This window comes from Helianthus annuus, chromosome 12 (genome assembly GCF_002127325.2).
Source record: "Helianthus annuus cultivar XRQ/B chromosome 12, HanXRQr2.0-SUNRISE, whole genome shotgun sequence".
NCBI classification, from domain to species: domain Eukaryota; kingdom Viridiplantae; phylum Streptophyta; class Magnoliopsida; order Asterales; family Asteraceae; genus Helianthus; species Helianthus annuus.
Genome location: NC_035444.2, coordinates 81,766,768 through 81,910,694, shown reverse-complemented (window position 1 = coordinate 81,910,694; position 143,927 = coordinate 81,766,768). Strand labels below are relative to the sequence as shown.

The 143,927-nt window shown below is 37.6% G+C and overlaps 10 protein-coding genes and 2 non-coding genes across 17 annotated transcripts; 8 read left to right on the top strand and 4 right to left on the bottom strand.

Annotated features, from left to right (window-relative positions):
- Positions 1 to 42,760: 42,760 nt before the first annotated feature.
- On the bottom strand, positions 42,761 to 44,304 carry LOC110895355. Of its 2 annotated transcripts, none has more exons than XM_022142663.2 (5): positions 44,040 to 44,304; positions 43,753 to 43,825; positions 43,625 to 43,676; positions 43,074 to 43,143; positions 42,761 to 42,991 (listed from the first exon to the last, which is right to left on the bottom strand). In XM_022142663.2, the coding sequence occupies exons 1-5, from the start codon at positions 44,160 to 44,162 to the stop codon at positions 42,908 to 42,910; spliced, it is 402 nt and encodes a 133-aa protein (XP_021998355.1). In that variant the 5' UTR covers positions 44,163 to 44,304; the 3' UTR covers positions 42,761 to 42,907. The 2 variants fall into 2 exon arrangements, with proteins under 2 accessions (XP_021998355.1, XP_021998354.1); XM_022142662.2 differs by having other exon boundaries at positions 42,761 to 42,994; positions 44,040 to 44,299.
- A 27,265-nt stretch (positions 44,305 to 71,569) lies between these two features.
- Positions 71,570 to 74,080, top strand: LOC110895354 (PLASMODESMATA CALLOSE-BINDING PROTEIN 3). The gene is made up of 4 exons (XM_022142661.2): positions 71,570 to 71,739; positions 72,105 to 72,347; positions 72,464 to 72,488; positions 73,541 to 74,080. Exons 1-4 carry the CDS (start codon positions 71,685 to 71,687, stop codon positions 73,914 to 73,916), a joined length of 699 nt encoding a protein of 232 aa, XP_021998353.1. The 5' UTR covers positions 71,570 to 71,684; the 3' UTR covers positions 73,917 to 74,080.
- LOC110895352 (uncharacterized hydrolase YugF) lies at positions 73,902 to 77,782 on the bottom strand. Of its 2 annotated transcripts, XM_022142656.2 has the most exons (10): positions 77,525 to 77,782; positions 76,914 to 77,008; positions 76,567 to 76,664; positions 76,163 to 76,212; positions 75,824 to 75,919; positions 75,520 to 75,600; positions 75,353 to 75,445; positions 74,686 to 74,781; positions 74,444 to 74,509; positions 73,902 to 74,350 (listed from the first exon to the last, which is right to left on the bottom strand). In XM_022142656.2, the coding sequence occupies exons 1-10, from the start codon at positions 77,681 to 77,683 to the stop codon at positions 74,171 to 74,173; spliced, it is 1,014 nt and encodes a 337-aa protein (XP_021998348.1). In that variant the 5' UTR covers positions 77,684 to 77,782; the 3' UTR covers positions 73,902 to 74,170. The 2 variants fall into 2 exon arrangements, with proteins under 2 accessions (XP_021998348.1, XP_021998352.1); XM_022142660.2 differs by lacking the exons at positions 75,353 to 75,445; positions 75,520 to 75,600.
- An 8,505-nt stretch (positions 77,783 to 86,287) lies between these two features.
- On the top strand, positions 86,288 to 90,009 carry LOC110895351 (erlin-2-B). Its single transcript, XM_022142655.1, has 9 exons — positions 86,288 to 86,581; positions 87,899 to 88,022; positions 88,118 to 88,185; positions 88,254 to 88,313; positions 88,389 to 88,547; positions 88,630 to 88,776; positions 88,890 to 89,104; positions 89,196 to 89,304; positions 89,741 to 90,009. Exons 1-9 carry the CDS (start codon positions 86,456 to 86,458, stop codon positions 89,819 to 89,821), a joined length of 1,089 nt encoding a protein of 362 aa, XP_021998347.1. The 5' UTR covers positions 86,288 to 86,455; the 3' UTR covers positions 89,822 to 90,009.
- Positions 90,010 to 91,000: 991 nt separating this feature from the next.
- Positions 91,001 to 91,072, top strand: TRNAP-AGG. Its single transcript has one exon. It is a non-coding gene; the product is annotated as a tRNA-Pro (tRNA).
- Positions 91,073 to 91,154: 82 nt separating this feature from the next.
- TRNAN-GUU lies at positions 91,155 to 91,228 on the bottom strand. The gene has a single exon. It is a non-coding gene; the product is annotated as a tRNA-Asn (tRNA).
- Positions 91,229 to 91,459: 231 nt separating this feature from the next.
- Positions 91,460 to 92,974, top strand: LOC110895350 (wall-associated receptor kinase 3). Its single transcript, XM_022142654.2, has 3 exons — positions 91,460 to 92,342; positions 92,425 to 92,481; positions 92,843 to 92,974. The coding sequence occupies exons 1-3, from the start codon at positions 91,529 to 91,531 to the stop codon at positions 92,875 to 92,877; spliced, it is 906 nt and encodes a 301-aa protein (XP_021998346.1). The 5' UTR covers positions 91,460 to 91,528; the 3' UTR covers positions 92,878 to 92,974.
- Positions 92,975 to 101,804: 8,830 nt separating this feature from the next.
- On the bottom strand, positions 101,805 to 104,537 carry LOC110893120. The gene is made up of 2 exons (XM_022140239.1): positions 102,189 to 104,537; positions 101,805 to 102,017 (listed from the first exon to the last, which is right to left on the bottom strand). Exons 1-2 carry the CDS (start codon positions 104,535 to 104,537, stop codon positions 101,805 to 101,807), a joined length of 2,562 nt encoding a protein of 853 aa, XP_021995931.1.
- A 3,755-nt stretch (positions 104,538 to 108,292) lies between these two features.
- On the top strand, positions 108,293 to 111,907 carry LOC110895349 (probable inactive purple acid phosphatase 1). Of its 4 annotated transcripts, none has more exons than XM_035981078.1 (13): positions 108,293 to 108,553; positions 108,770 to 108,907; positions 109,064 to 109,158; positions 109,248 to 109,314; positions 109,436 to 109,558; positions 109,659 to 109,751; positions 109,919 to 110,048; positions 110,151 to 110,232; positions 110,319 to 110,451; positions 110,550 to 110,755; positions 110,842 to 110,967; positions 111,074 to 111,380; positions 111,470 to 111,907. In XM_035981078.1, exons 1-13 carry the CDS (start codon positions 108,335 to 108,337, stop codon positions 111,719 to 111,721), a joined length of 1,971 nt encoding a protein of 656 aa, XP_035836971.1. In that variant the 5' UTR covers positions 108,293 to 108,334; the 3' UTR covers positions 111,722 to 111,907. The 4 variants fall into 4 exon arrangements, with proteins under 4 accessions (XP_035836971.1, XP_021998343.1, XP_021998344.1 ...); XM_022142651.2 differs by having other exon boundaries at positions 108,294 to 108,553; positions 108,770 to 108,934; XM_022142652.2 differs by having other exon boundaries at positions 108,519 to 108,656; positions 108,770 to 108,934.
- Positions 111,908 to 112,802: 895 nt separating this feature from the next.
- On the top strand, positions 112,803 to 118,709 carry LOC110895348 (probable inactive purple acid phosphatase 1). The gene is made up of 13 exons (XM_022142650.2): positions 112,803 to 113,047; positions 113,152 to 113,325; positions 114,279 to 114,370; positions 114,463 to 114,529; positions 114,623 to 114,745; positions 114,840 to 114,932; positions 115,000 to 115,129; positions 115,212 to 115,293; positions 116,352 to 116,484; positions 116,553 to 116,758; positions 117,346 to 117,471; positions 117,576 to 117,885; positions 118,196 to 118,709. Exons 1-13 carry the CDS (start codon positions 113,042 to 113,044, stop codon positions 118,499 to 118,501), a joined length of 1,848 nt encoding a protein of 615 aa, XP_021998342.1. The 5' UTR covers positions 112,803 to 113,041; the 3' UTR covers positions 118,502 to 118,709.
- Positions 118,710 to 120,628: 1,919 nt separating this feature from the next.
- Positions 120,629 to 124,089, top strand: LOC110895347 (LRR receptor-like serine/threonine-protein kinase RPK2). The gene has a single exon (XM_022142649.2). The coding sequence runs from the start codon at positions 120,809 to 120,811 to the stop codon at positions 123,980 to 123,982; it is 3,174 nt and encodes a 1,057-aa protein (XP_021998341.1). The 5' UTR covers positions 120,629 to 120,808; the 3' UTR covers positions 123,983 to 124,089.
- A 6,038-nt stretch (positions 124,090 to 130,127) lies between these two features.
- On the top strand, positions 130,128 to 132,994 carry LOC110896863 (ABC transporter G family member STR). Its single transcript, XM_022143925.2, has 4 exons — positions 130,128 to 130,490; positions 130,578 to 130,757; positions 130,862 to 131,130; positions 131,244 to 132,994. The coding sequence occupies exons 1-4, from the start codon at positions 130,128 to 130,130 to the stop codon at positions 132,856 to 132,858; spliced, it is 2,427 nt and encodes an 808-aa protein (XP_021999617.1). The 3' UTR covers positions 132,859 to 132,994.
- The last annotated feature ends 10,933 nt before the right edge of the window (positions 132,995 to 143,927 follow it).

Below are 143,927 nucleotides of genomic sequence, written 5' to 3'. Positions count from 1 at the left end.
TTTTTTGGTGCCCTCATGAATGTTTATCATCATTGATCAAAGTGTTTAAGGTCATTAGTTCACGCCCGTCCTCCCAGGTACGGTGTGAGGTTTGTTAGGCCTAATAGTGCTATCAACTAATACCCCATTGCCTCCCAGGCAACTAGCTCGGTATGTAAGTAGGGACTTTCGTGATAGAGTTGAGTTTATTAACTAACATCGAAATTAAACCAAAACATTGAAAAGTATTCCTCCCAGGAATAGTAATTTGTTTGTCCCCCTGAGACGCATGCTTGTGAAAAAAGTAGTGAACTCACATTGGTTTGCTCGGTTTGTGTTTACGTACTTCTAGCGTTAATAATATGTTAGGTCCGTCACACGTGACCTAATGTACAATATCGTGCAAGTATAGTAAGTATACGAGTAGGGTTTGCAATACCCTAAGTACCTAAACAATCAAGTGTTTAATGTGATCAATTCCACAAGTTTAACATTCAGTAACATTCAGTGTCTAGTTGGTGACTTGTTGGTGATTCAGAGATCAAGTATGTAAAACTCGGACAATTAAACATGTATTACAAGTAACTCAGATACAAATATTCACGTATATTCCATACTCAGATCAATATATTCAGAACACATAACATGGAACTATTATTCATGACACAACATACAACTCAGAGATATTGATCACATTTGGAACCATATATGAAACTCAGAACTTCCTTTTTATATATACCCGTAAAGTCGGACACATTAGGTACCAAACATTAAACATTGGAACCTTGTAAATAAAGTCGGATTATATATATATAAAGTATAAACATATATAAACTCGGAGCCGGCATGTCCTTCATAAACTCGGATTTCATTCTATACCCATAAATCCGGACATCTTTATTAACATAGCCTGGACCCCCCTTAACTCAATATAAATTCGGACCTCCATAAACTCAAGTAACTCGGACACCAAGTAATGGTAAACCCGGACTCCAAACCAGTAAACTCGAACCCATCTTTTAACACTAAGTTCGGATACATCTAATTCAGGAAGCTCAAAACTTAGGTACACGTAGAGAAACTCGGATCCATTAATATGTATCATAACCCAGACCATACCATATGAATAAACTCTGATGAACTTGGAACCTTATATGCCTACATACATAAGTTCGGAATTTTATATATCACCATCCACTTACATAAATTTGGAACACATCATGCATAATTACTAAAATCGGATCTATGATAACACGTAAACTCGGACATCCAACAAACTCGGACTCACTTATGTTCGAACATCATACAAATTTAAACATCACATAATAAGCTCGGATATATGCAAATTCAGATTCAAAGATAAATTCGGACTCCCTTCACTTAACAAATTCGGACTCTACATCCATAGGTAATCATGTAAACTTGGAATCCATACCGAACACGTATAAACTCGGACTAGGTCAAGGAAAACCCGGATAATACACAACATAAATAAATCCTGACTTCATTATTTATAAAGTCTGACTATATATAAGGACCTAATAAACTCTGATCGTTTTGCTTCCCAAAACCCTGACTTTGTGACTTCACAAAGTCGGACTAAACATAATCGCTCATGAACACAAGATAAGCAGTTTTCAATACAACAGTTACTTCTCTACGATCAAAACCCTAATCTAGCATATGAATCAAACAACAATTTAACAATTCTAGCATATGGATTGCATCCAGATAACAGATAAACCATTACGTAATCATTCACAGACCATAGCGCAAACTATCAGAACGATTAACTAAACACAGAACCATTGTTTGGAGGACTAGGGCTTGCATGAAATCAAAAGAGCAGAGATAATAGCGTACAATCATAAAGCAATTACCTTGGCTTGATTCTAGGTGGATAGAAAGATCAAGATTGATGTGTGTGAAACTTGTGTAGCCAGGGATTAGAGAAATGATTGAAGAAATGATGAACTGCCGTAACTTGGATTATGAGGAATAATTAGGGTTGCAAGATTTTTATTTTATTTTCAATATTAACACTAAACACCCCTAACTTTGTAACTTTCACACAAAACACAAAACTAATTGTAATTTACAATTAAAGCATGTAGCTCATGTAGTTGTCATGCAACACCTACGTTTCGTATATACCATTCATTATAATTATTATTCGCGTTACTCTCCAACGTTCAAGAATTATCATGTGCGTGTGTTCTGGTAATTCCCTGAATTACCAAAGTAGACTCATCTAACTAACCCTAGTTAAATGTAGTGCTATGAATGTATGTTTAAATTAACTGTGGTTCGGTTAAAGTAGTAACCTGAAGTTACGGGTTGTCACAGTACTTGCTATACTATCACAGATTCTGCGAATCCTAGAGTTGACCACGACCCGTGTTGGGTTAGCACGGCCCCATGTTGGTTTTTCTTTTGTTGTTGTCTTTTTCTATAGACAATCTTGACTGGGCATGGACCCATGCCTAGTGGGCACGGCCCCGTGCCTAAGCTTCTGTTTTTGTTATTTTGTTGTTTTGAATGTGGATGGGGGTTCGGCAGGTCGTGTCAATTCTTCTTCTTTGTATTTGTGTTGGTTTCTGCTGTTAATTTATTCTTTTTATTCATTTAAGCTCTTTTGATACTGTAAATTAAAAGTAAATAAAGAAACATGCTTTTTCCAACATTAGTACCGAAAAAGGGTCGATTTTATGCTTTGTTTGATATAATTTATATGTTGCATTTTGCGCACATCAGTAAGTTAAACAAACGGACATGAATAGAGGTTTCGTTCGTTCGTTTATGTTCGTGAACATTCGGTGATGCGTTCATTTATGTTTGCTCATTTATGATCATTTGTATGCATTCATTTAAATGTTTTTATATGCTATATTTCTATTTTATTGGTTTTAGGTTTTAAATTTTGAAACCATCGTTATACTATATACCTCCGCCAACATCTCTCATTTGACTATTTAATTTAGTTTTTGTTAAAGTAACTTCTTAATTTTTGTGTTAATTTATGTTTATAATAATTATGTCAACCATGTTCAGATAGTTATGTTAAATACTTGTTTATTTTTTTTTGTAGCAGCCTGTGTTTTACTATAACTTTTTTTTCTTTTTTGTGCTTCCTGATCATGTTATATTTTATTGGGTGGATACTATTATCAATATTTTGTGTGGTGGAGTTGGGTGTAGGTCTTTTCTCTTAAGTTTACCCCAGAGGTTCGATCTCACTCTCTCTTCACTATTATATAACCACCATACGTCCTTCATATTTTAATTTACCTCTTATGTTAAACAGTATTTGCCTAAAGTGCCCTCATGTAAGGGATATGCAATTGGATTTTAACGAATAACGTGATGGAGTTAATTTTAGGGGCTAAAAAGATTAGGAAAATGGCATTGGGGTTTGAACTGTCAAAAAATTCATTTTTGAGTTGATATGGTTAATGTAACCTAACCACATGCGTCAGAAACATAATTTACTCTTTTCAATTAAAGGGTAAAAAATCCAATTTGCCCTATTAATTTGCAAGACACGTGACCAGACTTTACATGCAAAATTATCAGTCGTTAAACAAAAAGACATAAACTATCACAACACATGAACATAAAGGATCAACTTTTTTAGTTCTTTATATTTAGGATGAAAAGTGAAATTCACAACATACCTAAAGGCCGAAAACTCTAAGTTACTAGTAAAAAAATAACTTTATTTGCATTATGATAGATCAAAATGATACTTTCTATAATAGTTGGGTTCCATTTTGAAAGCTCTTAAATGCTTAGGGTGGTTATAGTAAAATTCGCATTAGGGTAACCCCACACTTCCTATTTAAACGAACACAATACCATTTTCATTATAATCACTTAATCACCGCCGCACCCTTTTTTCTCTCATTCATCCACATCCTGGCCCTAAAGACGGCCTCTCTTTTTTCGTGTAATTGTAAGAGCTTTTATTAATTTTAGTTTTATCTAATTTGAATTGCCTCATAATCTTTCTTTACACTTTTAAAAATCATTGCTTGTTTTCAAAAGTACGAATTTGAGAATTTTGGTTAATTAATTTTATGGAGATGTATGCTTTGATTTTGTTGGTGTTGATGTAACGTATACACATAATAACTCAGATCGGTTTGAAAAACAAAGAAATTCATTACCAAATACATTTTAGAATTTTTAATTTTCTACAAGCATGTTCTAGTATAGATCTATAAACAAATGAATTTTTTGTTCCTTATTTGACATGTAGTTATGAGGATTTTTTTTGTTCCTTATTTGACATGTAGTTATGAGGATTTTCTGTTTTGTGCTTGTTTTGTTGGTTATAATGTTAGGTTTGGTGTTATTCACCTATCTCACATCACAAATGGATCTGGCTAATCATTCAGGAGCAGACTGTAGCATGTAGATTTCATGGCATTTCAAGGGCTCAATTGAGAAAGGTAAAATCCAAAGCCATTTAAACTAATAGAGAAAGTCAGAGGCGAAATTGCAAAAAAAAAAAAAGATAGTCAAACTATGTTATAAAATTAAAAATTAAAAAAATTGTTTTATAAAATCTTATTTGGAGTGAAACACAATTATAATATTAAGGTGTGATTTTGAGTCAATAACGATGATCTATATATATTACCACCTAAAGCCTTTAGACGTGTAAAATTTGTATTATATAAAAAATAGAAGATACTTCAAATTCTATTTTTGTTTTTATTTTATCGTATGTGTTTAGATTATCTAAGTGTGCTTGTCATATGTCAGGCCAGTAGCTCTCAAACAGCTCAAAGACTCCCGCTATTGTTGTTGAGTTAGGTAAACGCACACCTATTCTTGTTTCCTACTTTGATAACCTCCTATACAGGGTTGCCTACTTCATAAAAAAGTAAACCCTAGGTTTGGACACCTAAATTTTTTAGATCCTCATTTTGAAATTTCAGGTATGTATATAAATATAATAACAAATATATATATATATATATATATATATATATATATATATATAGGGGAAGGTTCAAATGAAAACCACTAGTTATTGTGAAAACTCGAAAACTAATTAAAAAAAGCCAAAAAAACATACAAAAATTTTTTTTTTAATTTTTTTTTTTGCAAACCAAATTTCGCAGCTTTTTTAATATATAAAAAAAAATTTCAAAAAAAAAAAAAATTTGTGTAGTGCACATGTGTATTATTACACATGTGCAGTACACAAATTTTTTTTTTTTTGAAAAAAAGTTTTTTTATATATAAAAACTAGCGATTTTTATAAAAAAATTGAAAAAAAAAAATTTTTTGTGTGTTTTTTAGGCTTTTTTTAGTTAGTTTTCGAGTTTTGACAATAAAAGTGGTTTTCATTTGAACCATCCCCTATATATATATATATATATATATATATATATATATATATAGGATCAAGATCATTTCAGAACCAAAAAAAATTACAGAACTTGCAGAACTTTTTACAGCCACTCATTTTAATTTGTTTAATTTTTTCTTTCTTTTAACCATAAAGGGTATAAAAGTAAATTAACACAAGTATTAAATGTGAATACAACTCGTTTAACTACTTGATATCTCATGTCTATAACACAGCTTAAGCAAACCATAAGTGAGTATGAAATTAATTGATTTTTTAGCCCAATGGTTTCTACGTTTGCATCTTTTTTTAGAACTCATGCGTTGCGACAGTACTACTAAACCAAACAAAAAATAGACATAAAAATGTTGAATTACACACACGCGTTACACGGATTATTACGCAAAACATTATTGTATAAAAGAATAACCAAGTCGAAACGATAACAAAACCCATGTAAAAAAACTATAAAAGTACAGTACCAACCCGGAAATATAAACGTAGTAATATTAATAACCATATTATATAGGTTTACTTGTATTTCTATTTGTATCTCTAGATATAATGATTATTATATTAAGATAATCATATTTTAATAATATTAATATATGAATATTCATAACAAATATTATTCACGAAAACAATATAAATAAATAAAATATAATAGGTTTTTAAAAATAAAATATATATTTAAACCTTAGCAACAACAATTAATCAAAAACAGCATAGGCATAAAAAATATCTAATTTTAACAATACTGAACTATTTATTTTATCAACATAACTATTTTTATATTTGAACAAATAATAAGAGTGTATATAATATATTTGTAGTCTTAGCTACTTAGTCGATTAATTCTTTTTAACTTTTCAAAACACATTATAAGTCCTTATTAACTTTTCAAAAAGTTAATAAGTTATAAGTTGATGAAAATAAGGAATCCCAAACACCCACATCATCGTGACCCCACACCTTCAACCACTGTTACCTCATGCTCGGCCCATGCCATGTTTCTTCACCTGCTCCCATTTCATATACAACCCACATCTTCATCTTCTTCGAAATTTCTGAGTGGTGGCTGAACAGATCTACAAGAATCGCAACCGATCGGTTGTTTGTCGTGACGCCAGCTGTAGTGTGGTGGTCAACCGCCTCTGATCGGTAGTGGTGGTGGTGGTGCCCGGCGGTGGATGCAGTGGTGATCGTTGAAGACGCCTCTGAACAAATACTTGTACACTTAGGTTTTTTTTTCTTTGTACCTGCAAGGAGGAAGGGGTCATCTGGTGGTTGATTTTTCTTGTAAATAGAAACAAGAGTAAATTTCACTTTTTGTCCTTTATGTATTATCTGAATTTTGAAGCGTACCCTTTAAAAGTTTTAATTTCAGTTTATGTCCTTAAATCACATGTTTTATATCACTTTAAGTCCTTTACACCAAATTGAGTTAAATTACTCAGTTAGGTTTATTTAATGCAAGGGTATTATATGTGATTTTATCAAAATCTTGTTATTACAGAGGAAGCTATTAACCAAAGGGAAAGAAATCAAGAAGCAAGTAAGAAGAAAATCAAGAAAGCTTCAATCTTGAATGAAAATAGGATTTCTAATTACATAAGATTTATATATAAACCAAGTATAAATGCATCATTATCAAGTATAGGGACTGCAGGAAGCCGAATGTCTTTTTCTTCTGTACCTATGAATTTGTTCTCCTCATTTTTATTGCTTCTTTCGTAACTATGTCCGGAACGTTTGCTTGATGCTTCTCTCCGATTTGAGTTCTCTTTTTCGGTTCTCTGAAATGGTTAAATGCATCATTATCAAGTATATGGACTGCAGGAAGCCGGATGTATTTTTCTTCTATACCTATGATTTTGTTCTCCTCATTTTTATTGTTTCTTTCGTAACTATGCCCGGAACGTTTGCTTGATGCTTCTCTCCGATTTGAGTTCTCTCTTTCGGTTCTCTGAAATGGTTAAATGCATCATTATCAAGTATAGGGACTGCAGTAAGTCGGACGCCTTTTTCTTCTGTACCTATGAATTTGTTCTCCTCATTTTTATTGTTTCTTTCGTAACTATGTCCGGAACGTTTGCTTGATGCTTCTCTCCGATTTGAGTTCTCTTTTTTGGTTCTCTGAAATGGTCACCAGAAAATTGTTCATATCTAAGCCACACTGAACAACAATCACCTGCTTTCATTCTGTTACCCATCTAATACACAAAAAGAAAATAGAAAGGATTTATGAGCTCTCAATGTCAATCAACTAAAATGTGCAAGTCATTTTCTAGATCATTTAACAACAGATCATAAATACTTCATGTTACTTTAGGTAGTTTTGTTCTTAAATGATCTAGAAAATGACTTGCGCATTTTATTTGATTGACATTGAGAGCTCATAAATCCTTTCTATTTTCTTTTTATGTATTAGATGGGTAACAGAATGAAAGCAGGTGATTGTTGTTCAGTGTGGCTTAGATATGAACAATCTTCTGGTGACCATTTCAGAGAACCAAAAAAGAGAACTCAAATCGGAGAGAAGCATCAAGCAAACGTTCCGGACATAGTTACGAAAGAAACAATAAAAATGAGGAGAACAAATTCATAGGTAAAGAAGAAAAAGACGTCCGGCTTACTGCAGTCCCTATACTTGATAATGATGCATTTAACCATTTCAGAGAACCGAAAAAGAGAACTCAAATCGGAGAGAAGCATCAAGCAAACGTTCGGGGCATAGTTACGAAAGAAACAATAAAAATGAGGAGAACAAATTCATAGGTACAGAAGAAAAATACGTCCGGCTTCCTGCAGTCCTATACTTGATAATGATGCATATAACCATTTCAGAGAACCGAAAAAGAGAACTCAAATCGGAGAGAAGCATCAAGCAAACGTTCTGGGCATAGTTACGAAAGAAGCAATACAAATGACGAGAACAAATTCATAGGTACAGAAGAAAAAGACATTCGGCTTCCTACAGTCCCTATACTTGATAATGATGCATTTATACTTGGTTTATATATAAATATTATGTAATTAGAAATCCTATTTTCATTCGAGATTGAAGCTTTCTTGATTTTCTTCTTACTTGCTTCTTGATTTCTTTCCCTTTGGTTAATAGCTTCCTCTGTAATAACAAGATTTTGATAAAATCACATATAATACCCTTGCATTAAATAAACCTAACTGAGTAATTTAACTCAATTTGGTGTAAAGGACTTAAAGTGATATAAAACATGTGATTTAAGGACATAAACTGAAATTAAAACTTTTAAAGGGTACGCTTCAAAATTCAGATAATACATAAAGGACAAAAAGTGAAATTTACTCTTGTTTCTATTTACAAGAAAAATCAACCACCAGATGACCCCTTCCTCCTTGCAGGTACAAAGAAAAAAAAAACCTAAGTGTACAAGTATTTGTTCAGAGGCGTCTTCAACGGTCAACACTGCATCCACCGTCGGGCACCACCACCACTACCGATCAGAGGCGGTTGACCACCAGACTACAGCCGGCGTCACGACAAACAACCGGTCGGTTGCGATTCCTGTAGATATGTTCAGCCACCACTCAGAAATTTCGAAGAAGATGAAGATGTGGGTTGTATTTGAAATGGGAGCAAGTGAAGAAACATGGCATGGGCCGACCATGAGATAACAGTGATTGAAGGTGTGGGGTCACGATGATGTGGGTGTTTGGGATTCCTTATTTTCATGAACTTATAACTTATTAACTTTTTGAAAAGTTAAAAAGGACTTATAATGTGTTTTGAAAAGTTAAAAAGAATTAATCGACTAAGTAGCTAAGACTACAAATATATTATATACACTCTTATTATTTGTTCAAATATAAAAATAGTTATGTTGATAAAATAAATAGTTCAGTATTGTTAAAATTACATATTTTTTTATGGCTATGCTGTTTTTGATTAATTGTTGTTGCTAAGGTTTAAATATATATTTTATTTTTAAAAACCTATTATATTTTATTTATTTATATTGTTTTCGTGAATAATATTTGTTATTAATATTCTTATATTAATATTATTAAAATATGATTATATAATCATTATATCTAGAGATATAAATAGAAATACAAGAAAACCTATATAATATGGTTATTAATATTACTACGTTTATATTTCCGGGTTGGTACTGTACTTTTATAGTTTTTTTACATGGGTTTTGTTATCGTTTCGACTTGGTTATTCTTTTATACAATAATGTTTTGCGTAATAATCCGTGTAACGTGTGTGTGTAATTCAAAATTTATATGTCTATTTTTTGTTTGGTTTAGTAGTACTGTCACAACGCATGAGTTCTAAAAAAAGATGCAAACGTAGAAACCATTGGGCTAAAAAATCAATTAATTTCATACTCACTTATGGTTTGCTTAAGCTGAGTTATAGACATGAGATATCAACTAGTTAAACGAGTTGTATTCACATTTAATACTGGCCTGACATATGACAAGCACACTTAGATAATCTAAACACATATGAAAAAATAAAAACAAAAATAAAATTTGAAGTATCTTCAATTTTTTATATAATACAAATTTTACACGTCTAAAGGCTTTAGGTGGTAATATATATAGATCATCGTTATTGACTCAAAATCACACCTTGATATTATAATTGTGTTTCACTCCAAATAAGATTTTATAAAACAATTTTTTTAATTTTTAATTTTATAACATAGTTTGACTATCTTTTTTTTTGCAATTTCGCCTCTGACTTTCTCCATTAGTTTAAATGGCTTTGGATTTTACCTTTCTCAATTGAGCCCTTGAAATGCCATGAACAATCTACATGCTGTAGTCTGCTCCTGAATGATTAGCCAGATCCATTTGTTCAAATATAAAAAAATAGTTATGTTGATAAAATAAATAGTTCGGTATTGTTAAAATTAGATATTTTTTATGGCTATGTTGTTTTTGATTAATTGTTGTTGCTAAGGTTTAAATATATATTTTATTTCTAAAAACCTATTATATTTTATTTATTTATATTGTTTTGGTGAATAATATTTGTTATGAATATTCTTATATTAATATTATTAAAATATGATTATCTTAATATAATAATCATTATATCTAGAGATACAAATATAAATACAAGTAAACTTATATAATATGGTTATTAATATTACTACTTCTATATTTCCGGGTTGGTACTGTACTTTCATAGTTTTTTTACATGGGTTTTGTTATCGTTTCGACTTGGTTATTCTTTTATACAATAATGCTTTGCGTAATAATCCGTGTAACGTGCGTGTGTAATTCAACGTTTTTATGTCTATTTTTTGTTTGGTTTATAGTAGTACTGTCGCAACGCATGAGTTCTAAAAAAAGATGCAAACGTAGAAACCATTGGGCTAAAAAATCAATTAATTTCATACTCACTTATGGTTTGCTTAAACTGTGTTATAGACATGAGATATCAAGTAGTTAAACGAGTTGTATTCATATTTAATACTTCTGTTATACGAGCGTCAGATACCTGTTAAACCCGGTAAGACACAATTTGCCAGCCGTACTCTGAACTTATAAAAAACCTTCCTTTTCTTAGTTACTTGTACAAACTATAAATAAATTGGTAATACTCTAAAAAATGTATATATATATATATATATATATATATATATATAGGATCAAGATCAAGGGAAAACCCTTCCGAGTTGTGAGACTTAGAGTACTCGGTTTTCTCGTGCGAGTTTTGCCCCCATTTTTTTCACAGCCCTAGATTAAAATGTTAGAAAAGACTACCGTAAAAATAATATTTCGAAGTGGTGTTTTTCGGCCCGTTACAGTAGCTGTAAAAACTAATGACATAAGCATGACATCACTTTTTACAGCATTTATAAGTGCCATAAATGAAAAAAAACTGGGTTTTTTTTTGGGAAAATTGATTTTTTTTAGAATTTTTGGTAAATATTTTTTTTTAAAAAAAAGCCTTTCGTATAAGTTTTCATTTTACGCTAACCCTATATATATATAGGGATGAGTTAAAATGAGAATCACTACGAGTTGTGAGAACCGTGAGAACTTTTTGATCCCGTGTGAGTTGGGCGAAAATTCTTTTGCACAAACGTAGATGAAAACAGTATAAACACATCTGTAAAAAAAGTAAAAAAAAATTGTCGAGTCGTTAGTTTTGACTGATGCAAGTTTTTTTACGCCTTGATAGCGGTTCTCACAACTCATGGTGGTTTTCATTTGAACCGAATCCTATATATATACGCGATGTCCTTTATCGTACAATATGTACGCGATGCTCACAGCCGTACGATCTTCCATCATTTAAACGCGGGCGAAACTAATTTATATAATTAAATTAATCAAATTAATATATATAAATCATATCGCGAAGGTTAAAATCGTCATTGTGAAATCATAATCCCTGTAAATCAGCGAAGATACTTCAAAATCATACCCTAAATTAAAATAAAAAACCTTACATTCTTCTTCCCCAACCTCCGTTCAATTCTTCCGGTGCGATTTCATCAAACGTTAATGAGGACTACTGATTTGGGAGTTGTAAAGGAGAAACGGAGCAAGACTAACAACGATTGAGCACAATCAAAGAAGATGAATCCAGGTTATTGATTATACATGCGATCTGATAATGGGGTTTGATAAGGGTTTTGTACGACACATGCGATTTTGTATGATTAGTGGTGTTTGGCAAGGGTTTTGTCTGATACATGTGATTTTATATGATTAGGGGAGTTTTGATAATGTTTTAGTGTGATACATGCGATTTGGTATGATTGGTAAGGGTTTTGTCTGATACATGCGATTTTATATGATTAGGGGAGTTTTGATAATGGTTTAGTGTGATACATGCGATTTGGTATGATTAGGGGGTTTTGAGTAGGTTACGTCTTGGTTATAATTCTTAAAATATGTGAAATAGATGTAAAAACTATGTTTGGATTATTGTAATATGTGATGTCACACCCCGTCATTCCGACAACATCCCGGTGGGCCTGGTTGGGGAGTACGTGACGATTGATATCAAATACACAAACACAGATAATGTCCGAGTGTTCAAAAATAATGTCTAAGTGTTCAAAATAATATATACAGACAGCTTGTAATAAAGATACACATGCGGATCGAAAATGTACAAAATGAAATATTCAGACTACTAGGCTTTATGCAAAGGAGTTGCAAATTCCTCTTCTAGCATTACCAGGCAACTTCCAGCCTATTTACGTATCCTTGCAACCCGTAACTTAGTCTTTTGAAAATACGTTAGTTTACAATGGTAAATACAAAAAACCGACTCATTTTAAAAACATATCAAAAATCATTTTAAGTGCACAAGGCACATCATTTTCATAAATAACTTGGGACAATTCAAAATGATATTGTATACAGTATTACATGCCTGTCAATACATATTAGGTCCGGTGCAGAAACCGAATAACATGATTAACCAAAACGCCACTTAAAACCCACAAATGGGTATCCCCAATTAATGGGTAAGAAAAACATTGTATAATAGCATTAGAATATGTCAGGTGTATGCTTACACCCCGTGCTCAGTCATGGCCATTAGTAACTTAAATGAGCCGAGGATATCCAGGACACGGTCGTGTTAACCCCCAATGTTTAAGTTATCAGACAAAACAGATTAAAATGGGTTACAACGATTTTGTAGTCACAATCCGACATATGATCCCATACCCGACCAAGCGGTAATAATTTATCATATCCCAAGCCCGTATAGTGGAAATAGGTTAAGAGTATTTACCTGGCTAAAACTCGTCTTAATATGCAAGACTTATAAATAGCACAGCCGTAATTCAATTAACTAAGGTTGATTGCAATTTAATGGAAGGCCCTAGTCTGGAATGATGGTATAAATAACCAATTAGAATGTTAACGGGTCCTATTCAAGTCATAGACTTGGACTGGTTAACTTAAATTATCGTAAACGGTACGATACGCTTGACTAAGCGATGACCGGAATAGAATGTAGTTTAAACCCAACAAGTACTAAGACTTGTATAATATGGGCAAACAATATACATTCTAGAATTTGAAATAAAAATGATAAGATTTGACCCATTTCGGTAAACTTATGTAAACTAGTTACATAAGCTCAGCCGTACGCATATAAGCGATATCGGGTAACCGGATGAGTCATAAACAAGTGCTATATGCCAAAGTACTTTAAATAAGTTGTAACATCAGTAGGTTATCAACTTATATGGCCATTAAGGTTTTGAAATCAAAATATGCACCATAAGGGCATTTTAGTCATTATGTGACGTAAATTAAGAACTTGCATAAGAATCTGAGTTAGGAACAAGTACATTCTGTTATAACACTTTAATTATGTTATAATATCAGTAGGTAATAGTTTGATATGAAAATTATGGTTTAAACCATACTATGCGCCAAAAGAGCGTTTTGGTCACATTATATAATAATTTACGAACTTTTATCAAAACTCAGGTTATTGATGCGTGGTTGAAAACCGGTGTTCGTTAATGCTTAAGTTGATGTTTTTACTTGACTTTTTATCGGGAATAGCCTACTTTTAATTAGATTTGTGTTTTACAGGTTTAATGAAGTTTAAGGAGCTTTTCGGGAGCTTTACGGATCACCAGGTCGAAAACCGAAGCACCAGAACGCGTCATGGATCAACCGGGAGAGTTAGGAGTGGAAAACGGAGGATTCACAAAGGAGAGCCCGTCGCCGACGGGGTCCAGACCGTCGGCGACGCCTTCCAGATAAACCCGTAGGCACTTTTTTCCCGTAACCAGTCATTTAGCCCGTCGGAGGCATTTGTGCTTTTGGGGACCCGTCGGCGACGGGGTCAGGCCCGTCGGCGACGGGTGATGGTTTTTCAAAACGCGAAATTTGATGATTAAAGGGTTAATCTCGAATTTTATTGGCTGGGAATCATTGAATTCGGGGGTTACACTCTATTTTGAGTTTTGAACTTGATCTTGGAGCCTAATTCATCTATCATTCACCAACCATTCCATCTATCATCATCTCTACAACCGAGAATCATCACCATCATCACAATACAACCACCAATCATCAAACCCTAGTTCATCGAATCACTCACCATTTTCCACCATCACCATCCATCACTAACCTTCACCATTCTCCATTCAAGCAAGCTTCAAGATGAATCCTTCCGCGTTCCAAACATCCGGTGATCAAGCTTCTTCAACCATGAGCGGCTAATCATCTCGGTTTCACCCCGGTGTAGGTAGTTGTTAATTCTAGGGTTTTGAATTGTTCTTGTTTTAACTTAGTGACAATTTGTATTTGATTTTTGAAACTCTTGATAATAGTGTTACATTTGTTGCGAATTCGTGAATTGTCGAGCGATGTTAAAAGTTATGACTTCACGAAACGGTGATATGTAATTGTGCATTATCATTGTTAGGATTTACTTGTGTTGATTACAAAGTGTCTTTTTGTCCGTTCTTCGGGGCGTTGATAGTTAGTAGCACCTAAGTCACGGTACACTAAATCCGTTAATCAAATGCAATTGAGTTGAAACTAGAACTTGTAGAAATCCTAGGTTAATAATTACCGAAACCGGGTGTGATTCCTTTTTATTATTATTGTTCTAATATCCAAAATTCGTGCAATCGTTAAGTAGTAGTTGTCAAGTAAGTAATTCAATTTCAGTAATCCAATTTCACATCTTTCAATTAAACAAAAACCCAAAAATATTTTAGCAAGCTTCATAATTGTGACAATTGTTTATAATTCATTCGAATCCATACACAAACCACATACTCTTCGTGGATCGACCCCTTACTACCACTAACACATTGTTAAGGGTAATTTGGGCTTATAAATATTATCTTTGACCGGAGTGCGACACTCCGATCAAATTTTGGCGCCGTTGCCGGGGAGTGCGTGCGCTTTGTGTTTGGATATTGTTTGAATTGTTGTGATTAACTGTTTAATTTGCTTAGCTATCTTTTTGTACTTGTCTTTTTCCTTGTTACGCGGGGTGTGTTACTTGTGCAGGTTACAGGTAGTGCATGCGTACATGAAATTCCGGGAGGACTTCACCTTTAGTCTACGAACCGGAGATTGAAAGACTTGCAAGAAGGAACCTAGCAAGCCGGTTAGAAGCAACTCTTGCTTCTAATCAAACCAACCAAACACCACCACTCACACCGACCATTGAAACCGATTCAATGGCAAACCACAACTCCAACCAAGACTTTAACCCCAACCAGAACCTCAACCCAAATCAATTCCAATCCCGAGGAACCTTTTATCCCGCTCAAGAACAACCGGGTGGTAACACCAACGCAAGACCACCTACTCCACCTTTCCGAAACCAAAACATCAACAACACCCAACGAACACCTCAACAACAACCCCTTCACCGACAAGCATCGTTACCTATCAACCTTGATGATCGGAATGTCAACTCCGATCGTAGAGGTAACCGTGATCGCGGCAATCCCGCGAATGAAGACCCGTTTTTCAACATCGATGATTTAAGGAATGCAATCCCCGATGACGAACCGTATAGTGTTCCCGGTTATCAATCGCCGGAACACGTAAGCATTCATACGGAAAATTCAGACGATGGGGGGTATTACGATGATCGGGCTAATGATGATGAAGATTGGGGTTATGTGAATAGGGGAAATGTCTACAATGCTAGAAGGTATGACGATGAGGAATTTGGTTACCAAAACGCCAATTATGTTGGGGAAGATGAATACGGTTACGGAGGTGGAAGAAACGATGGTTATGGGAACAACCGTCAACCACAAAACAACAACCAACGGAACCGGAATGAGGGGTTTTACAACAACAATAACAACAACAACAATGTAAACCCTAACCGGATTCCTCGTTTCGTGGGAGGTGGTAACCCAAGGGATAATCGAAGGGGGGATCAAAGAGGTGAGAGAAGGGATAATCGAAGACCGATCGATCAAGAAGTTAATGGGCCACAACGTCGTCAACAACCTCCACGGGGAGTAAATGACCGTTTCCGACCGATAGTGACCGAGAATAATTCTCCGATAGTATGCGAAAGGAGGATGTTTGATTGTAAACCGCATTACATCAACATACTTCCTCACTTCAATGGGAGATCCAATGATGAGCCGTACACACATTTAACGGAGTTCTCTTCCATTTGTGACACTATTGGGGGGGCATAATTTCGCACTAGAGGAAGTGAAGCTTCGGTTATTTCAATTTTCGTTGAAAGATAAGGCAAAACAGTGGTTCCTCACACTTCCGGCCAATAGTATTCGAACTTGGGAACAAATGCAACAAGCATTTTGGATGAATATTATTCCATGGCAAAGACCGACGATGCGAGAGATGAAATTCGGTCATTTCGTCAACTTTCAAGTGAGCCGTTACATGAAGCATTTACCCGATTCAAAGAGCTAATGAGGAGATGCCCACATCACCAAATAGAAAAATGGAAGTTGGTGAAATGCTTTGTACGGGGTTTGGATGATGCAACTTGGAATCGGCTTGAGACGACAAGCAATGGCACCCTCTTGAGCAATCATGAGGATGATGATTGGGAATTCTTGGAAAGGATGAGCAAACGATCCAAAGAAAAAGAATCGGCCGATAGAGCAAAGAGGCATCCAGTTTCCCGGTCACTTCCCGATCTTGATTCCAAGGACCGGATTTCCACCTTAGAACGGGAAATAGCTCAACTGAAAAAGAAGAAAGAGGTGAACGCGGTTCAGTTTGCGGTATGTGAAGAATGTGGGGATATTGGGCATGCGACCGAGCAATGTTCAATGGGGTCGAGTGGTTACACCGAAGAAGTCAATCAAGTGTATGGAGATAGAAAACAATATGACATGAACTCCAACACTTACCATCCGGGTTTGAGAAATCACCCCAACTTTCGGTATGGCAATGCTTCAAATCAAATGAACCCGAATTTCCAATCGGGTAATCAAGGAGGAAGTGGGTCATCATACCAAAACCGCCAAGGTGGTAACCAAGGAGGCTACCAACGGAATTACAACCAAGGGTACCAAGGTGGGTACCAAAAGAATTACAACAACCAAGGCGGTAACGGAAGTGGGTCAAACAACCAAATCGGTGGTGATGATTTGAGTGCCAAGATGGATGCTTTGCTCAACATGCAAAAGGAGACTCACAGTGATGTCAAAGAAATAAAGAAGGCAAATGAGATCCGAGACAAAGCACACGAGGCATTGGCGAAACAAGTGGGTCAACTAGCGGAAGAAGTGGCCCAAATAAAGGGAGGCATGGGGAAGCTTCCAAGTGACACCACCATAAACCCTAAGCATCAAGGGTCAAGCTCGAGGAACACACGTGAGGTACCAATTAATAAAGTTACTTTACGTAGTGGTCGAGTTGTTGATAATGGTGTCAAAACACCACCACCCCAATTTGTTGAAGGGGTGGTGGAGGATGCTAGTGATGAGGAGCTTGAGGATGGCCAAACGGGTCAAAATAAAAATGATTTGAAAAAGAATAATGTTACTCCCGTTGTGGCCATTCCCGTCCCCAAGGCTAAGGAAAAGGGTGTGGAGGTTAATACCGCCCCTTATCCCGAAGCATTGAAGGGACCGATGAAAAAAGTTGTAAACAAAAGAGGTCCACAACAAGAAGAGTTGTTGGAAATTTTCAAACAAGTAAAAATCAATTTACCTCTTTTGGATGCAATCAAACAAGTACCGTCGTATGCTAAGTACTTGAAAGATTTGTGTACCCCAAAACGCACTCACAAATTTCCAAAAAAATTAGATTTAACCGAAAACGTGAGTTCGATTCTTTCGGGTGCACTTCCACCTAAGCTCCAAGATCCGGGTGCGCCTATCATTTCAATTCAAGTAGGCGATTTTAAAATCAACCGGGCACTTCTAGATCTTGGTGCTAGTGTAAGCATTTTACCGGGTAGTTTGTATGACCAATACGAGTTTGGTCCACTTCAATCGTCAAACACCACCGTGGTGTTAGCCGATTTGACACCTAAACTACCCCGTGGAATTGTTTCGGATGTGATAGTGAAAATCGAGGATTTTTACTATCCGGTGGACTTTCTTGTACTTGATTATGTGGCCAAGGACCCAACCAAACAACCTACGGTGATTTTGGGTCGACCGTTCTTAGCAACTGCAAATGCTCAAATTGATTGCAGAACGGGAATGGTTGACATGACGTTTGGAAACCGGAGGTTGAGGTTGCATGTTTTTTCCGGACTTATGAGCCCTCCAGTTGATGATGAATGCTTTATGGCAGACATTGTTGACACGTGTATACCTCTTTGCGACACAGTTGTTTATGGGGAAAACACAATGGAGGATTGTTATATGTTTGACAGGTCACAGGTGGAGGTGGAGCAAAGCATAGACGAGGAAGTGAGGAGTTTAGAGGTGCTTGCGGTTAGAGAAGGAAAACCAACATGGACGCACCAAGTCGAGAGCTTACAGGAGAGCATTGATACTAAATTGAAGCCGTCTTTAGTGGAGCCTCCAGAAGTGGAGTTGAAAGCATTGCCAAAGCATCTCAAGTATGCTTATGTTGGAGAGAGCAATACTCTCCCGGTTATCATCGCATCAAATTTAACCGGAGAGCAAGAGAAAAAGTTGATGGAAGTATTGGTCACTAATCGGGCGGCGATTGGATGGACCATTGCGGATTTGAAGGGTATTAGTCCCTCGGTGGTGATGCACAAAATCATCACGGAAGAGAATGTGACTCCCGTTCGTGATGCACAAAGGCGGTTAAATCCGAACATGCGGGAGGTCGTGAAGAAAGAGGTGTTGAAGTGGCTTGATGCGAGTATCATTTACCCGATCTCGGATAGCCAGTGGGTGAGCCCAACACAGACGGTTCCCAAGAAAGCCGGCATACAAGTCGTCAAAAATGACGCGGGTGAAGAGGTAGCCACCCGGCCGGTAACCGGGTGGCGAATTTGTATTGATTATAGGAAGTTGAATACCGCAACTTCCAAAGATCATTTTCCTTTACCTTTTATTGATCAAATAGTTGAGAAATTATCGGGGCAAAAATTTTATTGCTTCCTAGATGCTTATTCCGGTTATAACCAAATTGCCATCCATCCGGAAGATCAATCAAAGACTACATTTACATGTCCTTACGGTACCTTCGCATTTAGGCGGGTGCCGTTTGGATTATGTAATGCTCCCGCCACCTTCCAAAGGTGCATGATGAGTATTTTCTCCGATATGGTGGGAAAGTCTTTGGAAATCTTCATGGATGATTTCTCAATTTTTGGATCATCGTTTGAGACTTGCTTGGACCAACTAGATAAAGTATTAAAAAGATGTGTTGAAACTAGTTTGGTCCTAAGTTGGGAAAAGAGCCATTTTATGGTTCAAGAGGGAATTGTGTTGGGCACGTGGTTTCAAGTCGTGGGATAGAGGTTGATCGTGCTAAGGTACAAGTCATATCTACTTTACCTTATCCCACGACTGTTAAAGGTGTTAGGTCATTTTTAGGTCATGCGGGGTTTTATCGGCGGTTTATTAAGGGTTTTAGTGATATAACGAAGCCTTTATGTAATTTGTTGTTAAAAGACCAACCGTTTGATTTTAATGAAAATTGCCAAAATGCTTTTAACAATTTAAAAGAGAAGTTAGTGGAGGCCCCAATCTTGCAATCGCCAAATTGGTCTTTACCTTTTGAGATTATGTGCGATGCAAGTGATTATGCGGTGGGGGCCGTGTTGGGACAACGGCTTGACAAGAAACCCGTTGCCATATATTACGCAAGTAAGACTCTTTCGGATGCACAATTGAACTACACAACCACCGAAAAAGAGCTACTTGCGGTGGTATATGCATTGGATAAATTTCGGTCTTATATATGGGGTAGTAAAGTGATTATTTACTCTGATCACACTGCAGTTAGGTACCTCATGGAGAAGAAAGATGCGAAGCCGAGATTGATCCGATGGGTGTTGTTGCTCCAAGAGTTTGATTTGGAGATACGGGACAAGAAGGGTATTGAGAATGTGGTAGCGGACCACTTGTCCCGGTTGATGGTAGAAGATGATCCGAGAGCCTTTGAGATCAATGAGTCTTTCCCAGATGAGCATATAATGAAATTAGATAAATTGCCATGGTATGCTAACATTGTCAATTATCTTGTTACAGGTGACATGCCGGCACATTGGGATAGACGGAAAAGGCAACACTTCATGTCCCAAATCAAGTACTATCGGTTGGAAGAACCGCATTTGTGGAAGGAGTGTGCGGATCAAGTTATAAGGAGATGCATTGATGATGAAGAGATTCCGAGCGTGTTGCAACATCTACACTCGTTTGCATGTGGTGGTCACTTTAGTGGTCACAAAACGGGTCATAAAGTGTTGAATAGTGGCCTTTATTGGCCTACTATTTTCAAAGATGCAAACGAGTTTGCCAGAAATTGCATAGAGTGTCAAAAGTTAGGGGGTATCTCAAAAAGGGATGAGATGCCCATGCAACCAATCCTTGTAGTCGATGTTTTCGATGTATGGGGTATTGATTTCATGGGCCCATTCCCCAATTCCTATGGCAATTTGTATATCTTGGTGGTCGTTGACTATGTGTCAAAATGGGTCGAAGCAATAGCCACCAAGACAAACGACCATTCCGTAGTATGCAACTTCGTCCAAACCAATATTTTCTCAAGGTTTGGGATTCCTCGTGTCATCATAAGTGACGGAGGATCTCATTTTAAAAATTTTCGGTTTGGCAAACTTTTAAAACGGTTTGGTGTTGACCATAGGATTGCTACCCCCTATCACCCGCAAACAAGCGGGCAAGTTGAGGTGTCAAATAGGCAAATCAAACAGATTTTGCAAAAGACCGTGCGGGCGGACCATAAGGATTGGTCAATTAAATTGAACGATGCTTTATGGGCCTACCGAACGGCACATAAGACACCCATAGGCACTACACCTTACCGGTTAGTCTACGGTAAAAATTGCCATCTACCGGTTGAACTTATGCACAAATCGTTATGGGCTATTAAAGAGGTTAATGTGCAATATGATGATGCAGGTAAGGAACGGAAGCTCAAGTTGTGTGAATTGGAGGAGCTAAGGGAGACGGCATATGAATACGCATCTCAATACAAAGACGGAATGAAGAGAGCGCATGATGCCAAGTTGAGGAAGAAAGAATTTGAAGTAGGTCAAAAGGTGTGGCTCTACAATTCAAAGCTCAAATTCTTTCCCGGAAAGCTCCGAAGCAAATGGATGGGACCCTATGTTGTCACCCGGGTCGGACAATTGGGTGATGTTACTATCGAGGACCCGAAGGACGGGGTACGGCAAACGGTAAATGGTCATAGGCTAAAACCGTTTCTCGAGGGTATTGAGAAAGTGGATGAAAACAAGGAATCGGTAAGCTTCGTGGTAAGTTTCCCGGTTTACGAGGTCGAATGAAAAGGACCGGTAACACTTAGTGTAAAGTTATGTATATTTGTTTAATTGTTTGGGTGTTTCGAGGATTATCGTTTCAGTTCCTACTAATCTTTCTTGATTGTGTGAAGTCTAGACACTACGAACGGGTCATGAAGATACAAGGTATGTTTTTAGACTTGTTTATGTGTATTGAGGACAATACACGAATTTTTGGGGGGTGGTAGGGCCATTAACGATTTCCGTTTTGAAAAATTTTAACTTATAAAAATTCACAAAAACATTTTTAATAATTTTTAGGATTTTTTAGTGTACATAGTCTCTTTATTAAAATCTCATAATTTTCCTTATATTTTTCAAAATAATAATAATAATAATAATAATAATAATAATAATAATTTTTTTTTTTGGCCAACCCGTCGGCGACGGGGTGATGACCGTCGGCGACGGGGTCTGTAATAGCCCGTCGGCTGATATTTCCCCGTAACCAGACAGTTAAGCCGTCGCACCCATCACCATTTCCCTTGCCCGTCGGCGACGGGTTGCCAAAAACGGTCCGACGCAGGTTATGCTTGCTCGTTAAAGTTCACTTAATAACCTTTATTTCACCCAAATAGCCACCGACAAACATCTTATGAACCACCAATTCGGTCCCCAACTTCCCACAAATTAACCAACACCCACAAATTCTCTACTCTCTCTCTCCTACTTCCATACTCTCTTCATCTTCTTCATTCTCTCCCTAAGAACCCTAAATCCTTCAAAGCCTCATAACTTCATCAAATCTCCACCAATCCAACTGATTTTTGAGTCCATCTTGGGTAACTTTTCAAGAGGAACAAAACCCCCAACACGGTTTTCATCAATTCTTGTGATTTCGCGAGATTTCTGGGCGTCTTGCTTAGGGTTCTTGAAAGGGTGTTCATCAAGTTGCTTATTTGCCATCTTTTCTTAGTTCTTCTTGTTTAACAACAACAAAGGTATGGATTCTTCTTAAATTCTTAAATTTATGCTTGATTATCATATATTAGTGTTTTTCTTCCGAAATTTTAAACTTTTTGGTTTAAGAGTAGGTTGTTTAGACAATGTGTGTTGTGCTAGCATGATTTTGAGTAAGATTAGTTGTTTTGAATGGAATTTGAGTATGTCATAACCATAGTGAAGTGATTACACTGTTATGAACATGATTGAACATGAAGATGATGTTAACTTTTGTTGAAATTATAAGAGATTGTAAGATTAACAAGAGATTAATAAGTTTATGATAAAGTGAGCGACTTTGGAAGTTTAAAGAGGCAATTTTGCATTCAATTGTTAATTAAAATGTTAACATCACATCTCATGTTCAAAGTTTGGGAGTTAATGAAGGTTGAATTTATATTGATGTTTGCTTGTTTGTGATTGTAGTTATGGCGGGAAGCAAGAGACAAAAGACTACAGGCCAAGCTTCATCATCCGTGGTTGGGTCTTCTTCCGGTTTAATACCAAAGAAGTGGGAGCAATTAAGCTCCGTGGAGGAGAATGATCCGAGGTTGTACAGGCAAGATTGGGAGTGGGTGAAGTTCAGGGATAGCCAAAGTGCTAGAATTTGGGATGACGAGAAGAACAAACCGTTGTCCCATTATCAAGACAGGAAGTTAGAGGCTAAGTTGTGGAAGTGGAAGATGGTGAACGGTGTGAATACCTTAGTGCCAACAAGGGTAATATGTGAAAGGGTGGTGAACGTGGAAGAATTTCGTAACATCGGGATTGTGCAAATGTTTGAGCGTTTAGGATGGGAAAGCGTTCTTGATTGGTGTGAAGATAATACTTCCAGGATTTACTTGTCGGAAGTATGTGAATGGTTGTCTACCTTGAAGCTTTTGAACAAGAATGAATCTCCTTCTCAGTGGAAGTTGGTGGGGAAGACTACTCGAGGGAACATGACGATGTCTTTCGAGACCATGAATCGTATTGCTCGTTTCGACTCTTTGGGAGTACAAGCTTATGATTACCCATCCATCGAGCAGTTTTTGGATAATCATTTGAACAACAACGATTTCGAGCAACTGTTAGATATTATCTTACCGACCCACCAAGGAGGAGAAATGAAACGAAAGCAAATGTCGCTTGAAGGAAAGATTCTTCAAGGGATCTCGGTTGAGAACATATTGGCAAGGTATGGTGACCGTGGAGGAGTGAGAGTGAGTGACTGTAGGGTGGTGCACGCCTTACTGTATGGGACCCCAACACTGTCGTGGAGACATATAGTGATGATGAACACATGGGCTACCAGGGAGTCGTCCCAGAGGCGTTTTATTCCGTATGCACGCCTCATTAGCGCCATGATTGTGCAACAAAATTGTTTACCCCTGGAATCACTATGGGTTTCTAAGCCGGTGGAGGAGTTTAATTTGGGGTACATGCGGAAGAATTAGAAGATAGAAGTCAAGTTCTCGGGAAATAAGTACGTTGTGACCGATGATTTGGGGAACAAGTATGAGATCCGTACTTCTGGGGCACCACCAGTGCAGGAAGAAGATGAGGAAATGGGGGAAGAAGAGGAGGAAGTTGAATCCTCCGGTGCACAAAGACCAAGGCAACGATATATGCGGCCACATAGGGAGATTAACGCAGAGGTGGTAGGTTTTGTGACCAGGAGACGGGTGCCCTCCTACAAAAATTTTGATCGGGGGCAGCAGGAGATATATGACAATGTCTCCGCGTGCATAGGTGAAGGACGGGAATACAGTCAAAGAAGAGAAGCTTGGGAAGGGTCGCATGGATCCGCAATGCAAGAATATTGGGCGGCTCAAGAAGCCCAACGTGAAAGAATGAACAAGTTTATGGAAGAGCAAGAACTGTTCCAAGCCATGCAAAGATCACACATGGAACAGTTGGCAAAGATGCAGGAGGATGAGGCAGCCCGAAGACGGGCATGGGAAGAAGCAGAGGCAGCGCGTCGACAACAAGAAGAAGAATTGAACCGACGCCGTTGGAGTGCCATGTACGTCTCTCAACAAATGGCGATTAATAACGCCAAAGTGTTGCATGATCAGGAGCGGCACCATAGAGACTACCAAGCCGGCCTCCCCTACGCCGAGCACTCGGGGTGGACAAATTACTCCGATCTTCCCCATCCGCAAGGCCCATCCGACCCGACTCCACATTGGCCCGAAGCGGTAGGGTCTAGCTACATTCCGATCCCGTACCAACCACCGCCTCAAGGGGAGCAAAGCCCCTTAGATAACTATAGGGAGATGTTCGAGGCCCTCACTGGTTATCCATACCAACCCAACCCGCCAATGGATCCAAACGAGCGATATCAGCGGTAGAGGTATGGTATGTTTTATGTTGTTGTTGTTGTATATTTTGTTCCGTTCTTTCTTTTCGTTTATTTTTTATTTATGTCTAGTTAAATGAACTTTGTGGGTGTGTTCCCTACATAACCCTCACGAGACCTCTCGTCCTCCCAAGCTATTGGGGGGTTTAAAAGGGCTTGTTGCATAAGCTAAATGCAACCGTGATTCCTACGAAAGTGAGTTAGGTTTATTGTTGTTGTAAAATATTTTCCACAGAAAATCAAAGTAAAATAATGCATGACTTGGTAATATGTTCATAAAAAGGGTAGAACTAAGTAACTAACAAATTTTGATGGTTGTGAGAAGCATGCTTCTACACAAGGATTAGAATTTGTAGGTATGACGGGTTCGCGGGACAACCACTTTTATGAAGAGACGAAGGATATGAGTATCAAGCAAGAAAAAAAAAGATCAGGTGCATGTGTTTCTTTTTACTTTGATTGGTAGTTTAGAATAAGTGGATTGTAATGTGTATTTTAATTTCCGGGGTGAAAAGTTGGGAAGGTAGTCGTGTCACATCCCTTGTGCATTTTTAAAACTCTAGTTCCTACACATTGAGGACAATATGTACATCAAGTGTGGGGATGGGGGAGTAGTAAAAATTGTCGATTCTGACCCGCTCAATTAAACACTACACATTGAGGACAATGTTTACCTCAAGTGTGGGGATGGGGGAAAATTTCAAAAATTTTTCAAAAATGTCTTGTTTTCAAAGCAATCTCAAAAGCACAAGTAACCAAGTCAACGAGGGATGTCACAACCCATTTGGTCTTTTGTCATGGTCAAGTTCAAATTAATAAGCATAACGGGTATTTAGCGGGTGGTTATTTGGGAATAATTCGCCTAAGGAGCTAGTAATGTATGCATATCACATATCATACCCTTATACGTGAGGTTTGAGCCACTTATATATCATAGATTCACATTTACATGTTTCTTTGTTGAGTGGACCATTAGTCGCGTATTGTAGAACTTGAAACTTTTGATACGTTTGAGACTATAGACCAAATACAAGCACGAGAATGATTAAGGCATTAGGTAAACCTTTTTCTCTTTAAACCATTTTTATATCCTTACCCGAACAAACTCCTTAGTTGCCCATTTTGAGCCTAAACCTTTCGTTTGACCACCCTATAGCCCATAAACCTTAAACCTTTTCGTTTTAAACCCGTGTGATGAAAATTCGATTATAGGAGCTTAAGTTTGTATAGTTGTTATGATTCACGAAAAAAAAAAAAGATTGAAAAAGCTTTGAGAAAAACACAAAAAGAAGTGTTAGTAGTTATTGAATAAAAGGCTTAAGTTGTTGCCTTGTAGTGATGTTTATAGTTACTTTTGTTTAGGATAGTCTTTTGTAATAAAAATCGAATTTTTCATCGCCATAGCCACTTTAAAATGTTATATTCCCTACCCTTAGCCTAGCCCCGTTACAACCCTTCAAAGACCTTTTGACTTGTGCTTAGTATTTGTGTTCGATAGTGGAGAATGATTGAGTTGCAAGCTTATGCGGGTACGTGTTCTAATCGGTTTTGAGCGATTAATTGTGAAATGCTAATACATTATACATATTAGCAAATTTTAAGCCGAGTGGAGAGCACATTGTGAGGGATATGCACGATTTATTAGTTTTACGGGCGGGTTAATCTTGGATAACCATCATTATAAGTGATTATTCACTTTACCGGTAAATATGTGGAGATGGTAAAGAGTTTGAACTTTTGCATGACAACGGACCTTAACCTTTGTCTCGGGAATGGGATTTGTATTCGTTGTTTGACTCACGTGAAAGTCAAAAGCAAATTTGCTTGAGGGCAAGCAAAAGACAAGTGTGGGGATGTGATGCGTTGTTGAAAACCGGTGTTCGTTAATGCTTAAGTTGATAAGATTTGTGTTTTGCAGGTTTAATGAAGTTTAAGGAGCTTTTCGGGAGCTTTACGGATCACCAGGTCGAAAACCGAAGCACCAGAACGCGTCATGGATCAACCGGGAGAGTTAGGAGTGGAAAACGGAGGATTCACAAAGGAGAGCCCGTCGCCGACGGGGTCCAGACCGTCGGCGACGCCTTCCAGATAAACCCGTAGGCACTTTTTTCTCGTAACCAGTCATTTAGCCCGTCGGAGGCATTTGTGCTTTTGGGGACCCGTCGGCGACGGGGTCAGGCCCGTCGGCGACGGGTGATGGTTTTTCAAAACGCGAAATTTGATGATTAAAGGGTTAATCTCGAATTTTATTGGCTGGGAATCATTGAATTCGGGGGTTACACTCTATTTTGAGTTTTGAACTTGATCTTGGAGCCTAATTCATCTATCATTCACCAACCATTCCATCTATCATCATCTCTACAACCGAGAATCATCACCATCATCACAATACAACCACCAATCATCAAACCCTAGTTCATCGAATCACTCACCATTTTCCACCATCACCATCCATCACTAACCTTCACCATTCTCCATTCAAGCAAGCTTCAAGATGAATCCTTCCGCGTTCCAAACATCCGGTGATCAAGCTTCTTCAACCATGAGCGGCTAATCATCTCGGTTTCACCCCGGTGTAGGTAGTTGTTAATTCTAGGGTTTTGAATTGTTCTTGTTTTAACTTAGTGACAATTTGTATTTGATTTTTGAAACTCTTGATAATAGTGTTACATTTGTTGCGAATTCGTGAATTGTCGAGCGATGTTAAAAGTTATGACTTCACGAAACGGTGATATGTAATTGTGCATTATCATTGTTAGGATTTACTTGTGTTGATTACAAAGTGTCTTTTTGTCCGTTCTTCGGGGCGTTGATAGTTAGTAGCACCTAAGTCACGGTACACTAAATCCGTTAATCAAATGCAATTGAATTGAAACTAGAACTTGTAGAAATCCTAGGTTAATAATTACCGAAACCGGGTGTGATTCCTTTTTATTATTATTGTTCTAATATCCAAAATTCGTGCAATCGTTAAGTAGTAGTTGTCAAGTAAGTAATTCAATTTCAGTAATCCAATTTCACATCTTTTAATTAAACAAAAACCCAAAAATATTTTAGCAAGCTTCATAATTGTGACAATTGTTTATAATTCATTCGAATCCATACACAAACCACATACTCTTCGTGGATCGACCCCTTACTACCACTAACACATTGTTAAGGGTAATTTGGGCTTATAAATATTATCTTTAACCGGAGTGCGACACTCCGATCAAATTTTGGCGCCGTTGCCGGGGAGTGCGTGCGCTTTGTGTTTGGATATTGTTTGAATTGTTGTGATTAACTGTTTAATTTGCTTAGCTTTCTTTTTGTACTTGTCTTTTTCCTTGTTACGCGGGGTGTGTTACTTATGCAGGTTACAGGTAGTGCATGCGTACACGAAATTCCGGGAGGACTTCACCTTTAGTCTACGAACCGGAGATTGAAAGACTTGCAAGAAGGAACCTAGCAAGCCGGTTAGAAGCAACTCTTGCTTCTAATCAAACCAACCAAACACCACCACTCACACCGACCATTGAAACCGATTCAATGGCAAACCACAACTCCAACCAAGACTTTAACCCCAACCAGAACCTCAACCCAAATCAATTCCAATCCTAAGGAACCTTTTATCCCGCTCAACAACAACCGGGTGGTAACACCAACGCAAGACCACCTACTCCACCTTTCCGAAACCAAAACATCAACAACACCCAACGAACACCTCAACAACAACCCCTTCACCGACAAGCATCGTTACCTTTCAAAATATGTTAATTATAGTAACATATCAGAAGGTAATTCGTTTTGAAGTTCATTATTGATTAAAACCAAGTTTTATGCAAAAAGGGCATTTTGGTCAAAGTTAGGCATAATATATGTACTTGTATAAAAACTCAGAACCTGATTATGATCAAATAGTATAACCTCAGAGGGTTATCCTACATTATAATGTGATCATAATACAACTTTAATTCAGTAGCTAACTATGATAAATCGGGTCAGAATCAAAAGTTAAAGAAGAAGTCAAACTGCTCGACTTTCGGTTGCGAACCGACCCTAAAACTGGAAATGACGGGCTGAACATGTTTATGCATGTTCTAATATTAATTACCAACTTATTTAAGTGTCAAAACATATTTTATAACATCCATTTGATTAATTTATAAAGTTTACGAAAAATGACATTTGACTTTTTAAATAATAAAACTTTGACCCGTCAATTGACCAAGTTAACGTGATTTTCAGGAGGTGCACTTTTGAGAGATTAACACCTACCTAATTACGATCACGTAGCCATGTTCGACTTCAACAATGGTTGGACCATAATGGTCTAAACCGAAAGTCAAAGCAAAAATCGATTTTGCTTGACTTTCGGCTATTAAAGCCTAAAAAACAAAAATGCACAGGAAAGGAACACTTACAAGTGATCCTTGGACGAATATAGACTGAGTTGGATGCTCCTTTCAGCTAGGAACTTCCAGAGGAGGGAGATAGAATGATAAAATGAGAAGGTGCAAGAAATGAGGTTGCATTCCACCTCTATTTATACTTGAATGTGATGTTTGAGATTGTTCCAAGTGTTAGGAGAGTGTTTATGATCAGTACACATGTCCTAAAATGTCACACCCCCAAAATACCACATGTGGAATCCCCCGCGAGACGTGTGACGTACCAGGATCTATCCACCAATCACATTGAACTCATAACATTATTTCAAATAAAACTTTCATTTATTAAAATAAATGTTACAAAACATTGTTTACATTTCAGCGGAAGCATACTACAATAATTAAGAGTTTCATAACCCAAGTGTATAAAAGCCATTAGACGTGTCTCATGATTCCATGCAGATCGACCCATGACCACTCCAGCATCCCAGACAACAAGTTCCAACGACGTATACCTATAGGCCTGCAAGCATGCAGAAAAGTGTATCAGACAACCCTGGTGAGTTCACAGTTTTGTTTACCGAGAATCGTGTTACATGTTTTACTGTCAAAAGTTTAGTTCAGTTCAAAAGCAATTCCGAAAACAATGTTGATAATAACTCGATACCGTACAAGATGGCTCCAGATTATTTGCCAGTCCCCAATGCCCCTATCAAAGCATTGGTCATGATTTAAGGTAATTAGTTCACGCCCGTCCTCCCCGGTATGGTGTGAGGGTGCCAAACCTAATAGCGCTATCAACTAATAACCCCGTTGCCTCCCCGGCAACCTTTTCGGTAGAAGATGGGACTTAAGGTGATAGGAGTGAGTGTATTATCCAACATTCCGATTTAACATTCCAGTCAAACCCATTACCCAATATTCCTCCCCGGAATATTTACCAGATGTCCCTCCCCGGGACGCATGCTTGAAAAAGAGTAGTGAACTCACCTTAGATTTGCTCGGTATGTTACGTTACATTACCCGTTCCAAGTTGGTCAACCAAACCCTACCATGGTTACCAGTATAATCAGTATCATAATCAATTAAATCAGGTATTATTCACAGATTGCATTCATCACAAAGATCAACATGTAACACATAGTCAATTCTCAAATCTCATACAAGTTCACGTCTTGCGTGCATGTCACAAAACAACAGTTAACAGGTGAGTTTGCTATTTACAAGAACCCAATCAGGTTTCTTATTCTTAGTTAATATTATTAGCATGCATCAAAAAGGATTTAGAAACACAGATATTCATTATCATATTCATCACAAGTTGTTTCACTATTCTGTCCAGTTACTCTTCACGGCGAAGCATCTTCTCGGCGAAGATCTATTCTTCGTCGAGAAAATAAGTGACGAAGAACCATTATGGCGAAGAGTCCCTCTTGGCAAAGAGTCAAACTTCGTCAAAAAATGATTGCGGTGAACCTTGATTGTTCGCCAAAGCCCAGTCGACGAAGAATCATGTCCTTCGTCGAGTTGGGTTCTTCGTCGGGGATCATTCTTCGTCGAGCATATCAACAGATAAATAAGGTTTCAGGATTTCCTTAATGCACAGAAACACCAATCATCACCAATTATTGACCCTAATCATTAATAGACTTTTAGCACTAAAATTAGCATTATAATCTACCACCCGATTCGATCCATTGGTTCATCATTTCATCAATTTCAAGCATATGCAGGAGCCTTAAACATTGAACAATTGTCATAGATAACTAAACTCATGGCAAACATTGTCATTCCAACTCCCATATGGCACAAGCAGTGGTGGTCAAAAGTTAATTCACAAATAATTACCAAACATTAGTCATACAATCGACCTTGTTCAATCAAAATTCCTAACCAAAGCCTTAGGTCATAATCAATATCTAACATCTAACAGTTTAGGTGTTACCAGAATTTTATCATGAACTCTTCCTATCATGGCATCAAATATCAATCACCAAAGATACACATTCGACCACAACAATAAAGGACTCATTTACAAAGGTGATAAGTAACCGAAAGGTTGAGTGTGCGAGAGTGCGAGGACGAACGAGGAGGATAGCTGCGAATGAGAGCTTCTGCCGTCGATCATTGAGAGGAGGGGAATAATGCTAGGGTTTGTTATTATGTTAGTATTATGTATATTATAGGAGCTACGCCTAATTTATGTGGGTATTCGCTGAGTGTGGGCCAACCCAGCCATCAGATTTCGTTTGGGTTTGGGCCATGGGGCAGTCCACAACAAGAGGAAGGTGTGCGGTTAATACGAGATGTGTGGCCCGAATGCCTTGTGCGGCCGAGTTCAGATTATGCACACATACATATACTTTACTAGTAAAACTCAGATATACTCAAACACTTTACTCATATAATTTAGTCATTCAACATATACACGTAATTACAATGCAAGGCACTCACCGAAAGAAACTAGTACAAGAATCTCAAAAGTACGAGTTGTCACATCATCCCCAACTTGAAAGAAATTTTGTCCCGAAATTTGCTAAGCAACTCACAGGAGTGAAGTGATAAATCAGGATGACTGTGGATTTTCCTCGGGTGCCACATCATCCCCAACTTGAAAGGGAATTTCGTCCCGAAATTCACTAGTTGCATCAAGGTCTGATTCAACAATTTTGAACAGTTGGGGATACTTGAGCTTCATCTGATCCTCGCGTTCCCACGTGAACTCCGGTCCACGTCTTGAGTTGCAACGAACTCTCGCAATTGGAATTCGACTATGTTAACGAACCTTGACTTCCTGGTCCATGTTTTAGATAGATTCCTCGACAACTGCAACTTGTCTATTAGAGGTATCACAAGTGTTTCATCGGACAAACATTGCCTTAGATTAGAGACATAAATGACATTGTGTACGTTACCCAATTCGTCGGGTAACTCGAGTTTTGTGGGTCACGTTACCGATTCTTTCCAGAATTTGAATGGCCCAACGGAACGTAAATTAAGCTTGCCACACTTCCCAAAGCGTACCACACCCTCCCAGGGTGAGGCTTTGAACATGAAACGATCGCCTACAGCGAACTCCCAGCGTTTCCTAAGCTTATCAGCTTTCCTAGCGGTCACGCGTTGCCGCCAAACGATTTTTGATCTAAACAATCTTCCCAAGAGTTTCGAGTACAAGTCTGGGACCTGTGATTAGGTTGTCACTCACCTTGATCCAATAAGGAGATTGGCATTATCGTCCATGCAATGCCTCAAACAGAGCTGTCTGAATACTAGAATGGTAACTGCTGCAGTAGGACTCAACCAAAGGTAAGTGTCCATCCAATTTTTACTAACGTCAATCACACACATGTTCGCAGCATGTCTTCGAGTGTCAGGATGGTTCGTTTACTCAAACCATTTGTCCTACGGTGATAAGCAATGCTCATGTCTAGACGTGAGCCAAGGGTGTTGCGTTTTGCAGGATACGAAGTCTTGTCAATTTTCCTTGATTGCAAGAAAGTATGCTGCTGATGTAGTAGATGGGTGTTTGAACTCCCTCCCGTTCCACTATTAGTACCGCACCCACCGCATTTGCGGCGGATAGGTATAATATAAGTGGTTCGTCTTTGCGTGGTGCGGTTAGGGTTGGGAGTTGTATCAAACACTCCTTCATTTCCCGAAAGGCATCTTCAGCCTCTGCGGTCCATTGGAATTGTTCTTTCTTAAGACAGTTCCGCAGGGTCTTGATGAAAGGATAAGATTTAGCTGCATGGTTGGCTAAGAATCTATTTAGTGCGGCTAGCCTGCCGGCTAGTCGTTGCATCTCTTTCATCGTTGAAGGCGATGGCATGCGGTCGATTACCTGAACTTTTTCCAGGTTTACTTTGAATCCATCTTTGGTTACGATGAATCCAAGGAATTTGCCTTCTTCCATTCTAAACGAGCATTTCCCTGGATTGAGCTTCATATTGACGCTTCGCAGAGTTTGGAATGTTCTTTCGATATCAGTGAGCATGGTATCTTCTTCCATGCTCATGACGACCAGGTCGTCCATGTAGATTTCGACACTTTTGCTGATTTGCCCGCGTAAAGTGTCGTTCATCAGTTTTTGATAGGTTGCGCCCGCGTTGCGCAACCCGAACGGCATTTTTGTATAGCAGTAATTTCCGATAGGGGTACGGAATGCCGTTTTGTCTTCGTCCTCGATTGCCATCTGTACCTGGTGGTAGCCTTTGTAACAATCGAGGAAGCACGTCCATCGAAATGGTGCGAGGTTATCGACCTTTTCGTCGATTTCCGGAAGTGCGTAACAATCCTTTGGATAGGCTTTGTTGAGGTCTTTGTAATCGACACACATGCGCTAGCCCCCGGATAGTTTTTCTACCATGACCGGATTGGACAACCAACTCTGGTACTTGACTTCCCGCAGGATGCCTGCGGAGAGCAGTTCTTCGACCTGCTCACGCATCGCCTGGTTTTTTGCGGATCCAAGGTGGCGTTGGCCTTGGATCACCGGCTTGATACCTGGTAAGGTATTCAAGAAATGTTGCGCGATGTCGCGTGGGACCCCAGTCATGTCTGCGGGTGCCCACGCAAAAATATCTTGGTTCCTGAAGAGCAGCTGCTTCAGGTGCGCTCTGGTGTTAGGGGACAAGGCGTGGCCCAACGTGACCGTTTGTTTTGGGTATTTTGCGTTGAGGACCCATTTTTCTGGTTGGTTGTTGGGGGTTGGCCTTGCTATCTTGGTCGGACGCAGTTCATCCGACGTCATAACTTCGCGGCGTGCATAGATTATCGCGACCCCTGTTTCGGTTGGGAACCGATTACAGAATGGGGTACGGACGTAATCATGTTGAAATCACCCTGAGATTCTCTCCCAAGGAGCATGTCATATTTGGAAGTATGAGGTAAAACCATGAAGTTTACCTCTTCTGTTCGTGTGTCCCTTCCGCTGGTGAGGCGCACAGGAAACGTAATTTGGCCAAGGGGAAAGACAGTTTCCCCTGCGAACCCGGCCAATGGGTAATCCACTGCTTGCAACCGATCTTTGTCTTTCTGATCGAACTGGTTGAAGCACTGCTTGTAAATGATATCAGAAGTACTGCCCGGGTCGATGAATAATCGCTCGGTGCAGTAATGAGCTAGTTGGCCGGTGATAATGACGGCGCGCCTGTCGCGCGGACCGCCTCAGACTTTTGGGAAGACGACTTACTTGTCTTTCCAGTCATTGTCCGGTCTTCTCGCCGCCTTGCGCGGTCTTCCTTTGCCTCCATTGATCATATGGGTCGAGGCCACATACATGGTCCTCTTCCCGAAGGAGGTGCCCTCGCCATGGGGGGTGATGCGTTTGGTGGCTTTGTGCCCACCGGGCAACAAGTGTTGCAGCTTCCCCTCCTTTAGGGCTCGCTCAATCTCCAGCCGGAGACTGATGCAGTTATTTGTTGTGTGGCCCGAGTCCTTGTGGTACTCACAATAGAGAGTGAGATCTTGATATTTCTTGGACTTCATTGGTTGGGCCGGTCGCAGGGTCTGCGCGTCCGTAAGGAGGACTTCGCTCGGCGACTTAGTGATCTCGGTTCAGTTGCGGTCCCGAGATTCTTTCTTTGACGCCCGGTTATTCCGTTGGGCGTTAATTGTTGCTCTTGCGTCAAACTGGTTGGTACGCGAGAAGTATGGTTTGAAATCGCTGCCGCGATTCCCTGCGTCCCGGTTGCGCTTATTGTTGCGCTTGGGCTCGTAGCGGGAGGTTTGGCCTTCCGCTTGGGGCAGTGTCTTTGTGAGGTGCGGTTTAAGGGACCGCTGAGTCTGGGCGTATGTCTTGACCGCAGTCATGACACCCTCCCATTTCTTTGGCAGGCCGTCTTTGCCGGAGATAGTCATAACCATCTGTTCATCTCTGACGGTTTTGATGAAGTGGTTACGTGCCATTTGGTCAGCCACGTCGCCTATCTCCAGGCATTCTTTATTGTATCGGACGACGAATGCTTCGAGAGATTCGCCGTCCCTTCGCCAGATATTCATGACGTCCATCGTATCACGTACGTGACGTCGCTGCTGGCTGAAATGTGCGAGGAACTTTGCATGTTGTTCCTCAAATGAGGCCAGTGATCCTACTAGCAAAGAATCGAACCAAGCCCTGGCTAGACCCGTCAGGGTCTGGGGGAAAAATGACACCAGGTGGGCTCGTCCCACCTGCCGTTGCACCCTGCGCCCATGAAAATGTTTATGTGATCGTCCGGGTCGGACGAACCGTTGTATTTCCCAATGTTGAATGGGAATTTTGTGGTGGTGACATGGGCGTGTGCGATTCTTCGGGCGAATTTAGAGTTTTCGGCTGCGACCCTTGGCCTGTAGGGTTGGTTCTCGAGGCGCTTTGCAGCGCGGAGGTATGTGTTGCGGGGGTGAGTGGGAGGAAAATAGTTGCGTCCTCCCGGTCTGCTGCTAGTGTCATGAGAATCCCCGCAATATGTATGGTCGTCCGGGTCGGTGCGGCCATACCCTTCGTGTTGGGGCAGCGGTCCCAGCCGGCTTTGGATGCCGGAACCGCGGTGGACTGTGGATTGCCGCCTGTTATCGCCTTGGGGGCCAGGCGGCTTTGTATTGGGCCTCTGGTGCGAGACCCATATGAGGAATCGTCCTCATTTATTGTGCGGACAGTCTTCACGCCTGCTTCTGGAGGCTGGACGTGAGGGTGCCCTACCGTCATATTGTAAAATACGAACCGCAGGTGTATGTGGTGCCGTGGTAGGCCCGGCTTGTATTTGCGCTTCAGCGCAAGCTCGGTTGTATGTTGCGACCAGCAGGGCTGCCTGCTGGTCATACCAGGTGTGAGGGTCCATGTCCGGAGGGATCACAGATGCGTACTGTGATAGGTCGTGTCTGAACGTTAGGGATGGACCCCTTTGCGTTGATGTGCCAATGTGGCCAGGATTTAGGTCTGGGGGAGCGGTTCCCGTATTCCCTAGGTTGGTGGGGTTTAGGTTATCCCCGGTAGTGTTATGTATGCGATCTGACATGATCTTTTGAGAGGGGGAGGGATGGTACAAAAAGGTGCTTAAGAGTAGCGGTGGGCGCCAATGATGAATCAATGGTTAACCGGGCAGGATTAACACACTGGTCTCGTCAAGAAGGGTTAATCCCTTCCTCTCGAGGATCGCTGGCTGGATCGCCTGCCGGTTGATCTCCTGCACAAGGAAACAAACCGTGACTCGTAACAAGGAGGATGGGTGGGGGGTGCTCCTTGTTACCACTCTCCGGCGTGAGAATCAGTAGTCTGCTTGGGAAGCAAAGTATGATAGTAGTAGTAGTGAGAGAGTTGTAAAGAGATACCTCAAACCTGGTTTGGGGTTGGTATTTATAGCCGAGGAGTGAAGGAGGAGGTGGATGGATAGACTGACGGCATGCTGCACCTTTGCAGGTGTGTCAGGCATGTCGGCTGTGGAGGTGACGCCACGTCAGTCTGTCGCCTACGTAGACCTGACAGGCGGCTGCCATTGGTGCTACTTGCTCTGTGGTGTCAGTCCCACTTGCTGAGTGTACAGGATGCGGTGCGGGCCGCATCGCTGTTTGCGGTAACTGTAGACGTTCCGGCTTCTCACTCTTTGATAAAGAAATACGCGAGATGCGGTGCCAAGCTGCATCGTCGTCCGTGGTGACTGTTGCTGTTATCCAGCTCCCTTGTATTGATAGAAGTGTTCACTGGATGCGGTGCTAGGCCGCATCGCTGTGAACGCTTCCGTTTTCATACACCAGATGCGGTGTCATGCCGCGTCACTATACCGTTCTCATATTCCAGGTGAGTCCTCCTCCATCATTGGGCAGATTGGATTTAACCACTGTGTCGGCGCGTTCCCGCACGGACACAGGTAGGTTGTTAGCTAGTGGGGTTTTTGATAAGGGTAATGGTCACTCGCGGTCGATGCTGACGCGAGATCTGGGACCATACCCCTTCACTAGTCAACCCGGTTGAACCGCTCGGTACAAAATGGTTCAACCGGTTGAACCGTTTTTTAGCCTAATCCGGTTTGATTTAAAAACCGATTTTTAAGACATTGAATGAACAAATACATTAGTCAATGACCTATTGTATAGAGTTAAACATTGACGGACCTATTGTTCATTAGTCAATGTGGGGTTAGCTCTTAAATTATTAAACATCAAGATCTTATATATATATATATAGGGTAAGGTTCATGCGAGAACCACCTTTATTGCGAGAACCAATGTGAACACAACCTAAAATAGCTAAAAAAAACCCTAAAAAAACCTAACCCCCACCCCTCCCCCCCCCCAAAAAAAAAAAAAAAAAAACCTAAACCCCTCCACCCCCCCCCCCCAAAACCTAAACCCCCCTCCCCCAGCTAAAATGCTAAAAACTAAACCCCCAAAAAACCTAAAAAAATTTAAATTTTTTTTTAATATTTTTTATGTTAAAATCGCTACTTTTAGTAGCCAAAATCTTTTTTTTTTTGCTACTAAAAGTAGCAATTTTTTTATAAAAAAAATTAAAAAAAAATTGTGTGTTTTTTAGCTATTTTTAGGCATTTTTGGTTGTGTTCACATTGGTTCTCGCGGTTCTCGCAATAAATGGTGGTTCCTAACGGATCTTTGTCCTATATATATATATAATTGCGCTAAAATAAGAACCACCTCCAGTTGTAAGAACCGTGAGAACTACTTGATCCGGGTGAGTTGGACCAATTTTTTTTTTCATAAACATAGATGCGTGTATTATAAACACATTTATAAAAAAATTAAAAAAAAATGTCGTGTGTGAAGTTTTGAGCACCACAAGTTTGTATTTACGGGTACCGTAAATTTTCCGGTAAGATTTACGGTACCCGTAAACACAAACTTGTGGTGCTCAAAACTACACACACGACATTTTTTTTTGAATTTCTTTTTTACAAATGTGTTTATAATACACGCATCTATGTTTATGAAAAAAAAATTGGTCCACCTCGCCCCGTACGGTGTAGTTCTCACGGTTCTTACAACTTAAGGTGGTTCTCATTTTAGCGGTCCCCTATATATATATATATATATATATATATATATATATATATATATATATATATATATATATATATATATATATATATATATATATATATATATATATATATATATATATATTCGGGCTGAGGAGAAATAAACGTGTTTTGATATTAGGGCAGAGGTTAGAAGAGGAGAACCACATCTACACCAAAAAGAGAACCCGCAGAGCTTTTTTAAGGAAATGTCTTCGAGAAAACAAACAATCTGCAAACCCAAATATCTGCGCGTAGTCTGCGCGACACTGACATAAGAGACCAGAAAGCTCTTCTCTAAAAAAAACAAATAGCCCCTTAATGTGTTATCTATCCATTAGCTAAATTTTATTCCTATATCTTTCTATACTAATAAACAAAAATCCTTTTTGGACACGTGTTATTCTCTGATAATTTCTTACTCTTATTTTTTTTATTTATCTCTTTTATTAAATAATAATAATATTAAACATCAATTTAACTAAATCTATTTATCTCTTTTGTTTACATAATCTGAAATTGATTTCTTTTTTAACTCTAAAGTTTCAATCTTTGGCAATTTAAGTCTAAAGTTTCAATCTTTGATATTTTAACCCCTTTGATTAATTTGATTTTTCACTTCTAATTCAAAAGTTTTCATCTTTTGCAATTTAACCCCTTTAATTTTTTTCACTTTCAACCCAAAGCTTTTCATCTTTCGCAATTTAATCTCAACACTTTTTTACTTTCAACTTTAGTCTTTTATATACTTTTCATGCCAAGTGAGGCTAGCTTACTTGGTAGAGGCTCTTGTCTCTTAGTGAGAGGTCTTGGGTTCAATCCCAAGCAATGGTGAGTTATTTGTAAATATAGCCATTCAAAAAAAATATACTTTTCATCTTTCATAAGTTCTCCGTTTAACGTGTCATAAATTGAAAAGTTACATAATTAATCTCCATTTATAAATATACGGAACATGATCTTAAGTTGCATATTGAGGATTATAATTGATATATGTGTATATATATATATATATATATATATATATATATATATATATATATATATATATATGTATTGCATTAGAATTCTAAAAGAAAAGATATTTGTTTATACCCTAAGTCATAATTAACGATAGTAATTACTACAAGACATCTTACATACTTATATAGCTTCTTCGTATCAGAATTCAAATATCGTTTCTGAAACAATACCAAATTTTTAAATCAAAGTTCATATCAAATATTTGTTAATTTTTATTTGATTTATAATTAGTATTAGTATGCACAATGTATTAATTAAATAGAATATAATCGATAAGTAGAGCTTAGTAAATATGAATCATATGATCACACTAAAAATATATTTTTTTTATGTATACTAATGGATAAATCCGCCTATAAGAGAACAATTAAACTAAACCGATAAATATTAATTCAAAACTTAACTATACCTCTCGGTATCATCACTCTCCAACTTTAAATCTTTATATTTTTTTAATATTTAATTAAGATTAACCCAACATATAAACAATTTATGAGATGAATATAATTTTTTTATTACTTAATATATGAAATTATATTTGTTCAACTGAATATAATTTTTTATTACCCAATCTTTGATATTTTAACCCCTTTGATTAATTTGATTTTTCACTTCTAATTCAAAAGTTTTCATCTTTTGCAATTTAACCCCTTTAATTTTTTTCATTTTCAACCCAAAGCTTTTCATCTTTCGCAATTTAATCTCAACACTTTTTTTACTTTCAACTTTAGTCTTTTATATATACTTTTCATGCCAAGTGAGGCTAGCTTACTTGGTAGAGGCTCTTGTCTCTTAGTGAGAGGTCTTGGGTTCAATCCCAAGCAAAGGTGAGTTATTTGTAAATATAGCCATTCAAAAAAAATATATTTTTCATCTTTCATAAGTTCTCCGTTTAACGTGTCATAAATTGAAAAGTTACATAATTAATCTCCATTTATAAATATACGGAATATGATCTTAAGTTGCATATTGAGGATTATAATTGATATATATATATATATATATATATATATTGCATTAGAATTCTAAAAGAAAAGATATTTGTTTATACCCTAAGTCATAATTAACGATAGTAATTACTACAAGACATCTTACATACTTATATAGCTTCTTCGTATCAGAATTCAAATATCGTTTCTGAAACAATACCAAATTTTTAAATCAAAGTTCATATCAAATATTTGTTAATTTTTATTTGATTTACAATTAGTATTAGTATGCACAATGTATTAATTAAATAGAATATAATCGATAAATAGAGCTTAGTAAATACGAATCATATGATCACAATTAAAGTATATTTTTTTATGTATACTAATGGATAAATCCGCCTATAAGAGAACAATTAAACTAAGCCGATAAATATTAATTCAAAACTTAACTATACCTCTCGGTATCATCAATCTCCAACTTTAAATCTTTATATTTTTTTAATATTTAATTAAGATTAACCCAACATATAAACAATTTATGAGATGAATATAATTTTTTATTACTTAATATATGAAATTATATTTGTTCAACTGAATATAATTTTTTATTACTTAATATATGAAATTATATTTGTTCAACCTGTATAATAAACGAGATTTTTAAAGATATGTTGTATTACCATTTAGTACATAAAATTACACTTATTCAACCCGTGTAATACACGGGGTTCTAACCTAGTATCCTAGTATAGAAATATGCCTCTTAAGATATTTCGAAATTGTTAAAAATTACAAAAATACCCTGTAACTTTATAAGTATATTAATTTTCAGAAACAAAAATAAGTTATAATTGCAAACAACTGAGGACTGTGATCATGTAGATGCGACCAGTGAAATGAAGGTGAGGGGACCTATTGTATAGAGTTAAACATTGACGGACCAGTAGTGCAACTAAGCATCATGCTTTACAGACGTGGTCCTTTATTTTTGGATATTATGAATTTTGTTCGTGATGTTTGTCAAATATCTAGTCCTTTTCGGTAACTCAAGTTAAATAATACGTTAAATCATCTATATAAAAAGAAAAACAAAATCCTCCAACGGAAAGAGATATTCTTGACTTGTTTCTCCCCACTTTCTTGGCTGTTTTTTTTTTCTTTTCTTTTCTTATGTTAATAGTTGAGGGTTATTGTCTTATTGATGCTTTGAATATGTAATATAAACCCTTCTTTGCATATGTATGCTGACCATCATGCGCGTTTTCTTAAATGAAAATGATGATTTCACATGAATTTAACATAATTTTTAACACCTATTAGTCATAAGGATCAAACGTGTTATGGTTTGATAAAAAACGAGAACCAAACCCGTTAAACTTGTGTTAAGACAAGACCATTCCCTTTTGTGTAAATGCAGATTTAGATATGCATTTGCGTCACATCATCTAGAAAATTCTTTTCTTTTTGGGGAGCAATCTAATGTACATAAACTTTTACCACTAGAAAAAAGGTTAATTATACAAGTGTTGGTTGGTTGGTTAGAGGGTTCCCATGCCAAATTTAGGTCTAAAAAACAAGTTGTGGCAAAAAAAAATGTAATTATATTGTTACATGCATGCTAATTTTTTCTTTACTTATGAACAGGGCCGGGCTAGAGGGGTGGGCGACGGCTCAGGGTCCAAATCCTTCGGGACCAGTGGCGGATCTAGGATTCTGACCAAGCGGTAACGTTTTATAAATAGGCGGTAACGAAATCGAAAAAAAGTCAAATTTTTCCAAAATTTACACTAAAAACGTCAAAAATTTTCCGATCAAGCGGTAGCGGAGGCTACCCCTTGTTCCTCTTTACATCCGCCCCTGTTCGGGACCCCTTAAATATTGTTTTTTCTTAAATAAATTTTACGCTATAATATTAAATTGCGATTATGAAAATTATGACGTAACTTTTCTGTATATTCCGAATATACTCTTAATACATGTTTTCTTTCTACGTCTTGATGTGCAAATGCGCGTGTGATGTGTTTTTTTATCTACGTTTCCACATAAGAAAGTAGACTAGCGCAAAACGCCCACAGATTTAAAACTTTTTTATATATAGTTCGTATTTTCTATTCGCTCAGGACGCACGGATTTTTTAAAATTTTCGATGTAGAGATTTATATTATTGGTTTAACCTATACTATTTTCTAATTTATGTAGCTTAGTTCCTGAAGTTTTATTCATCGCGAAACCCTCCATCTATTTTCTCTTATTCAAACACATTCACATATGCATATCATGCCTATGTGTACTGTGAGTCCATCCATTTTATTGACACAACCTTTGTACTGTGTAACAAATCGGCTAATCTCTAACCATTGTTATGCGTGAGGCGATTTCACAATGTTTAACACCACCGCACAACCATTATCAACTAACTTATCCTAACATAATGTACATGATCACAAACAGACCTCCAAAGATAAGTCAAGAAACATATCAAACTTAAAAACAGAACATGTCTATTTACATATACTATGTATGTCGCATTTCAAGATTCTTCCTTTGTAAAATAACTCGGCGGCAAGCTAAATTCTTCTACTTTATTCAGTATCCCAATCTCCTCATCATCTGCCTTCTGTATGTATGATGTGAAACGACATAAAATTAATTAATACAACATTATGTGATCAGCAAACAAAGCAAACGTTACGTACCAGCATTTCCAAGTTGTAGAAACGATCCAACATTTGAAGGACATCTGAAGCGGAGAACTGTCGATTGAAGCTGCGGTAGTAACATTAATATACAACTGAAAATTTAGAGGTGGTAAAATGTGCAAGTCGGGCAATGGGTCAAAACGGGTTCGTTGGATATGCAAAAACATATTGAATCAGGTTGACCCGAAAATTTTGGGTGCTAAGCGTGATTACAAAAAGGGCATGTTTGGGTAAGCTTTTTGAAACAGACTTATTGGCTTTTTGAAAAAGTCAGTATGGAGTGACTTATTGACTTATTGGCTTTTTCCCTCACATACACCCTCATTGTCAAACATCATTTTAGAGCTTATGACTTTTCAAAAAGCCAATAAGTCAATAAGTTGTTTCAAAAAGCTTAGCCAAACATGCCCAAAATATATATTATTACAACAAAAAGAACAATTTTTATAAATAAAGAGATTTGCCGAATTTCAACCCATTTGACCCGTTGGAAATAAAACATAACCCAAATCGACCCATTCGCAGGTAAATGGAAACAAGAAATGAACCTTCTCCGCATGTATTCTGTCAGACCATAAAGAACAAAGTGGCGGTGTATTCCTGAAGCAAAAATAAAAAAATAATAAGCTGTTATTGTTGACTTTGTTTTGGGTCAATGGAAATTGGTAGATTTTACCTCTTAATTTTACAGGGGGGTAGATTTCAAGAGCCTCTAATAACTTAAGCTCCAATTCAACCTGTGATTGCTCCTGACGTAACCAAACACCGCAAGATAAAACAAAATCTCAAATTGCTGTATTCAAGATCATACACACACAGATGTTTAAACAACGATGTATCATACAGCATAATGAACATGTACAGGGCTTGTTTCTGTTAAACATAAAATCAACGTTTTCGTGTTCATTTGATCATTCGTTAATTGAACGGTTAACGAACTTTTAGTTGAATAATTTTACATGCCTTTCGAAGAGAAGAAGCGGATGAATTTGGTGGTTTGCAGGGAGAATGAACTGAAAGACCATCTTGTTCTTCTTCTTTACCTCCGTTTTTATTATTCACTTCACCATTCATCTTCAAATTCATAAATCTGTTTTCTGCGAGTACAAGGACTAGACGGTAAAGATTTGGGTAGGTTTTTATCAGATCGATCAATCAGGGTAGCTAACTAGGGATTTGGCGTTTGATCCGGATGTGTTGGAAGTGGGTTTGTTGTTGGGCTATTGGGCTTGTAACATAAGAATAGTTTTTTTTTTTTTTTAAGTCAACAAACCCCGACCACCTAGGTATACCTAATAAAAAAAGGTTACTTACGCCTGCAATCGCAGACAACACTATCCGAAACCAGTTTCAAAGGAAACCCACTGCCCGAAGGTCTGGTAAGATCCATGACTCGCGCATGACATTTTGTCACGAACGAGACTCAAGCCAGCGATATCCTCTAAAGAAAGTCACCTGGTACCACTAGAGCGAGGCCCCTTTGGTATCATAAGAATAGTAAATGTCAAATTCAAATTATTCCATTGTTATGTACATACATTAATGTAGAGGTGGGAAAAAACCGGGTTGGGAACCGAACTCGATTTTGAACCAAACCCAACCTGATTTTAAAATATTTTAGGATTGACCCAACCCATACGGTTGAAATTTGGTTATAAGTTCTCACCATAGACTTTGGAACCGGTTTCAACTTGGCCAATCCTGGTTTCAAAATTTATCTCAACCAGTCAAACTTGATCTTTTATCGGTCAAAACCCATTTTCAACTCCCTGATTTGATAAAAAAAAAAAGAGTTAAATGCAATTTTAGTCCCTGTGGTTTGGGCCATTTTGCCAGTTTAGTCCAAATGTTTCATTTTTAACCTGTGAGTCCAAAAAGGTTTCACAGTTGCCATTTTAGTCCACTGGGTTAACTTCATCCATTTTTTCTGTTAACGAGAAGGCCAATTCGCTCATTTTATATGGCTGAATTGCCCTTTTAGTTAACAGAATTACATACAAAATGACCGAATTGGCCTTCTCGTTAACAGAAAAAATGGATGAAGTTATCCAAGTGGACTAAAATGGCAACTGTGAAACCTTTTTGGACCCACAGGTTAAAAATAAAACCTTTGGACTAAACTGGCAAAATAACCCAAACCACAGAGACTAAAATGGCATTTAACTAAAAAAAAAAAGGTTTTAATAATCGTTGGCACAACCGGACCCGGTACTCGAACCGGTTTGGGCCATAACCCGATTTATGCCCAGTGCATGCATTCATATGTGAATGGAAAAGATAATATGATTTTAACTCTTGAAGTACAATAGTATGGAAAGTAGTATTGTTAAGGAGAGACAAAGGAACATGTTATATAGGATGATAGTTTCATCCACCAAAAAACATTTGATTGATGAGACGTCCATGAAAAAGAAAGATTGCAACCACTTTCAATTGCCACCTCACTCACTATCACATTTAGACCCCACAATATCGAGCAAACAATTATAGAGATCAAAGCATTTTTATTTGGGAAAATCGCCAAAATGGTCACGTTTTGGTCAAAGTTTCCAAACTAGCCTGGTCAACCGTCTCGTGAAGACGTCTGAAATATGCTGAGACGTCTTGACGGCTGTCCAAACACAACGTGCCACGTGTCCGACAAATGAATCAGGGTTCTTGACGTCTTGGCTAAGACGTTATCGACGGCTTGAGACGTTTCATTATGGCTAGCCGTTAAGCTGCTATTTTGCATGGCTTGAGACGTTTCAAGCCGGCTTCGAGACGTTTGAACACGGCTTGAGACGTTTCATTATATAAATATATTTTCAGTTTACCAATAAATATTTGATTTTAAGACGTTTAAGACGTTTGACTGCAATTTGAGACGTTTGACTGCCATTTTCAGACGTTTGAGACGTTTCACGAGATCCTTTTCAGTTAAATATACAATTTGAGACGTTTTAACTTTTCAGTTTTTTTTTCTTTTTTAAATATTAGTTTCTAATTTTTTAAAACACTGAAAATATAAAAAAACCGGTCACATGGGGGGGATCGAACTCGGGGCGTTTCATTCAACAAACGACGTCGTGACCAGTCGGGCTAAGCCCTCATCCGTTGATATGTTAGACATATATTAAATATATAAGAACCTTAATATTAAATATTAATAAAGACGTGTCAGATCTTTAAGACGTGTCAGACGTTTGAGACGTTTGAGACGTTTAAGACGTGTCAGACGTTTGAGACGTTTCTCGATTTTCGAAGAAATTTTCAAGACGTTTGGAACCGGTTTTTAAGTCACAATTTTCCACCCTGTTATACACAATGTTTTCTTGTTCACCATATTTTCTACAACATTGGTGTTCACAGCTTCAAAAAATGGGCAGACCCCCGAATTCAACAAATGGTTCTAGGAAGTTATCTACAAGTGGTCTAAGAAGTCATCTACAACGGACACAGATCTTCTCCCTTTTAATGGGATGAGATCGGATATCCCCTTCTACGTGCTCTGCGGGGTTGATCGGGTTCAAGAACTCATCTACAACGGACACGTGAAGGGTTAAACGGGTTGTTCAGGTAATGACGATTCTACCCGTTTTGGATGGTTGATAAGACTTTGGCTAACACAATGGGCTCTCACCAGTGTGTTCGCCAGGTCTTGTAACATCACCCAGCGGGGGAACCGCTGAACCAAATTTGAACAACCCGTTACATATCACCTAGGCCAAAATAAATGTGGGTTGATGGAACTTACCATTTCACAACCCATACTATTTTTTCCTAGGTGTTTTGATGCGAATTTCCGGAATCAACTTTCGGATGGGAAACCCCATTTTAAATTTATGGAAGTTGCGGTTTAGTGTATTGTAGTTCAAATGAAGTAGCGGTTTAGTGTATTCTAGTTCAAATGAAGTAGCGGTTTAGTGTATTCTAGTTCAAAAGATTATATTTGTAGCAGTGTTATGTTATTCGGATTATGTACTTTGTATTCAATAATAATAAAGTTAAAAATTTCATTATTTTACATTTTAATTCTTGCTCAATCAGTATTATCAATGTGTTTAAAGATGTTATAAATTCAAGGCGTTTCAACCTGTTAAAAATTCAAGACATTTCAACCGGTTAAAAATTCAAGACGTTTCAACCTTTCAACAGCCATTTCACCACCTATATATACCCCTAAATCTAAACATTCACACGCCGTTGAGGACATCTTTGTTCATCTTTCTACACACAACCACACATCTTTGTTCATCTTTGTACACACAACCACACATGGCTGCTCACGGGTGGACGGAAGTTGAGGACATAGCTTTGGTGGAGTCTTGGGAGGAGGTGTATGTCAATCCTCCTCGTCGAGGGCAGGGGGGTCTATGGGTCCGGGTGCAACACTATTTTGCACAACTCCGTGGTCCGAACCACGGCCGTACCATTGATGCGTTATCTTCAAGGTTTCGGGTTATACGGTTGGAATGTAAGAAGTTCGAAAATTACTACAAGTCTGTGGAAAATTCATCCGAGGGCCTTAGCGAGGACGACATCAAGGCGGTTGCCCTTATCAACTTCCGCCACGATGAAGGACATGATTTCGAACATGTCTCGCAGTGGGAAACGATTAGGGTTTGGATTTAGATGTTTGTTTGGTTTTTTATCTTTTTTCGGAATGTAATGTTTTTTTTCTTTAAGTAATGTAATGTTTTTTTTCTTTTGTAAATATTTGTTTTTTTAAATTTAACGTTTAGTATGTATTTCCTTTTTTTAGTATAATGTTTTAAAAGTTAAACCTTAAAATAATAGCACGTCTGTATATATATAATATATGTCGAGAATATTAACGGATGAGGGCTTAGCCCGACCGGTCACCACGTCGTTTGTTGAATGAAACGTCCCGAGTTCGAACCCCCCATGTGACCGGTTTAACAGTTGTGTTTTTGTTTTAATGTCTTTGAGTTATTAATATTTAATATTAAAGTATGTATATATATATAATATATGTCGAGAATATTAACAGATGAGGGCTTAGCCCGACCGGTCACCACGTCGTTTGTTGAATTACACGTCCCGAGTTCGAATCCCCCATGTGACCGGTTTTTAGGTATTTTTTTGTTTTAATGTTTATGAGTTATTAATATTTAATATTAAAGTCTGTATATATAAAATATATGTGTAGAATATTAACGGATGAGGGCTTAGCCCGACCGGTCACCACGTCGTTTGTTGAATTACACGTCCCGAGTTCGAATCCCCTATGTGACCTGTTTTTAGGTAACTTTTTGTTTTAATGTCTTTGAGTTATTAATATTTAATATTAAAGTCTGTATATATATAATATATGTCTGGAATATTAATGGATGAGGGCTTAGCCCGACCGGTCATCACGTCTTATGTTGAATTACACGTCCCGAGTTCGAATCCCCTATGTGACCGGATTTTAGGTATTTTTTTGTTTTAATGTTTTTGAGTTATTAATATTTAATACTAAAGTCTGTAAATATATAATATATGTCTAGAATATTAACGGATGAGGGCTTAGCCCGACCGGTCACCACATCTTATGTTGAATTACACGTCCCGAGTTCGAATCCCCCATGTGACCGGTTTTTAGGTATTTTTTTGTTTTAATGTTTTTGAGTTACACTTAAGTCCCTGTGTTTGTAAAACTGACGCAAACCGTCCCTGAATTAGTTAGTTAACTCAAAGTTAAAAAAATAAATGGATGGAGTTAAGTTAGTGGACTGAAATGGTTACGGAAATGAACCTAATGGGCTGAAAACGTTATTTTTGACAAACCTCAGGGATGAAAACATGAATCTAACACTTATAAAAGAAAAGAAATATCAAACTGGAACATTTGATTCAACATGTCCTCGTCTTCTACCTCTGGTCTAATTCGAAGACCAAGACTTTTCAAGGTCGATTTGGATGGAAATGTGTACTGTCATCACGACATTCTTGCTGTTCTTCGGGTTGCTGGACTTAAAAGTCAAAGACATGGTGAAGAATTTTACGGGTGTTCTCACTGGCCTGTAAGTTGGATTTGGTTTTTTGTAGATAGTCAATTGCAATTACTTTATAGTTGTTGTGTTTTTGTAGAGAGGTGATTGCAAATTCTTCTTATGGAAACAAGATGTTGATAATATGTTCGTTGAACGTTCATACGGCACCTCAACTACAGTGACGGTTAAAGACATGAAGATAAAGAACCTAGAATTACAAAACCAGTTATTAATAGAAGAGAACAATAACTTGAAAGCAATGAGATTTGACCCAAAGATGAAGTCGAAGAAACTATATGTGCTAAGCTTTTTAATTGCAATTGCAATATTGTTGTATTTGTGGAATTAGTATGTATTGCATTGCTATCCTATTTAGTGTTTGTAATTGAATTTGCAATATTGTTGTATTTGTGGAATTTGTAGGCACTTGTTTTCAATGGATTTGCAATTAAATAAAACGATAAAACATGTTTTTAATATAACATAAAAAACGATACAAGATAAAAAAATAAAATCCTAAAACGCTAGCTAAATATAATTTTTCAAGATTTCAAACACTGAAATGTGTTCAAAATCCTCGTCATAAATTATTGTGTAGTCTAGCAGGGCTTCTTCAATCACCTCCTTTTCGGCCATGTTGTTGTTCCGATCCTTTTTTTAACGTTCTTGTACCTTCCTAAGAAACGGCTACATTTGAAGCGTAGGAAAGCACACCGAGTGTCGAGGTCATTTGGGCTACGGGTCGTTTGTTGCACGTGAATGCAGAATAAGTTCATAACTTGACCCCAGAACGCGGGTTGGGAAACTGAGTAAGTGCCTTCATCATGAGCGGCAGCGTAGGAGACGGCAATAGCAATGTCTTCTTCGTCGGTCCATGAAGAATCCATGATGTGGTTAAATGGCAAGAATGTCTATGCCATTTTATAGTGGGTTCATTGATCACTGTTAATCAAATGAATAAAATAAAGTAAAAATAAATTAAAAACAAGTATTTTATTGCATAAACTAGACAACATTTGGACGGGGTAAACACCGCCAAAAATACAGTTTTTCTGCAATGAATTGTCTGTACGACAAAAAACTTTTACAAATGTCTCCAGTTATATTTATTGGTTTATCCGTAACCAGATGCTCCATAAGCATACACAGGTAGACTGCTTCATTCCCTGCGATTCTTGTGTTAGATAACACGTAGTTGTCATTGAGTTCGGCACAGATACATTTTTCTGGTTTTCCCGTTTTTTTCCAATATTGCAGATGCACTAGTAATGCTCCTAAGTAAACTTTAACCTTCGTCAAACGGGGTAGAATAACGTTTCTGTATTTATTGCCGACACAAACATCTTCGCACGGGTAGTACACCAACTCCTGTGACGATAACTCTAGTCTAGCTAGGAGCCATTCGTTATTTTCTAACGGTAACAGAAATAAGACGTAATCCACCTCGAAGAAAGATGGAAATGGGTGTAATTTGCCATTGGCATACTTAACAACGGTTTTAGGAATAGAATCTAACAACATTTCATAAAATTGTGGTGGAAGAATTGTCCACCGCAAGTTTAACAACGGATCCCTTTGAATCTTTCTATTTCTCCAAGTCATTAGCCTTCCCACCCATCCTTCAATATGCTGTATAAGTTTTAATTTAAAATTAATTAAAAACGCGAAAAAAATTTGTAAAATTAATAAAAAAAAAATTAGGAAGAATAATTAACTGTTGAGGTTAGGTAGCCGCCACAGCGAAAACCTAATAGAGTCCCCCAAAATTTTTTGTCCAACTCTATTGATCTTGTGAAAACTGCTGAATAACAGAACGGCGCATCCCCATTTCTGTAGAATGTTTCCACGTCTTTTGACCTGTTCTCACTTTCGTCGTCTGGAATTGCCCATGTACCAGCCCTGTGGAGGTGAAAACTTTGTCTATTGTGTACAAAGTGCATTTGGTTTGAATCATTTCGTTGTGGATCTTCAGAAGAACTTTCACCCTTGTTAGTTCTCCATCTTTTGAGAATCCAAGATGATGTTTTGTTTGCTGGTTGAGAGCAGTATACATCATTTTTATTGTTTTCAGACATTTTTCGCATGCTACAGAAATATACTGAAATAGGGAAGAATTGTTATTGAGGGCTATTTATTAAAAAAATTAACAAAAATTTGATAAAAATCATTTTTACACGTCCCGAGGTATGCAAGACGTTTCAGCACTTGTTTAAGACGTTTCAGACGTTGTTTCACGGTAATTAAGACGGCTAAGGGTTTGACACGTGGCTTTTTAAGACGTTTCAGAATTTTTAAGACGTTTGACTGCAATTTGAGACGTTTGACTGCCATTTTCAGACGTTTGAGACGTTTCACGAGATCCTTAGACGTATCAGGTTTCAACACGTGTTATTTTTGAGACGTTTGAGACGTTTCACGAGGTCCTGAGACGTTTCCCGTGAACACGTCAGAGGTTTCATTTCGATAGGCCCCTTAGATGAACGACACGTGTGTCCCCGTTACCCATCGCATGACACGTGTCAGGGAACACGGTTTGACTAGGAGAGTGTGGGTTCATGTGTTCCATTTCACACGGGTAAACGGCATCGGGACCATGTTCTCTCCTTTGGGGCCATCTTGAACAAAGATCCGAAGACCGTTGAAGATCCGAAGAAAAACCCGACGAGCAAACACCCGACCCGCGTTGAAACCAGACGACATTCACGTTCCGAAGTATCACGTTTCTCGTTGACTGAAAATGGATCCAAATTACTACGGTTTCCCACGTCAAGACCACATGCAACCTCCTGAACATGACATGCAAGACGTTGGACAAAACGTTATCCCATCTGTAGCGGTGATATCTTATGTCTTTTCTTTCTTTATTCTTAGTGTTTTAGTATTTTAGTATACTTACTATTCTTTTTTTTTCTTTTTTTTTGTTACTTTACAAGGTCCAAAAGATCGAAGTTCGTCAATCATGGAATATAGTGAAGTATATAAACAAAAGAATGACGGATCCTATTCTATCAAAGATTAGGCAGACATGTTTTGGTCCTTATTTGGATATTAGGTGTGTCATGTGTGACAGTCTACTCTTACTCGGTGTTGCACAATTACAAGTGCATACACCTACACCAAGATTGGGGATTACATATCGCCTAGGCCAACAAACGCTAATGTTTAGCCCGAAACAATTTTGTCTAATAACGTGATTAAGGTTTGGGTCCACTAATTGGACCCCGATTGACCACCCTGAATCATTTAAAAACCGTCATTTCTCGGGCCGAGAACGTATTAATTTCAAACGAATTAGAGATATGTTTGAAGGTCCCATGCAATATAGCGAGGAAGATTGCGCAAGAATATGTCTACTGATGCTTTTGGGTCAAGGGTTTTTAGGGTTGCAGGATTCAAATGCAATCGATATTAAATTGTTACACCTGGTGGATAATCTGAATGAGTTTAACCAATATCCATGGGGTAATTATTTTTGGGAGAGCACGTATACGAACGTGTATGATATGCACGTTCGTCAAAAGGAAGACACGAAGGGTTTTTCGTTAGATGGATTTGTAACATTTCGTATTTTCAAACTTTCCATTTTTGGAAAGTCTGCTTGTACTTTCTACTTTTGTAAGTTGTACCTTTGTTGTACTTGATTCAAATTCCAAAATTGTACTCGAGACTTGAAATCATAATGAAATTGCATGATTTTATCCATATTTTGTGTTTGAATACTATGAATCATTGAAACTATGAAACTATGTTAAACACGTTGAAACTATGTTAAACACGTTGAAACTATGTTAAACACGTAAAAACAGAGGAATTCCATCTTAATTTCGACTCTTTAATTCATCGTTGCCAAGAGATTACCCTAAACCGTACGAAAATTGGGAATTTATACGCTAAGTCGGTAAAAATATTGAAGTTTGGGTTAAATTTGATTATTCTATTATTTTATTATTATTTTAAATGAATAAAATAACAATTTAAATTAAATAAATAAGTATTTTATGAATTTTTATTGATTTTCAAGAATTTTCGTTAACGAATCTGACTCCGTTGGTGAAAACCGGGTTAAATCAGCCTAACCTGGTTAGTTTTACTAAAGGGCAGCACTAACTGAGTTAGAAAACTCAGTTAGTGGCTAACCCAGTTAGTTAAAACTAACTATACTAAAAAAAAGGGGGATTTTGGTGTGGCCGGGACTCGAACCCGCGACCTACACCTCGTACACAAGCGGCTTAACCAGCTGGGCTGGGTCTTGGACTGGTGAAAGAACCAAGACCCAATCCGCTTTAAACACTCATTTAATGCGTTAAAATAAATTCCAAATAAAAAGGGTGTCTCACCCGGATTCGAACCCGCGACCAAGGCTTCATCAACAACAACACAAACCAACTGAACTGCCATACAACATGTGAACTAATTGAGAGTTATTTGTATTTAAGCATTAATTACGTGATTTAAATTCAAACATTAACCGCCCAGGGACTGTTCATCGTCTCCCCCGATTGTCAAACGATCGGACCGACCTTCCACGTTCATAACCGACGTCCACCTCCTATTTATACCCAACCAACACTTCTAAATCGTCCCTTCCTTTCATTTGATCAAAACGAAACAACCCAAACCGCGAACCGTAACCCGAAGTCATTTCGTTCACGTCGCCGGAAGAAGTCACGCACCACCGGCCACCGCCGTCTGCCACCACTTCGCCGCCGTGCACCGCCGATCGTCGTCCGGTACGAACCGTTTCATTTCCGTTCTTTTTCCGTAATCTTTTTCCGATTGTTGTTATTAATACTGTTATTATTATTATTATTATTATTATTATTATTATTATTATTATTATTATATTATTAAAACTAGGTTATTATATTATACTAATATATATATATAATCAGGGTTATAATATAAATGTTAATATATAATTCTGAATAATTATTTAAAAATCAGAATTTTTATAAACAGATATATTATTTTCTGATTTATTAATTAAATCAGAAATTATCTAAATTATTATTATTTTCTGATTTATTCTTTAAATCAGAAATTTATTTATAAATCAGAATTATTTATAGGAGTATTATTTAAGTTATTTAAAATCTGAATTAGAACCTATATTAAATTAAATCAGATTTATTGGTTTATTTAAATCAGAATTTTTATTTCTTATTAAAATCAGAAATTATTATTATTTCAGAATTATTCATGATTCTTATTTTTGTTTTGTTATTTATATAATCAGAATTTTTAATTAAAATATCAGAATTATTTTTCAGAATTTTATTAATTATTTCAGAATATTAGTTATTTCAGAATTTTTATTTTATATTTCAGAATTATTGTTTATATATTAAATCAGAATTTTTATTTTAATAAAAACAGAATTTATATTGCATTTACTTATAAATTCCAAAATTTATTATTTAAATTTTCAGATTTATTATCTTATTTCAATATAACTAGAATTTTATAAATAAGTTTATTATTTATAGAATTGTTAACTAATGTTAGATTATTTATTTTAAATTGTTAATCTAAAATAATTATATACCTATTTAATCTAATATTTTTGGAATTCTATTTGTGATATTTTGGTAAGATTAATAATTATTTTACCTATTTATTTGCCATATGAAAATTCCCAAATAATTAACAAACCCTTTCAAACTTAATAGGGTAATCTTCTTGTGCACGCCACTCGGGAATCTATTATTCTTATTCTATCTTATTCCAATAAACGCAACGCACTCTAAGGTGAGTATACTTGACCCATTTTCCTTTTTACACATTTTGGGTGTAGTATGCATTTCCTTATCAAAAACACAATGCTAAACAATTTTTGCACAATCTATCCATACTATTGTGAAACTACTTGATTATTGATTATCTATGTTATGCTAATGTTAACATCTATGACTATGTGTTCATTAACTTTGCAAGCCTCCCCTATCAATGGCAGCGCTGTAGGTTGTAACGCCCCTCCCGTATATACGGGTATTGTTAGGTTTAATCTATTAACTCTATTACCACCCTTTCGAGGGTTAGGCTATGTTAATTGCGTAACTATGGTTTGGATATGTGGATTTCATCGTTACGAGTATGACAGTTAATTGAATATCAGTTGTTCACATGGATTAGATTTGATAAACTATTAACTCTATTATGCTATATCAAACCTGTATACTCGCCAGCAATTATTTGTTGATTGTATTTTAAATGCATACTGCAGGTTGAGGATCCAAGAAAAACAAGAAAAGACTAGGATGGCTTAGAAACCCATCAACTATTTAAACTTCCAAATCTATGTTATGTATTTGAACTTTTCTATGTATTGTATGAAACTTATGATTATCAATGAAATAAACTTTAATTATTGTCACAATTAGTGTTATGATGTCTTTGAACAGTTTGTACGTCTCATCTCGATGTTTCCGCCATCGGTTGGGGTGTGACAGATTGGTATCAGAGCCATAACTATAGGGAATTAGGATTGCCTTGCTTTACCTAGTCTATAGTTTAAGAGCTTTTTTTTCATTTACTTGCTGTTTAAGACATTATCTCTTGCTTTCTTCTTTGCTTCTCTCTATTCCTTTGGACTTTTAATATACAAGCCTTTCCTAAGGCTAACACAATACACACATGGAAGCTTTGAAGACACTCTTATAACACAATCGAAATGATTCATCAAGATAGGGGTGATTCCCACACTTGGTGATGATTTTCACTCAGCTATACTATGATTTTTGCACGAAATCTACCCTCAAGTTAGGAGTGATATCCAAACCTTGTTGGGAGTTTTCCATTTCCTAATCTAGTGGACCCTCATCCTTGGATGAGTACTAACCACGTTAGGGTACGATGTTATCAAGTTAGAGGTGAAACTCGCATCTTGTTAACTAGTCCCATTCCTTGATTTTCGATCTCGCCAAAGTTTCGATTTACCCAATCGATTAAGGACGTGTAGTAACTGGAAGGACAAACATCGTTAGTCGCTTCTCGATGAGAGTGTTTGTCTATTAGGCCAAAACACGTTTCCTTAATTCGAAAAGGACTTCGATTCACTTTGGAATAGTCTATGTTACGTTCCGTGACATTCCATATTTATTGATGAATCTCTTTTTATGCTATCTCAATTATCATGTGATTTATATTTGATCGTCATCTTCAATTCAAATTTGGGAACACGAAGCACGTTACTATCGCAATCCAAAACAATTAATAACTACTCTCTTTCGTGAACAAACTAAATTTATATTGCTTTCATTATTCTATGTGAAACATCATTCTATGTGTAATACTATGTTAAACTATGTGAAACTATTTGGTGATTCATGTGAGAAACTATGTGCTATGTGATGCATACATGAAATCAATTTTCCTAAACAAAAACATTATGATTAAAAGTCTCATCCATTTCTTGTTTTGAATTTCTAGATGTCATCATCTCGTCGGTACTCTCACTCTCCCAGAAAATCCAAGTTCCTTTTTATCAGATGTACACTTTATTATCTTCGATCTTTTATGATGAAACTCTTCCTTGTCAATTTTGAACCATTTTTAGGATTTCACTTTTGCGCATACATCATACGATTATACATCATTAGCATGCATAATTTCACTTAATTTTAATTACACTTTCGTAACAACGAGTGAAGACATATCATCGAGATAGGAGTGATTTCCTTACCTTGACGATTAACTTCGCTTCTTTTCTCATCTTACAACGACCTCACCAACGGATTTGGGGTGATTCCCTTACCTAGGTGATCGTTACCAATACTTTCTTTAATAGATTATATTGCGTAAACACGATCATGTTTATACCTAAATCATTTATTATGTATTTCAAAATGCTTCATTTATTTAGACGTATCTCCTATTCTATAATCTATTTTCACATCGCTCGCATACACAAAAATTTTCAATGTTACCAAAAACGCGTATTCCTCGATTTCAAAAATTTCACAAAATACTACTGTCACCCTAATCAGTTTAATAAATCTATTGCCCACAAAATTTCGTATTCCACGTAATTACTAAAACACACTCATCTCGCATCACTATACTAAAGAATTCTAAATTTCCAATTGAGAATCAAACCAACTTTTCATACAGAATATTACAAATATTATCCGATCAGTTATCAAAACTCTTTTCAAGATCAACAAAAACATTTTATTAAGGACACCTTTCACGATCACCAGGTTCATATACCAAAATTCCTTTTCCTAAGGTTAAACCTTTTCACTAGAATCTATAAACTTCGAAGATAGTAATACAAAAAAAAAACTTCTTAAAACGATGCAAACTTTTTAATTCGAAGAACTTTTCAAAACCTCGCTTGATACGTTAATTAAATTCAAAACACGTGGGCAAGGAAACTTTATAAGGACGACAAATTTTCAGCTATGAAAATTTTTTTTAAAAACCATAATAGCACTTCCATTCTTTTACAAAGTATCCTTTCGCATAATCAAAAGATGTTTTCCTTTATATTCTCTTTACAATTCACAAACTAGATTCTACATTCCTGACAACTCAATCTAATTTAACTTCACGTTTTGCACAGACAACTATATATGTATATCATTTTACACGTTCTAGTCAATATCTCACGACAATCTCACGCGTGTCACTCGTTCTCTTTTTCCTTTCATATTCAAAACTTTAAACCTTTTATGCGCATAAACTCATGTATTTTAATTTTATATTATAAACAAAATCATTAATCCTTACGTCCATACTTATACATTTTATGCTTCCACTTATGTTCACACTTACGCATTTATGTTATACTCACGATTCAAAACTCATACGTTTTACGTTTATACACACACTCACAATTATACATTTACGTGATACTTAAATTCATATTCATACACCTTCGTTTTACTTACAATCATATACACATTCATACGTATGCAATTTGCGTATACGCTTATACCGCTATGTTTATACTTGTATTTATATTCAGACACATTCTCACGTCTGTTATGATCCTCGTATTTATATACTCATAACTACCACGACACGTTTCGTGTCTATACTTTGACTCATATTTACACACGTACTCCCCACAATACGTTCGTATGCTTACACTTGTACTCATATTTATACTCATAGTCGCAACAACATACTTGTACTTGTACTTATACGATCACGTTTACACTCATATATATATATATATATATATATATATACTCATACATTCCATTCGTACTTAAACATTCATGTTTTACACTTAATTTTCACATTTATAACCATACTCATGCATCTTATGTTTATACTCATATTTATACTCGTATTCACACTCGTACTTGTGTTCATACTCTCATTTATACGATTTATGTTATACTCGTACTTTTGTTGTACTCTCATTTATACGAATTTTGTCCATACTCACGTCATTCGTTTGTGCTCAAATTGTGCTCACATTTATGCTCATTTTAATACACGTTATGCTTATACTTTTGCTCACGTGCGTGTTCAAATTTAAACTTATACTATGCTCATGCTTTTTACTCAAAATTTATACATTCGCACATGTACACGGGCGAAACCCGAAGGATTCGTTTACGTTAGTCTTATACTATTTGGAACGCGAACATGCTTACATGTTACATTTTTATACGCACACAATCTTATTTTCAAAATTTATGTATACCTTGATTCATACGCAAATTAGTACAAGCTATGCGGATCATGCGACGATTGGTATAATCGCGGGTGCACACGGGATTATAGTAATAAGCGCATGAGAACCATAGAGTGTACTACTGTGTATGGTAAGACATGGAACGTAACATGACACGAATAACGAAACGGACGTAACATGGTCAAAACATGGTGGATACACCGCTGGTACATCCTATATATAAGTGTTTTCACCACGTTACTAAACTTTCGTGAAACGTGCCATGAGAAATTCAGTGTTTTGCACACCTTTTTGGACCTAATGCAAACTTTAAACAACTTACAAACGCATTATGTCCGATTATCCAAGACGAAACTCCATTCTTACTACGCAACTTTTGTATATCCAATACTTATGCCATTCTTATACTTGCATCCACTTAGAGTCAAACGTTCACTTCCATACTCCCACTATTCTCTATTATTCCATGTCTTTGATATGACTCCCATTCACAATCAAGTTTCATCTATTCCCTCTGTGGAATCCTTGGATGCCATCTTTTCAACAGTCTTCCTCTTAGATTTCGAGGACGAAATCTCCTAAAGTAGGGGAGACTGTAACATTTCGTATTTTCAAACTTTCCATTTTTGGAAAGTCTGCTTGTACTTTCTACTTTTGTAAGTTGTACCTTTGTTGTACTTGATTCAAATTCCAAAATTGTACTCGAGACTTGAAATCATAATGAAATTGCATGATTTTATCCATATTTTGTGTTTGAATACTATGAATCATTGAAACTATGAAACTATGTTAAACACGTTGAAACTATGTTAAACACGTTGAAACTATGTTAAACACGTAAAAACAGAGGAATTCCATCTTAATTTCGACTCTTTAATTCATCGTTGCCAAGAGATTACCCTAAACCGTACGAAAATTGGGAATTTATACGCTAAGTCGGTAAAAATATTGAAGTTTGGGTTAAATTTGATTATTCTATTATTTTATTATTATTTTAAATGAATAAAATAACAATTTAAATTAAATAAATAAGTATTTTATGAATTTTTATTGATTTTCAAGAATTTTCGTTAACGAATCTGACTCCGTTGGTGAAAACCGGGTTAAATCAGCCTAACCTGGTTAGTTTTACTAAAGGGCAGCACTAACTGAGTTAGAAAACTCAGTTAGTGGCTAACCCAGTTAGTTAAAACTAACTATACTAAAAAAAGGGGGATTTTGGTGTGGCCGGGACTCGAACCCGCGACCTACACCTCGTACACAAGCGGCTTAACCAGCTGGGCTGGGTCTTGGACTGGTGAAAGAACCAAGACCCAATCCGTTTTAAACACTCATTTAATGCGTTAAAATAAATTCCAAATAAAAAGGGTGTCTCACCCGGATTCGAACCCGCGACCAAGGCTTCATCAACAACAACACAAACCAACTGAACTGCCATACAACATGTGAACTAATTGAGAGTTATTTGTATTTAAGCATTAATTACGTGATTTAAATTCAAACATTAACCGCCCAGGGACTGTTCATCGTCTCCCCCGATTGTCAAACGATCGGACCGACCTTCCACGTTCATAACCGACGTCCACCTCCTATTTATACCCAACCAACACTTCTAAATCGTCCCTTCCTTTCATTTGATCAAAACGAAACAACCCAAACCGCGAACCGTAACCCGAAGTCATTTCGTTCACGTCGCCGGAAGAAGTCACGCACCACCGGCCACCGCCGTCTGCCACCACTTCGCCGCCGTGCACCGCCGATCGTCGTCCGGTACGAACCGTTTCATTTCCGTTCTTTTTCCGTAATCTTTTTCCGATTGTTGTTATTAATACTGTTATTATTATTATTATTATTATTATTATTATTATTATTATTATTATTATTATTATTATTATTATTATTATATTATTAAAACTAGGTTATTATATTATACTAATATATATATATAATCAGGGTTATAATATAAATGTTAATATATAATTCTGAATAATTATTTAAAAATCAGAATTTTTATAAACAGATATATTATTTTCTGATTTATTAATTAAATCAGAAATTATCTAAATTATTATTATTTTCTGATTTATTCTTTAAATCAGAAATTTATTTATAAATCAGAATTATTTATAGGAGTATTATTTAAGTTATTTAAAATCTGAATTAGAACCTATATTAAATTAAATCAGATTTATTGGTTTATTTAAATCAGAATTTTTATTTCTTATTAAAATCAGAAATTATTATTATTTCAGAATTATTCATGATTCTTATTTTTGTTTTGTTATTTATATAATCAGAATTTTTAATTAAAATATCAGAATTATTTTTCAGAATTTTATTAATTATTTCAGAATATTAGTTATTTCAGAATTTTTATTTTATATTTCAGAATTATTGTTTATATATTAAATCAGAATTTTTATTTTAATAAAAACAGAATTTATATTGCATTTACTTATAAATTCCAAAATTTATTATTTAAATTTTCAGATTTATTATCTTATTTCAATATAACTAGAATTTTATAAATAAGTTTATTATTTATAGAATTGTTAACTAATGTTAGATTATTTATTTTAAATTGTTAATCTAAAATAATTATATACCTATTTAATCTAATATTTTTGGAATTCTATTTGTGATATTTTGGTAAGATTAATAATTATTTTACCTATTTATTTGCCATATGAAAATTCCCAAATAATTAACAAACCCTTTCAAACTTAATAGGGTAATCTTCTTGTGCACGCCACTCGGGAATCTATTATTCTTATTCTATCTTATTCCAATAAACGCAACGCACTCTAAGGTGAGTATACTTGACCCATTTTCCTTTTTACACATTTTGGGTGTAGTATGCATTTCCTTATCAAAAACACAATGCTAAACAATTTTTGCACAATCTATCCATACTATTGTGAAACTACTTGATTATTGATTATCTATGTTATGCTAATGTTAACATCTATGACTATGTGTTCATTAACTTTGCAAGCCTCCCCTATCAATGGCAGCGCTGTAGGTTGTAACGCCCCTCCCGTATATACGGGTATTGTTAGGTTTAATCTATTAACTCTATTACCACCCTTTCGAGGGTTAGGCTATGTTAATTGCGTAACTATGGTTTGGACATGTGGATTTCATCGTTACGAGTATGACAGTTAATTGAATATCAGTTGTTCACATGGATTAGATTTGATAAACTATTAACTCTATTATGCTATATCAAACCTGTATACTCGCCAGCAATTATTTGTTGATTGTATTTTAAATGCATACTGCAGGTTGAGGATCCAAGAAAAACAAGAAAAGACTAGGATGGCTTAGAAACCCATCAACTATTTAAACTTCCAAATCTATGTTATGTATTTGAACTTTTCTATGTATTGTATGAAACTTATGATTATCAATGAAATAAACTTTAATTATTGTCACAATTAGTGTTATGATGTCTTTGAACAGTTTGTACGTCTCATCTCGATGTTTCCGCCATCGGTTGGGGTGTGACAGGATTTGTTTGGCCCTTTAAGGTACCTGACAAATCGTATATTATATTTTATATTTTAAGTGTAATGTTTGTCTTAACTTAATTTGTATACTAATAGTTGATAAATAATGCATTTACAGATGTGGATTCTAGAGGTATTTCCAGAATTTAAACAAAGGAGGGGGTATTTCAATTGTCAGACCATCCCGAGATTTTTAGGATGGAAAGAAGGACATAGGCTAATGAAGCCTAATGTTGATGGCATCTTAGCCAATGCGGTAAAGGTAAATTTTTTATAATTTAAACTAACCATATTTTCATTCCGTTAACAGTTTTAAATTATAAAAAAACAAAGTAAAAAGTTTAACAGTTACAAACGGAATTAATTTAAAAAAAATATAATTATAAAAAATTTTGAAAAACGAAAAATTATAAATTTAAAAAGTAAAAAAATAAAACTTATAAAATTTTAAAATTAAAAAAAAAACTGTTTAAATTATATATTTAAAAAGTAAAAAATTTCAACTTATAAAATAAAAACTGTTTAAATTATAAATTTAAAAAATAAAAAAACTTAATTTCCAACATTTAACAGTTTGAACCTTTGTTACTTTTTAACAATTTTTGTAAAATATTTCGTTTTCAACATGTTAGATATCTGAATATAAACCGCTAATGGCTATACTACCAACTATGTTCGAGACCGAGACAGAGTTGTATAGTTCAAGCTCGGATTATTTGGACCTTGAACGTCAAGTTTTTAATCCTGCTATGGCGACTGAATTACCCCCTCAAATTCATAATCCAATCGGCCTAACTCAAAACTACGGCCAGCCACAGAAGGACTACATTGCCAGCTTGTTCGGCGATGATGAAGTTCAGGTGCCTCTAACGCACGGATTTTCACCGGAAATACCGGTTCATACAAATGATATTCCGTTAAAGACGGCTGAGTTTCAACGTGATGCCGGTCCCGGTCAGTTTTCATCGGGATTTTATTCTGAAGAGCAGCTTGTCTCTAAATTTCAGTCAATGATGTTATCAAACAACCAGGCATTGACTGACATGATCAACTCGGAGTGGTTGCAGAAGATGTACTCAAACAACCGCGCCTTAACTGACATGTTGAAGTCGGAGTTGTTGCAAACTTTTTCGTATGGCTCCGGTATCAACTCCAAGCCACATACGAACACCGATGGACCAATCGCCAAAAGAATATGATAATGTAACCCATTTATTTATTTATTTGCTTATAAAAGTCTAAAAAATTAAATTTAGTTTTAAAATGTTTCTAACTTTTTTTAATAATTTTTAGGCGGCAGCTGATTCCTTTTTGAATTTCAATAATGAAGATAATGAAGTGTATCATGTGTCTGCAATTCCAGAAAATGTTACCGAAGAAGCCGTAAGTTTGGCAAGCATATATAATTTTTATAATCCATGTATGTTTTGTTAATTTACTTCTTAAATAATGTAATTGTAGGATGAGGATGTGGAGATGATTAAACTGAGGCGGTCCGAAAGGCTTGTGAAGCCCGCCAAGGCTACGCTTTCACCATTTGTAGTTTACAAAAATCTCAAGAGGAAGCAAAAAAATATTTCAAATAATGAAGATCAATTAATTGAAAAGATAAAAAATTGGGCACCAAGTAGCGGAGTTAGATAACTAACACTCACAGCAGACGGCTATGTTGGTCCTGATTTCTGGGGGGCCTTGCTAGGCACTGAGGGGAATGGCTGGTTAAGCGATGAGGTACACTTGTTAATACTAAATATACTATAGTTTGGTATAAACTTTCGCTAAAATTGTCCAAACTTGTGACAGCATATTTTTGGATGGATGCTACACATGTATAATTCAAGAGATCCATCCGCCCGTTGGTCCATTTTACCCCCATATTTTCAGATGCATTGTCAAACTTTGGATCAGACATTCGCATGTTACTTCAACGGGAATGTAGAGCCTTTTCCTCGGATATCTAGCGTTGACGAGGTGTATGTACCGTTATTTATACCATCAATTCACTGGTTTTTAGGAGTTTTCAACCTCGTTAACGGGACCCTCACTATTTATGACATGTAAAAATTTATTTTTAAACAGTGTTTATTTAATACTTTTAATCTCAAAAGTTATGACTTTTAATCAATGTTTTTTTTTGTAGCTTGATGGGTATGCGAGATTTGGATAAAGGAAGAACGGAAGTGGTTTGCCACATCAATTTTGTTTTTGACTATTGGCTTCGTTTGCATGGTTACTATGACAACAAACCTTTACCGTTAAAATTTCCGTTTCAAACAGTATATGAAAATGATGTGCCACAACAGTCAGGACCATTAGGGGACTGTGGGGTTTGGGTTTGTATATTTCTAGACCGGTTGATTAACCAAAAACCCCTAAATGATGGTGAAAAAACAAGCATAACGGCTACAAGGATGAGGCGCCATATGTTGATACTTTTCTACAACTCGCTTATTCCTAAAGAATTACTCAACGAGCTAGAAGAGGACGATCTCGAATTTATTCAATGATTTATATTAATTTAAATTATAAACATAAGTATTTGTATATATGTTTTAAATATTATATTTTTTATTATTTATTTTTATTTTTACTGTGAACATGTGTGTATATATATGTGTGCCCTCACTATCTCAATAATGCCACACCGAATGTCTTACTCAAACATTCCTCATTCCGTGCAACGCACCATTTGGATAAACCAAAACGATGGGTTTGAACATTGGTCGCCAAATATTCTAGAGTTTTATTATGACGGCGATAATCCAACTTGCTACTCAACCTACATGGGTAAAACACCTCTCGGAAAAGAATGGTGGGGCCGATTACTTGGATTTTGTGGAAACGGATTTATTCAGGAAACGGTACCTTCGAAATACCTATTATGTTAATGATAGTTTTATTTAACTTTTTTTTTTGTCAAACATTTACCATATTTTTCTTAGCATATCAATGCCTGGTGCAACAAGCTTATGTATCAACGGGACCTTCACAAACGGTTAAGGGCGATGTCGTCAAATGATTATCGGTGGACAGTTCTCCCGCCTACTTTCTTTAACATGATAGTAGAACAAAATAGAAAGGCCTACGGATATGGAGACGGTACAAAAGAATTTTTTCCTCCCCTTTGGGAGGTTGATACGGTACATTGTGAAATATGATTATTCGGAATGTACATTTTTTAAAAAAAAATTCCATTAAAATAATACCTTTTCCTAGACTTATTTTCGTTTTAAATTTTTGCAGATTTACATGCCCGTAGCGCACAACGAAAACCACTGGTTACTTCTAAAAATAAATATGCGTTCGCTTAAAATATATGCTTATTTTCCCGTTAACTGTAACGTAAGTAATTGCGGAGAAGGATTTTGCATACACAGAAAAATACATCAAATTCTTTTAGAATTTGAATCTCCATTTGTATGGTTTCTGGGACGTATATCATACTGGCAACAATCAAGGAAAGATAGTGTACAAGCCTTAGAGTATTGGGGGGATGTTGTGTGGCCTGACCACGAAGCTCATATTGGTCGAAACTCAGGGGTTATCATATGTATGCTATTGGAAAATCTAGTTAACAACCGTTCATTAACATGGAACGAAGTAAACATGCAGGATGCTTGTGTCAGATATAGACGCTACATGGCTGATGAACTCTACGCCGGGCGCTACACACCAAGTAATTTTTGATGGCTTGACGTACGGATTGTAAAATTTAATTCTTATATAAATTAAAAGTAGTAATCACTATTGCGGTTAAAGAATTTCTTACATGATTTTCATAAAATAAAACATAAAAAAACTAATATATTATTAAAATTCTGCTAAATTATAAGATGGAAAAATGTCATCCGTTGGACTCTGGGTTTCTGTCTCTTTCTCTTTTCCTTTTCCTTTGCCTGATGATTTTCGTGAACGAATCTGTGATTTCATTGGATCTAAACAAACGTCACGAACATGTCCGTATGTTCGGCAACGCGAACAATATACCGGAACAGGTTCTTCCCCACGAGACAAGATTCGGTTGTTTTCTTTTGGACGACCAGATTGACGTTTTGTAATATTCGGTGGTAATACACTGCCAAGGCCTTCTGGTATTACCCATTCAGACCTATGAGGCAGAGGATTAATCGATTCTTCATACGTTTTTTTGTATACTTCGTTTGAGTAACACGAGAAAGCATAATGATACAGTCAGGTTCACCCAAAAATCTTGAAACAACAATCACATGCCCACAAGGTAAACCAGAAACTTGCCAGACACGACAGCTGCACGAACAATTCGAAAAATCAACTACACCCCTTTTCCCACCGTCATCAACAACAAAGCTGTTTACCCGGATGCCTGCAACAGTCCAGGTTCTAGACCCTTCAATTTTCTTTAAAATTTTCTTTTGTGCCCACTGAGTAAGTGAATGGCTCTCCTGCATGCCCTGCAATCGACGGTCATAAAACCATTTTTGTACAGACTCGCGGAAAAATTCGATAAGTTGCGTTATCGGCATCTTACGCGAGAATCTAGACAAAGAGTTAATAGACTCCGCACTATTAGATGTCATATAGTGGTATCGATTGCCGGGACAATGATCTCTTGCCCATCTACCAAACCCAATATTTATTAAAACCTGGCGTATTCGAGGAACAGCAAGACACAAAGCATTAAATGACTCGTTAAAGTCAGACATCCGATAAGATTTACACGTCTTCCACCATAGTGCCTCGTACTCTTTTTTTTTAGACGACGACAAACGTAAATTCATCATTAAATGACGACAACACAAGCCGTGGTACACACGTGGAAACACATTTCTAACACCTACATGTATCGAATTCGCCCTATCCGAAATGATCGCCATATCTGCTATTTCACCAACACAATCTCTAAGCTTTGAGAGAAACCATGTCCAAAATTCACCATCCTCTGATTTTCCAATGCCATAAGCAAGTGGTAAAATCTGATTATTTCCATCCATGCCCACTGCTAAAAACAACGTCCCTTTAAATTCACCCTTTAGGTGTGTCGCGTCAATGATAACGACAGGTCTTAGATTAAACATAAAGCTACGAATCTGAAAATTAATGAAAATGAAATAAGACAAAAACCCATGTTACTTTAAAAAAAATAAGAGAAAGTAGAAAATAAAATGTGTAATTTACCGCAGCCCCTAAAGCAACAAAAACCATTTCAAAACGACTCTGCTCATCAACCAAGATGTGGGTAACGCTTCCAGGATTTGCAAGTTTCAAATTGTAACAATATATTGGTAGTTCGGCAAAAGAGTCTCGTGTTGTTCCTTGTAGTAGTTCAAGTGCATAGCTTTTACCACGCCAAGCTTGAAGGTTTGTTATCTCAACCTCGAACCTTTGTCTAAAATCTTTGACAATCTCTTTCGCTCGATATATCCTACCACTATCTTTTAGTTGTTCCTTCAAAAAGTGACCCAAAACCTTTGGGTTAGCCTAACGGAAATGTGTGTTTGCGTCTTCGAACAGGTGTGTCTATCGTTCATATGTTTAACAAACCATAAATTGCCACAAGGAATAGCATGAGCCTTAAATCGCCATTCACAACCATCACCCCTGCATGAAACTTCATACCGTGTCTTACATGATCTATCAACTTTAAACTCGAAATGCTCTAACAAACATTTCTTTCCCAACTCGAGCTTCATCTCTTCTTTGTTATTGAATATATGACCGGCCTAAAACACTATAGATGAAGAACCTGATTCGTTGTGAGACGTTAAAGATTTTTCAAAATATTTTTCTAAATTAGGACACTCATCGTTTAAAACATCAAAACTTTCTTTTACTGGAATATTTAGAACTGGAGCTTTGAAATTGTTTAAACAAGACAAACCAGAGGAACCAACATCAGACTCTTGAATAACATATAATTTATATAATTCAAAAGGATTCTGCATCGCCAGATAAAAAAAAATCTAACATCTCGATCATTAATTATATCGATCGGATCAGTAAACGTAGACATCCGGTATGACAACCGTGTAATGTTTGGAGTATCACACATCTTAGAAAGATAGTTTAAAAAACTATTATATGAATGATCTGTTTCAATTTCTAAACCACGTCTCCTTGAATCGACACCAGTAACATACTCAATGTTTCCGTTAATGACATCCCACTTCCCCCCAGTATAAACAACAAACTTGACCCTCATGTTGTAAGATAATCACCAAAAAACAATATTTCCCTTAAAGTTCGTGTTTAAAATTAAGGGATCTATATAAATTCATAAACAAACGGCTTGAAATTCATATAAAACGTCTTAAATTCATATAAAACGTCTTCAAATCGTACAACACGTCTCAAAATCCTCCAACAAACGTCTTAAAATAAGAAATGGACAAAAATGGCTCAAGCCGGCTAAAGGGAGAAAAATGGCTCAAGCCGGCCAGAAACGGCTCAAGCCGAGGGGAAACGTCTCAAGCCGTGTTGATTAACGGCTAGCCATAATGAAATGTCTCAAGCCGTCGATAACGTCTTAGCCAAGACGTCAAGAACCCTGATTCATTTGTCGGACACGTGGCACGTTGTGTTTAGGCAGCCGTCAAGACGTCTCAGCATATTTCAGACGTCTCCACGAGACGGTTGACCAGGCTAGTTTGGAAACTTTGACCAAAACATGGCCATTTTGGCGATTTTCCCTTTTTATTTTAAGGGAAAATCTTGAAATTAGCCTTTGATAAAGTTTTTTTTTTTTTAAATAGCCATTTAAAATGGCTCCATGCCTCTGAAACGGCTTAGGGTTCCTTCAATCTCTGCTTTCCACGTGTCCGACAAACTCATGAAACGGCTCAGAGCCGTTTCAAACGCCGTCATTTGTTTGAAAGATCTCAGCCGAGCCGTTTCAATAGGCTTTTCACTGGGTGGCGAGCCGGTTGAAAGTTCTCAGCCAACATCTTTCCACACGGCTGAAGCGGTTTCCGTACAATAAAATTAAAACCCGGTTTCGGCCAAGGATCGAACCCGAGACCTTAACTTTTATGCGTTGCTTTAACTGTTTACTGGTTTATTGTTTCGTTTTGCCAAGGATCGAACCCGGGACCTTAACTTTTATGCATTGCTTTAACTCTTTATTGGTTTATTGTTTCGGACAAAAATATATTTGACAGAAAAATATACAATAGTTGAACGATGTTTCAATGCTCGGACAGAAAATTATATTTCAGATTAACTAATTAAAGACAAAGAGTATCAACCAGCAAATATTACAAAACATTACAATATCATCGAGCAATATTACCGATTCGTTCTCGGGCAAATGGACGACAATGAGAACGAAATGTAGCAACTTCATTGTGAACCAACATACAAACAATCATAAAAGAGGAAGCAGTTCAAATGACGTGGACATCATGACGGGCACCCATGATGAATTTTGAACAACATACGGTTGAGCATTTACCATGGCAAAAACTTGGGAGGTACTTTGAGATTCTACAAAGTGGTATCTTGGGCCACCAGTCAAACCCAGTCGATCGTCAAAGCGTTCCAAGACTACTTCAGGCACACCAGAGCCGAACTCGTTAGTAGGTGGATCACATGTTCGTTCTTTTTTAGACATAAACAACATCACAAAAGACCTTGAGTTTAAGGAACCACAAGAATTGCAACGGCCACCCGGTAGAGATAAAAGCAAGACAGTTGTAAGAGCAATATCCAAAGGCAAATCCTCATATACAACAACAACAAATACCGAGGGTGGATCAAACTTCTCCAAATTGGAGCGTAACTTACTCGAATTCTCTCGATTAAGGAACAAGGGCACCAATTGCAAATTGATAAGCAAAGTACTGTCGATCTTGAGTTCCTCCGGAAACCCATCCCCTCTCATCTATCCGAGTACGACCGTAAGACCATGCAAGCCGAGAAACAACATATTTGAACAAAACATCTCAACAAGTTGTAGTTCTTTATGTTAAAATTATATTATTTTTTTTAGTAAAGTGCAATTTGCAATCCTATGGTTTTGTCCAGATTGCAATATGATTCCCTACCTTTCAGTTTTTGTCAAATGAAACCTTGTGGTGGAATTTCATTGTACTTTGACACCCTCCGTTAGTCAAACGTTTGTTTGGTCGTCTTCTTCAGGGGTAAATAAGCAACTTACAGTGTATCGTGCTTTACTACTTGATAAGCATTGCTTGCTTAATAGACTTTGATATTGAAGATAGAAGGATAAGACCATCATTATTCACTCTACAAAGATTGGTTTTTCGTTCTTTTAAATGAGAGCCGATCTACTTTGGTTCGCCGAAAAGATTCGTAAGGAAATCAGAACATACTTAGATTACACAACAACGAAGGCAATCGGGATATATCCATTTAATGGAGAATGAGCAGGGAAGCCGGCTAAAACCTTACCTAGAGGGTCACTTCTAGCGCCCCTGGCATGAGTATCAAGGGTGTAACCCCCCTTGGGAAGGGGGTTGAGGCCAATGTCACATGCTAGGTATTGGGAGTTGTTTCAAGATTTGCATGACTGATGAAAAATTGTATGAAAATTATCATTAGTGGTAAGTATTGTTAGTAATAACTTAATCCATGAGCGACAGGTATAATCACTAGTAAGGGAATTGTGCTAACTTAATTGTCAGTGATAAGGGGGGGTAGGGGCGCCTATCACTCACCACACACCCATCTCTCACAACATCTAATCAATTTCCGCCATGTGATTGAGCTTTATTCCATCACTAGTGATGGATTTTAGTGGAAATGTCCATCACTCACCACACATTCATCTCCATTAAAAAACAACTCACCACACAAACACAAACAACGCGTGCTCATCATCACGCTTATCTCCCACCACGCGTGATAGTAGACCGGCGGTGGTGTTCCACGTTCATCAACGCGTGGCCAAACACTGTATGAACTTAAATCTGTCGAAATCAAAATCAAACCATTAACACCCTAATCAACCTGTCCCCTAAGTTGCTATTTATCAGTAGTAATTTGTAACAATGGTAACTGGTCAACACTGTATGAACTTAAATCTGTCAAAATCAAACCATTAACACCCTAATCAAACATAGTGTGCATTGTCAAAGAAAAGTCATAAAGTAACAAATCAAAAGAATAAAAACACGTGTCATTCGTGAGTTTTCCATTACCGCCGACATAACTCAGAAAAACAAATATATATCTTTACAAAAATTGCGACCTAAAATATACCTAGCAAAGTATCAAACCATTAACGAATAAAAATACCCTATTTTTATACACACACAAGTAAAAAATATACAAGCATAAAAAATCACTGTGAATGTAATGTAATGACCGCCACCGTAGATCTGGTCTAGAAGTCTCCATTCCCGTCCATCTGTCCCCCAGCCCCTTCTATTTCGCTTTTGAACCCTGCATCACAATTAATAAAATAAAAACACTTTATATCATCATCCTAAGAACTTACTTGCTTTACCAATTTGCCTTCTTTCATCCTCCCTCAATCATGGCTTTTCTTCCTCTTTCCATGTTGCTTCTCTTCTCTTTTGCTCGTTATTCAAGTAAGCTTATCTCCCTTTTTCTGTTTGTTACTGAAACAACAGATGCCCCACTAGTTCTAACAACTTTTTTTTATGAGTTGGGTTTCTTTTGATTTTCACTTTGAGATTTGATTTCATGTTATTTTCTGCATCATGATTTAGTTGTTACTTACCATCCCCTTTTTCTCAAAGGGGTCTCTTTTCTTTTTCCTTTTTCACTTTTTGTTAGTTGGTTTTTCCTAGATTTCATTCTTCATCCCCTTTTACAAGATTTTATTTGTTTCTTTCAGCTGGGTGTGTGAGGGTTTTTTTTTTTTTTTTTTTTTTTTTTTTTTTTTTTTGGGATTTGAAACACTTCATGTGTGTTTTTGTTTAACTAAAAACAGGTGCAGCTTATTGTGTGTGTAACACTGGAATGAGTGACACAGTGCTTCAAAGAAGCATAGATTATGCTTGTGGAAATGGTGCTGACTGTGGCCCAATCTCTCAAAATGGGCCTTGTTTCAACCCTAATACTGTAAAGGATCATTGCAATTATGCTGTCAATAGTTATTATCAAAAAAAGGGTCAAGTTCAAGGGAGCTGTGATTTCTCAGGCTCTGCTACTGTTTCCCAAACACCTCCTTCAGGTAAGTCTCATGTTAATTTACCATCTTATCCCCCTCAAGAATCAAGATTTCATTATTCTTATTTTATTTTATTTATTTATTTATTTTTTTTTTGTGTGTTTCTTGATTGCTTACAGGTGCAAATTCTGCTTGTTATTCTAGGTATGATCACTACCCATCTTAATTGGATCTTGTCTTTTTTAGTTTACTGTTGTCATAGTATTAAAAGCTGTATAAAGATCTGATTTTTATTGCTATTGTGTCGGTTAATGAATGTCTGAACTGATTTTTAAAATAAAGGTTGGATCTTTTTAAATTTTACAAAGTCAAAATGGTAGTTTTTGCATTAATGGTAGTTTTATATGTCTTTAATCACTTGTACATGAAGCATTAAAGGCAGTTTTTTTTTTTTTTTTTTTTTAAATCCCAAATAGCTCGTTGTTATGTTTAGCTGGGAGGTGCTCTTGTGCGTTTTGTGTTTAGGGTTTGGGGTTTCAGGAGACCTATCATTTGACATTAAGGTGGTATTTCAGTGATTTGGGATCTTGGTTTTAAAATGCGCGATGCGCTCTGATGATTTTTGATCCCAAAAGCCGATGCGCGCGCGTCACATATGCGAGGCGTTTGTTATTAAAAAGATTATTTATAGATAATACTTTAACTTTTTAACTTAAACACTAAAAATCTAGAGAATAAAATAAATAAATAAATAAATACATTAAAATAGCTCTAGTACCATCAAAGAAGTTCCAATAAAATCAAAATAAGCGTTGAACTCACTTAACAACTTCATCAGCTTATTGTACAAGCTTATTAAGCACATTGTACAAGCTCATTGTACAAATTTACTTTATAGTGGTCGATTTCAGAAAAATGTGTGCATCTGGAGCGCCTTATGTGATATAGAGCGCATCATCCTTGCATCATGTAATCACAGCGCATCGTATCACGTAATGCGATCTCACCAGCGCATCGTGCACATCACGCATTATGCGCTCCTAATGAGCGCATTTTAAAACCAAGCTTGGGATAAATCTCGAATTAGTTCATTCGACACTAAGTGGTATTTCAATGGTTCGGGCTAAATCTCGAATTAGAAATTGATTGGTGCGGGTATTTACTACCATTAGGGATTACAATTACATTTCTAGTCATATAAGCATGTTTACGGTGCCCGAGTCATTCACATCCTTCTTTGGACTTTCACATTGCAGCACTTCAACTCCGGCACCACCTGGAACCGGAACTGGTACTCCGCCAGGAACAGGAACTGGGACACCACCTACCGGAACTGGAACCGGGACACCACCTACAGGAACCGGAACTGGGACACCGCCTCCTGGTATGGGAACCGGGACACCCCCTCCAGGGATCGGAACAGGAACTCCAGGAACCGGAACAGGAACGGGCACTGGAACCGGGACAGGGACAATGACACCTGGGATCAATGTGAACCCGCCTTTCGGGATGGGGCCTACAGGGATAAATGGGCCTGACAACAGTGGTTCTATATCCATTCATGGAATCACCAACTTTATGACTCCTGTAAGCCTTTTGGCATTGGGCTTTATCTGGTTTAGGCTTATCTAAACAAAACAGGGTGAAATACAATGAATGGATGAGATATTCGTGTTGTAAAGCAGGCTATAAATTGTCGGTTGTATTCTACGAATCCCCTTTTAGTACGAGAAAGATGTGTTATTTACGTTTTCGATATATAATAAGTACAGGGAACATGTTCCTTTCACATGTCACTATGGCAACTTATAATGTTGCAAGAATGATTAAAGTCATACAACAATTATGTACATAAATTTGAAAACATCTACAACAATGTGACGAAGCTATTCAAGTTGAGGAATCAACACATTCTCTTCTTGCTTTGAAAATGATGGAAGATTATTGTTGGTCTGAATGAACTCCTTGATTAAGTTTGCAACTGCATCTGGTTTTTCGACATGTGGGATGTGACCGCATTTTGGTATTTGCCGAATTATTGCGTTTGGAAGTTCGCAATGTAATCGCTGCATGATATAAGATTGTAGCCGGTTATTTAACTCGATCATAAGAACATAGGAGTAACTAACTGTTATTATGAATGATATAAAGGTACGAACCACGGCTAGTTTGCTGTCGATGATTTGATCTTCTTCGCCCCATATTATGAGTGTTTTCGTCATAATCTGGTGTGCCGTCATAAAAAGTTTGTTATTTTTGGAACTGACTGGTCAAACAGTTTCCATAAGAAAAAAAATTAGCTTACAAGGAAACGGGTCAACTTTTCGTTTTCGGCCCTCTTCCATTTTTTGACCGGTTACCCAACCCGATTTCACAACCTCTAGAAGGAAAAGAAACGAACCTTCGGAATCTGGGCAGTGACATTGTATCCCCCACTGTTCATAAAGTCGACTGTTGCGTCTTCCCACCAAGGCAATAGAGTATGTAAGCGTCCTATCTACAACAGTTGGAAATAATTAAAAATAATTAAAAAACAACATTTTTGTTTAAGCCTGTAAACGAACACGAATACAAGCATGTTTATTTTCGGTCATTTAACTTTAACCGAACATGAACATATAATCGAACACATTTTTTTTGTTCGTGTTCGTTTTCTTAGAACCTAAATGAACAGTTCATGATGAACACAAACATAAAACAACACAAAATGACCAAACAAAAACAGACATAAAGTAGTTTTTTTATGTATATATTATTGATTAATTATGATAAGTTATATTGGAAATCCCTTTTTAATTTATATAAGTAGTTACGAAAACCTCTTTTATGTTTATTATATAAATTTATATAATATGTATTTACTAAAATATTAATAAACAACACGTGTGTTCACGTTCGTTTGTTTAATTAAATAAACAAATACTTTTGTTCATGTTTGTTCGTTTATTTAATAAACGAACATAAGCAAACTTCCTGCCGAACAAGTTCACGAACAGTTCATGAACGTTCGGTTCGTTTACCGCCCTATTTCTGTTACATGATATTCAGCAATCAACGGTGGAACTTACAAGTGTCCAATCTAAGCATGTATCAAGATCAAGAGAATTAAACGCTATATTAGTAGCAAAAATACGCAATGGGAGGCTCTTCAACACGGATACCTGATTAAATCGGTCAAAAAATATTTTAAACATCTATAAGAAAGAAACTGTATCACATATTGGCATACACTCACACCAGCATAAGCTACAAATTTTGGTAATTTCGACGTGCCTTCTGCGTAAACACTTGCATCAATAAAAATCAACTTATCAACCTGTGAAAACATCCAAACAAAACTGAACCTTAATACATAAAAATCATTTACGTCATACAATTGTTGAAATGGTACGATACTGACAATCATATCCGACAGACCGAAAACCGAAAAGAGCTGGACAAAAGGTGTTCTGGGTCAACTCGGCCCATTTGGTAACCCAACATTAATTTGTCACATATACCTTATCATACCTTCATTACAAGTATTAGTCTGTACTTACCGCTTCTGGATGATTGATTGCAAAATCAATTGCGACTGCTGCTCCAAGACTAGGCCCGACTAGCAGCATAGGCCTTCCAATGTAGGTCTTCCAAAACTAAAACACAAAATTAAACATACAAATCAGTCACCTATGGAGCTACCGGATAGAGAACCGATAACCTTTTGCGGCCGACCAAATAACCCTTTTTTATTTCCTAAATAAAAAAGAACAACTTATATAGTTATATACACGCCCAAATGCCATTACTTTACACATCAATAAAAAAAGAAGTTTGAAGGTAATTGGAGTAGACTCCTGACTAGTAAAAGATAACTGAGATTTGCTACACAACTTTACCTGAAAGAGGTGATCACGCTTAGACTCTACGTTACATTGCGGAAGCTTTTCTGATGAAGTAAAAAAAATCAAGAAAAACAATTAACCAAAGGGAAGGTTCAAATGCAAGAACTACAATCTTACATGTTCATTCCTGAATATGATTTTTTTTTTTTTTTTTTTTTTGGGGGGGGGGGGATGGGAGATGACTGATGAGAACCATGTTCACATGTGAACGAATGGAAAGGAAATTTTGTGTTTTCTACTTTTTTTGGTGGTGATTTAAAGCTCCACCAATATTCACATATGAATGGACTCAATCACATGCAAATTAACATGTAGTTTTGTAGCATTTGAGGTTCTCGTTTGAACCTTCCACTATAAATCGATATATAAAGACGGAAAAAAGATATTAAAAAAACAACCCAAGTTTGAGAAACCCCATCCTAGAATATCAATTGCCCAAGTCTCAAAGCCAGCCTGCTCAAGAAGTGGAAGTGTGTATCTCCATTCTAAACAAGAGCTGCAGAATAATAGTAAACCGACTGTTTAAACAAAAGTGCAACTTGTGACACAACACGCTAAATACAATGCCTAAAATGACAAAGGGGTAAGTAGAATATATGATACAAAGTATTACCTTTCAAAAGCCAAAAACAATAAAATGTTGACACCCGTGGTCCAATATCGATTTAGCATGAATATTTTACTAAAACGTTTACATTCTCGATAAGTTAAACTGAACCTACCAAGAGTTGATAGATGCGCGTACCTGTCAAACCCATGAAGTAGAACAAGTGGAGTGGCCGTGTCTTGTATCATTGGCTTCACGCAGCTACTCATAATGCAATTGTTTGAGATGCTAAGCTGAGACAAATATCAACAGCAACCCAATATCTATCGGTTTTTTGACACTACCCAAAACGATAAAAGATCATATCCATACACACTTTAATAAACCAAACTATAGGAAGCACTAAATACACATTAATAAAATGTTTACCACATTGAGTAAAGAAAAACTGTATTAAAGTTTGCTTTGATCCTAAAGGCAACCATCACAAATAATAATAGCACATTGTGAGGTCATTATGTAATTAGCTCCATGTTAATTCTATCAATTACAAATTCTGAACAGCAAAGCAAATGATCAAAGCTATAATTAGGATATTAAGGGTGTTATATTCTGTTTCAAACCGAAACTGTTTAAAACAGAACCGAATTATTAACAGAATAACAGATAACACTTATTTAAGTTTTGTCATTCAGCCCAATCCGAATTATAAATGTACAATTTTAGCCCCCACCAACTCAATCCAGTAACAAGATTTGTGAAACCGAACGAGTGAAGAGCCTTGTAGGTTATGGTTAGGGAATTAATACCTGAACGGGCAGTCTCTGAATCCTTGAGGCTAAGTTTCGGGCAAAGGTGTCTTTAACTTTCTCCACTTGTTTGGGCAGAAAGGGAGGGAAACCACCCTCCGTCGATGCTCGTGGTCCGATAGGTGAAATAGAAGCGGAAATGGTGGTGGCGGTTAACATATTTCCGGCAGCCACTGCCACACCTCACAAATAAGTCTATCGGTTCGGTTGTTGCAGACCAAGTATGTGGTTCCTATATACAAGTAGTAAAATAAAATTATCATATTTGGACATGGGTAAATTCGCCAATATGTTTTATGAACGGCTAGTTCGAATCCTTTCTATTTGTTTATTTCTTAACCAACTTTTAATGGTACAAACATCTTACTGATTTAGCATTTAATTAGAGGTGTAAACGAGCCGGGCCGAGCCCGAGCTTGACCAGGCTCGAGCTCAAGCTCGGCTCGTTAGGTTTTTATGAAGCTCGAGCTCGGCTCGGTTCGAGCCTACTTCTTTGAGCTCGAGCTCGACTCGCGAGTAAAACCCAAAGCTCGAGTTTGGCTCGACTCGGCTCGAACTATTTGGAGAACAACCTTAAACGAGCTAAAAGCTTGGCTCGAGCTCACTTCAACATCGCTTAAACGAGCCAAAGCTCGGCTCGAGCTCGGCTCATCAATGTTATCATCATTATTAATATATTATATATAAAAAAATTAAAATTTTGTATGGGCTCGTTTAGGCTCGCGAGCCTAAACAAGCTTTGTATTTCAGGCTCGGGCTCGGGCTCGGGCTCGTTCGAGCTTTTAACCGAGCCGATCACAAGTAGCTCTCGAGTCTCTGGGCTTGTTTACACCCCTACATTTAATGGTTCAAACTGTTTGTTTCGCGAGAAAATGTCTAAATAGTTTAGACATTTGCTTCTAAATGGTTAAACATTATACCGAGTCTGAATTGTTAAGACCTATATAATCTTAATTGATCAAACATTTTCATCTGAACGGTTAAGCATTATACTGGCTTTTAATGGTTCAGACCTTTTACAGGTTCATCACTTAGGGACTGTTTGTTTAGCTCTTAATGAGGCTCTTAATGGTTTAGACTTCTTACTGGTTTAGCACTTAATGATTCGGACTGTTTGTTTCGCGAGTAGATGTCTGAATGATTCATTAAGTGTTGAACCAGTAAGAGGTCTGAACCATTAAGAGGTATGAACCATTAAGAGCCTGTATAATGCTTAACCGTTCAAAGGCAAATGTCTGACCAATTCAGATTAGGGGTCTTAACAATTCAGACTCTGTATAATGCTTAACCATTCAGAGGCAAATGTCTGAACCATTCAGACATCTGCTCGACAAACAGTCTGAACCATTAGGTGCTGAACCGGTAAGAGGTCGGAACCATTAAGAGCCTCATTAAGAGGTAAACAAACAGCCCCTTAGTCTGAATGGTTAAGACCTCTTATCTGAATTTGTCAGATATTTGCTTCTAAACGGTTAAGCATTATATTAGCTCTTAATGATTCAGACCTCTACTGGTTCAGCACGTAATGGTTTAGACCTCTTACTGAATACTGGTTCAGTACTTACCCATTCAGAAGTTGTCAAACACAACCCCTTTAATGGTTCAGACCTCTTACTAGTTCAACACTTAATTATTTAGAAGTTGCCAAACAACCTCTGATTCTCATTATTTACTTACAGAACTTAAGACCTCCTCAAAATGAAACTCTTATGGGAAACTCCCTAATCACCCCACCAAAGCGGTAATGGTCGTCAATATATTGATATAGTTTTACTTATTTATTGGAAATTTGAATGAAACTAGTATGATGCATGTGGGCGTTCGCGGCAGACATCATGGATGCAAAGTGTTTCTAACGTAGACGGATCGTTAATGCTTGTTAAACATTTAGAATACGATTGAATACATAACAGTTACATACAAAATCTCATACAATATAAACTAATAAAGTTGTCCGTTTTCATACACCAAAGACGATTACAACAATAAGCATATTATTTTTACAACCGATTTTTTGTGTACTGCTAAGGCGCTACCATTCTGGTATTGTCACAGCCTCTTTTTTCCACCTCGGCTCCATCCGGTTGCAGCCACACTATAATCAAGGGCTTAATTGTTGCTTACGCCCATAGGTTGATATAACAAAAAAAAAAAAAAACATCGGTTGTCTTGGAATTGCATGCCCTTACAAAATTAATAAATCATTATGCATAAACATAACAAAATGCAAGTATCAGATAAAATGATAAGTAGGGGATGTTCATGAGCCGATCCGATCCGATCGAGGGTCTCCTCATGCTCGGATTGAATTACAACCGATCCGATCGGATCAAATTTGCAAAACCGAGCACAAAAGTGATGCTCATGCTCGGATTGAATTTGAATCGATCGGATCGTTTTCGCTCGTTTTTGCTCGCTTTTTATCAAATCCTAAAAAAAATCGAGCGGGTCGTTTTCGCTCAATTTCGCTCGATTGAATTATAAGGCTGCATTCAACAAAAACAAATCCTAACTTAATTAAAACATGTACAACACTTTACTAACAAAAGCAATACATAACTAAAATCATGATTCTAAAAATGTTCTTAACAATATCAAGAAGCACAAAATAAAGTGTGAAATACAAATTGTCATTTAGTTCAAAAGCCATAAACTTCTTCTTTAAGCTTGATCATCTCCATCCATAAAATTCAACTTTAAATTAACACATAACCTATAAACACAAGCATTAAACAAAACCATTAAGTTCTACACATTAAGTTGGGCTGAATTTTTGTTGGGCTTTTAATTTTTTTTTTGGGCTAGTATATTTTTTGGGTTTTTAATCTTTAGAATCTATAATATATATATATATATATATATATTAATTACTAATAAAAAATTCGAGCGGAACCGAGCGATTGACGAGGCGAGCGGACCTTTGCTCATGCTTGGATTGAATTTGAATCGAACCGATCCGAGCGGCTCATTTACAAACTGAGCAGGAATCGAACGAGCATTTTTCGAGCATCTTTCGAACGATCGTCGAGCGATCCTCGATCGTCGAGCAGTTTGGACAGCCCTAATGATAAGTAGTAGGCTTACCATGATGCAATCAACTCTGGCACACGCATCCTGAGCCAAAATGTCAATTTGAAATACGCACCTAACTGGGCAAGTAATAAGGTAATAATGAATTGACGAACTAAACACAATTATGCATAAGGTGTAATAGCCTTTTGCACAAATGAACATAAATGTGTAAGGGACATACAATTATAACTCTTAAGAAAACTAAACGTTGCTTGTTATAAAAGCCAACAATATGATATCAATGATCAAACATTGTTGGTCACAAATGACCATAGGCTCAAATTAAAATAGGTGTGGTTGCTTATTAAAAGTCATCTCAAACGCATAAAAAACCTAATATCACTGTCTAATATTAGTTAAGTCGATAACGACAAATACAAAAAACATATTAAAGAACACTATGAGAAACATCTTCATAGCGATGAGAAAACTAAACATAATCTAGAAATACGTCATCATAAAAACAATAAAGAAACCATCAAAGCATGTTACCTCATGTAAACACAAAGCCAACATCAAGGCCAACATATGAAATAAGAAAACCGTCTCAAATGAGGCTACCTTCGCTATCATCGACCGGATAACCCCATCAAACAAAACAACTCAAAAGAAGCAGCATAGCCACGGTAAACCTATAAGAAGTCGACATCCTAGGCAAAGCATCGACAACCGATCCATTAACAAAATGAGAGCATGTGAGAACATGAAAACACAACGGCCTAAGACAAGAATGACATAGGGAATAAGAAAGACGTCGCAGATAAGTCTGTCCTCACCATCATGGACTACAAAACGAAAAATAAACCAAAAGGGTACTTCCAAACATCTAGCAATCACAGTCGTCATGCTTTTGGGATTAAAAAATGTGTACAAACTGCATATCATCAACCAAAAAACACAATTTTTTTATAAAAACCAAAAGCAGAATATAATCCAAAGAAAAAAACAAAATATAATAAGAAGGGAGACACATATGTGTAGCAATGAAATTCGTTTTTGCCCAAATCTACCATGGCTGCAATCGCAGTTGCAAAAGATGTAAAGAAAATCTCTAAACACAACAATTACCATCTACTGCAACAATTCATCATCATCACCGCCTCGTCATTACGAAAAAAATACAACAATAAACCAATGTGAAAGATAAACTTGTAATCAATATGTGGCCAAGAATATCAACCAATAACGTCTCACCAGGGCATCACATACCCCAAGGACTGACCCAAATCAATGATTTCTATGCATTGTTGGTTGTACCTTTGCCTTTTTATGTCTCAGCATAGCGTCACAGACACACAAACATAGTGTAAAAAGTCGAGTACAATAACAAAGTCATCCTCACCCACCGAATAAACATTACCTCACAAACTTGCAGCAAAAATCGTCCCATTAAAGCATCATAGGCTTAACCGAAGAAGGTAGACAATCTCGGACGACTGGAGAGCCACCCTCACCAACTGAATACTGTTCAATACGCAACCATCCAACAACAATCGTAGAAGCGTAGCATCATAGACCCATACACAAAACGTAAACAATCTTGGGACAACTAAATGGTCATCCTCACAGACCAAATACACCTTTATACAGACACATTCAACAACAATCATCTCAGCAGAGCATCATAGACCCAACCGAAAAGTGTAAACATTCTCTGACAACTAAAGAGGCATCCTCACCGACCAAATAACATTGAATATACTAAATCCAACAACCTTTATACACATGGAAGCACATAAACAATACAACGTTGTATCAGATGAGACTAAAGTCACCATCAACAACACGAAAGTATGTAAATGCATGATAAAAAAACAAAAAACAACAACATCATAGCCAACATTAGAAACCAATCGTCAAAAACAATCAGCAACCAAAAAGTGTCAATCGCGTAAAAATAAACCCTAAAATACGTTTTTGGGAAAAAAACCTACGCATAAGCATATTGTTACGTCACCGTAGAAGAATCCGGCAAAATCAGTAGTACAAAGATCCACCAACCAAACTCGTACAAACATGAAAACAAAAAGACCCATACGATTAACCAAGATACAACAACAAAAACAACATAATCGTTACCTAAAGTCGTCACACATACGCAATAAAGTAGTCTGCGTAAAGAGAGAGAAAAAACACAAAGGGGAAACATGCGGCGAGGGGTCAAGCTTTTATACCTCACACCGACCTAAAATGTACAAATAATACAACAAAAGGAACAACATACCTAAAGCAAGGAAAACATACAAAGGCAAAGGTACAACAAACAATGCATTGAGTTCTTACTAATTAACATTATATAAATAATAGGACTGGCAAATTGGGCAGGTTTGGGTCACGTCGTCATGGGTCAAAATCGGTTCGAGTTGATACAGGTAGTAAAAAAAAACGGGTTCAGGTCAATGCACAAATATTTCTGTACTTTTCTAATTACATTGTGTTGTAACAAGTCCAAAAAATTGACCTATGTTATTGTTATTTATGACGAATATAACATATTACATAACTGTAATTTATTACTAGCAATTCATATATTTTAAATACTAATATGTTCTTTATATGTTTTTAGCAGGTGTTTAGTAATGCGGAGTTGAATATTGCATTTGTTTTACGTTTTTTTTGTTGTATTTGTTTCATGCATTTGTAATTCAAATATGCCATTATATGTTTGAAGTTATTTTGGTTATTGTTTGTGTTTTCCTTAAGAATTTTTAGATAATAAACAACGAAGCAAAGATGTTAAATTCCGCCAACCAATAACAAAACTCGAGTTAACATTTACGAGAATTAACCAACTTTTGCGCCTACTAATCCAGTAGGATAATGATAGAAGGATAATTAACCGTGTTTTAGCGTGTGTAAATATATGGTTTTAAGTGTTTATTATTACAAAACATGGTTACTTTGAGTTTGATTTGATTGGTGGTACCCGAAGCTTAACAATAGGTTTTCGCTGAAGCATTGTGAAGGATTGGAAGCTTACTAGCATGACGATAGTTGAAAACGTGAAAAAAAGGAAAGAAACTAGTGGTTGCCACAAGGTGAAATCAGTCTAGCACAACCTTGTGCCAGTTCTGGTGCAATACATACGATTCCTAGCTAGGGGCGTAACCTTGCGTCGGGGGGAGGGGGAACCTTACACCAGGAAGCAGATAAGCATGTGAAAATGATATCTTCAAGTCTAATCATTTTTGGCCTCCCAAGGTCGAATTTCCATGCATCTAAACTCAATTTGGTTACTGGATGAGTTTTTGTCACTTATGTTTTGGTAATTGAATTGCATAGGTTATTATTAAAAACTTGTCTTCGATTATCACTCGAATTAAACAGTTAACAAGGCCTTTTGGTATCTATATAATTAAACAGGTTTGGGTGAATCATTGAACCAGAAATCCGAAGGGGGTTACTTTTCTTTAAAATTTGATAACTTTCTTAATCATAATCAATCAAAACATTCAAAACTCAATTAAAGCAATACTTTTCTTAGCTTTTAGTTAGTCAAGGTTTCTACAGTCAACACTAACCACAAATTTCATGTGGATACGACCCGACTTACCCTTTCCATTAAAGGTACTTAGGACCAATTTTTAAACTTGTTTTTTATCGACCTTTTCGACATCGATCAGATAAAACGTTATTGGGATCTTCAATGTACACCTAGTTTAAATGTTGTAAATTTCGGGAACCCGTCCCAATGGACAAGTACACTGCTAGTTTATCTTATGAGAGTCTGAGTGGCTACCCTCTAATTGATTGGAAAAGAATCTAGATCATTTCCAACTTTTCATGATTTTGTAAATTTATATTTTAACATTTTAAGGTTTCTTTTTAGTTTGGCCTTTTACATTAACAACTAGTATTTTGCCCCCGCGGATTGTGGTGAAAACAATTAACACGCGGGAACACTTCTTGATTAGCGTCCAGATAATTCATTAGGTTTACATTCGTTCCATGTCGTAGCGAAAACTTCTTTGGTTAATTTTATGATATGATTTTTAGCAAACTGATTCAAAATTGGTTCAAGATTGAAGTTAATAGCTTAAATTGATGGATTAATTTGAAACTAAAGTCTAGATGTCACAATATTCACGTGTGCCACGTTCTTAGCAGTCTCATCAAAATCCAATGTCGGCAACACATCACCTTACAAAACCTTCTGATTCCGACATATGTCTGTTCATCCCAATTCCTCCTCACCAACTCCTTCGATGATTCTGTTTTTCCACTTTCGTCCATTTCTTCCAAACCCAAAAAAATATGTCATTTTCACCACCCAACAAGAACTCGTATCCATATATAAAGCAAATAGAGACAAACCCATCAAGTACATCCTCAAAATTAAGTCATTTTTGGTGTAGAAAACACAAAAAAAAAAATTTATATAGTAAATTAATTTAATTTGAATAACACTAGTCCTAAAATAGTGCAAACTTGAAGTCAAAGTGTTGTTTCAACAACAATATTCCATGAAATTAACCGACATCACAGATTCACTATCTTTCAAACATATATAGAATAAAAAAAAAACAAAACCAATCGACTCAGATCTAACAGATCATCATCGTTGGGAGATGACTTAGTGTTGCCAAGGCTGCAACCGGAGTTGCCATGCATGGAAGCAGGCCACCATCATCGACGGCTATTAAAAACCTTCAACAAAAAACATGGTGCCACGACGGTGAGGGTTTTTAAACCCAAAATCCCGTATCGACATCAAAAGCAACAAAGCATCCGGCATAGTATATTGGCATGAAGACCGATCACCGATAACGCCACTACCGGCGTACATGGTTGGTGGACGGTTTAAGGTGCCACACTGATGAGGGGTTTTAAACTCAAAACAGTGTATTGAGAACAACACCGACAACACACCAAAAAGTGACACATCAAGGCCGACACCGCCATCGCCGTTTAAGGTGCCACTGTGGTGAGTGTTTTTAAACCCAAAGTAATGCCACATTAAGCCCGACAACGCCATCGCCGACGGAGATGCCTGGCTAAACCTTAGTGATTTCTAGAAAGAGAAAGAAGAAAAGGTGTGTACAACCCATACAACTATTGGTACAATCATCACATGCATATAACATCTACAAAGCGTGATAGTACAACCTCTAATACACCAAAATCTTAAAGATTAACATATATATATCATTATAGTTATAAACTTTATTATGGTTTAATATAAACTTTATTAGACTATATTTTGAGTTTTTTCTTTCAATAATCATAGCAAGTGTAGCAAGTGTTATTTTTTTTGGACAACAAATCATTCATCACCAAATTTTTACATTTAGATGTTTACAAGATTCTAAACACAAAATGCAGACCCTACAGTTACCTTCATCTGGTACTACAAAACTAAATTATTCAAAACCCGAAAACTTCACCCAATTACTCAATTCCATACTGTTTTGTTTTGTCCAGTATTTAATTTTTGTTTTAAAAGGTGCATTTGCCGGGATATAGCAAGTGTTATTACTGTAACTAGCTGAATCAATACCAACTGAATTCTCACAACTTTCACAATAACTTCCGAATAATCTTACTTCAATATCAATATTGACCAGATTCCCACAACAACTTCCAAGTAATCTCACAACTTTTGAGTAATCTTACTCCAATATCGAATTTCCACATCAACTTCCAAATAGTTCCGAATTTCAACAGCAACTTTAAGTAATCTCACAACAACTTTCGAGTAATCTTACTCCAATATCGAATTTCCACATCAACTTCCAAATAATATCACAGCAGCTTCCAAATAAAGTAAACTAAAAGCTTATTTTCCAATTGAATAAATACATCAAAGAAAGAAAGAAAGAAATCACCAGTCTCAGTCTGTAGCTGTACTAGATAGAGTCAATGGACGCCAGAACGCAACCACCACTGCCGCAGCGACCGCCGCCGGAACCACTTCGCCAACAAGGAAGTGTAGACTGCACCGCTATTGTCACCGTCCTCTTTACCTTAATTGTCATCTTCTCCATGGTAAACACACCCACACATATTCACTTGAATACTTACACAATCACAGCACTATGTTGCTTGCTTGATATATTCTGTTATATATTACTTCTGTTTATTAGTGTTTGATTTAATCAAACATTTGTTCGGTTATGGAATTCTTAGGGTTTTACTGCTGTCAGTGTTTTGTTTGGATTTGAAAAATCATCGTAGATATTTCGTGACCTTTGTATTAAATTGATGCCTAATTGTTTCGATTTAGGGACAGAGTTCTTAGAACTGTTTTGTGTTTTATCTGACATTGGGAGGCAATGTGTAGTGTTTAAATTTTGAAAGTCATTGTTGGAGATCCTAGGGTTTGAAATGATGAAACACGAAGCATTGGATCCGTTGGGCAGTTGAGTCTGATCAGATCGTGCTGTTCCGGGCCAGAGTTGTGCTAGGAACATCAAAAGGAAGACTATGCTCTACCCTCAGGACCGGTCAAGTATCTCCATGTGTGGAGCAGGCATATAATGTATAAGATATGTTAGCATGCGATTGTAAGTGAAAAGAGGGAACGAAGAGAGTTATTGTTCGGATTTGGAGATAGAGAGATAGAGAGTCTGAGTCTCTCTTATAAGGGTTAGATCACAGGTCGGTTAAGCCTAATAGTCCAAATCTGTGTAGGCCTGTGCGCAGGTAGAGGGTGCCTTAACAAGTTCCCTAATCTCCGTTACTCGCACTGTTAGTCGGCTCTTGTGTCTTCTTTGCGATTAATTCTTTTTCATAAATGTTGAGAGTTGTATTACTTTTGTGTCAATATAGGAGTACTTTGGATGGTTTGGAAGGTACTTGGTCCTGGCAGGTTTGAATCGGAACACATATTGATGTTGTTCTGGTATTCAGTCTCTTGGTTTGGTCTGATTAGCGTGGCCCAGTGTCCGTGCCACTGTCACCGTCACTGTATATTGTCCAACTTTGTCCCTTTGAATGTGTTGTCATTTCTATAATTCTGGCTTATGTATTATATGCTGACTGCCTCTCCACTAATGGTTTTTTTAAGGGCTAAGTGACCCGTCATTTTAAAGGGTTGAGTGACCGTTACGCTTTTAAGGGGTGATCAAATTAGCTGAAGCATTTCATTGAGCAGAATCTACTGTATTTTTTATTTTTTTTATCCTTTGTAACTGAAGTAGTTTTACATTCGTTCGTCTGGGATGAATGATTGAAGATAATTCATATTTTTTCAGTACACAATGCTTTATAATCATTATTATTGTTGTTATCAGTTGTGAGAACTAACTAAGTATGAGTTGTTGTGACAGTATGACCCATTCTCCTTTTATCCCATATCTATAGGTTCTGATTCCATCTTCATCACCAAACTTAAAGAACAGCTTAACAATCTTGCATCAAGTTCCCGAAGGTCATGTTGGGGTTTACTGGCTAGGCGGCGCTCTCCAAGAGACAACTACAACCCCAGGTTTGTTAATACCACTTCATACATGATGTCTTTCACATTATGAAGCAACCCGACACTTCTTATTCTTTCAACATTTGGTATGTCTTGGATTTAAGGTTTTCATCTGAAACTACCTCTGATAACTCACTACGAGCCCGTCCAGGTCACCCTTCAGACAGATCTGGTAAGTATTTTTTAAATTTCATGATGGTGAGATTAGTTCTTAATTTTCATGAAAATGATAATATATAGGTGAGGGATATCCCCTGTGGAACAAAAGGTGGTGTTATGATCAACTTTGACAGGATAGAGGTAAGCATATTTAGATACGATAAATAATACCGACTCAAGTGCTTTGTTATCCAAAATGATTGCTTTTGTCTACAGGTTGTTAACCGCCTTAAAAAGGAAGCTGTTTATGAGACCCTTCTCAATTATGGTGTACAGTATGACCATACTTGGATATACGACAAAATCCATCACGAGATTAATCAATTCTGTAGTGTTCACTCACTTCAAGAAGTTTATATTGACATGTTTGATCAGGTATTGACATAAATGCATTTATAATGTTAGTGATTGTTACAAATGTTTGCATTTATAAAGCGCGAAAAATGTGAAATTTCAGATTGATGAAACAATGAAAGATGCTCTTCAAGCTGATTGTACACGTTATGCACCAGGCATTGAAGTTATTAGTGTCCGTGTCACAAAGCCTAGAATCCCAGAGAGTGTAAGGCGGAATTTTGAACAGATGGAAGAAGAACGCACCAAGGTAGATCAATTGTCTAAAATACCCTTCAATATACAAAAAATAAGGAAACCTGGTGAGCTTTGACCAATACCATAATATATTTTTCGTAATGATCATGATGTGTGTGTGTATAGGTGTTGGTAGCAGTAGAAAGGCAGAGGGTTGCTGAGAAGGAAGCAGAAACACAAAAGAAGATAGCTATTACAGAAGCCGAGAAGAATGCTTTTGTCAGCAAGATTGTAATGGAACAAAAGTTGATGGAAAAAGACAGTTTGAGAATGCAAGAAGAAATTGAGAATGCGATGTACATTGCTCGAGAAAAGAGCTTAGCTGATGCCAAATACTACCAGTGAGTTACTCTATCAATTTCTTGTACATATCAGAATCTTGATTTTGCCGAAAAGTGTTTTAAGTTAGAATGATACTCTTTTTGAGTGTAGGACATTGAAAGAGGCTGAAGCAAATAAGTTGAAACTCACACCCCAATTTCTGGAGCTGAAATTTATCGAGGCGATTTCCAACAACACCAAAATGTTCTTTGGAAACAAGGTCATTTATCTCACTCTCTCGTAAATAGCGAATACACCAATTGTGTTGTGCTATCACTTGAATATGATACACGTAACCAAACATGATGACAAAACGGGCGGGTTGGTAACACGTAATTTTTGGGCCACTCAACATTTTTCTTCTCTTTTTTGTTTAAAACCACTAAAACTCTATTGTTTACAGTTTTTATCCTATTGATTTTCACATAAAGCGATTTATGAGGTCGTGTTTATTAAAAATACACTTTGGTTGACTTTTGACCTAATTGACTGTTTTGGTTTAACTACCTTTTTTAATTATTGGCCGTTAGAGTTAAACATAACCTAGATGGACCCCAAGCGGGTTCAAAGTGTCACTTTAACACGTACATGTAGGGTGAGACTTGCGGGATACTTGTGAGGTTTTGCATTGTAATATGTAACTGTGAACTCTGCAGATACCGAATATGGTGATGGATCAAAGGCTACTTGGGAACTTTTTGCGAGATTTGGAAGGAAGAAAGAACCTGGAAGCATAGCTTGTGATTTAGTTACTCTTTTTAAATGCTTGATGATATAGATACGATGACACTGGAAAGTTAACGGATCAGAAAGCAAAACTATATGTGAATGCAACTTTATTTTCAACTGTATTTGTTCGTTTGGATGATGTTGTGGGGATAGGTTTTTATTTTTACTTTTTCCTAATGCTTTCTTTGCTTCTTGATTGATAATTGTGTTGAATGATGAGTACCATTAACAACATGATTTGCCTAAGTAATTTCAAATATCGACAACTGGAAAGTTTACAAATTCTTAGACGACAATGTCTATTAGTGTATATTGTACCTGACAAAACGGGTGTGACGAAAAACCCAATATGTGATAATAATCACTCAAAATACCTAAAACTTAATACTGGGTTTCTATTGTGAGATAATTGGACATGTACATTGTACAACAAATAATCTACCTATACTTCCCCACAAGTTCCTATTTTCTACCAGAGGAAATATCATATAACCTACTTTAAACTTGTATAATATTATATTTCTTCAAACCATTTTTTGAATAGCTTTATACATATATAATGAAATTTGTGTTTGAAGGAAATATCAAATGGAATTAGTTATCAAAATAACAAACCATAAAATGTATTGTGAAATAGAGGATGAGTTCATTCACATGAGTAACAATCACAAGGGGAAATGAGTATGGGCGGGAATCCTTGAGCTAAGAAAGTAAGTTATACCGTTGTTTTGGAATTCTATTACAAGAAATTTAATTGTATACTGACACAAGGATCAATATTAATTTTGTGGAGTTTCGACAAACTTTGTCACCTTGATACCACACTTTAGAAAACACAGACACAACCCAAGTCATCCGTTCCGGAAGCAGTCTCCGTCTCTCTGATGATGAAATTAGTGATTGGTATTACTAAATGATGTGTAAAGAGAGTATTATTATTATTATTTTTTGTATGTAAAGTAAAACCACTCATTTTATCATACGTATAATTTTCTTTTGTCTGTACGTATATTATTGTTTGTACTTTTATCAACCAGCACTAACGTGCAACCTTAGTTCTCCAACTAATATAAACGAACTTAGTTCACAAACGATCAAAGCAATCACAACAGAACATAATGAGAAAAAAAATACATAGAGTCTTTTAAGATATATTTATTTCACGACATTACGTTAACAACATAAATGGGCATTTGGTCTAGTGGTATGATTCTCGCTTAGGGTGCGAGAGGTCCCGAGTTCAATTCTCGGAATGCCCCTTCTACTTTTTTAATGAATATGTTACTGCAGTTATGATAGACCGGTTTTTGAATGCCTAAAAACAAAAATATTTAAAATAATCGCTAGAAGGAGGGCTTGAACCTCCGACCTTGTGGTTAACAGCCACACGCTCTAACCAACTGAGCTATTCCAGCTTGTTGATGACATTTAAAAAATTATATAAATAAACATAAACTTAACATTCATTATGAAATAATAGTTGTGTTCACACTTCACAGCCACACGCTCGACTACAATCTAAATTTAATAAAACATACCATGAACAATAAAGGAAAACTTATGATTACCATTGGCCCATTGCATCAACTTTTCAATATATCTTTGAAAAACTATCAAACCCACCGAAAGAATCCACCTTTTCTCTCCCTTTCAAACTTATAACTCTACTTTTCACCATCATTTGCACACACAAAGTTTCTTTCAAAACTCACACAATGTCTACAACAAGCTCATTAACATTACCATGGCTACTTCTCAACATTTTTCTCATTTTCCCAATAATACCCTCTTCCCACATCCCCCCCATTGTCCCAACTTGTAGGGACAAATGTGGAAATCTCACTATCAAGTACCCATTTGGATCCGACTTCGGGTGCGGCCATCCAGACTTCGCCAGGTACATAAAATGCACCTCGGGTGAGCTCCGGTTCTCATCAGGAACCGGAGCTTACACAGTTTCAAACATAGACTACACCACTTCCACCCTTGTCCTTACCGACCTCTTCATGTCAACATGTTCTTCCATGCAAAACTCCGGAAGCTTTCGCTTGGATCGGGCCAGCCCGTTTACGTTATCGTCACAAGATATCTTTATCCTACTCGGGTGCTCCAGGACGTCCCCGGTTTTCGACCCGAATGAGGATTTGTGTGATACGGGCTCGGGTTTACATCTTTGTAGGGGAATGTATTCTTGTGAAGGGGTGAGTGGTATTGGGTTGGAACCAAATGGGCCTATTTCTAGTTGTTGTGTTTATCAGCCCATTGTTGATTTCGGGTCGGGTTTTGGGCTGGATCTACCCAAACTGCAGTGTTCGTCTTATGCTTCTATGTACGGGTTTGGTGGTGATGAGACGGATCCGATGAAATGGCAATTTGGTATTTCTTTGGAATATAATGACTCTTATTATACGGAAACATGTAAGGATTGTGAAGCGAGTGGTGGGTTTTGTGGGTTTGCTGGTTATACGCAGTCTTTTTCTTGTATTTGTCGTGGTGGTGGGAATTCTACTACTAATTGTTATGGCCGAGGTATGTACAACTTTTTATGCATATGGTACAACTTTTTTCAATGCTAGAATGTTGTGACATTTGGATTTGTTATTGTGGTTAGGTTATGCTTGGAATGGGACATGGAGACACAAAATTCAAACCAAGATGTGTTTTGGAGGTAACCATTGTTTTTCTGTATGCTTAGCTACTCGAGATCGAGATCGGTTGTTAAATGTTTAAATCAATTCGGGTTTATACGAGCTTAAACCCGAATTTCATACACCAAAATTAGTTAAAGGCACAAATTAAAAAAAAAATTGTATATGGATAAAAATTATTATGGGCATAAGAGAATGATGTAATTTAAATACCCATTTTCACTTATCCAAAATACACAATGTTTAAGGGTGCCCTTAAGCCAAAAGTTTTCAAAAGGATGTTTTTTAGACTTTACTAATTGATTATATATTTTTTATTAATCACAAAGGGTAACAGGTTTAAATTTAGTGTGTTTTGAATTTATTTCCTTCTCTTTGCAGGAACTTTACTCCTTTTGGTGTTGCTTCTACTTTGAAAATTTTAGGGAATTTTGTTAACTATTATTGGAATTTGTTAAATTAAGAACAAATAACTATTTTAATCAGATTATGTACTTTGGAATGTTTCATTTATTTCGTTTATGCGTCATTGTAATGTTATGATGGTTTCACTGTATTCAAACGAGGACACATAATTTAAACTAGGGATGGCAAAAATACCCGAGCCCGACGGGTATACCCGAAACCCGACACAAATGGGACGGGTATACCCGATACCCGACGGGTATTGGGCCGGGTATGGGATTAATTTTAAAAATTTTCGCGGGTATGGGTCAGGTATGGGATTAGGTGATACCCGACCCGATTACCCGAAACCACATACCCGTTTACCCGAACTATATACCCGATTTTTTTAATTTATACTTTTATTTTCCATTAACCCTTGTCTATTAGTGATTTATTTTATTATGTTCATAATCTGAAAAAATAAATTTTCTTTTAGTATATACATTTGATAATAGTATTTATATTTTGTATGTTGTGAAGTAAATGCATGTGAGTGTATAAATATTATAAAGTTATTATTAATTTATGATAAAACTTATATGTATGTAATGTACATTTTTAATTTATAATAGTTGTTGTATAAATAAAATAATATAATAATTACAATAGTAAAAAAATGTACTTAGAAATCTTAACGTATATCTTTTAACAAATTAATGGGTAAACCCGATACCCGCGGGTATACCCGATACCCAATGGGTAATTACCCGACGGGTATTGGGTCGGGTATGGGATGCGATTTTATAACCGGGTACGGGTATGAGATTACTAATACCCGACCCGAACCCGACCCATTGCCATCCCTAATTTAAACTATACTAAAGACCTATTTGTTAGAAGGACAAAGTGCTGAAAGTGATATTACCATAAGTGCATGGCCAAATACGTTAAAGAGTTTGTTGAGAGACTGAGAGTAGAGATAAAGGAAAAACTTGAACTCGACCAATAAAACCGAAAAAGACATATGTAAGTCAGGGTAGTGTAAAGAGTTTGTTGAGAGACCGGAAGTAGAGATAAAGGAAAAATTTGAACTCCACCGATAAAACCAAATAGGACATATGTAAGTCAGGGCAGTATCTGCCTAATGAGTACGAGATTGAGTAAGTAAATCTAAGTTTCTACTTTCTAGTGATGTGGGGTCTAGTGATGGTATTAGGTGATATCCGAAACCGATACCAGTCACGTTTATATCCGATGAAACCAAAATATCATACTAGCTTATAAACTCGTATATTTAGCAATATTTGAATTATAGTTTCACATTAATTTTATATACACAACTAACAAATCTATAGCTATAAATTCAAATTACAAATCCCTAAAAACTTCTTTATATAGATTATTGAATGTCGTATTCGTAAGTTTACCATCTTTATCAACAATTACCAGTTTGATACTTTAATTCCATCTCTAATTTTAACTCTGGACAAAGCGACGCAAAGTTGACCGTGCGAAAAAACTGGTTGTCTCATAAACAAACCAACTTTTGATAACGATTGCCCGTGACTTTTATTTATTGTCATGAAGAAGCATATAACAATAGGAAATTGTCTTCTTTTAAACTTAAATGAAATCTTCTTGTCAGATGGTGTTAAAGCAATTGTAGGAATGAAAGTTCGATTACCTATATTACTTCCCGATATTACTTTAGCTTCTATATCACGCGATCCTAGTGATAAGACATTTAGTCGAGTTCCATTGCATAACCCATTTATTTAATCAATATGTCGTAATAACATTTGGGAGCGCGTTAAGGATAGATTTGGTACTATTTTTTGGGAACGAATTAAGGATAGACTTGATGAGGAAATGGGTTGCGCAACAGTGCATACAAAGGATCAAATATTGTTAAAGATGACGTGGATATCATCAGTGCTTGAAAGATTTCACGAAATCTATTGTAGACGAATATACAATTTGGGAGATGACTGTTGTTGAATGATCTTGTGCCAAATATGCACAAGTTAATGAAAAACCATATAATAAGCTAGAAATTTGGAAGCTTGTCGTCTACGAGGTTAGTTTTAATTATTTTTGTAATATTCATATAAGTTTTTTAAGTATTTATAAATATGTATTTTAGGTAGTAAAGAAGTTTTTTTTTAGTTATTTGTATTTGTTTTAAAATAAATGATTTAATTTAGAAAAAATACCCAGTTTTGGAACTAGTTTGGGCTGGATTGGGTCGAGGGTTTCACGGTAAAATCATTTCTTAACCCGAACCGGTTTAGATCAAACCGGTTTAAGCCCATCATGAAAAAAACCGACCCGGTTTTGAACCCGAATTGGTTGGGGACAAACTGAATTTTGTTCACCTATAACAACTATGCAACTAGGGTTGTAAACGAACCAAACAAGCATAAACGAGATCTTGCTCATGTATGTTCATTAAGGAATGAACATGTTCATGAACGGTTAACGAATGCTTACCGAATGAGATTTCTTGTTCGTGTTCGTTCATTAAGGATATGAACATGTTCATAAACACAATTACCGAACATACAAACACAAACAAAAGTTCATGAACATAAATGAACACAAACGAACATTATATATTCATTTCAAAATAAAATATGCATTTTCATTAGAAAGATGGAAAGATTATGAAGAATCCACAAAAAATAACAAATACTTAACATAACTATCTGAACATAGTTGACATAATTATTATAAACATAATTAACACAAAAATTAAGAAGTTTGTTAAGCTTTAACACAAACTAAAATTGAAATGTTCAAATGAGGGATATTGACGGAGGTGTACACTAAATCTGTGGTTTCAAATTTTTAAAAACTAAAACCATTAAAGTAAAAATATAGCACAAAGAACCTTTAAATGAGCGAATACAAGTGAAAATAAATGAACAAATTATTGAACGTTTACGAACATAAATGAGCAAACATACCCCCTGTTTGTTTATCTTATCAAACGAAATTTCTTGTTTATGTTTGTTCTAGAGCTGTTCAAATCGCTCGTCGCTCGCTCGCTCACCGATCGCTCGGAAAACGCTCGGAATATGCTCGCTCGGTTTGGTTCGGTTTGCAAACGAGCCAAGCATGAGCAAAGGTCTGCTCGGCTCGAATTAATCTTTATTATTTATTACATATATAATTATATATGCACACACAAATTACATGTATATTCATACTTTGTATATGCCGCTCTATAAGATTTGGACCACTATACTCAAATATACAATTATATTTATACATACTAGCCTAATCTGCCCAATAAAAAAATTTAACACCAAATTTAAAACTAAAACTCTAAGTCGTGAAGCGAAAATATTTGACATCTTTCTCTCATCAATCGTCAGTTGTCAATCGTCTCTCGCTCTCACCATACGCCACAATGCAACAATTGTTCTTTGTTGTATATTCATCGCCTCACCCGCCTCATCCTCGGACGATCCAACCTCAATTTTAGTGTCATCATCGGATAGTTGGACCTTAGTCGTGACCCAATAGCGGAGACATGGAAGGAAACATGCTAAATCTATGGTTGTCTTATTTACTTGTCGCTCGCCACTCGCTCGGAATATTACACGCTCGAATATGCTCATTCAGATTTCGCTCGGTTGTAAACGAGCCAAGCACGAGCAAAAGTCCGCTCGGTTCGGATCGGCTCGTGAACAACCCTAGTTCGTTCATTTATTAAACAAACGAACATAAAAGAAATTTCGACCAAACGATTTCACGAAATGTTCGCTAAATATTCTATTCGTTTACAACCCTATGTGATGAAACACAGGTTAACACTGAGGTTAATCTGTGGGGTTATTTCTTCTGTGGGTTCACTCTCTTTTCTTACTCGCTGAAATGACCTAGATCCTGCAAAACAGCAACACCGTTAGTCTCGTTAAGAGGGGAATATGGGGGTTTCCCTCTTAACCAGGCTCCGGCGTTAGAATAAGTATTGTTCTGAGGGAGAATAAACAGTGTGTGTTTAGTGTGTGAGAATAGAGAGCCAAAAGATCCTGAACCTGAACGATGAAGGGTCCTATTTATAGCCGGAGGGTGAAGGAGGGAGGAGCAGCTGTGCCAGCTGTGGATGCGCGCCAGCTGTCCGACCAAGGGGAATATCCTCTTGGTCTGCTCTGCCATGGTCAGTGTAGTGGTACACGTGGCGTGCTTGCGTTTGTCCATGCTGGAAACCTTGTACTGGCATTGTCAGCTCTGCCCCGTGATTTGTCGCATGCCTATGTGGCGTGGATCGACTGGTGACACGTGTCGTCCTTTTTGTCGGGTAGAGCATCTTTGGTGCCACCTGCAGATCTTCCAGACGTTTCTAGAAGCTTCTGGATCGCTTTACTGATGTAGGCGCCATGTATGCTCAAAAAGTGGTGTGGTCCCTGCCATGTAGGCGGGGAATTGGGACCATACCTCTTCAAGTCCCCCCAGTCCAGTGTGCCTTCTAGTTGAGTTGATCGTCTAGGAGGGATTCTGGACTTATAAGGGTAGTGGTTTTTAAGGCGGTTTGTATGACGTGTTAAGTTTGGAGATTTTAAAAAATTGAGCCGAATGGACGTATCGCGCATGGGTTTTGGCACTTTGTAAAAGGTGAGCCAAATGGACGCATGGCGCATGGGTTTTGGCACTTTGTAAAAGGTGAGCCAAATGAACGCATGGCGCATGGGTTTTGGCACTTTGTAAAAAGTGAGCCAAATGGACGCATGGCGCATGGGTTTTGTCACTTTGTAAAAAGTGAGCCAAATGAACGCATGGCGCATGGGTTTTGGCACTTTGTAAAAAGTGAGCCAAATGGACGCATGGCGCATGGCGTATGACCCTTTATTGCTTCCTTCTGTTGGAAGTTTGGTTGTCTTGGGGAAGATGTTGATGTGACTGTCTGATGTCCCTATCTTATCGGAGGTGAACAGGTGCCTTTTCAGTTTCCGTCAGTTACTTTCTGTCACGTCGTCAGGCCCTGTTACCCATGTTTCCCGAAAAAAGAGATGACGTCTTCTCTCTCTTCTGACGTGTCGCTCCCCCATTGCTTGATTTTCCTGGACTCTGACGGCCCACTACCCATCGCATTAAATGCGATGGGTATAAATATTAGGCGGTTAACTTCTTTCTCTTCACTTTTCAAATTTTGAAGTGTGATTTTCTCTATCTCCTTCATTCGTTCTCCTTTGTTTGAATACCTTGTTTAACTTCTTATTGTCTTCACCATGTCTGGTGCTAATCCTTCTCAGAAAAAAGAGGAAAACTAAAGGGAAAGCTCCTCCTGGCCCTGATCAAGCAGTTATTGGGTGGAAGGAGGAAGAATTCCATAACCTTGTTTAAGGTATATGTTTTCGCCCTGAATGGGGGGCTCAATACCCAACTGCTGGTTCCACCGCCGTGGACGCACCTCCAGGTTACATGACTTTGTACGCTGCATTCTTCCGGGAGGGTAACTTTAGACTGCCGATTACTAAGTTTACTGCTTCTGTGTTGAGGAATTATGGGCTCCACATTTCTCAAATCAACGCGATTGGTCTTCCGCGTATTACTCATTTTGAGTATGTTTGTAGGGCTTACCGTATTGAGCCGACATTTGAGATGTTCAACGTCTTTTACAGCGTTACTTATGCTAGTGGGTTTTATTCTTTCACCGCCAGGACGGGTGTTTCTCCGGTTTGTTCTGTTCCGTTGAAGAGCTTGCACGACTGGAAGCAGAAATTCTTCTACATTCGTCGTGGCGTGATTCCCATGTATATGCATTATCGGTTGGTTGGTGAAGGGATTCCAAAGGTGGATGTTATGCCGGATTATGTTGCAGAAGACTGGTATAAGAAGATAACAAACAAGGCAACTGCTATATCTCAGTTAGAGGAGATGGCTCTGGTTGGTGCGGGAATGAGTTTGCTGTGGGCACCAAAGAATCCTTTAGGTGTTCCTGTTTACAGTTACCAAGGCAAATGTATGTGATTTTTATAAGATCTCTCTGAATTATCTTGTAGGTTTTTCCTTATTTCCTTTGTCTTTTGCAGTTGGTTATAGTTTGATAAACGCTTTGGACCCTAAAGCTGCTGGTGCCATGGTTGAGGCCATCCAAGAAAAAGGGACACCGACGTGGCTGGACCAAATTCGGGGCCGTTTCTTGCACCCTTCTGATGAAAGTTTCAGTAAATATGCCAATGTTGCCCTAGGTGAAGATGATCAAGATGACCCTGTTGATCCTATTCGAGAGGAAGTTGTTGTTCTCTCGAGTGGGAGTTCTGATGAATCCCCTGAAGGTCTAACTTCTCATTGCGTTCGTGCAGGTACCGCGCAGGGTGTTGTTGATGAACCTATTCATGAGGTTGTTGGTGATGATGCAGAGGGGCCTGTTGATCCTTCTGCACAATTGGAGACAAGGAAGAAGGCAAGAACTGATAAGTCTGTGAGAGGGGAGAAAAAGGTGGAGGGCAAGGCGGCTGATACTTCTCGTAAGCGACCCTCTACTCTTCCTTGTCTAGATTATGTCATTGTCTCTGATACGTTGTCTGGTTTAGGAGTTGGTGCGAGGACTCGAGAGTCTGACCCAGATGACCGTGCTACGTTGACCGAGCATATGAGAAAAAAGGCTCTTGAGGATCATAAGCGTAAACTTGATGAGCAGTCCGCTGCTCTGCTTGCTGTGAAAAAAGCTAAGCTCCACAAGGAAGCCCCTCCCGCGCCTTCCGAGTCTGAGATAGATATGGGTGTTTTTAGTGGAGGTCGCGGGAATCTTTTGGAGGAGATATATGCTGCTTCTGCCCCTCCTGGTAATGGTTCTTATGGTTACACATTTCTTTCGTGTTTTGTTGAGTTACTTTTAATTGTTGCGGTTGCTTCATGGCAGAAGCTAAGTCTGGCAAGAAGCCTCGTAAGGTGGATATTTCACAGATCACCCCCCTGCTTCTCCTCCCTCAAGGACGATTAGCTTGACCCCTCCTCAGGATGGTTCTGAGAAGGAGAAGAAAGAAGATGAAACTTCAGCCGGGAACGCGGGTGAGGGTGGTGGTGATACCGCAGGTGGTGCAGGTGTTGATGATAGGGGTAAGGGTATTGAGGCTGAGGTGGAGTCTAGTGAGGCCACTCCCCATCAAACCATTTATACTAAGCGCCCTTCAAGTGGTGGTGGTGCTACTTCTGGTGCGGGTCGTAGTCCGCAATTTACGCATGTGCGTGCTGATTCGTGGGATACTCACAATCCTGCTTGTGACGACTTGCCGCACGCGCCCCGCTGGAATTTTACCCAAGGTTCCCGAATGAATGATCTGGGTAACTGCCATGACTTCTTTTCTATGTCTCTTCCACCTGCCAAAAGGATGTTCCAGAAGCGACGCAATCGCTTTGAGCTATTAGATGATCATGTTCGGGCCGGAGTTCACTTCTTCGCCTCCGCTCAAGAGATTGTCCGGGATTGGAAATCTATGGGGGAGGAGACAGCTGAGTTTGAGGACGCGAAGAGAGCGTTGGCTGAGGAACGAGAGAAATTTAATGCTGAAAAGAAGGGTTTGCAATGGAGGGTTTCTGATGCCGAGCGGAAGCTTGAGGAGCAGAAACAAATTAACCTTTAAAAGCAGAAGGACTGGGAAATTGCTTGTGAACGCACCAATGTTGAGATGCAATCTCAGCGTGATGCAGTTATTCGATTATCTAACGAGAAGAAGGAGTTAGCAGATGAAACCCATCGGGCGCGCCTTGCGGCTGCGGAAAAGGAGAAGGAGTATGTCGCTCGAATCGACAAGTTGGAATTCCTTGTGAAGCAAAAAGCTTCTGAGTGTGAGGCCACTGAAAAGCTTCTTGCAGAAAAAACTTCTGAATGTGCGGCTTCGGATGGCCTTGCTGCGGAAGCATCTGCTGATTGCAGATGGTTGCTTTCGCGCGGGGTGCCTTTGGTAACTTCTTCACTCGTTTTTGTTTCTTTTTTAGTATGTTTTGACGATTCCTCTTACGTTGTTGTTTGCTTGTTTGCAGCTTGCTGACCGTATTGTGAATTCTACTGAGCTTGCTACATACATGTTCGAGTTGGGCCAAGCAGGGTATAATAGTGGTCGAAAGTTTGGTTATGCAGAGGGTAAGGCTGCGGTTGTTAATAAGGAAAAAGATTACCGTTTCGAGCTCTACAAGGAAGATTGCGACGGTAAATACGCTGCAAAGCGTAAGGATTTTGCTGTTGTTAAAGCCGCAGAGAAGTTAGCTAGGAAGGTTGATGGTGTTGCTTTGTTGAAAAAAGCTCTTGGAGACAACGCGAGTGCGACAGGAGGCGCTGGTACCAGCCACTCTTGAATGGTGGATTCCGGCCTGCGAGCCGCGTATGGCCTTGGGCGGCCTTGTAATTTTGATGACCTGTTTGAACAATTTCATTTTATTTTACCTGTTATGTGTATGGACAGCTAATCACCTGATTTTTGGTATTTGTCTATGTTTTTACGCAACTTTGGTTATGCGAATTATGTTATCGTCATAATATGTGCATGTGAAATTACTTTGATTATGTGTCACGAATGAATGATGGTGCTGACAGGTTATATTGTGTTAACTACAACGTTTATTCTGTCGTATTTGCGCGCGAGTAGGTTCGTGACTACGAAGTGATCGAGTTGCAGGTTATTGTGTGGGCTCAGCTGTGTTCAGCTTTGGGAGCCTTACAATGTTTTCTTACCTTGCTATTGATATTTTCGTGTTTATGTGGGCACGAAGTTTTGTTTTGGCGTTTTTGTAGGCTTTAGTTGTGTTTCTGACCCGGCTGTGCACTTGGTTGTGACGAGCCTTGGAGGTCTACAACGTTTCCTATGGTCGAGCCATTGATGTTTTCGTGTACGCCCAAAGTAATATATGCAGTTGTGACAAGAAATTTGCATGAAATAAAGGTAGCCAAACACTTCTTGTATTATAATAAATGTGTTGGCTATTCGGCCTTTGCGGTTACATAGCTGTTTTACATATAGCACTTTCTAAGCTGTTGAGCATTCCAAGTTCGTGGAACCTCCTTGTCGATGATGGTGCGGAGTTTGTAAGCTCCTTTGCCGAGTACTGTATCGATGATATATGGACCCTCCCATTTGGGAGCCAGTTTCCCGGGTTTTTCTGCGTTGGAAGCCTCATTGTCTCTTAAGACGTAGTCTCCCGGGTTGAACGTGCAGACTCGGACCTTGGAGTTGTAATATTTTTCCAGCTTTGTTTTGTACTTTGCCTCATTGATTGCTGCCATCTCTCTTCTTTCTTCTAGGAGGTCCAGATCGATCCTCCTTTCTTCTTCGTTGTTGATTAAGTTCATGGAGAGCATTCTCGGAGATGGCAATCCTATTTCAGCTGGTATTACTGCCTCGGACCCGTAAACTAGACTGAACGGTGTTTCACCGTTGCTTGTCTTGGGCATTGTTCTATGGGCCCACAGTATGCTTGGTAGCTCATCAAACCAGCCCCTTCTTTTCTCGCCTAACCTTGCTTTGATACCATCGACGATGCTTTTATTAACTGCCTCTACTTGACCATTCCCTTGCGGGTGCGCAACCGAAGAGAAGGTGTGCTCGATGTGCAGTTCCTTGAACCATCGTTCGAGGTCATCTGCTGCGAAGTTCGTGCCGTTGTCAGTGATGATTCTGAGCCGTAAGCCGAAACGACATATGATTTGTTCCCATATGAATCTCTTGACGACATTTGACGTGGTTAATGCAAGTGCCTTCGCCTCTACCCATTTGGTGAAATAGTCGACTGCGACTATTATGAATTTGACCGCTCCTGGGGCTTCTGGAAAAGGACCGACCATGTCTATGCCCCATTGCTGGAAGGGCCATGCGGTGGTCAATGGCACTAGCTCATTTTTGGGGCGCATTGTCTTGGGCGCATGTCGTTGGCATCCACTGCACTTCCTCAGCTCTTTCACTGCGTCTAAATGCATTCCGGGCCAGTAGTACCCGACATTCATCACCTTTGCCACCACCATTCTTGGCCCGGCATGTATACCACAGATTCCTTCATGGACTTCCCGGATTAAGTAGTTTGCGTCTTCAGCGTCTACGCATCTCAGCAACGGGCCAAGGTATGACTTCCTGTATAAAATTCCATCGGCCATTTGGTAATGCTCGGCCTTGTATTGGATTTTTCTTGCCTCCGCTTTGTTTTCCGGGAGAATCCTCGATTGAAGGTACATGATTATTGGGGTCATCCAAGACGTTGTTCCTGTTTGGATGACACTTACCTCCCTTAGTGGGACAGATGGGTTGCTCAAAACTTCTATGCGCACATCCTTTGCCAGGTGTTGGAAGCTTGTAGATGCAAGTTTACTCAGCGCGTCTGCTGGCTTGTTCTCGCTTCTGTTTATGTGATGCACCTTGTAGGAATAGAAAGTTTGTAGCAACGTCTTTGCTTGACTTAGATAGAGCGCCATTACATCTCCCTTGGCTTCGTACTGCCCGTTGATCTGGCCAGCCACTAACATGGAGTCCACATGCGCTTCGATGTGCCGGACCCCCATTTTGATCGCCAACCTTAAGCCAGCAAGAAAAGCTTCATATTCGGCTTCGTTGTTCGTACTTTTAAAATCCAGGCATATGGCATATGTGAATTCATGTTTGTCAGGACTCACTAGCCGAAGCCCTGCGCCTGCGCCGTCTTCGTTTGACGCTCCATCCGTGTATAACAACCACGGTTCTTCTATTTGCTTCTTCTCGGCTTTCTCCATTGCTTTACATTCTCGGTCCTTATCGTCAAGTACCTCTGTCATGAAATCTGCTAGCACTTGCCCCTTGATGGCTGGTCTTGATCTGAAAACCACATTGTGACCTCCGAGTTCTATCGAGCATTTGGCTAGCCTTCCTGAGATTTCTGGCCTTGCCAGGATATTGCCGATGTTGTAGTTTGTTAACACATGTATGACATGGTTAGCGAAATACCTTCGCAGTCGTCTTGATGCATGGATCAGCGCGAGGACTGGTTTCTCCATAATGGCGTACCGAGTTTCTGGGTCCGTCAAGGTTCGTGACACGTAGTAGACTGGTGTTTGGATACCTTGACGATCAACAAGTAGCACTGCTCCAACTGCTCTATCGGAAGCTGACAAATATAGTACTAAGGGCTCTCCCTTGATTGGTGCGGTTAGTGTTGGCAATTTGATGAGGCAGTCTTTCATCTCGCGGAACGCATTCTCTGCTTCCGGAGTCCACTGGAATTGGCTTTTCTTCATACAGTTGCGCAATGTTTTGATGAACGGAAAGGACTTTGCCGCGTGATTAGCTAGGAAACGATTGAGCGCGGCTAATCGTCCTGCTAGTTTTTGCATCTCCTTGATGTTTGATGGTGAAGGCATTCTTTCAATTGCTTGAACTTTTTCTGGATTTACCTTGAAGCCATCTTTTGTGACGATGAAACCTAAGAATTTTCCTTTTTCCATGCCAAATGAGCATTTTGTTGGATTAAGTTTAATGCTTACGCTACGCAGCGTGTTGAAAGTCTTTTGGATGTTCACCAGCATCATGCTTTCTTCCTTGCTCATAATCACCAAATCATCCATATACACCTCGATGTACTTGCCGATGGCGTCGCTGAATGTCTCGTTCATCAATCTTTGATATGTCGCACCCGCCTTCTTTAGACCGAAATGCATCTTGGTGTAACAGTACAACCCTGTCGGTGTGCGGAATGCGGTTTTGTCTTCATCTTGAACAGCCATTTGGACCTGGTGATACCCCTTGTAGCAGTCAAGGAGACACTTCTACCTGAATGTTGCTAGAGAGTCGATCTTTTCGTCTATGTCTGGTAAGGCGCAACAATCACGTGGACATGCCTTGTTTAGATCTTTGTAATCTACGCACATTCTCCAGCTTCCATTTGGTTTCTTCACCATCACTGGGCTTGCCACCCATGTTTGGTATCTGACTTCTCTAATGATACCTGCATTTAACAGTTCCATTACTTGCTCCTTCATGGCCTCGTGTTTTATATCGCCCAAGTGGCGCTTGGCATGTAGTACTGGCTTCGCTTCTTCTGAGACGTTTAACCGATGTTCTGCTATGTGCCGTGGAACACCCACCATATCTGCCGGTGTCCAGGCGAACACGTCCATATTTTCATGTAACAACTTCTTGAGCGCCGCGCGCGTTAAATCGGATATTGCGGGTCCCAAGGTGACTGTCTGTTCTGGGTATGCGCTGTTCAGTACCCATTTTTCTGCCTCTGCGCGCGGTGCTTGTTTGCTTGCCTTTGCGGGTCTGACCTCATCTGTTGCTAAGACTTCTTTGCTTGCGTATATTAATGCTATGCCAGTTTCTGTTGGGAAGCCAACAGCTGAGTGTGGTGCAGAGCATATCATACTGAAGTCTCCTTGGGATTCCCTTCCTAAAAGAATGTCGTGTCTTGAATGCGCGGGTAACACCATAAACATGACATCTTCCGTTCTTGAATTTCTTCCATCCGAGAGTAACACCGGGAATGATATCTGTCCCAAGGGAAAGACGGCTTCGTTGCAGAAACCAGTGAGTGGGTAGTCGACTGGTTCTAAGCGCGCCTTGTCCTCCTGATCAAATTGATTGAAACATTGTTCATATATGATGTCCGCGGTGCTTCCCGGATCGATGAAAATGTAGTCTGTTTGGTAATGACCAATTACTCCTGAGATGACTATCGGTCGTTTTTCCCTTAGGCCCCCTCTAACAACGGGAAAAATAACTTGTCGCTCGCGCACGAGTCGTCTTGTGTGCGCTTGTTGTAGTTTTTCCTTGGCCTTCGTGGACCTCCCTGAACCATGTGGGTTTCTAACTTTCTGAGTTTTTTGTTATCTGGCCCTTCTTCTCGTCTTTGAATTTGGCGATAGTCGCGCTTTCCGCCTTTTACCAAGTGAGTGAGCTTTCCATCTCTCAGGGCCCTTTCGATTTCTTGCTTTAAACTGAAACAGTCGTCGGTTAGGTGGCCCGTATCCTTGTGAAATTCACAGAAAAGATTGGGATCTTGACCCCTCTTGTTGCGCATTTGTAGGGGTGGTTTGAACTGGTGATTTTCGGTAGCCAAGACTTCAGAAGGGGTTTTTGTCAGTGGTGTCCAATGTTTCTCTCTATTTTCTCTTTTCACTTCTTTTTGGTGGGCTATTTGATTGATTGTGTGGCGCGCATCTTCCCTTGCTGGGCTTCTTTCTCTGTGACCGGACGCCTTACATGATTGGCCTCTGCCCTTTTTGTTCCGGTCGCCGTGAGTATATCCGCGCTGACGGTGGTCATCACCGGTTAGCTGCTTGTCAGTTTGTGCTATTGTTTTGGCCGCCTCAATGAAGGTTTCCCAGTCTTTGGGTCCTCCGTCTCTTCCCTTCACGCGCTTGATTAGATCATCGCACTTGACTGCCCTCATGAAGTGTGCGCACATCATCTTTTCACCCACGTCTCCGATCTCCAGACACTCCTTGTTATATCTTGTATTGAAATCTTCCACGCTTTTGTGGTCTCGGTGCCATATATTCAAGCAATCAGCTGGGTCTCTGGTGTGTCTTCGCTGTTGAGAGAAGTGTGCAAGGAACTTCTCTCTGAAGTCGACCCATGATTTAATTTTTCCTGCTGGTAAGCTGTCGAACCAGACGCGCGCTGCGCCCACAAATGTTTGTGCGAAAAGATGACACCAAGTTGGTAGGTTCCACCCACCTGTTGCTCCTGCGCCGTTAAAAACTTGGAGGTGGTCATCTGGATCTGTCAGGCCATTGTATTTGCCCACGTTGTGCGGCAACTTTGTCTTGTCTATAGCGGCTGTGGCGATTTCCCTGATGAATTTTGAATTTTCAGCCATGTCATCTGGACGATAGCTTAAGGTGTAATCATGTTCTGACTTTGGGTTGTACTCTGCGCGCTTAGCTAGTTTGTACGAATCGTGTTCTGGGTGTAGTCTGCTGAATACTGTGCTTTCTTTGTATGTTGGGTCTTCCTCTTCGTCTTCCCACTCATTGTTCATATTGCGCGCGCCCAGGCGGCTTTGAATCGGCCTTCGTTGTAAGTTGGAGTGTTGCACATAATTGCTTTATGTTTCACCGTAGGTGTCGCGCATGTCGTGCGCGCTGGGCTTCCTGATGTTTGGTGCAGGTCCTTTTTCTGGGCGTAAGGTCCACGCATTGATCTGTTGAGTCGTGTGTGTGCTCAGAGATTATTGCGGTGGAGTAGCGAATGCTGACTGATTAGCCTGTGCCTGTAGCAAAGCTTGTTGTGCACTGAGCCGCGTATAAACAAGGTTTATAGACGCCATTTGTTCGGCGTACCAGGAAGCCAAAGTTTTTCCTTCAGTTGTGCTTGTTCCGATGGGGCTGAGGGGCCAGCTCCATGGCTTGATGTCTGCACTGGTGGAGGTGTTTGTTGGACTACTCCTGGTGGAGGTTGGAAAGTGGCTCTGTTTGTGGTCTGAGTGATTATCCTAGTGGGGCCTTGGAAAATGGGTCCAGTTGTGGTTTGACTAGCAACCCTGGATGCACTTCCAAAAATACTAGGAAAATCGTTGTTTGTCTGCCCTTCATGGATGATTTCGTTCCTTTGACCCCTTTGGACGTGTGCTGTATACGAAACAAGTTCAAAGGAAGAAACTTCTCCATCTATGTGGTGTGAAGGGTTTTGTTCAGCCATTTCTATGAGTGTTTTTCGAAAAGAAAAGAGATGAGATTGGTTTTGTAAAAAAAAGCGGATGACGCCAATGATGAAACACAGGTTAACACTGAGGTTAATCTGTGGGGTTATTTCTTCTGTGAGTTCAACCTCTTTTCTTGCTCGCTGAAATGACCTCGATCCTGCAAAACAGTAACACCGTTAGTCTCGTTAAGAGGGGAATATGGGGGTTTCCCTCTTAACCAGGCTCCGGCGTGAGAATAAGTACTGTTCTGAGGGAGAATAAACAGTGTGTGTTTAGTGTGTGAGAATAGAGAGCCAAAAGATCCTGAACCTGAACGATGAAGGGTCCTATTTATAGCCGGAGGGTGAAGGAGGGAGGAGCAGCTGTGCCAGCTGTGGATGCGCGCCAGCTGTCCGACCAAGGGGAATATCCTCTTGGTCTGCTCTGCCATGGTCAGTGTAGTGGTACACGTGGCGTGCTTGCGTTTGTCCATGCTGGAAACTTTGTACTGGCGTTGTCAGCTCTGCCCCCTGATTTGTCCCATGCCTATGTGGCGTGGATCGACTGGTGACACGTGTCGTCCTTTTTGTCGGGTAGAGTATCTTTGGTGCCACCTGCAGATCTTCCAGACGTTTCTAGAAGCTTCTGGATCGCTTTGCTGATGTAGGCGCTATGTATGCTCAAAAAGTGGTGTGGTCCCTGCCATGTAGACGGGGAATTAGGACGATACCTCTTAAGTATGTAAAGTCCATTTGGTTTCTCAGCCAACTTTAGCAGCCCATAACGTCTAAACATACATACAAATACCTTCAATTTTGATTGAGTTGATACATTTTAACAAAACTCCTGTTCAATACTTGATAACTTGAATATGAACATGATAAAGGGTGTCTGATTATGAACCGTTCTAAGTTCACCTGCAAGAATCGGGAGAAAATCCGATTGAAAGAATTTCTACAAAAAAGCTACATGTACTCAACATCGTTTGACTTTATGGCATTGCAGTTGTGGCCCTATGATAGATCGCAGCCATTCATAATCCATATGGTTTATTTCACCAATTTCAGTTTGACTTTTGCTCACTTGTGTTCTCATTTCATTTATGCGCTACAACAGGTCACCCCTCTTTCTCCATATGTCTAACTTCATTCCATTCCATTAGTTCAATTAACTCTAAAAAAAGATGATCAACACCTCTTCCTATGTAATTCTCTGTTGGGTAATAACATCACTTATTCTTATTGATCAAAGTTTCCACCTTTATTAAATTTCTCTTAATCAGATCTATTTTTGTATTTGTGAGTTCAATACATGTTTGTTGGTTGGTATCAGGTAAATGTAGGTGGGTTCAGTTTGCTTGTAGTCCTATGGAGTTTAATAAGCCTCCAAAGTGTTGTATCACACCCTTTTGCTAGAATTGCAATAGACAAGACTGTATTGGCTGTGAGTGACGCTGCTGCCTTTGTTGAGGTCTCTCCTTCAGTTCTTGGATCAAGGGTATTATTTAGATGTTATTTCTGTTATCATATGTTTAATGTTTTCATATAATTTGTGCAAGTTGCTCTTTTCATATGATAAAAATGCACTATGCGAGTGGTTACGACTTCGTTTCGATTTGTGTTATAGGGGCAAAGTTCTGAATGGGTGAATGTTAACATAAGCAATCCACATCCTACTGATGTTAATGACTGGATTGGAGTATTCTCCCCTTCCAATTTCAGGTACATCGGTTGCGTTGATTATTTACGTTTCGTGTTATCAAAATTTCATCTTTGTGTAGACTGAAACCTTTTGATTTTACTGAATTTAGTGCATCGACCTGTGCCGCTGAAAATCCTAGAGTCGTTTCACCGTTGTTGTGCACCGCACCTATCAAGGTTTGACTTCACAAGTCAACATTCTTTTCTTTAAATTTCTGTTAGTTTGGGGAATTTGGTCAAAGGTTATGGAAGAAGAAGAGTCTACAGTTTGAAGCTTATTGTAGAATTTCTATGGCAGTATAAATATGTACGATATGGAAATCCAAACTACAAATATACAGGAAAGGCGATATTGAAGCTCCAATTGATTAACCAAAGATCAGATTTCTCTTTTGCACTATTTACAGGCGGATTATCGAAGGTTTCTACTTTCCACTCACATTCAAATGCTATGTGACATTGCATTGATTTTGTCATGGATTGATACTATTCTTTGTACCAAATTTACCGAATGTTGACAGCCGAAGCTAATCACCGTATCAAATACGATTGCTTTTGCAAACCCGAAGTCACCAAATTACCCCCGCCTTGCTCAAGGGAAGCTGTGGAATGTGGTAAGTATCCACACTCGTTTCTGATACTAATAGTTGTAAACTGATGCTGTAAAAAGAAGAAATTATATTGCATAATATGAATCCTTTCTAAGTAAAAGTAGCATAATGTCGTTTTTATTATTTTATTTGTGATTCATTATATAATAAATTTCTGACATTATTCGCAGACGACTGTAACATGGACCAGTGGATATTCCATAAGGGAATCTGAACCTTTTGTTGAATGGGGTAAACAAGGTGAAAAGCAGAGGCGTTCGACTGCTAAAACTCTGACGTTCAATCGTAACAGCATGTGTGGTATGTTATATGTAAGCAGTTATTTATGGAACATGAAGGTTAAGAATAAACCAAGAATCTCCCTAATTTCAAGCGGCATATTTTGATGTACTTATGACACAGGTGCACCGGCAAAAACAGTAGGTTGGCGTGATCCTGGATACTTTCATACAAGTTTCTTGACTGGACTTTGGCCTAACTCATTGTACGTTAGTACGTTACACGTTATGCTAGCATGTGATCTTTTATTATGACATGCACAATTTAAAAAATTCACCACTCTATGTGCAGGTATACATACAAACTGGGACATAAGTTGTCTAACAATACCGTCATTTGGAGCCAGGTGTATGAGTTTAAATCCTCTCCTTACCCTGGTCAAAGTTCTCTACAACGTGTTATCATTTTCGGTGATATGGGAAAGGTTTGTATTTTTTTTTTCACTCTAGTGTTTATAGTCAAATGTCTTTCTCAAACTATTTGGGAAGTCAATTAAACTTGTTGTTTTTGTTTGTAATGCAGGATGAGGCTGATGGGTCGAATGAGTACAATCAGTTTCAACGTGGGTCCCTTAATACTACCCGGCAGCTTGTTGAAGATTTGAAGAACATTGAATTAGTATTTCACATTGGAGATCTTTCTTATGCAAATGGATACCTTTCTCAGTGGGATCAGTTTACTTCCCAAATCGAGCCAATTGCTTCGTATGCACCTTATATGATAGCCAGGTATGTTGTGAATCTATAAAAGTAACTAGAGTGACTTAATCAGTTATGTTCAGCCAAAAGATTGATGGAAGAATGCGTAAGTGTAGCGGTAATCATGAACGCGATTGGCCCAACTCGGGATCTTTTTATGAAAACTATGATTCCGGGGGAGAGTGTGGTGTTGTCGCCGAAACTATGTTTTACGTTCCCTCACAGAACAAAACAAAGTTGTGGTAAGTCATGTTATTTTAGAAGTATATTCTATTCATTTTCCAAATAATTCGGAAAACTCTCTGCTAACAACGCGCCATGTCAAATGTTGAATATTTTTGGGGTCAGGTACTATGTAGATTATGGAATGTTCAGATTCTGTATTGCTGACTCAGAAAATGATTGGAGGGAAGGAAGTGAGCAGTACAAGTTCATTGAGGACTGTTTGTCATCTGTGAATAGACAAAAACAACCATGGCTCGTTTTTCTTGCTCATCGCGTATTGGGATACTCTTCTTCGTTGTTTTATTATATTCAAGGGTGTGCAGAACCTATGGCGAGGGAGAGCCTCGAGAACCTATGGCGAAAGTATAATGTTGATATTGCCATTTTCGGTCATGCACATAATTATGAAAGAACTTGTCCTATTTATCAGGTAAATATATATTATTTTTTGTACTTTCTAAAATCCTATGTATTCTGTTTTTGTGATGGTTTTGCAATAATGTTTTTGTGTTGATTCAGAGTAAATGCATGAACAATGAAAGTAAGGAGTACTCGGGGAGCTTGAATGGGACGATTCATGTGGTTGCGGGGGGTGGAGGTGCGAGCCTTTCGGAGTTTGCTCCTATTAACACAACATGGAGTGTGTTTAGAGATTATGACTATGGGTTTCTAAAATTAACGGCGTTTAATCATTCAAAGCTTTTGTTTGAGTACAAGAAGAGTAGAGATGGGAAAGTGTATGATTCCTTCACAATTTCCAGGGGATCATAAAGAGTTCTTCATCCTGCACAATGTTAATGGATCAAGGAAATGAAGTTGATGACTTTTTTTGCATGTGTATTTTGTCCAATTTGGGTTTATATAAGAGACTTTGAGTTGTTGTGCATTGCCTATTGAAAACAAATGAATCCAAAGGTGATGACTGCCATGAAAGGAATATAACCTGTTATTTATCCAGAGTCAAAAGTTTATTTCATCCTTTTGTTGTCTTTTACAAGGAATTAAACATAATTAATTTTTTTAAACAACAATTCTTAGATTTTCTAGGATAAATACACCATACATGCACCTTGTAGGTTTTAAACTCTTAACCTTTTAACATAGTTAAATACCAATTTCTTATTATTGAGGTGTAATAATTTGAAAGTTTTAATTGCATTTATTAGGGGGTGTTTGGCCTAGCTTTTTTAACAAAGCTTATAGCTTTTTTAGCTTTTTTTACAAAATAAGCTTAACTTGGTGTTTGGTTTAGCTTTTTAAGCTTATGCTTATTAGCTTATATAGGCTAATTTGAAGCAACATAGCTAGACCATGCGTAGTCGTTGGGGTGAATAAGAAGTAACATAGCTAGACCATGCGTAGTCGTTGGGGTGAATAATGCCCCACCCTTGGGCGTTGTCCGCCATGTGTCGTCCTAGTCAGCAAAGGGGTGTTATTCACAAAGGGGCGTAGTGGTGATAATGCCCAATAATGCCCCGTCAATCATTACACAATTATTTAATTAAATAAAACAAAAACCATCAAAAAAATCTTATTAGACAAAGACAATGAAGATGAAGTGTGATTGGACAATCAAAATGGGGCTTGGGTGTGGAATAAAGCACGCTTCAACTGGATTTTGCCAAAAACACGCCCACAGGGGCGGTTAACACCGGCGTTGTCAGACGTTTTCTACCAAACAAACACCCAAACAAGATCGACTACACACGGTCTAATAACTAGACAAATAACAAGTAATGGCATAAGAATAGTCGTATTCGGGTTTTTAATAACTTTGATCCCTAAAGTTGTGAAAGCTCCAATTATTTTAATTTAGTGCCGGTATATTATGGGTTTAAAAATACAAAAAGTTGACCTTATTTTTCTATTTATCCTTTGCTTAAACGGAACATGGTGTCCAACTGAAATCATTAATCTTCTTCACCAACACAAGAATTTGTTTAAACTTTCTTCTACTCCATACTCTGCTTCTATACCTTATTATATTATATATTCTGCAAGTTGACTTTTTTTAATTCTTTCCTGTGTTTACACTTCCCCTTTCTGCTTATATATTATGTATATAGTTTTTGAGCTAATTGCAGATCAAACATGATGGTAATCACTTGAACTCAACATCCCCATGTTTAAAGCTATGATTCCTGTAATATTGTATTGTTGTTTGATTTATTCAGTTTTGAATTTTTTTGTTTTGTTTTTAGGGTAAAGGGAATATGCAGGTTATAGGGTTGAGGTTGCTAGTGATTTTGTGGGGTTTGTATACTGTAACATCTCATGGGGATCAACCCTTTTCCAAGATTTCTATACATGAGACTGTGTTTGCTCTTGATGATGCAGCTTATGTTAAAGCATCTCCTTTGCTTCTTGGATTAAAGGTAACAACAAAGATTAATTTTTTATTGTTTTCTCAGGTTTAAATCCTAATTGATGTCTTGTTTGTGATTTTTACTGTCATGAAAATGATTTTAGTTTTTTTTGAACGGCCAACAAACTCAATCCCGAGCACTCTTGGGGCACCCACTGGACAAACGGAGTACTCCAAGAGTAACCCGAGTCCACCACCAATTCCGGGGAAAACCCAGCAACCCACCCGCCCGTAGGCACGACAGTGAAATTACCGGTAAAATCCGTTTGGCTCAAGGATCCAACCCAGGTTTCCCTGGGTCTCCTATCATTGCCCACCAGTGCCTCACTCTGCACCAAGTGGGAGTCGAACCTGCATCTCTCAACAGAAATGCAAGCCCTCCACCACTTGATCATTGGCATGAAAATGATTTTAGTATAATTGGATAATTAAACCAATGAGAAATGGGAAATAAATTTTCAAGATATTTTGAGTCTTGAAACAACTGTAAAGCTACATATATAATGCTCTGATTTGAATGGTTGACTTTAAGTTTGACTCTTTATTCATGTCATATTATCCCACCAATAGCAAAGCTAAGGTAGGGTCTGAGGAGGATAAGATGTAGACAGCCTTACCTCTACCCCAAAGGAATAGAGAGGCTGCTTCCAGTGAGACCCTCGGCTCGATAGTAGTTTTGCATCAAGCCTTGGACATAAGGCACATAATTGGGACAAATGCCGATTAGTGCATGTACCCCCTTGTCTTTCGGCTATCAGCGCCACCACATGATGCATGATTAACCATCCCCCTCTTTTAGCGTTATTTTCACGAAATTAGTAAAATAACGTTAAAATCAGTGCACTTTCACTTTTGCCCCCCGAGCGCCCACACATATATACATTATGTGCGCATACCGCAAGCGGGGCGAATCATACTATCATGTATACTGTGTGTAATTGTTAATTCCAAACTCCATTCCAGGGTCAAACCTCTGAATGGTTGACTGTAACACTGCACAATCCAAACCCGTCGATCGATGACTGGATTGGTGTATTCTCACCTGCAAACTTCAGGTATTTTAGAACTTTAAAGTGTTCTTCCTCAATCCACATTTGTCATTCGAAAAACTATGATGTTAATATACTTCCGTTTTTATGGTTTTCAGTGCTGCGATATGCACACCGGAAAGCTCAATGATCGCTCCTCCATTATTATGCACTGCACCTATCAAGGTCTGTTCAGTTTCATCACACTCGTTTGAAATAATACGGAAAAGAAGCTATAATAATATAAGTTATATAACCAAATGTAACTTCTTTTTTCAGTTCCAATATGCAAATTACAGCAATGCTAACTACAGAGACACAGGAAAAGCATCGTTGAAGTTTCAACTGATCAACCAACGATCTGATTTCTCTTTTGCATTATTCACCGGTGGATTATCAAAGGTTTTCTTACGATTTGTTTAATATTACTTCCTTCTTTTATCAACGTTTCAGTTATGGTTTTCTAACACGAGGTCGAATTTACATTGTGCAATAGCCGAAACTTGTAGCAGTGTCAAATTCTGTCGTTTTTGCAAATTCAAACGCACCAAATTATCCTCGTTTAGCTCAAGGAAAGACTTGGAATGAAGTAAGTTTATTATTTTGTAACTACTCATAATTTTTATGTTTTAAACTAATCGTTGTATGTATATTAGATGACTGTAACATGGACAAGTGGATACGGGATTGATGAAGCAGAACCTTTCGTTGAATGGGGCCGGAGAGGTGAGGAGAAACAGCATTCTCCTGCTGGGACATTGACGATTGACCGAAAGAGCCTTTGCGGTAGGCAACTAATCTACAAACATTAATGACGGAAGGTGCATATATTATTTTAATTTCTTTTGTTTTCATTTTAATAAAACAGGAGCACCTGCACGAACCGTTGGTTGGCGGGATCCTGGTTTCATTCATACTGGATTCTTGAAGGAATTGTGGCCCAACTCAGTGTATGTTACAATGTCCCACATATTATCATTTGTACCTTTGTAATTTTCAAATTCAATATTTTATGGGTTTTTTATTCATTTTTTTCACCTAACATATTATTTTCCATAACACTTTTAGTTTTGAAACTAAAAAAATAGTTTTTAGAGTAAAATGCCATTTTCGTCCCTGACGTTTGGCCAGTTTTTCGACTTTCGTCCAAAGGTTTGTTTTTTCGCATCCAGATCCAAAAGGTTTGAAATCTTGCCATTTCATCCTGCTCGTTAACTCCATCCATTTTTCTCCGTTAAGTCAGTGGTATTTCCAGTGGCGGATCTTGCCCGTTGAACGTGCCAGGGCTGAAAGACACGGGCACTAAAAAAATCCCGGGCAAGCCCGGGCCAAATATAGTATATATAAAAAATTTCGATCAAAATGCGGAAAATTAGCACTACGGCCGAAAAACTTGCCCGGGTCGTGGCCCTGCCACAGCCCTATAAAGAACCGCCCTTGGGTATTTCCATTTTTTTTGTTAACTTGAAAGGCAGTTCGGTCTTTTTCACTTTATGTACAAGCATTTAGCATAATGTTCAAGTATTCACTTAAAGGGCAATCGGTCTTTTTCACTTTATGTACGAAAATACCCTTGACTTAACAGAGAAAAATGGACGGAGTTAACGAGCCGGATAAAAATGGCAAGATTTCAAACCTTTTGGATCCAGATGCGAAAAAACAAACCTTTGGATGAAAGTCACAAAACTAGCCAAACCTCAGGGACGAAAATGGCATTTTACTCTAGTTTTTTTGGCAACCGGGGAGTAAAAGACTGACTTATTTTTTCGGCTATGTATGAAGTTCTTTTAAGAAGTTAAATACTTTGTCCATCCCATGAAACTCATAAGATTTGACCGAGAAGTCAGAGTATGAGAAATGTTTGATTTATAACGAAATATTAAAAAAAAAACCTTTAATGATGACATAAGAGGGAACATTAATAATCTGCAATGACGGTAACAGAAAAACAACCAACTTTGAATTATGTAGTTACCAAAAAGGAAATGTTAACATTTTCATTGTGCAGGTACACTTACAAACTGGGCCACAAACTCTTAAACGGTTCGGTTATTTGGAGTCATGTTTACCAATTCAAATCATCTCCTTACCCTGGTCAAAACTCGTTACAACGTGTGATCATATTTGGAGATATGGGAAAGGTGGGACCGTTTGAATTTTTTTGTTTAATTGTTTTCCGGTTAAGCTTAATATTGTTTCAATATTGCAGGATGAAGTTGACGGGTCAAACGATTATAATAATTATCAACATGGATCACTTAACACTACCAAACAACTCATTGGAGACTTGAAGAACTACGATATAGTGTTCCATATTGGAGATATTTGTTATGCCAACGGGTATCTCTCACAATGGGATCAATTTACCGCACAAGTTGAACCAATTGCCTCTGCAGTACCTTATATGGTTGCTAGGTATAGTTTTTTTTTACGGTCAATAGTTTCACACTCGCCACAGTGAAAACGGCTGAAAATCTGAAAATTTACTGGATAAAATGCCATTTTCGTTATTTGAGATTTGGCCAGTTTTGCGACTTTCGTCCAAAGGTTTGTTTATCCGCATCTGGATCCAAAAGGTTTGAAATCTTGCCATTTTCATCCGGCTCATTAACTCCATCCATTTTTCTCCGTTAAGTTAAGTCAGGGGTATTTTCGTCTTTTTTGTTAACTTAAAGGGCAATCCGGTCTTTTTCACTTTATGTACAAGCATTTTGCATAATGTACAAGTATTCAAAATACCCTTACTAAACAAAAAACAAAAACAAGTAGGTAAAAAGACAAAAATACCCCCGACTTACGGAGAAAAATGGATGAAGTTAACAAGCCGGATGAAAATGGCAAGATTTCAAACCTTTTGGATCGAGATGCGAAAAAACAAACCTTTGGATGAAAGTCGCAAAACTGGCCAAATCTCAAAGAACGAAAATGGCATTTTACTCTATTCTTAATGTTCATAATTTGTTTTTGTTTTGAGAATTTTCTAATAATTTCATGCTTTTTAGTGGCAATCATGAGCGTGACTGGCCAAACTCAGGATCTTTTTACGAGAACAACGATTCAGGAGGCGAATGTGGTGTTTTGGCTGAAACCATGTTTTACGTTCCTGCTGAGAACCGAGCAAAGTTTTGGTAAAATATCTTCTCACCAACCAACTAATTTTCTATAAACTTTAATCTTCTATGGTCTATTTATTTAATGTGTTACAAAAACTGCGTTTATGTGGGAGTCACAGGTATTCTACAGACTATGGAATGTTTAGGTTTTGTATTGCTGACACAGAACACGACTGGAGAGAGGGAACCGAACAGTATAAGTTCATCGAGGAGTGTTTTGCAACTGTAGATAGACAAAAGCAACCATGGCTAATCTTTCTTGCTCATCGCGTTCTCGGGTACTCTTCGACTTCATTCTACGCTGTTGATGGAGCGTTTGGGGAACCAATGGGGAGAGAAAGCCTTCAAAAGCTATGGCGGAAGTATAAAGTTGATATCGCCATTTATGGTCATGCACACAATTATGAAAGAACTTGTCCTGTTTTTGAGGTTAGTTTTGCAATATTCATATTAGATTTGGCATAATTATTATTATAATGGTTAGATTAAAATGCCATTTTCGTCCCCGAGGTTTGGCCATTTTCGCCCAAAAAGGTTTGAAATCTTCCTATTTTCACCCGGCTCGTTAACTCCATCCATGTTTCTCAATTAAGTCCGGGGTATTTTCGTCTTTTTTGTTAACTTAAAGGGCAATTTGGTCTTTTGAATATGCTAAATGCTTATTACAGAAGTCTTCTTATCTTGGTAGATATAATAGGAGGGTATCTTAGTCATTTAAAGTTTCATTTCTATGATTCAGAATACGTGCACAAGTAACGAGAAGCATGCGTACAAGGGAAGCTTAAACGGGACTATTCATGTGGTGGCGGGAGGTGGCGGAGCAAGTCTTACAGAGTTTGCGAATATTAACACTACTTGGAGTCTAGTAAAAGACGTCGATTATGGGTTCCTTAAACTCACGGCGTTTGACCGTTCTAACCTTCTGTTTGAGTACAAGAAGAGCAGCAACGGTAAAGTTTTCGACTCCTTCAAGATTTCTAGAGATTACAAAGATATATTGGCTTGCACAGTTGATAGTTGTCCTACCACAACCCTGGCATCTTAGCTTCAAAACTTGTGTCTCCGTGAATATTACACCTGGTTTAATTTATTTGATTCCAGTGTACAAATCTCAGTTGGTTGACTATACTCTAGCATACCAACTTTATAAAAAAAGGTGATCAAGTATCAAGATGAAGGCCAATTTCTTTAATATGTTTGTGTGAAAATAGATTATTTATTTTGGATTATATTATTTGCTTCCTTCATTGTCATCAACCGTTTTGCTGCGGGTCGGTCCGGTTTATTACTGTAACAACACGATATCGGCACTCGACATAGCAATTGACATGATATTGGCACTCGACATAGCAATTGACACGTGTCTTACATCCAATGAAAACCATAAAAATTGAAGCCCGAACAAGTAACGGTGTTGTTCGGTCGGTACCAGCAGGGCCGGCCCAAGGGTAAGCTAAATGAGGCTTGGGCCTTGGGCCACCAAACTATAGGGCCTCCACAATTTGATGAAACAACAGTCTATTTATAAAAGATTTAGGGTGTGGGTTATCAACAGATTGATGGTTTGTAGTGTAGTGGTTTTGTGTATGTATGGATGTTGGTGAGACCCGGGTTCAAATCCTTGGTTTAGCAATTTTTTTCCTCGTTTTTAAATTTTAACACAATCTTTCAAATAATACACTTGGGCCCTTCAAGTTTAACTTTCAATTACATACATTCTTTTAGGAAAAAGGCCACAAGATTTTACTTCGCCTTAGGCCACCAAAATGGTTGAGTCGGCCCTGGGTACCAGTTTGGTTCGTTACGGTACCAGTATCAGTTTGTTTCGTTATGGTACCGGTATCGTACAGACGTTGGCTATGGCTTACGATAAAAAAAAATAATTTGTTGCGAATATAACCATGTGTTCAACGAATTTTATATCGTCACGTCTAGAAAACTATAAAAACGATTATAATACCAGTACCGATGTTGTTTGGTCGGTATATGATGATAAAAAAAATCAACTATGTATGAGTTGTTTAAATAGAACTTTGATTGACTCGTACATAATAATAAGCACATGATGATGACGATACATTCAAAAATTTATAAAACGTTATATTGTATAATAAAAAACGAAAAAGGGTAATCGACGTCATTTTACTAAAAAAAATAAAAGGTAAATCGATGTTATACGATACCGATATCGATATTGTTCAGACATTATCGATATTATTAAAAAAAATAATATTATTAAAAATTAAAATTAAAATTAAAAAAAAAACATATTTAAGGTTAAAAGTAAATATAATAATAATAATAATAATTTATTGCAATATTGAAATGATAAAAAACTATATATTATTTTAGAATTAAGAGTTAATTACTGTTTTCATACCTGTGGTTTGTCAAAAATCACTATTTCAGTCTATTAGTTTAAAATTTGCGATTTCAATCCCTGTGGTTTCACTATTTCAGTCCAAATGACTTGATTTTTGTTAATTGGAAATTTAAACACCCTAATTGAAGCGTCGTTTTCATTGTTTGGAGCACTATTTCGAGGTAAGTTTTACATCAATGGACTCGTATCGTTGTTCTGATTAAAAGCCGTAAAAAAACTGTTTGTAATTTGGAAAAAAACATAACTCCGTTAAGTTTTTTTAACGGGGGACCGGTGTAGAAAAAATAGATGAAAGGTGAGACTGGTGGGGGAAATATTTAAAGATGAGACTGTCAATGACTAATGACCTCTAGTTAGAAGTATTACATGCCAATTCCCCTCAATTTTATAATATTATTCAATTTCTGAGTGGGTCCGACGGAAGAACCGTTACCAGTCCGTTTCTCTAACATTCTTTCTTTTCTTTTTTAAACGGCTTCCCAAGCTCAAACATTCTTTTAAATTAATCCGTTTTCTAAACATTATTTTAATTTTTTATTTTTTAAATAAAAGAATAAAGGTTTTTATGGTCCCACAAGCATCCACATGTACTGCTGACCTGTGCACCGTCATTCACACGCTCTAGTCTTCTACCATCAAACGTCCACTAGCCCACGATGAGCCGCCACGTTGACTAACCCTACACCACCATGGTGAGAAATGTTGACTCTTGACTATAAACAATAACACATGGGCCCCACACTGACCCCACTACACCAAATTGCAGTAAATGCAAGCAAAAACAGAGCCATTAAACATTTAAACAACAAGACTGGAAAGAAATCAAATTAAACCCATGTTTTTTTCTACTTAATTTCCCCCAAAATCAAACCTTTTATGAACATTTAGCATCAAAATCAAGAATTTTTATCCTTTTCGCTTCTGGGGTTTCAAAATTCTTGATCTTTATACCAAATTCAAGCAAAAAAAATGGTGGGTGTGTCTGCAATTGGAAGATTGGTTCTTGTTATGTTGTCTTTTTGTTTGATTTCAGGTAAAGTTGTTGACTTTTCGGAGAAAAGTCAACTTCTGGAGTTCAAGAAAACCATTCTTGATCCTCACAACATGTTGTCAAGCTGGAAATCAACAAACCCTTTTCACTGTGGTTGGTTTGGGGTCACGTGCAACGCACGTGGTAGGGTTTCTGAGTTGAGGTTATCAGGAGGTAATTTTGCTCATTCTGGTTCTTGTTTGAGTGATAAACATTCTGATCTTTCAGTGCATGGGTTTGGGATTGTTAGGAACTGTTCATTGTTAAAAAAAGGGAAATTTTTAGGTGGGAAGTTGTCTAATTTAATTGGGAATTTTTTAGAACTTAGGGTTCTTTCAATCCCATTTAATCAATTTAGGGGTGAATTGCCGAGTGGGATTTGGGGTTTGAAGAATCTTGAGGTGATTGATGTTGAAGGGAATGCAATGACTGCAAATTTGTCGATGATCGATTTCGCGAAATTGAAGAATTTGCAAGTTCTTAATCTAGGGTTCAATAGGTTATTTGGGGAAATCCCTAATTCACTTTCTGAATGCAAGTATTTAAGCATTTTGAATCTTGCTGGAAATCGAATTGACGGGCCGGTTCCTGAATTTCTTGGTAATTTTGTGAAGTTAAAAGTGATTAATCTGTCGTTGAATCGGTTTACCGGTTCATTAGGGGATAGATTCTGGAGTTATTGTGATGTTCTTGAGCATGTTGATTTCTCGGGTAATTTCTTGAATGGCCGGATCCCGAATAGTTTAGGAAGGTGCAGCAATTTAAGAACAATGTTGCTCTTTTTGAATAGATTTTCGGGTGGTCTCCCCTTCGAGCTTGGGAACCTTAGCGTGCTTGAAGTTCTAGATGTTTCTAGAAACAGCCTTTCGGGTGTTATCCCCGCGAGCATTGGGAACTGTGTCAAGTTATCAGTTCTTGTTCTATCGTCTGACTTTAATGTTAATCATAGATACGGTTTGATCAAAGATGGTAACTCTTTTGCAAGCTCATTACCGTTGCAAATCACAATGCTTCCAAATTTGAAGCTAATTTGGGCACCAAACTCGAATCTTGATTCTGAGTTTCCAACGAAATGGGGCGATTGCCAAACGTTAACAATGGTGAATCTTGCCGGTAATCATTTGAAAGGAAACATCTCGGGTGTTTTTGAGAATTGCCCGAATCTACATTTTCTTGATGTTAGCTCAAACAGGATCAGTGGAGTTCTTGATGACAAACTTCATGTTCCATGTATGACATTGTTTGACGTTAGCCGAAATCTCCTGTTTGGATCCATTCCTGAGTTCAAGATCACCCCTTGTAGTCGTTTGAACTTTTCGCGACAACTAGATCATGTCACCATATATCTCTCCTACTTTGCTCATAAATCTCGAGTAAAAAGCCATCTTCCCTTGTCCCGGTTTATGCCAGCCATGATTCATGATTTTAGCCACAATAATTTCACGGGCCCAATGCCGTTGCTTCCTATGGTATCGAAAGGTGAATCACAATACAAAACAGGGAAGAAGATTGACTATGCATTTCTAGCAGGCGGAAACAGGCTTTCTGGTAGTCTATTTCATGATAATTCATCAAGAAACTGCGATGATTTGAATGGTTTTTTGTTAAATGTAAGCAACAATGTCATATCCGGTGAAATTTCACCGAATGTTGGTGCTAACTGGAAATGTCTGAAGTTCTTAGATGCATCGAAGAACCAAATTTCAGGTCAGATTCCAAAGAGTCTCGTGAATCTTAGAAATCTAACAGTTCTTCTTCTCAACAACAACAAATTATCGGGTGAAATTCCTTCTGGTTTTTTGACTTCAAAGTCTCATACGAAGTTTAACTTTTCGTTCAATAACTTGTCTGGATCGATAAGGATAGATCATGATCCAATAAACTGCAAACGGATTGTCGGTAACCCTTTACTTCATGGTTGCCAATTTGTTAGTTTATCATCATCGCCACCAGAAGAACCATGGCCCATCGGTCTCGACTCGTTAAACGCTACTCATTCTTCAGATTCTAATGGAGGAAAGAAAGGTGCAAATTCTTTTGAGCTGGTATTGATTATAGTTCCATCAATTATCGTCATCATTCTCATTGCTCTCGTTATTGTTTATCTTTACCGGAGAAATCGAAAACCGAACCCGGTGGTTGCCGGAATCTCACCTCGTCGTCCTTCTCCTTCGCCTCGTCCTCGCGGTCAACAAGAACCGCTAGTGGTTTTTAAGGAGATAGGGGTGAAACTAACATTAGACACTGTTGTTCAAGCAACCGGAAACTTTACGTCAAGAAACTGTATTGGGAGTGGCGGTTTTGGGTCAACTTACCGGGCGGAGATCTCTCCAGGAACCACCGTTGCCGTGAAAAGACTCACAGTTGAAATGTGCCAAGGGGTCCCTCAATTCAATGCCGAAATCCAGAGTCTCGGAAGAATCCGACACCCGAATCTCATTACGTTAATTGGGTATTACGCTAGCACGTCGGAGATGTTTCTGATTTACAACTATCTTCCCGGTGGAAACCTGGAAAAGTTCATCCTCGAAACACGTGCTAGCGTTTCTGGATTGAAAGTTCTTCACAAGATAGCTCTTGACGTTGCTAACGCGCTTCACTTTCTGCATGATCTATGTCAACCGCGTATCCTCCATCGTGATGTCAAACCTAGTAACATTTTACTAGATGAGAACTTCAACGCTTACTTGTCGGATTTCGGATTAGCTCGCCTGCTAGACGATTTCGAGACGCACGTGACGACCGATGTTGCCGGAACGTTTGGTTACGTGGCACCAGAATACGCGCTAACATGTCGAGCATCTGAAAAGGCTGATGTGTACAGCTATGGAGTCATGCTTCTTGAGTTGATTTCCGACAAGAGAGCTTTGGATGCATCGTTTTCGACTCAGGAAAATGGTTACACCATCGTGTCATGGGCGGTGACGCTCCGGCGAGAGGGGCGGTCAGAGGAGGTTTTTACTGCCGGATTATGGGAAGCGGGTCCGCAAGATGCTCTTGTGGAGTTGCTGCACTTGGGTTTGCTTTGCACTGCGGATTCTGTCGTGGGGAGACCTGCCATGAGGCAAGTGGTTCGGAAACTGAAGCAAATTCTACCTGCTTTTGATTGTTGAGTTTACTGGTTCGTCGTCATATATGTTGGTTTTTATGTACATATATCTGATGAATTGTTATCAATTTTGGCATATAATTAAATTCTGTTGATATGAGATTATACATACATATGAGTTAATGGAGATTTTAAATGAATGGTTAATCCTGCAATCTATTTTTTGGCAACCCAACCCAACCCAACCCAAAGGATCCATGAGTGATATAAAGAAAGAGTTTTTGATTTTTGGTGGTTTTTTTGAGACATTATAACAACCAAGTAATTTACGAAACATAAGTTATGTTGACAAATAATCAGCAATCACTTGTAAATGTTGGTTGTACCGACATAATTGACCGCAACAGTCTTTTGTTAGTTGTTGATATCAATAGATTACACAACAGCAACCTAACATAACATATGTGGTTTATTTTTTTCGTGTCACAATTAGTAGATTGCCGATGTTATATATAGCAACTTGCGACTTTTCGAATATGCAACTTTCTCAACACTTACCACCGAGTTACCATAATTCGTCAACGCTCAGCAGCATAAACTTACATCGATTCAAGACGCGATCCTAACTTGCCAAATTCATTATGCAATTTATAATTAAATGTGTACACATATCACTTTTCTCGTACAATAATTCTACAAAAAAAAAAAAAAAAATCTTTTTATCTTCTACCTTGTTAGCCTGAAATGAGAATCACAGAAGAGAAGGAAGGGAAAACCCAAAACAAGCTTGATAGTTACAGCTTGGGGTTAGTTATTTATTAACTACCATAACTGTTCTTACAACTAACTAACTATTACAATGTTCATTTCTAGTCCCTCTACTATTATTATTCTACCATATAGCCCTTAGACTATTATAACATGTAACAATACCCTCCCCTTATCAAAATTTTTGTCCTCAAAAAGTAAAATCAGGGAAACGTGCTTGAACATCTTCTAAAAACTCCCAGGAAGCATCAGTCATAGGTAATCCTTCCCAATGAATTAGCACCTTCATAGCAGCCTTGTTACTCCTTTTTACTACCTGTCTATCAAGTACTGCCCTTGGCTGTAACACGAACCTAGGCCCTTGTGGCAAATCAGCAGTGGCCATCAAAGATCCCTGAGCCTTCTTTAAAAGTGACACATGGAATGTATGATGAATTTGGGCAGTAGGAGGTAAGTCCAGTTTATAGGCTACCCTTCCAACCTTTTTAATAACCAAAAATGGTCCGAAATACTTAGGAGAGAGCTTCCTGTTGTGATGACTCTTCAAAGATTGTTGAGCAAAAGGATGGAGTTTTACATAGACCCAATCTCCTACTTGAAACTCCCTATCAGTTCTGTGAATGTCAGATAATTGTTTCATCCTGTTTCTTGCAGCTTCTAAGTTCTTTTTAAGTCTTTGAATCATAGCCTCTCTATCCCTATGCAATTCTTCCACTGCTGCTATTGGTGTGTCTCCAGGAATATAAGGAATGTGGAGATTTGGTTTGACACCAAACAATGCTTCATAGGGGGACATTTTAATGGCAGAGTGCCATGTGGTATTATACCACCATTGAGCAAGTGGTATCCATTTGACCCATGTTAATGGTGCATCCAAACACATGCTTCTCAAATAACCTTCCAAACATCTATTTAAAACTTCTGTCTGGCCATCAGACTGCGGATGATATGCTGATGACATAGCCAATTGCACCCCTTGCAGCTTCATGAATTCTTGCCAAAAGTTGCTCAAAAACACAGGATCTCTATCTGATACAATGGTGTCAGGATTACCATGTATCTTAAACACAGAATCTAAGAATACACTTGCCACAGTAGCTGCTGTATAGGGATGACTCAGTAGCAGGAAATGCCCATATTTAGTTAGCCTGTCAACAACTACCAAAATAGTATCTTTTCCCTGAACTCTTGGTAATCCAGAGATAAAGTCCATGGATATGTCACTAAAAATGGTCTTGGGAATGGGTAGTGGCTGTAATAGCCCTGGGTAGGCTACTGTTTCATATTTAGATCTTTGGCAAGTTGGGCACTCTTTAATGAACTTCTGAATATCTTTTGCACATCCTTTCCAATAGAAAAACTCTTTGATCTTTACAGCAGTAGGAACTATCCCTGAATGACCCCCCATAGGAGATGAATGGTAAAGGGCAATAATGTCTTTCCTTAAAATTGGATCATCAGCTATCAGCAGCTTGTTCTTCCTTCTTAGCATCTGCCCATCCCAAGATCTATTCTTTATCACTGAACCTTGTTGCAGCTTATCAATTAAGCTTTTGGTGTTTGAATCTTGTTGCCATGCCTCTTGAATTCTTTGCCATAGCACAGGACTGATAGAACTAATACTCAGTTCAAACAAAGCCATTCCCTGCACTCTAGATAAAGCATCAGCCACCACATTATCAACTCCCTTCTTGTAGCAGATCTCATAATCATACCCCAATAGTTTAGATAGCCATTTCTGTTGTAAGGGGGTCACTATCTTTTGTTCTAACAGGTGTTTCAGACTTTGATGATCAGTTTTGATCACAAAGTGTTTAGTAACTAGGTAGTGATGCCAATGTTTTACTGCCATAATAATGGCCAGCAACTCTTTTTCATAGACAGACAAACTCTGCTGTCTAATGGAAAGTGCTTTGCTTATAAAAGCCAAAGGATGGCCTTCCTGCATCAATACTGCCCCCATCCCTTTTGTGGAAGCATCAGTTTCTATGACAAATGTCTTAGAAAAGTCAGGCAGCTTTAAAACAGGAGGAGAACTCAACACCTTCTTCAACTGATCAAAAGCCATTTGAGCTTCATCATTCCATCTGAATCCTTCTTTCTTTAACAATTCAGTTAATGGCCTGGCTAAGAGCCCAAAATTCTTAACAAACCTCCTATAATACCCTGCCAGTCCCAAAAATCCTCTTAACTGCTTAACAGTGACTGGTGTGGGCCATTCTTGTATTGCAACAGTTTTTGTAGGATCAGTTGACACCCCATCCTTAGTTATAACATGCCCCAAATACTCAACCCTTTCACCAGCAAAAGAACACTTTGACTTCTTTGCTTTCAAAGAGTTAAGTCTCATCAAATCCAGCACCACTTTTAAATCCAATAAGTGTTGCTTCCAACTGGTACTGAACACTAGTATGTCATCAAAAAATACTAGTGCACATTTCCTCAAGACACTTTTAAAAGTATTGTTCATCAAAGATTGAAAAGTTGCTGGGGCATTTGTTAGCCCAAAGGGTAATACTAGGAACTCAAAGTGACCCTGATGAGTTTTAAAGGCTGTTTTATAGATGTCAGGTTCATACATTCTTACCTGGTGGTATCCTGATCTGAGGTCCAGTTTAGAAAAGATCACAGCCCCTTGTAATTCATCCAATAACTCTTCAATCAGTGGAATAGGAAAGACATCTTTGACAGTTGCCTCATTCAGTCTCCTATAGTCCACACACATTCTCCATGAGCCATCCTTTTTCTTAACAAGGACAACAGGTGCTGCAAAAGAACTAGTGCTGTGTCTAATGACCCCTGAGTCTAACAACTCTTGTGTCATCTGCTCAATAACATCTTTTTGAGCACTGTGATACCTATATGGTTTCAAATTCAAATTGATCTTATCATCCTTAAGAACAATTCGATGATCACATGGTCTTGAAGGTGGTAAACCTTTTGGCATTTCAAATATATCTTCATAATCTTTCAGCAGAATTTCCAACTCTTTATTTGGCATTTCTTTCCCAACCACAGGTTGATACATACACTGCTGACTTGCAGAGTCTTGAATGGTGAATAGCTGAGCCTGCACCACTTTGTCTTGATCCTGAATCAGGCTTGTGATCTTCTCCATGGAAGACAACCCAACATTCTTCCTTTTTGTACCCTTCAACTCAAAATCTTGACCTGCTACGTTGAATTTCATGGTGAGGTTTTTAAAGTTCCACACTATGTCATTCAAAGTCTCAAGCCATTGTACACCCAATACAATATCATAGTTGTCCAAATCAATGATCATCATATCAGCCGTAAACCAATTCCCTTGCATTATCCATTGGAAATCTTTACAAAGATTAACACATTCCATCTTATTCCCATCTGCTACTGTTACTTGCACATGAGGAATTTGGCTAATGGTACACTTTAATTTCTGAGCCAATGATCTGCTCATGAAGTTATGTGTTGACCCACTGTCCAACAGGATATACAAATATCTTGTACCAATCATTCCTACCACTTGCATGGTAGAATAAGATGGTATTCCCATCAATGCATTCAATGAAATCTGTGGGGTTCCCTGAATCTTTTCTATTTCTTCCAATACTTCTTCCTCATCATCTTCTTGGTATTCTTCTACTTCAACCAAGAACAGTTGTTTCTTGCCTTTACAAACTCTGCTGTGACCTGGCACATACTTTTCATTACAGTAGAAACACTCCCCTTTAGCCCTTTTATCATCCATATACTTATTGGTTACCCTCTTTGGAACTATGGCATTAGAAGGAACAGAATTGACAGGAGTTGCTAAAACAGGCTGTTTAGCAATACTTGTCAAATTATTGGTTCTATTTCCAGTATATTTGTACCCAGAATTACTGCTTGATGTCGTATGAATGCCCAAAATTTTGTTGGCCTTGTTTTGCATTCTTGCCAAAGAATAAGTTTCCCTCAATGTCTTAGGTTTAAACATTTTAACATGGCATTTTATTTCAGGTTTCAATCCTTCTATGAATAAACTGATTGTATACTCATCTTGTAAGGTGACCTTATTGAGTAACAAATCAAATTCATCACAGTATTCATCCAATTCACCTGTTTGTACCAGTGCCTTGAGTGCTCCCATTGCATCTTCAATCAAGGTTTCAGCAAATCTTGCTGCTGCTGATCTTGAGTATTCATCCCAAGTGACATCAGCCATCTGTTTTCCACTGGACTTCATAAACCCCTGATGCCATTGAAGAGCCCTCCCCTCCATATGCACAGCTGCATAACGAACCTTGTATCTCTCCGGAGTTTCATCTATTGAGAAGAAATGGTCACATTTGTACAACCACCCCTCAACATCATCACCATTGAATTTAGGGAATTCAATCTTTGTGAGTCGATTATTACAAACTCTATCTCCTTCATTACGAGGCATCATAGTCCCTTGTTTCTCAATCTTTGCAAAAGCAGCTTGCAAGTTATCGAATGCTGTTTTAAGACTCATTAACCCTTCTTGAGTCTGTGCAGTGAATTCATCCAACCGACTAACATCTTTGGCTATCCTATCAACTTCCTGATTTCGAGTCGTCATTTATTATGAATTCAAAGAGTTGACACAATCGAATAAGGAATTTTAAGAATGAATTTGTTGGAACAGTGAAAATTGTTTAAGAGAATGGACAAATCTCAAATAGATCGATCCACGGGAATCGAATGAATCCAAATGACCAATTCGATGGAATGGAATGATCAAGAACGATCAATTCCTCGTTTGAAAAGGAAGGAATTAGGAATTGAAACAGAATATGAATTTGAAAGAATGGCGCAGTAATTGGAACGATGATCGGAATTGATGGTGGTTGGCCGGAGCTCCGATGGAATCGGTAGCTCTGATACCAATTGTTAGCCTGAAATGAGAATCACAGAAGAGAAGGAAGGGAAAACCCAAAACAAGCTTGATAGTTACAGCTTGGGGTTAGTTATTTATTAACTACCATAACTGTTCTTACAACTAACTAACTATTACAATGTTCATTTCTAGTCCCTCTACTATTATTATTCTACCATATAGCCCTTAGACTATTATAACATGTAACATACCTATGGGCTATGACAGTATGACCCAATAAAAATACAATTTCTTTGTGTCCATTTTAAAATATTTTCATGGTTACAAGTTGTAACATGCAAGTCAAAACCCAAACCAGCCACAGCCCCCAATCACTTATTTACTTTTTTAATCTTATAAAAAACCGTTAGAATAATAGAACGTATATATTTCCTATAATCTTTTTTTAGTAGATCCGTCCTTGCTGACGGTACCATCAAAGAGATGTATCTTAAGCTTTGCCGTCGTCCAAAACTATTTTGTCACTAGTCCCAGCATTCATTCTCTTGTAGTTATAAATCTATCATCCTCCATATATCAACCTCAGACCTTTTTTTCACAAAAAAAAGCTCGGTTTTTCGACATGGCGACAAGGTATCCTAGAACGGACACGAACCGGAGCCTCGAGACATTGCTAGATTTGGACAAAACCAAGGCCAAATCAAGCAAGAACATGGCCAAACTTCCAACCCAAAAACTGGTCCCCGGTCATGGGCTCGAGTTCAGCAACTTGTCATATAGTGTGATGAAGAAGCAGAAGAAAGATGGTGTGTGGATCACCAAAGAAGCTTATCTTTTGAATGACATTTCGGGTCAAGCCATGCGAGGTGAGATCATGGCGATCATGGGTCCTAGTGGTGCTGGAAAGAGTACTTTTCTTGACGCTTTGGCAGGCCGGATTGCGCAAGGAAGTCTTGAAGGCTCGGTTCGGATTGATGGGAAAGAGGTAAGTGTGTTTTGGAATGATTGATGAGTGTTTTATTAGTTTGGATCTAGTGTTGTTTGGTTATGACATAGTGTGACAATGATTCAGGTTACAGCTAGCTATATGAAGATGATATCGTCTTATGTTATGCAAGATGATCAACTCTTTGCTATGTTGACGGTTTTTGAGACGTTTATGTTTGCGGCAGAAGTTCGTCTTCCGCCTTCTTTATCACGGTCCGAGAAGAAGAAACGAGTGGTCGAACTCATCGACCAGTTAGGCTTAACCGTATGAATCTTTTTTCGTATACCATAAAAAGAAATAGAAGTTTAGCTTGTTATTGTTGTAAGATGTAAGTTGTAAACTAACACATGTTTGTTTGATTAATTTAGAGTGCGGCGCATACTTATATTGGTGATGAAGGGAGGAGAGGGGTTTCGGGTGGTGAGAGGCGGCGTGTGTCTATTGGGATCGACATAATTCACAAGCCGTCGTTGTTGTTCTTGGATGAACCGACATCAGGGCTAGACTCAACTAGCGCTTTTAGTGTTGTTGAGAAAGTTAAAGATATTGCGCGTAATGGTAGCATTGTTCTTATGACGATTCATCAGCCATCGTTTCGGATCCAAATGCTTCTTGATCGCATCACAGTTCTCGCAAGGTAGATAATATTTATGTTTGATGGTATTGCATTTGGGAATTTATGTTATCGTTGAGTGAGATCTTACTGTGTACGTTTGTTTGTTTGTGTAATTTATTTTACCGTTGTGACAGGGGGAGGTTGATATATCTAGGGAGCCCGAATGCGCTATCTGCACATCTTGAGGGGTTCCAACGGCCAGTGCCAGAAACCGAGAACAATATTGAATACCTATTGGATGTGATCAAGGAGTACGACGAGTCAACCATCGGGCTTGATCCTCTTGTGATGTACCAACGTGACGGGCTCAAGCCGGATCCAGTGGCTCAGACCCCGGTCCCCAAACCACCGAGAACACCTCGAACTCCATATGGGAGAACACCGCACAACCAAAAGCATATTGCCCTTCGCAGTCTACAATTTTCGAGTGGCAACACGACCCCTCGACAGAATTCCGCCTCATTTGACTATCATGAAAATGAGTCTGATGACGAGTTCGACAATTCAAGAGAGCGTAAAGCTGCTGTCCGTACACCAATGAACATGACTAGCGGAGCCTATAATCCACGTTTAGCGTCACAATTCTATAAAGATTTTTCGGTATGGTTATACCACGGGGTGAAAGGTACACCACAACGTGCACCATCTTGGACTCCAGCTAGGAGCGCTACCCCTAGCCGGACAACTCCAGTTAGGAGTGGTACTACCCCTAGCCGGACACCAACCATAAACCGCCAGCGTATCAAAACTCCCGTGTTTAGTCCCTCTTCAGAGTCATATGTATCCTATGAAAACACATTTGAACTAGAGGTCCTTGATGAACCTGACCTTGGACCAAAGTTTGCCAACCCATGGCTACGCGAAGTCATGGTTCTCTCATGGCGAACCGCATTAAACGTGATCCGAACCCCTGAACTATTTCTTTCCCGTGAAATCGTTCTAACCGTCATGGGTCTCATCCTAGCTTCCCTTTTTCAAAGGCTGTCCGATCACGACTTCAAAACGATTAACCGTCTTCTCAACTTCTACATCTTTGCGGTTTGTCTCGTTTTCTTTTCCTCAAACGATGCGGTCCCAACTTTCATCCAAGAACGATTCATATTCATCCGCGAGACCTCCCACAACGCTTATCGCGCATCCTCTTACGTTATATCATCCCTCATTGTTTACCTCCCGTTTTTCGCCATCCAAGGATTCACATTCGCGGCGATCACACAATTCATCCTCCACCTAAATAGCAACCTATTCCGTTTTTGGGTCATACTTTACTCCTCTCTCATCACGACAAACGCGTACGTGATGCTCGTGAGTGCGCTAGTCCCAAGCTACATCACGGGCTACGCGGTTGTGATAGCCACCACGGCTCTCTTTTTCTTGACTTGTGGTTTTTTCCTAAAGGAGTCTCACATCCCCCCTTACTGGCTATGGCTCCACTACATATCGGCCATCAAGTACCCTTTCGAGGCGATGTTGGTGAACGAGTTCAAAGGCGGCCATTGCTACACCGGAGAGTTTTCGCAGCTATCACCCGGCCCTCTAGGAGAAGTCAAGATTAGTGATGCTCACAAGAACGATCCCACAAAGCAAGGGATCGACTGTTTGTTGATCGGAGAAGATGTGTTGAAATCCATGGACATAAAATGGGAAAACGTTTGGTATGATGTTGGGATCTTGTTGGCTTGGGGGGTCTTGTATCGTCTCTTGTTCTACGTCGTCTTGAGGTTTTATTCCAAGAACGAAAGAAAATGATATCATACGATACGATACCATTTGAATTTTCTTTTGCAGTTTGAATAGTTGACATGTTGTTTGGGAACTTTCTGTTTCATAACACGTTTAGTCATTTAATTAAATTCGAACCCGGATGGACCCTTTGTTTGAACAATTTTTAAATATTCTATTTTTTTTTTCTTCCCTTGTCCCTCTTTTAACGTTTAAATATCGGATGATTGCTCTTTTGGACGAGTTGTAGCCTGTATTATATATTCGTCTTTATATTAATTTTCTGAATGGTATGGCTGTTTAGTGAACAATAAAGGTTTTTTTCAAACAGATTTTTTTTCCACCATAATTTGTTTACACATAAATATACATTTAATCGTGTATATGTAATTTATCTACCTGACAAAAAATGAATACATAATTGGATACATATTATCATCATCATATTTCTCGTCAATTTTTCCCACCCAAATCTCTTCATGACCCTTGATAAAATAATAGAGTTAATTACATAGTTAGTCCCTGTGGTTTGCACAAAATAACATACTTAGGTACTAATAGTTTAAAATCACATTCTAGGGTATTAACTTTTCATTTTGTAACGTTTAAAGGTATTAACTTCTAGGGTATTAACATAGTTAGTCCTTGTGCTTTGCACAAAATAACATACTTAGTTACTAATAGAATGTGATTTTAAACCTACAAATAACGTTAATACCTCCAAACGTTACAAAATGAAAGTTAATACCCTAGAATGTGATTTTAAATTATTAGTACCTAAGTACGTTACTTTGTGTAAACCATAGGGATTAACTATGTAATTAACTCAAAAACAATATTTAATAACGTAGAAAAAAGTAACTTAATCATGTTTTAATTTTAATATCATTAATAATTTTTTTAACCCATTTGTGACATAGTAATTAACCATTAATTATGAAACTATTTTATTCCTCATATATAAATCGTTAACAACTTAGATCGTGATTTTATAATAACTAATTATTAATTAAATCGGAATAACAATTATTAATAAAAATAATAAATCATGATATACCTTTCAAATTATTTTAATTCACTTTAAATAAAAGTATATTTAAAAAATACACAATATTAACAATAATATTATTTATATACACTATTATATATAATGTAATACGTAATTTCAGTCATATGAATAATACACAAACACACACACACACACACACACACACATATATAGAGAGAAGAAGGATTCGTTAGGAACCACCCTTTATTGCGAGAACCGAGAGAACCAATGTGAATACAACAAAAAATACCTAAAAATAGCTAAAAAACACACAATTTTTTAAATATTTTCTAAATTAAAATCGCTATATTTTGTTATTAATTTTTTTAAATTAAAAAAAACTTGGCTACTAAAAGTAGCGATTTTTACATAAAAAATATTAAAAAAAATTGTGTGTTTTTTAGATTTTTTTAGGTTTTTTGGGGTTTTAGTTATTAGCATTTTAGCTTGGGTGGGTGGGGGGGGGGGGTTAGGTTTTTTTTGTGTGTTCATATTGGTTCTCATGGTTCTCGCAATAAGAGTGGTTCTCAAATGAACCCTACCATATATATATATATGTATATATATATATATATATATATATATATATATATTTGTGTATTAAATATTTTTAGTGTTCAACTCGTTTAATACAATGGTTATTATAGTATTTCAATGTTACTAATTAACATAGGCCAGTTTTTGTCTTAAATTTAAGTTAGTTGTGTGAACTGACATATGATAATAAAAATACATAAGTTATATGAATTTTTTATAGATTATATAATTATATCGTTTCTATTGTACAATCCGTGTAATACGTTACGTGGGTCTTTAACCTAGTATGTATTCTAATAATATATTCCTAAAATATAAAGTATGTTGTTTGAAATAGACAATTAATCTTTGTTTCTATTTTATCAAGTTCTACTCGACAATCAAATCGAATAATACACAATGAATTTGGATCAAATAATTATCAATCTTATTAACCAGAAAATATAACTCAAAAACTGATTACAACTCTCGAACCATAACTCGATTTCTCTTTTCATAATATGAAATCCTAACTTGATTTGTATAGACTCCAAACGTTAATTATCTGAATGGTATGGTTGTTTAGTGAACAATAGAGGTTTCTTTTTTTCAAACAGATTTTTTCCACCATAATTTGTTTACACATAAATATACATTTAATCGTGTATATGTAATTTGTCTACCAGATAAAAAATGAATACAAAATTGGATACGTATTATCATCATATTTCATCTCATCAAATTTTTCCCGCCCAAATCTCTTCATTACCCTTAATAAAACAATATTTAATAAACTAGAAAAAAGTAACTTAATCATATTTTAATATCATTAATAATTTTTTAACCCATTTGTGACATTGTAGTTAACCATTAATTATGAAACTATTTTATTCGTCATATATAAATCGTTAACAACTTAGATCGTGATTTTATAATAACCAAGTATTAATTAAATCGGAATAACAATTATTAATAAAAATAATAAATCATGATATACCATTCAAATTATTTTAGTTCACTTTAAATAAAAGTTATATTTAAAATATACACAATAACAAAAATAATATTATTTATATACACTATTATATGTAATGTAATACGTAATTTCAGTCATATGAATAATACACAAATACACACACACACACACACACATATATATATATATGTTTGTGTATTAAATATTTTTAGTGTTCAACTCGTGTAATACACTGGTTATATTATAGTATTTCAGTGTTACTAATTAACATAGGCCAGTTTTTGTCTTAAATTCAAGTTAGTTGTGTGAACTGACATATGATAATAAAAATACACAAGTTATATGAATTTTTTTACAGATAATATAATTATATCATTTCTATTGTACAATCCGTGTAATACGTTACGTGGGTCTTTAACCTAGTATGTATTCTAATAATAAAATATAAAGTATGTTGTTTGAAAGAGACAATTAATCTTTGTTTCTATTTTATCACGTTCTACTCGACAATCAAACCGAATAATACACAATGAATTTGGATCAAATAACTCTTAGTATTATTAACCATAAACTATAACTCAAAAACTGATTACAACTCTCGAACCATAACTCGATTTTTCTTTTCATAATATAAAACCCTAACTTGGTTTGTATAGACTACACCTAACTTGCTAGCCAGGACATTACTATACTAATTATAATGTAATTAGGAAATTTAATTAATTTAACAAACTTTTCAAATTGGGCCCCCCCAGTTCAACAACTTGTGACTTGTTTAAACCTATATATTTATCGGGTTGGGCCCCTCGCTTGGACCAAACAACAATTAAGCCAAAAATCCACCCCCGTAATTGTTGAATCTGAAACTAACGAGTAATCATATCAAAGTTTGTCATATATGTGTTGATTCTCCCAAAGATCTCGTTGATCTCTTAATGCGTGATTTTATCTCCACTTAACTTGTACAAACACATGCATTTTGTGTAGGATCGGGGAATCGATCAAAACGAGTCGATCAGAAGAGTTCTCGATCAATACGAAAGGCGGAATCAGACGTATTGATGTTGTAGCAGCTTGATATGCACTTAGAATCACTTTAACTGTCTCTTGTATTGATTTGACAAAGATACACGAGCTGGCGACACTTCGGCAGAGCTTCACTACCGGAATCAGAATGTTACAAATGAAGACCCAAGACCTCCTATATATAGGGAACACCAGGTCGCATGAACCATCCACACGAGCTGGTCCACTTCGCACGACTTGGCCAGTTCGCACGAACTGGTCACCTCGTGTGAGGTGGCTGGTTCAAGCCTGTTTCCCGTTTTTCTCGTACAACGTGTCTTGGTCTATCTATTCTATTACATGACTCGATACAAGACGAAGTCAACAGATATATGCACTAACAAACTCCCCCTTGGATGTTGACGAGTCTTCAGTGTGTCGAATCTTCAGTCTTGATCGGTCTTCTCGCTCTTTCCAAAGTATCTCTCTCTGTAAGCATCCTCCTCAATCTCTATCTATCTTCTTCTAACAGAATCTGATCCTGACTCTATTCTCTCTCTAATTGTCTTGATCAGATCTCTTGATTCTTTAAGCTTATCAACATCACCAGCTTCTATCTTGAGCTTTGTTCCAGAATCTGAATCTGGCTCTAACGTCTTCAGACTCCCCCTTTCGATAAGCTGGGATCGCAGTCTGGAATTCACTATCTGCATCTTTCACATGTTCAGAAACGTCTCCTGGCTCTTCGTAGCAACAGGATCAGAAACCTAGCTCTAATCTGCATATGCTTACGCGGAAATCCTCAGGAGTCGAATCCTAGCTCTTTCAAAGCTTTTTACCTGCACATACTCTTCCCAAAACATAAGGTTTTTATTTATAACAATTTTAATCTCTGCTTAACTACTTGTATTCGTAACACTCAAATTTTGATTTCAAATTAATGAACCATTTAATCATTTCAAAATCATTTCTCATTTCAAACAAACTCTCCCAACCCTGTTGTCCATCATGTTTAGCACTTGGAATTCTGAAAATCAGCTTTCCAACATCAGATGATGAAAATAAGATGAAATTAAATCTTTTTGAATTTTCAGAATTTTATGCTAAAACACATTCTTTTTGGTTGGTTTTTTTTAAAGATTTTCAGTGTGTAAAAATGCAATAAAGAAATATTTACAGACAATATTTTTGTGAGTTTGTGTAAGAGGATCATATCAGTTTTTAAGACTTATCACTAACACCGTTGACCTTTTTAGACTTTAAGTCTTAAACAAATTCACTTCTGATTGTCAGTATTGTTGTCCACTTAAACCTCTACACAAGTTTCAATCGATTCGAGATACGAATTAATGTTTAAAAGACTTAAACTTATTCGCGTGTCCCACCTCAGAATATACTCCCGTATCAAAATTCCCTAGATTCAGTCTTACAGGTGAGTATACCAATTTGATATCTGTATCTGGGTTAGTGCGAGACCTTGAGAGCTCAGGTATGAACTTCCGTTCAGTCAAAGAGATGAAGGCTCGACTTTAGGTGTGTTCCCTTTAGGGAATCTTTTCTTCAACTGCAATTGATTCATATCTTTCGATATTTTTCATCTTTGTGCAGAGGGTAAGCTTTAAAAGCGCGTAAAGTATTATACTAAGTCTAGGCCATTGCTTCCGCAATATCAGAAGACCAGGTATAATACCCCAGATATTAAACAGTATAAAGATCTAGTATCTCAGAATCAGGCAATCTTTCAAACAAGATTTCGGGGGTTACCCATATATCCGAGAGATGTTCCCCACGAGATAAGTAAGTATTGATATTTAGGTTTATATCTCAAATTCAATCTACTAGTCGTGCGAAGTCTACTTGTACATCATCAGTGAGACTTGTTTAAAAACATTTTGACTTTCCATTTCTTTAGCATGTTGTGATAGTCCACTGATGTACTATCATTTCCACTTTTTCACAACAAAACTCATTTTTGATTTTTCAAATATTTTTTGGATTTTTCAAATTTTCAAAATTTCTAAATTTTTTTACTCCCCCTAAAATCAAAAATATGTTTCAATTTTTGATTTTCAAGGAAAATTTGAAAATAAACGAAATAATCTGTACAAATAAAATGACAAACTGATGTGAATTGCTTCAATTCTCCATTCTTTTGACTTAAACAATCAGAACTCACACTGACAACAAACTATTTTCCCATTATGATTTCAAAACACTTAAGTTTGTTTTAATCAAAATGGTTTTTCCGGAAAATTAGATTTGTTGATCATTTCACAAACATGGGGTTTAATTCATCATTTTGTTCTTTCAACCGCTTGTATGAAAATTAAATCAAGTTCAACTTAATGACCTTGATTAACCACTTGTAGATTCTTATCAACAATACTACTTGTAAGTCAAAATATCACAATTGTGAATTTCTCAAGAAAGATGCTGATTCCTACTCCCCAATTACCAACCTGGGAGTTCCGGCAAGTTAGGATTTTTAAGCAAAGAATACAGACACCCAAGCCTGACCAGCTTTGGGTGCATCCGAGTTATTTTCACTCGGTCTTTGAACATTCCTTTTTGCTTCATAGAATTCTTTTACCCCTTTGGCCCTTCCATCAACCATCTTACCAAAGATATGTTTCACTTTGCCATTAAACGCTTTTTCGACATCAAATTCTTTCTTTTCAGAATAGAATTAATTCGAAATCTCTACTTTTCCAACTTTTTGTTTTAAGTTTTCAGTCCGCAATGGTGGAAAGTTGACATTATCCATTGGCGGAATGGAATTTTCTTTTTTTAGCTCAACTTGTGGCTCCTCTGACTTTGACGAGTCAGATTCATCGCCAGAAAGTGGCTCCTTTGTTTCCGAAGAAACAAATTCATCGCCAGATTTAACCTCTGATTTCTTAACAACCCACTTTTGGTTGTTAAGATTCACTCTTCTTCTGTAAAACCTTTTAGAACACTCACCAACTTCATATGTTGAATTTTTGAACATTTTAAATTTTTCAGTTGGTGGTTCAGTTTTATCAACAACTTTTTCTTTGAGTTTAGAAGACACTCCCTGTTGTGTGTTGGTTCCCTTTGGACAGTTCCAGGCGATATGACCAACTTTTTTTGCATTGATAACAGGTTCTTGTCTCCTTTTTCTGATTAGCTTCATTCTTCTCATGTTTATGTTTTTCTAAAAGACACGCTTTGTTCGATTGCTTCCAGAATGAGTTTTTTTTCTCTTCTTCAGAACGTGCCCCTGAAACAAATACAATTTTTGATTTAAAATCTTTAATATTTTGATTATTTTTAACATCAAAACCCAACCCCTTCTTTTTGAAATTGCTTTTATGATTCGGTTTTTTTTATGACCTGGACCAAAACCTTTCTTCTTGTTTAAACGTTGTTGAACTCTAGAAGTATAATTAGGTTTTGAAAATTCAATTTTATTTTGTATTTCTGAAATTTTTACTTCTATTAGTTTGAAAATCTTTTTAATATTTTCAGTTTTTACATTTTTTATGGGAAATTCTTTATCAAAATATAATTTATCGGAATCATTCAAAGTATATGCAACTTTGAGCGTTTCGTCATTCAAATTAATTTTTGATAACAGAAATTCTTTATTGTAAACCCTTTTGACCGATGATTTTGAACTGTCAACTGATGAACTTGAGCTCTCAGATTCAGACTTTGACTCTGACTCCTCATCCTTATCCAACACCTGATCGACCACTTTCTTTATTAACTCAGACTCATGATCAGTGTCAGACGATGTGAATGTGACGTCAATGTTGTCTGGTAACTCATCGGTTGTTTCAGACTTTAACTTTATATTAACTGCCTTTTTGACTTGTTCCGAATTTGGTTTTCTGGGAGAATAACCTTCCCATATCGGAGGCGGACACTTGTTATAATTTGCACTTTGTTTCTTACCAGTATCCGTATCTTCTGACTTTTTATCTTAAAAAGCTTCAAAACCTGCTACTGTCGGATAGATTCTATCAATCAAGTAATTAGAACTTGAGTAACTCATTAGCAATCGTCTGATTCTTTCATTCTCAATCTTTTCAGTCTCCAATTCCTGCTTCAACTTTGCACATTCTTCAATATAGTGATTGATGGCCTTCTGCTTAGACATCATCACTGCATTCATCATTGTCAAAGCATCTTCCCTTTCTGAGTTTGTCTTTTCCAACTGGTTTACTGTTCTGTTCAACACATCATAAGATTCTTTCATGTACTTAACATCGAACAACAATTTTTCTTTCATCTTGTCTAGCTCACTATACTTCTTATCTTTCTCTTCACAATGTTTGCATGGTTCCAAACATTTCAGACAAGGTTTTGTGACCTCTACAATCTTTTCAATCTCAACAATCTTTTCAGCAACTTTAACCTCTTCACTCTGTTCATTCTTCTCTTCCACCTGAACAACATTCTCACATTTTACCTTTTTCTTCTCTTTTGCTGCTCGTTTCTCCTTTAGCTTCTCAAATTTATCTGCAAAATAAAATTTGAAACTTTTAGGAGATAAATGAGTTTTACCAATGTTTATTTGTTTAATTTCTTCATCATCATCACTGCTATCAATTAATGATTGATCAAAGACTGGTGTCTTTTCTGAACTATCTTCTGAAAAGATAGACTCTCCATCTTGACTTTTCTCATCATTTGCAAACACATCCATCCGTTCTTTCATCAACTCTGGCTCTTGAATGATCTGTGCAACAAATGCTCTAAACTTTGACTTACTTTCAGCCGGAATATATTTGTCCCAGCTAAATCCCTCTGGCAATCTTTCATCTTCTTGATCTGGAGGCATAGTAATACAAGCTTTCTTCTTTCCGTCTTCAATCGAAATAGTTCGAGATGATGACGGTTGTTGAGCTACTTGATGATATATTGCTTTCCAATAATATTCATTGTTCCTGAAAGGATTCTGAGCTCCACCTGCTTCTAGGTTGGCACATTCCCTCTTGAAATGTCCTTTTTCCCTGCACCGAAAACAAGTAACTTTAGACTTATCAAAACCTAAAGCAGAAAGATTAGTATCACGTAAGTCATCTCATCCGGTAATCTACTTAAATTTCTCAGCTCTCCTCAACACACTCGCTAAACACCACTTAATATCCATTAACTCCATATCCTCAGCATCAATCTGATCGTAATCCTCTTTTGTTAACATAGGATTTCCGATTCTTCTCGCAACCAAACTCTCATATGATTCTAACACGGTAACTAATAATGCCATATGGCCTTTAGCGACTTCTTCAGAGAAATTCTGACCGTTCTGAAGATGCAACGCGATGTTGCATTGTAGCACATGACCATTACCATTGTTTGAGCTTTGAGACTGATATTTGAAGTTGAAACATTAGGATTAACACTCGGATATTGTCACACCCCGATTTCCACACGATTCACCGGTGGGCCCGGTGGGGGATTACCGTGACGTAGTTGGCAACAATATAGTCAAACCACACAATATTTAAATGCACAGCGGAAGCATAAAGATAGATTATATTTCAACCATCAAATGTAATATCCAAGTATCACAAGTAGTCGAAATAATCCACAGGGGATCAAAATAAAATAGAATTATTGTTCAACAGATAGTGGCATCCCAAGCTTGCGAGACTCTAACGATGCTAAGGAGTGGCCATCCTATTTTATGTAGAACCTGCATTTAATCTTTTTGGGGAAAATACGTCAGTTTACACTGGTAAATACATTCAATTGACACTTTCGTAAAAGGTTTAATAAAATTGATTTGAATGCACAAGGCACAAACTCTTTATAACTTGGGATAATTAATCAATCAAATCTTGTAAAAGAATTACATGTTCACTATGTGTTCAGTCGCCCGGGTCGTGCCGGGTTTAAGGTTAATAGACACGCCACATAGCATAAAGCCGTGGCGGGAAAACCAACGGTTATACCTTTATAATTATGGACACATTGTCGGGTGTACGCCTACACCCGCGTGTCAAGGTCGTCGCCATTTCGTAAAATGATGCCAAGGATATCCGGGACATGGTCATTAAACTCCCAAAGGCGTCAAGCCAACAAAACAAATTTTTAAACGGGTCACATTGATGTAACACCTCGAAATTTTTGCGTCCAATAAAGTATTGACACGTGTCATAGGTTTACACGTGGTAATAAATACTAAACAAGGACTAAAGTTGACAAACATGGAAAGTATGTGAATTCGAGGGTTTAAAATGTCAACAAGGGATAAATATACTGTTCAGTAACCCTAGATGATGCTCGTACCTTCAAACGAATGAATCATGGATCGTACGGAACGAAATATGGAAGAAAGTGAGAGATTACAAACTACAGGAGTTAAATCTGTCAACATGTTTAAGTTATACCTCTGAGTGACCCTTTAACAAACCCGAGACTTTGTAACAGTAAATTACACTCACTAGAATGCACGATATAAATTTCGCAAGGTTCCGTTTTAAAACGAGAAAGTTATGATCGAATTCGTATGCGAGGGGTTAAAAGCGTCAACATTGAAAGTTAGGACTTTTCGGGTAGTAATAAACTAACCGAGGACTTAACGGCGCGGGTAAAAGTCACGAGGCCCTTATACGTAAATAAAAGAGGCCCAAAGTGCAAAGCTACCCCTCTGAAACGCCAAAGGCCAACTGCAATAATGAAAAAGATTTGAAAATCTTGAAAACAGGTCTCAGGCGGGCCGCGTAAAAGAAACAAAGGACCTTACGCGGGCAGCGAGGACAGTAAAGATATGGGCTCTGACATTAGGATTCAGGCGGGCCGCGTAAAAGTAGGATGATCACTTACGCGGGCCGCGTCAGCCTCCCAGATGCAGAAAAGTCGGACAGAAACACTGTTTGGTGTTTTAACCGACCTTAGAGCCATTATTGTGAGCATGGGCGCCCCTTAAACGTCCCCTAGCACTCAGGGACAGATGTTGATCATCTAGAAACACTTGTAGCCTTTGTTGTCAATGATCTAAGGTGTGTGGTTTACTATAAAAGGCCACTTAGTGCAACAATGTTCTTCACACCTTCAAACAACACTTCTGATCATTTCTGGAGCTCAAGTGCCTTCACCACTCATCCCTGGTCGTGCATAGGACTCTTGTAAGTATGCTCCACCCTTCTTAGTTAAGTTTATGCTTAGATATAGCTTAAAAGTCAATCCGTCGTAATTAACGATTGACTTAACGGTTAATCACAAATGGTCCAGTGATTAGCCGAATCAAAGGTAGCTATATGTTGGTAATTATGTGGGCATTAAACCCTTAAAAGGGTACCCTCTGATTCCCATTCTAACTAGTCCAAATGTCGGGTCAAAGTTGCTTAGAAAAAGTCAACAGAATGCTAACTTTCAATTTTATGCATAATCAGTAATGTAGATGGTGTGTAACCTGTTTTGACACTCATATAACATGGTAAAAAGTATTATAACTGATCTAAGCTTGTTTGATCCGACCATTTACTGTTTTGACCCGGTTCGGAACCGAAAGTCGCAAAACTTTGACTTTTGCTTTGACTTCAGTTCTGACCCGTTATGGTATGATTTAGATATGCC

Bases quoted from the DNA above. Each gene is read 5' to 3' on its own strand.
- LOC110895351 (XM_022142655.1), top strand. From the start codon at position 86,456: ATGGACGCCAGAACGCAACCACCACTGCCGCAGCGACCGCCGCCGGAA. The intron at 89,105-89,195 runs GTGAGTTACTCT...TTTTGAGTGTAG, and splicing joins GCTGATGCCAAATACTACCA to GACATTGAAAGAGGCTGAAG. The intron at 89,305-89,740 runs GTCATTTATCTC...TGAACTCTGCAG, and splicing joins AAATGTTCTTTGGAAACAAG to ATACCGAATATGGTGATGGA.
- LOC110895355 (XM_022142662.2), bottom strand. From the start codon at position 44,162: ATGAATTTGAAGATGAATGGTGAAGTGAATAATAAAAACGGAGGTAAA. The intron at 43,826-44,039 runs GCATGTAAAATT...TGGTTACGTCAG, and splicing joins CCGCTTCTTCTCTTCGAAAG to GAGCAATCACAGGTTGAATT. The intron at 43,677-43,752 runs GTAAAATCTACC...TTTTTGCTTCAG, and splicing joins CCCCCCTGTAAAATTAAGAG to GAATACACCGCCACTTTGTT.
- LOC110895348 (XM_022142650.2), top strand. The intron at 114,530-114,622 runs GTCTGTTCAGTT...TTCTTTTTTCAG, and splicing joins TATGCACTGCACCTATCAAG to TTCCAATATGCAAATTACAG. The intron at 114,746-114,839 runs GTTTTCTTACGA...ATTGTGCAATAG, and splicing joins TCACCGGTGGATTATCAAAG to CCGAAACTTGTAGCAGTGTC.
- LOC110895349 (XM_022142651.2), top strand. From the start codon at position 108,335: ATGAACCGTTCTAAGTTCACCTGCAAGAATCGGGAGAAAATCCGATTG. The intron at 110,452-110,549 runs GTTTGTATTTTT...TTTGTAATGCAG, and splicing joins TTTTCGGTGATATGGGAAAG to GATGAGGCTGATGGGTCGAA. The intron at 111,381-111,469 runs GTAAATATATAT...GTGTTGATTCAG, and splicing joins GAACTTGTCCTATTTATCAG to AGTAAATGCATGAACAATGA.
- LOC110895347 (XM_022142649.2), top strand. From the start codon at position 120,809: ATGGTGGGTGTGTCTGCAATTGGAAGATTGGTTCTTGTTATGTTGTCT.
- LOC110895354 (XM_022142661.2), top strand. From the start codon at position 71,685: ATGGCTTTTCTTCCTCTTTCCATGTTGCTTCTCTTCTCTTTTGCTCGT. The intron at 71,740-72,104 runs GTAAGCTTATCT...AACTAAAAACAG, and splicing joins CTCTTTTGCTCGTTATTCAA to GTGCAGCTTATTGTGTGTGT. The intron at 72,348-72,463 runs GTAAGTCTCATG...GATTGCTTACAG, and splicing joins TTCCCAAACACCTCCTTCAG to GTGCAAATTCTGCTTGTTAT.
- LOC110895350 (XM_022142654.2), top strand. From the start codon at position 91,529: ATGTCTACAACAAGCTCATTAACATTACCATGGCTACTTCTCAACATT. The intron at 92,343-92,424 runs GTATGTACAACT...TATTGTGGTTAG, and splicing joins TACTAATTGTTATGGCCGAG to GTTATGCTTGGAATGGGACA. The intron at 92,482-92,842 runs GTAACCATTGTT...TTCTCTTTGCAG, and splicing joins AACCAAGATGTGTTTTGGAG to GAACTTTACTCCTTTTGGTG.
- LOC110895352 (XM_022142656.2), bottom strand. From the start codon at position 77,683: ATGTTAACCGCCACCACCATTTCCGCTTCTATTTCACCTATCGGACCA. The intron at 75,920-76,162 runs GTAAAGTTGTGT...TTTGTGTTTTAG, and splicing joins AGCGTGATCACCTCTTTCAG to TTTTGGAAGACCTACATTGG. The intron at 75,446-75,519 runs GTGAGTGTATGC...CGATTTAATCAG, and splicing joins AATTTGTAGCTTATGCTGGT to GTATCCGTGTTGAAGAGCCT.
- LOC110896863 (XM_022143925.2), top strand. From the start codon at position 130,128: ATGGCGACAAGGTATCCTAGAACGGACACGAACCGGAGCCTCGAGACA. The intron at 130,491-130,577 runs GTAAGTGTGTTT...ACAATGATTCAG, and splicing joins TTCGGATTGATGGGAAAGAG to GTTACAGCTAGCTATATGAA. The intron at 130,758-130,861 runs GTATGAATCTTT...TGATTAATTTAG, and splicing joins TCGACCAGTTAGGCTTAACC to AGTGCGGCGCATACTTATAT.
- LOC110893120 (XM_022140239.1), bottom strand. From the start codon at position 104,537: ATGGCTGTTCAAGATGAAGACAAAACCGCATTCCGCACACCGACAGGG. The intron at 102,018-102,188 runs GTAATACCAGCT...TACAACTCCAAG, and splicing joins TAGTTTACGGGTCCGAGGCA to GTCCGAGTCTGCACGTTCAA.